Here is a 144,179-nt window from a genome sequence, read left to right as displayed (position 1 = left end):
TGTTAGGCAGCAGGATTGCAAAAGTAAGCTTAGCTACGGCAAGTCTTAGTGGTGCCACATCATCTTTCTTATCATTGAATAGGAGAGAGACACAAAATCGCTCTGGTAAGACCATGACGTGTTACAATGAATGGAGGTGATCAAGTTTCCAGGCAGAAGAGACAAGGAGGGAGGATGCTGTGAATCTAGCTGCCAGACAATAGATACTTCCTTGTGATGAATAAATTATTTTAAACTAGTAGTATGTAAGAAAATAAATAAAGCAAATGCTCCAGCCTTACCTGTAACTACATACACCTACCCTAGTCTCAAGCTCAACACAACTTATACACTTCCATTCTATCTATAATCATTTCTCAAAAATTTCAATTATAAACTGCATCACACCTCAATGATTTCAGCCAATGAGATCAATTTCCCAGTTTCCTCCCCTTTATCTCTTATAACCACGAACCTACTCAACCGGCCTCAAGTCTAAAGTTTTCCCTTAATTCCTCAAAAATGATTTATTGTTTTGTCTATTCTGCCTCCATAATGTTTTAAAAATAGCTCAAGAATCGAATTTATCTAATTTATTTATTCTAATTAATTAACTACTTTTGTTACTTCTTCAAAAAAAATCAGAGTGAGGAGTGTAAATCCATTGATAAACCCTTCCAAATGATAGAATGTGTCTAAGTTAGAAAACATGACTATGCACTTACTTAAATATATTCTACAAGTGTTCAAAAATCATTCTGAAACTTTTGAAAAAGATTCAAGTCTAGAATCAAGGCTAGAGATTCAGGCTTAACATTTATATGCATCCAAGAAACAATTGTTAAAGCTAACTTTTTTTTAGTACATTCCTCTAGTTTATTTTATACCAGCCACATAGAAGGACACACTACTGTATTCTAGAAGAGACAAAGAAAATTCCAACTGCATGATTATGTCTCTTTGAAGCTTTCACTCCACTGAAGACCAGATGAGATGATGAGAGTAAATCCTCAGAGGCAGAGTACTATTTTCAAGGCATATGGCACAACATGGCGACTCTGGGGAAAGTTCAAATAGAAAAAGAGAACAAGGAAAGGATGGTAAATAATAATGATGAAAAGTAAAAGAAACCAAAATACTATACCTTGTAAGTAGTTCTTTCAATCTAGATAAGGTTAGATATAGGTTCTTCAAAGTAGTTATATCTGTGTAAGAAAAATTAATTCTTTTTCCTCTTAATTCACTTTTTCAAATTTCTTCAGTTTGCCAAAATCATTTTTTTTGCTCATATTTTTGCTCTCTGATTGTTCTCTATGCTCATCTTGACATGCTTTTAGAGAGGCTATCTATTCCAGCAGTGCTTCCCAAGCTGTCAACTTTGGATGAGGATGGAAAATGTGCTATTGAATCCATGTGGGAGCATTTAGAAGTTTGCTTAACCAAATGCTGAAAACCTTTCATGCAAGAACTATATTATAAACTCACAGTCCCTAGACAGAACATAAACCACATAATTGTGGATCTCAAGCAAAACAGAAAGGTCGATCTTCTTATTCAAAACAAAAGTATTTCAAGAAGTCTAAAGAAAAGCATTCAACTAAGGGGCCTGCATTACTGCAGAGATCGTCTGTTCACATCAGCAGCTATAGACTTCTATCACTGCACAGGCTGTATGTCTTGTGTAGACACTCATCAAAAAACTCAACACATCCATGCATGATGGTGTAAACCTTTAATCCCAGCACTCAGGAGGCAGAGGCAGTCAGATCTCTGTGAGTTTGAGTCAGTCTGGTCTGCAAAGTGAGTTCTAGGACAGCCGGGGCTACACAGAGAAACCCTGTCTTGAAAAACCAAACAAAACAAAACAACAAAACAAACAAGAAACTCAGCAGAAATCAACAACCAATAAGAAAGATTGTCTGAAGGCCAATCAGTCCAGCAGCCAGGTCTTCAACAGTTTAATTATCTGTATTAAACCTGAAAAACTGAGAACTTAATGCCAAATGGGGTTCACAGACAAAATAAAGCAATCCAGTTAAATTGTTTTATGTATTTATTATGGTTTTTTTTGCTTTGAGCCAGGTTATTGCTATATAAACAAGATTGGCTTTCAACAATCCACTTGTCTCAGCTTCTCTAATGCTAGGGTTGTAGGTATGTGCTACAGTGATCAGTGTACATGACTGATTTTTATATTATAAGCATATTTCATGATTACATGAAATATTTGGAACATAATATTTGATACAAAGTTATGCTAAAAATAATTTCTATCTGAAATTCAAATTAAACAGGGAACTTAAATTTTACTTACTATAATTTTGATAATTAGTTACAAATTTATATCATTTAACTCTTTATAAAGCATATTGCTCTATATTGTAGTGCCTTGTAAGAAAATGACCTTATTAAATATGATATGATAATTTTATAAGGTTATTAATGAAAATATTATTATTGCTACAAAGAAATGCTCCCTTAGAATTCACAGACAAGAAAATTCCCTCAGGTCATATTTTTACATATACTTATATTTCACCACTGTGGTAAAGGATGATTACCATGAGAGACATTGATGCTTCTGATATTTTTCTTTGTCTTGGCTTCATAGATGGAACTGTGGAATACATCTCCTATAAGAACATATATATGGATATAGATATATAGAGAGGGAAAGAGGTAATGGTTTATCTAACATTGCAACCTTATTATTGGTTGTATTTTCTATTATCTCTCATTCACTGCTCTTTCTATCTGCATCTCAACATCCTTATGCATATTTTGTTTTATTTTTTTCACTTCACTCCATTACTTTATACATATTTTTTCTGAGCAGTCATTTTAGAGAATGAATAAAATGACCAAATGTACAATCATTACCAAACTGCCTGACAAATTTACACATCATTTGTAAGGTCAAGTTGCTTACTACCTCTATTGTACCATACATTTAATAAATTAAATGTATTCAGACTAAAAGTCAATAAACAAAAATCTATTACTCATCAAATTAGAATTTAAGGAAATAATTTAAAACAAGATTGCATGTGAATTTTATAAAATCACCAACCAAAAATGAGTTAAAAGAATGACATAAAGTCAAACACCATTTTTAAAGGAAGATGTTAACATGAAGCTTAGACGTCTAAAAAGCATTTTAAGTTCACAAAAATATATATCTTTATACACATATTTATTTACTAAATATTTTTTATTTTATTAAAAGAAGTTTAAGTTGAAAAGCATATCAAATACATACACTATGTATTAAATGAAAGGCATTCAATATTGCAACAATTTTATTGTTGATCAGATAGAATTGTCTAAAGCTAAAGGCTTTGGCTCATTTGTTATGTGAAATAAAAATAACTCTTTGTGCCAAGTGACTTATTACCTTGTCTCAATAAGATTGGTACAAATTATTAACTTTTTAATGGGAATTTTCTTTCTTTGACTCCCTATAAGAGACAAATAGTAATAAGTCATACCTGTTGGCCCATTTAAAACAAATTCAGTGAATGTTCACTCTTCAAGCAGATTTTTTTATAGTAATCAATATACTTTGGCTAGTTTTATTATTAAAAATATTACCATCTGAAAAGATAATATTTAAAACTTTGAAATATAAAATCAAATTTTCAATTTGAATGAGATAATGGAGATCTCATCATAAAATGTTAATACATTGAGAGTATATGAAATATGTCATTAATTATTGGATTGGCAAAATTTTATCCATTACTATTTATTGTATTCAAATATGTTAGAAGCAGAAAGATGTTCTAGTGTGAATTCACACAGTCAGGCTTTGTAAAATGAAGTTTTCTTTTTAGATGTATTCAACCCAGGACAATGCCTACAACACTATTTTCCAATAAATGCAACTCAGTCTCCTGGTTTACAGCTATTCTCCAAGGGAATTTCAGGTCACCTTTGAGAAAGTCTGCTCTCTAAACACAAACTGTGACTAAAAAATGTCCTCAGCCCAAAATTCAAGATGTTTCTGTGCAAAAGTAATATAATATTGATAATGTACTCCAAATAAGACATTTTGACCAACTGTATAGTATCATTACATATAATATTATCTGTTAAGATAATATTAAGCTAAAGTGTATTAGTAATTTTTACGTAAAATTCAATTTACCCGTTATTTTTTGTAAAAGTTTTTTTTAAATTTTTCTCCCATTCCAATGTGGCAAGGACTGTATCCATAATTCAAGGTAAATGACAGACTTATATAAAGCAAATAAAATCTGAAAAGAGAGGCTACTTTCTGATAATGTGATTGGGTGAGAAGATTTTTCTCTCACTGAGATGAAGGGCTCCTGTTTTCCTGACTTACCCTGTGTGGTATTTGACTGGAATTCCTTTGCTACAGCAAATCCTCTTTTCCCACCTTGGAGTAAGCATGATTGTTTCCTATACAATTACACCGACATCTGAACATGAGAATTTAACATCACTGATTTTAAACATCAGAGTTATGTTATTTTCTTGGTATATAGAATTAAATATATGTGCTGGCTAGGTTTTTTTTTGTTTTGTTTTGTTTGTTTGTTTGTTTGTTTGTTTGTCTGTCTGTTTGTTTTTGTCAACTTGACACAAACTAGAGTTACCTTAGAGGCAATCTTAATTGAGAAATTGCTTCCATCAGATTGGCCTGTGGGCCTGTCTGTGAGGCTTTCTTAATATAGCCAGAGTGGCTGAAGGACACCAAGAGAACAAGGTTCTCTAATTCTACATGATCTATATGCAGATGAACTGACAGAAACAGGCATAATCACAGGGCTGGCACAGATCTGAAATAGGTGGGGTTCTAGAGTGAACAGAGAAGTCGACTCCAGGCCACAATCCTAACCAGAAGCTATCTCCAATTGATAAGCATTTGTAAATGAAAAATTGGTTTTCTCAAAAGGAGTCTCACTGGAAAACTACTCTAAAGGGTAGATTGTATGCTCAGCAGTAGATGGCCAACCAAAAGTGAACTCAAGGGCATTTTTGAAGGTTTCTTGTCTCATAATGTCATTTCAGGGCTTTTCTCTTTACTTTTTAAATTTTCATCTTATTTCTCATTTTTATTTTATTTAGACATGTTTTCTTCTTTCTTTTTACTCTACAGGTCCTTTGTGTGCATGCATATGTATATATAATACCTTCTAGTTTAATGTTTTTATGCGATTCCTGAGTGGGTCTCTGATTCTTGGGCATCGAGGCTAAATGAAGTGTCCCACCATAGGGAATAGGTTCCAAAAAGCCAGCTCATAAGCTAGGGACAAATCCTGATTCCACTGCTAGGTGCCCCACAAACAGACCAAGCTAGACAACTGTCACCCACATGCAGAGGGCCTAGATCGGTCCCATGCAGCTCCCTGGCTGTTGGTCTAGAGTCTCTGAGCTCCCACTAGCTCAGGTCAGCTGTTTCTGTGTTTTTTCCATCATGATGCCCCTTGCTCATATGATCCCTCCTCCCTATCCTCTACTGGTCTGCTGGAGCTTGGCCTGGTGCTTGGCTGTGGATCTCTGTATCAGCTTCCATCAGTTACTTGATGAAGGTTCTATGATGACAATTAGGGTAGTCACCAATCTGATTTTAGGAGAAGGCTAAATCAGGCACTATCTCCACTATTGCTAGAAGTCTTAGCTGGGGTCATCCTTGTGGATTCCTGGAACTTTTCCTGGCACCAGTCTTCTCCCTAAGCCCATAATGGCCCCTCTATCAAGATATCTCTTTTGTTGCTCTCTCTCTCCATTCCTCCCCACAACTCAACCATATTTATCCCTCATATTCCCATCCTCCAGCCCCTCCTCTCTTCTCCCCACCTCATCCCCAGTTTACCCAGGAGTTCTTACCTATTTCCTCTTTCAAGGTCTATCCATGACTCTGAGATTTCATCTGACTCCACCAGAATGGCTAAGATCACGCAAAGAAAAGAACTGACAACAAATGAGGATGTGTGAGAGAGCAACTGTCATTCGCTATTGGTGGGATCGTGACGATGCGTGAAAAGGCAACTATCATTCACTATTGGTGGGATCGTGAGGACGCGTGAAAGAGCAACCATCATTCGCTATTGTTGGGATCGTGAGGATGTGTGAAAGAGCAACCGTCATTCGCTATTGGTGGGATCGTGAGGATGTGTGAAAGAGCAACCGTCATTCGCTATTGGTGGGATCGTGTGTGAAAAGGCAACCATCATTCGCTATTGGTGAGATCACAAACTCATGCATCCCCTGCCAAAATCAGTGAGAACGATTTCCAAAAAGCTAGAAGGAAATCTACCATTTGAGCTAGCTATATCACAGCGTGGCATTTGTCCAAAGGACTCAACATCTTACTCCAGATACTTGTTCACCAATGCTCACTGCTGCTCTCTTCACAATAGTTAAGAAATACAAACAACCATTCAACCACGACTGGATCATAAAAATGTGCTAGAGATACATAATAACACACATACTCTTTTCAGCTGTAAAGAGAAGTGAGATAATAAAATTTCCAAATACTTGGAAATATAAAATAAACTGACTGACTGAGGTAACACAGACCCAGAAGACAAATGTACAGCAAGTCCAGCCCTCAGGGCCTGTTACTAATAGGCTGTGTATAATTTGTAGGTAATTCATGGCTTTTTCTAATCTATTTAATCCCTTTGTCTTTGTTTTCCTCTTGTAAAACGGAGATAATAATGTTCACTACTGTTTATAGAACATGCTCTGATGAAAACTGTTATTTGGTATATAGAATATTTGAGAGACACATTCTAATAAAACAGACATTTTCTGTTTTGCAGGTATAGTCTAGTTTTACTCTTTAGCTAAGTATCTCTATTTCTTTAGTAATGTGGAAAAGAAATAATGCGGTTAAGTTATGTGTTGGAGGTGATAAAAAAAAGAGACAATGAGTCCTCTGTTGCCTGATGACTGTGAAGCATGTACAGACCCAGAGGGAGGCGAAGAAGCCAAGGTAGGCTTCTTGAATTAAAATTGTTGTTTCTGAAGGGCTCTCTGCACTCCTGGGAGACCTCTGGGATAACCTGTGTCCAGATTTCTGGAAGTTTCCCACATTCTCTGCCTCATAATTCCCTTTCTCTTCAATTCCAAAATAGCAGGGCTAGACTTTCTCAGGTTGCCATTTATGTATGTATATGTATGCATGTATGTATGTATGTATTGCTTTCATCTCATAACTCTTAGAACTAGATTGTCACCCATCTTGGATAATGTCCCTGATAATCTGTCTCATCACTGACCAAAAATGCTGCCAGGTGTGCAGATAAGAACATGAAAGCCCCTAGGAAGCACGATCTAACTGGACACAGAAGTAAAAATTAAAAACCAAAGAAATAGAAAGTATATGAAAAATCTCAGAATTCTAATTTACTTTGCACGTATAAACATTATAAAAAATAAAGCTTTTCTTTCTGAAAATATCTTTTATCATTAATGAAGATAAAAATAATCTTGGCTCATAATTATTGGAAACCATACAATGGACTAAATCATGTAATTGTATGTAATCAGGAATGGCATCATTCAGGAAGCAAAAATACATAGAATGTGCAAATCTGCTTTAAGTACAAGAACGGCAACTGGATGCAGGAGAATCCTTTGTGCATTGTGCAAAGCACAACCACATCACAGTGGTGAGTGGCCCTTCACAGAAGCAGTGGTGTGAAAGTGGAAACACAGTTTCTGCCCTTTTAGGGTTCTGTTTCACTTTAGAAATAATCCTATGGCTTAAAGCTGCAGAAACTTTGCTAAAGGCAAAATCATTTTAAGTATAAATGCAGTTTATATCATAATATTTTCAAAATATTGTCTGAGAGATTTCCAGGGAATTTGATAATACACGTATATTTTAAATATAAGGTTTCTCTTTCAGCCTCATTATTGATACCACTATTATCCTAGGTCTTGGTGTTATTATTTAACTCTTTATTTTTTCCCACTGTATGTCAAATTATCTTATTCTTTTAAAATAATGAGTATAATCTTTCTTTTGTTAAAAAGTACGTATTTGGAGATAGACAGATGGATCAGCATTTAAAGAGCACTGACTATTCGTCAAAAAAACCTGGGTTTGATTGTCAGAACCCACACAGTATCTAATAATCACCTGTAACTCCAGCTCTGAGGGATCAGATGCCCTCTTCTGGCCTCTTCAGGCACTAGGCATGCATTTGATGCACAGATATACATGCAGGCAGAGCATTTATACTTGTAAAATATATTCTTAAAAAGATTTATATATGTTTATTTTATGTATATGAATATTTTGACTGCATGTATGTATATGCAGTACATATGTGCCTGGTGCTTGCTGAGGTCAGAAGAGAGCATCCAATCCTCTGGAAATGGAAATCCAAAGGATTACAAGATGTTAGTACTCAGAAGCCAGGCCAGGTTCTCTGTAAAAGCAGCATGTGTGCTTAACCTCTGAGCCTTCTCTCCAGCCCTGAAATTATATATTTTACTGTTGCCTACTACTGACCTTCATCTGCTGTGGGATGTCCTGTATGTTGTGAATATATGTTGCTATGATTGATTGATAAATAAAACTGCTGATTGGCCAGTAGCTAGGCAGGAAGTATAGGTGGGACAAGCAGAGAAGAGAATTCTGGGAAGTGGAAGACAGAGGCAGGGAGACGCTGCCAGCTGTCGCCATGAAAAGCAAGATGTAAGGTACAGGTAAGCCAAGAGCCACGTGGCAACTTATAGATTAATAGAAATGGGTTGATTTAAGATATAAGAACAGTTAGCAAGAAGCCTGCCACAGCCATACAGTTTATAAGAAATGTAAGTCTCTGTATGTTTACTTGGTTGGGTCTGAGCGGCTCCGGGACTGGCGGGTGAGAGAGATTTGTCCTGACCATGGGCCAGGCAGGACCAGGAAAACTCTAGTTACATTCATCAACTCACTACAGGGTTCCTAGGAGAAATATCGTAAGAATCAGCCTACATTGGTTGTCTTATTTTAAGAAGTACTGAGAGGATTTAATTCATATTTATTGAACATCTTGCCGTATCTTAAACAACATTCTATATATTTACAATTTGATAGTCATCTAGTTGTCATTTTTACACTATTACTGAAGAGCTACTGTTAACCTAATGTACAGATGAGAAAACTGAATTATAGAAAAGTTAAAATATTTCCTCAAGTTTGGGTGCATGCAAGTAGCAATGCCAGGACTCGTGATCTGGGTTGCCTCTGTGAACCTAAGTGTCTATTTTGCTAAGTACACAAATTAAGGGAGTCAAACACATTTGTGTGTTCTGAGACTTATGAGAACTAGCACATTAATTTCAGTGTGTTCTCACGTTCACCCGCCCTACAGGGAAGAGGAGTGTCTATCTAAAAGAAAGCAGCTCAGGTAAAGAAAGAGGAGAGAGGAGAGGACAGAGAGAGGGAGGGAGTGGGGAGCGATGAGCCATTGTATGTGGTTGCCATCACCCAGGGAGGGAAGGAGACCAATCCTACACCCTAAGATAGAAACAGCAGCATCCGGTTTTCTTAGCCTGGCCTTGTCATCCCTCTCTCAGCCAAGCAACACAAAGCTGCCAAGCTGTTTGTATAAAACACTTCTTACATCATCTTTTTCTCCTACCCCAGAACCTAAAATGACTTCATGATCCTTACACGAGCAAGTCCAAACTACTCCATCTGGCACTGAAGAGCCTTGTGTGGATTTTTGTTTGTTGTGTTTTGTTTATCCTATCATATTTACCTGATCATCTATTCCTTCCAAACACAGATTTTTAAAACCTTGACCTCATCCCTGACTTCCTATTTTTCTGACATCCTGTAACCTATCTCTCAGCAAAGCCCACTCTCTCTGAGGTCAGATCAGGCAAACCCAATCAGTTCTTAGCTTGTTTAACACCCTTCTGGAGCCAATACCTATCAGATCTGAAACACTGAAAGAGTTGCCTGACTGGTTCAGCTGCTCCCACACTTGTCCTTGCACAGAATCTTCTGTTTGTAAATCTGAAACATCTATGGCAAAATAGTTAACTGCCGTCTACAAAACAAAAAAAAAAAAGAAGAAAAGAAAAAAGAAAAAGAAAACACAACAATAAATACAGTATGTAAATGTGTTCACATCAACTTGTTTAGAACTGGTTGGATTCTGGTCCATGAGACAGTTTACTGGGTAAAAGAGCTTCCCACACAAACCTCACAAGCCGAGTTTGAGCCCCAGATCCCATAACTGCAAGGAAAGGATCTGCTCCTGAGAACTGTCCTCTGACCTACATATACATGCCCACAGGCACATTATAGACACACACAATTTTATTTTTAGAAAGAAACAGTCAGGTTCTTGTAATTGATCAACAGACCCAATATTGAAATTTAAAATATTTGATGAGGGTGGAGGACTTCCCTCACATCTTCCAAGCCCTAGGTTTGGTCCCCAGAAACACTAAATGAATAAGTAAATATGTGTGTGTGTGTGTGTGTGTGTGTGTGTGTGTGTGTGTGCGCGCGCGCGCACGTGTGTGTGTGTGTGTGTATTTAAAATTGTGCTACAATGTATATAAAATGTATCATTTTAACTGTTCAAGTATAAAACTCATTAACATCACATACACTCACATTGCTACTACACATTAGAAATGTCATCATCTCAAGTTGTAGCTGTGTAACCACTTCCCATCCCCTCGTACTCAGAAAGCACTACAGTATTTCTGTGAGTATGTCTATTCTATAACGTACAGAATTGAGAGCATATAATATTTGTCCTTCAGCATCTGGCTTACTTAGTTTCATGGAATATTTTCGAAGTTCACCCATGGTGTAATAGGTATTAGAGTTTCATTTCTTCTCAATGGCCAATAATACTATATTCTACATGTATACCATGTGCTGTTTGATTTTGTCACTGTCTGGCTGTCGTGAACGAAGGTCCTGTGGACGTTTGTGTAAAATGACTGAGATTCTACTTTTAAATCTTACATGTGCTACAAAGGGAACTGCCGGCTCTCACAGTCCTTTATTTCCTTGGAGAAACTCCCACACAGTTTCCCATTGTATCTTGCATACTGTACAATGGATTTCATTCTATGGTTAAAGATGAGAGCTCTCAGGTTCCTGTTCCAGCCACGATATCTGCTGCTTGCTAACATGCTTTCCCCAGCAGGGTGGACTCATCGCTCTGGGACGGTAAGCTGAAATAACCTTTTTCTTCTATAAGTTGCCTTGGTCATTGTGTTTTATTACACCAATAGAAAGGCAACACTCAGAAGAAAACAATTTGAACAATTAGACATTTCTTTGAAAGACAGAAGAATTAAAAGCACAGTTTCCAGTAGTGGCTAAGGACAACATCTCTTAATGAGATCACATCCAAAAGACATGCTGGGGAAGGTGTTGAGGTGGACACCGAAACACATGCGCATCCACAGCGGAGTAACGTGTGTTGATGGTCAGTGTACATGTGTGGTGGGAGAGAAACAGATGGCAGCGAAAAAGAGAGGCAACCAGAGGTAACACTGAAGGTATTACTATATATGCCCAAGGTGATGATGACAATGTGGAATCTGGGGGAAAGCGAGGCACATAAGAGGCAAGGACTAGTGTTAAAGTGAATACATTCCAGGCCAGCCACTGCACAACTCAATGTCAGAGATTTGTTCAGAACAAACAGGAAAGAATGAAATTACGGATTAGAAAATATAGGTTTAGATTTAATATTATGGAGAGGATTTGATATTGGTAATGGCAAATTCAGGAGTGCTTTCTGAGTTATGTTAGAGGCTAAAATGATTAGATGAAAGCAAGCTTGGCATTCCTAGGATTCAGAAAGCTGAAGTATCATGTGTTTGAAATCTGGATTAACCATTGACAGCTCTAAAAATGGCGGAGGGTGAAGGATAAATGTCACACATAATTTCAATTTACAGCACTGTTTGGGAGGGTTAGGAGGTGTGGTCTTGCTGCAGGACGTATGCCACTGTGGTGGGCTTTGAAATTTCAAAGCCTTGTGTTATTTCCAGTGTGCTCTTTCTTCTTCCTGCTTGTCGTTCAAGATATGAGTCCTGGATTCACATAAAATTAGTTAGTCCTTACACTGAGTTTTCTGAACATGTCTAATGAATATAGAAGCTCATAAAATTGTCTAGCTGCCTTCAACTGCCTCTGCCCTGCCATCACGGACTTTAACCCTCAAGGACTGTAAACACAAATAAACACATTTTTCCTTACAAGTTCCTTTGGTCATGGTGTTTCATCACAGTAATATAAAAGTAACTAATACAGAATGAGGGTAGTAAAAAGATTGCTAAATAAGTATTTAAAAGTTTCCTGGCCAAAGTACTGGAAAGTTAATACATATAGACACTGGCCAGGCAACAAAACTAGGCATTAGAATGAAGGACTTAGAAGGAATTATCTACTGGTAATAGCAACAAAGAAAGAAGGAAAATAGGTGCCAAGTTCCTTCCTTAAAATTGAATTATTTTATATAACTGAATTACCAGAACTTTAAGAAATCCTGTATTTGGAATAATATTGATTCACTATACTTACTTTTTGTCAAGTTATAATATTCTAGTTAGGAAAGGAAAATGGGTGAATAAATGTGTCATGTGTTTAGATATGAAGGATGTCAGTTCAATGAAGGAGACAGACAAGGGGCAAACAGCGAAAAGGCTTGTCAGAAAATTCATGGAAATGAGTAACAGTAATTACCTGAGTGATGAGTTGGTGAAAATGAAAGCCTTCTGGGTCATATGTGAGTTGTTCCTAGATTCAGATAAAATTAGGCCCACCTCACACTGATTCTTCTGAACACATCTAGTGGACAGAGAGTACATAAAACTGTTCAAAGTGCACTGGGAGTTTCAGTGATACAGTGCTTTCTAATCCTGTCTGTTGGGTTACATTATGATAAATCATGTCACCGGGAAGGTTCCTCGTGGTTAATATTTTTCTAGGGATTCTGTTTAGACAGCCATGCGAGTTCTGTTCTGCTTGGGACAAAGTAGTTCTTTCATGTCACATCAAGTTGTCTGAGTCACAGATGCATGTGTTTAAAGTGGAAAGTCACAGCTGCAGCTGGAAAAAAATTATTAGGAAACCAACCTGGTAGGCTCAGTCCAGGTAGGTCCAGTCCCCTCCTCCCAGGCCGAGCCAAGCGACCCTGCATAGGCCCCAGGTTTCAAACAGCCGACTCATGCAAGGAGCACAGGACCGGGTCCCACTGCCTGGATGCCTCCCAAACAGATCAAGCCAATCAACTGTCTCACCCATTCAGAGGGCCTGATCCACTTGGGGACCCCTCAGCCATTGGTTCATAGTTCATGTGTTTCCATTCGTTAGGCTATTTGTCCCTGTGCTTTATCCAACCTAGGTCTCAACAATTCTTGCTCATATAAACCCTCCTCATTCTCGCTAATTGGACTCCCAGAGATCTACCCGGGGCCTAGCCATGGATCTCTGCATCCAGATCCCTCCTAGACTGAGCCTACCAGGTTGATCTCAGTCCGCGGGGGAGGCTTTGCCCTGGAGGAGGTGGGAATGGGGGGTGGGCTGGGGGGAAGGTGAGGGGGTCCGGAGGGGGAAGAACAAGGGAATCCATGGCTGATATGTAGAACTGAATTGTATTGCAAAATAAAAATAAACATTAAAAAAAGAAAAAAGAAACACTGACATCAAAAAAAAAAATAGGAAACCAGAAGTTAACACAGAACCTAGAGTATACTCGCTGTTTTCTCTTTGAATTTAATCATAAGATTTACTCTAAGAACTTCAAACAGACCGGACTGTGGTACCATTGGGTGTTTTATTGTTGTTTTGCACATCTTTGTCTGAGGAGAAAGCCTTGACAAAATAGTACTTGTCAGTCATAATACTTCCTATAACAACAGCCAGTATTGAGAAAAAAAAAAATGTGTTATCTTCTGGATGCTGAGCCTCAGCTCTTAAATTAGAATTGTGTTATAATAAAATCATTTACACAGATGCTCAACACACATTTTTGGCTTTGGTTTGTAGTAAAAATTTGCTCAGTAAGTTTTGGTTAAATGTGTAACAATATATGATAACATTCTCCTTTATCATATTTAAACAGAGGATAATAACAACACTATCTCATAAGATTATAATGAACATTAAATGATTCATGCAAAGCCATGGAATAATACGTAGATAACTTTATTATTACTTATAATAATTATTATAAATATTAGCTATAATAACTATTATACCTGCACAGTTGTTTTACTTGGAAACATCTTCTTCCAAAGAAATAGAACCCAGGGAAATTGAATTGAACTCACAGAAGTCAAGAGTGACTGAAAACTGTGGTATGGAGCCTCAGAAGTCTGAACTAGGAGGACATCCAGGACTGTCTTTCCTCCTCTATTGTGAATGTCAACACACTTGTCTCATGTTATCATCTGCTTAATGACTCCTGCCTAATTACTTCTAAGGTGAAACGGTATTGTCAGAGCATGTTGCAGTTCCTGTCACATGACACAACTATCTAGCTACAGAGGAGAGAAAATTTTAATTTTGAAGTTTTTTAATTTTAAAGTTTTAAAGTTTAATTTTGTTCAGTAATATTCTCTTGGCCTAGGTAGCTTGGAGTGGGGGTGTGATTTTAAACTGAAGGCCGTCCTTCCTCATAATGCATGTGACTGTATCAAGAGAAAGGAATACTTCCTGTACCAGGGGAAATTCCTAGTGTATCTTACTCCTGATTTCTCAGCAGTCTTTCTTTCCATGGCTCTAAGGCCACTCTTTCTATGATGTAACTATCTGATTTAGGCATAGCAAGGCACACTCTGAATCCTTGTACTTTGAGGAACGTGATCTTGTTTTTGAATCAGGCAGGTCCACTATTCTGTGGCTGTGTTTAAGGGAAGTGATCCCCACTCTGGCTAAGCCTGTGCCATGTATACATCTGAGGTTGGGACACAGAGAGAAATAAGAATATTCCCTACAGTTGGTATTCCTTTTAGAAACATGTGGACAGATAGGGATAACGCCACGATGGGGGAAGCACTGATAGAATACTCTTCCTAGCCATTACAATATCTCAACCCCACAGTGCCCAGTGTTTACATGGTGAGTACTTACTAAAGGTTTTGAACATTGTACTAGTTCCAAGTGCCACTAATGATAAGCTTAGTTCCACCCCAGAAGATAACAGATCAACATCCTGTCTAGATGACACTTCTGCTCATAAATATCCTGTGACCACATCCAGATGTGGTTCTCCATGATATCTTTGTTCTCTCAGATACTGAGAGTCCACTATGGATGTAGGTAGGTGAAAAGGAGGGGAAAAGGTAGCTATGATTAGTCTGTTGTTTGTATGAGAAAGAAAGCCAGAAACACATGTTTTAACCATAGCATAAATCATTTTCTATAAAATGGAATAGTGGGGATCTCCAGCCTGGTCATGGAGTAAATTCTAGGCCACACATCTGCTTTTGTTTACTCTAAAAGAAGGATATTCATGGTTAATTTTCCCCTTTGGATATGTCTGAAAGGGGCAAAGATAGAATTTTTTTCTGTAGGCTATCTAATTGCTTACTTCCTCCATTTCTGTTAATGTGGTTTTAATGAACTGAATGTTGAATTAACAGTTGAGCAGTAACAGACACTTTCTAGGCTTGCGGGATCTCTAACAAGTCAAATATTCATTCCTTTGCTTGTTAATTTATTTCTGAGATCTTCACAATATAATAATCTGCAATATAAATCTTGGATCAAAAACAGTGAAACCTAGCTGATATTTCTGCCAATAATTGTTCTTTGTGCCCTGCTGATAACTTTATGCCTTTATGGACTGGTTCCTGCTAAGCCCTCAACTGATGACAGGTGAATTAATTTCTACGTTCTTCTGTAGCAGTCCTTTAAAATACCTAAACAGAGAATCATCTCTGCCAATCTAGGAGTAAATATTAAGAAATGTCTAAATAAACTCTAGTGTTTAATCTATATATACATACCAATCTTTAATATATTGTTCATTTCAGTTAACATATCATAATATTACTTATGGGGTAAAATATGCTATTTTATATATTATAGAATGTGTACCGATCAAGTTAGAGTAATTCACATTTCTATCTCATTATGTTGGAAGTCTTTAACTTATGATGATGAACTATTTCCAAAGTGCAATCATTCTATTTTTTCTGCTGATGAACTTGGGGGTAACAATGGGATGAAGAAGGAGCTTGTATTAACATGACCTACTGCATCCCTTCCTCCTACTAAATGAGTGATGGAATGTTCTTCACAAAGTAGTGTTGCTGGATTTTTTCCTGTGTCCTGGCCTGCTGCGGTGGGGACAAATCTCTTCCACTCTCATCCCCCAAGTAAACACACAGAGGCTTATATTAATTGTAACTGCATAGCCACGGCTCAAGCTTTTAGCTAGCTAGCTCTATATCTTAAATTAGCCCATAACTATTAATCTATGTAATGCCACATGTTCCGTGGCTTTACCTGCGTCATATTACATGTTGCTCCTTGGGTGGCTTGCTGTTATCTCCTCCGCCTTCTTCCTGTCTCTCTCTGAATTTCCTGCCTATCTCTAAGCTGCCTTGCCATAGGTCAAATGGCTTTATTTATCATCCAATCAGAACAACACATATTTGCAGCCTACAGAAAGACATTCCCCCACCAAAGTAGTAAAGAGAGAAATTGTCTTATTAGAGCTTCTATTGCTGTGATGAAGCACCATGACAAAAGCAACTTGGGGAGGAAAGGATTTCCTTGACTTACTGTTCATCACTGAAGGAGGTCAAGACAGGAATTCAAACAGGGCAGGAACCTGGAGGCAGGAGCTGATGCAGAGACTATGGAGGAGTGTTTCCTGCTGACTTTCTCCCTATGGCTTGCTCAGCCCATTTTTTTTTGGTAGAACCCAGGACCACCAGTCCAGGGGTAGTTATTGCCCACAATAGGCTGAGCTGTTATCTTTCAATCACTAATTAAGAAAATGCTCTACAGGTTTGCTTACAGCCCAAACTTATGGAGGCATTTTCTCAATCAAGAGTCCGTCTTCTCAGAAGACAATAGCTTGTGTCAAGTTGACATAAAAACAGCCAGCACAGGAAATAAATGTTAGGTGACTGTTTTAACACTGGAGTTAGGGTTAGGGAGAAGGACTGGGTTTGATAAATGTGCAGTATTTGGATTCTCTACTAGGATTCCGTGTCAGTTTCCCAGTGCCTGCTGAATCTGCCTACTACAACTCCTTTGTTCCCTAGTTAATTCTTAGTAGACCTCAGATATTTTAAATTAGTGACCCAGGTTTTCGTATATACTTAGAATTTGAGTTCAGAGCAGGAAACTGAGTTACTGTAAGGCAACATGCTCCCACCACACATGCAGTTATTTGATGTTTTCTCACTACAACCTCAATATTGGTAATCAATCAGACTAAGCCTCAAAATCCAGCAGCAGGTTCATCAAATACTTGTTTGTATGGTTGCAGAACTACCATTTTTCTGCTCTGCGGTGGGTGGGGAAGCTCTCTCTAGACTCGGTCCTCACCTGGTTGAGCTTGTCCCTCATTCACTGAGGTTCTCTTACTTCCTGCCCATCCATCACTTGGTACTAAACTGGTTATAAGTTAATGTTTTTGTTTGAATCAGAGGCATTCCCCCTCTTGAACGGCTTTTTCTGAGCACACAAGGTTTTAGCAGGAACAAAAGGACTATATTGGGAACTGGGCAACAGGTCAGTCAGGTTATATTTTGGCAAAAAATCTGGCTGCATTTAACTCATGTCCTGATAACTTGGGTAAGGCTGAATTCAAAAGTAACCAACTAATTCTTTTAAAGGAGGAAATGTCAAGCCAGGACAATACTGATGTTATATTATGGTCCTTTTTGAGTGCTCTTATTCACCTCTACAGTGATAGGAAGAGAAAGCAACAAGTGAAACAAGAATTAACTTTTTAAAAGGAAAGGTATGTGAGCAAGCTTAAAGCCATGAACAAGGAAAGTATATAGGATGAAACATCTGTTCTTATAAAGGAGATTAGTACCATTAAAAAGACTGTTCCTGCTGTCTCCTGGGACAATAAGAAAGGTGTCCTGAAGGCAAGATCCATATTTGTTTCCCCAATTAGGGTTCTTTAGAGGAGTAGCTCTGATAGAATGAATACATACTAAAGATAGGATTATTGGATTAGTTTACACAATACAGTGTAGGTATGTAACAATGGCTGGCTTACATTGGTGATGAGAGCCTAGTAGCTGCTCACTCCTCAAGGATGGAGGCCTTAGAGGTCCGATTCTGGTGGGGAAGGCCTTGAGGGTTCTTGAAGAGCCACTGGTGTTCAGTCCATGTTAGAAACCTGAAGAACATGCGTTCTGCAATCAGCGAAGGAATGTAGCAGCAGTAACAGCAGAATAGATAAATTCCCAAACAGAGTAGATGAACTTGCCAGTGACAGGTGTAGGAAAGCAGACAGAAAAGCAAGGATTTTCCTTCACTGTTGGCTTTATCTGGGCAATCACTCAGAAGCTGCTGTCCACATTTCCCCCACTTACATAAGCCCAATCAAGAACATCCCTCACATATATGCACAACGCATTTTCAGAACCAGTCAAGTAAACAGCCAAGATTAACCATTAATTACACATATATTGCAGTTTTGCAAATAGTAGAACAATGGTCTCAATACAAAAATTCTCATCCACAGAGGAATGTCACACATAAAGCATATGAGAGACTATTAAACACAGTAAAAGAATCAATCATTCCTTTCTACTGATGTGCAGGGTTTTCTGTGAGGTAATGTTGAGTGAGGAGGACTACAAATTTAGGAAAGCATAGGAATAATCCAGAAAGAGAGATTTGCTCAAGAGAAAGAAGTGAAATTGGGAAAAGAAAGAACTATACGTATGATTGCCTTGAGGAAGAGGGTCTAGAGAAGTAGCTGAACCAAGAAGACATTGGTGGGCCTGGATCTCAGAAGTGAAGGAACAAGGTATAGAACTGGGACAGATGAGGATGGAAGAGCCAAGGTAAAGCATCACACAGGCAAAATAATGCAATGGAAGACAACCCTAGCCACAGAGCTATGCTTTACATCCTTCAACTATTTCTTCCTTCATAAGTGAATGACTGCATGCTATCACTGGGCTAGTCCTGCAGAGCACATAACTTATATTAGGATCTAAGACACTTTGCCTGCCATAAAGGAAAGTTCTCAGTCAATTCCAATTTTCTACTTTAATTTCTCTTCTCTAGTCTTGGCTCCTGTACATGCATATAGTTTGCTTTTGTAGTTCCCAACTTCCAGATTTAGTATCTCATTTTGGTTTTAAGTAAATACCTTGTAACCTGCATTTACAAAACAATGATATCTGTTGATGATATATTTAATCTATACGCATAATTTTGAAAAATGCTACATTTTACATGCAATGTCAATAACAACAATTTATAAAATATTACTTTTGTAACATAAACATTTACATACAGCCATCCCAGAAGACATGATAAGACTATAGATCAGTGGTTCTCAACTTCCTTCCTAATGCTGTGACTCTTTAATACAGTTGCTTATGTTGTGGTAACCACCAACCATAAAATTATTTTCACTACTACTTCATAACTGCAAATTTGCTAATATTATGAATCATAGTATAAATATCTGTGCTTCCTGATAGTCTTAGGCAACCCCTCAGAAAGAGTCATTCAACTGTCCCCAAAGGGGTTGTGACCCACAGGTTGAGAACCACTGTTGTATATGTTTCATCTGCAAGTGCAGAGGAACTTGATGAGCTTTATTGACTCTGAAACACATTTGTTAAGACTGTGATTTACTACAAAATATTGAAAAAAATTCTTCACAAATGTCATAAATATGTACAGTGTGATAGAACTGAATTCCTAGAACTCAAAGCACATAAAATTTTACTAAAATGTTTAGTATTTGTAGGTAATCCAGAAGCCTGTCATGTAGATAATTATAGATTTGGTTCACCTTCATCATGTCTGGCTGTACGACATAAGACATTAAATAAGTTTCAGCTGTGAAGGGCACATTATGGAGCTTGTAGTTCACTATCCTCCAAACACCAGAAAATTCTTCAATCGTTGCAATATTTCGTAAATACTGTGAGGTGGTATACTGAATGGCACCAATCAGACTGGAACTGAAAACCTGAGCAGGTTAAAACACACCAGAGAACTTCAGTAATAGTCCCAGAAAACAATGAAATAACTACCAACCATCACACATTGTTAGTAGAGAGGTCAGAAAAGCAGGAAGTCTTACTCATTTTAAACAGAGTATAGTAGTCAAGTCTGAAACTTAACAATGTAACAATAACTTCCTTCTTAAAGAAGGTAACTGTTGACAGGAGACAGAAAGGGAAAGAGGGCATCTCTTTCAGCATCTTGGGCTGAAGACCCACTGAGCAGAGGTGGCAGAAACTCATCTGCTTGGGAGCTGCTCCCCTGCAGACATTCCTAGAGGACACCTTCCAGAAAAAGCAGTTGCCACTGGTAGCTTACTACTGCTCTTTATTTTCTTCGTATGTGTGCAGTTTCTCTGTATTCACTTTTAATTATCAGAGACTTTAGCAAGTATTGAGTGACTCTAAGGACAACAGATATAAGCACTGCTGATGCATTTCTACATAATCAACATAACAGAAGATAATACTCGATACCTGTTGTTACCTTAGTCTTGTTGGCTGTCATGATTTTTACATAGTGCTGTGTTAAAATACCCTTACGATGACTGTTCAAACTTACAACAATGCTAAAAAGCTACTGACTTCCTGGAAGTTACATTTAATATTTTAATGCATATTTAAAGTGGGAATTTTTCAGGTCATTTTAACATAAGAATAATTGATACTCTTAAAAATCAAATAATTAAAAGAATAAGTACTTTACATTAAATGTCTTCTTATGCTCACTCTAAGTACTGTCACTCCATATAATTGTGTTATGATGTATTATACCAAAAAACTGTGACAAGATTCTGAAAGGGGTTTAGCCATATTATGAAAAATGTAAGCAACATAATATTTTTTTGCGTGTTTGGTCTATCTCAGAGAAAGAAGAAACCATTCACAGGGGCTAATTATTTTAGCTATTAAAAATAAATTACCATTGTTTTTTTTGTTTTAATTAAGTCATTTTATCCTTTGCCTCTTCCCTAAATTAATTTGTTAACATTACTTAACCTTTTACAGATGCTTGAAGATCAAAAAATATTCTCCAGTGCTGTATTATACATTTGAAGATTGGCTGCAGCCCAAACTAAAAATTGTTTCTCACTTTTCCTAAAGGAATTTAGTGATGGGGGGTGATTAAGAAAGGTGAAATCCTTAGTCTATGTATCTACTTAATCCTACTTAACTACATTTGATTCCACACCTCTTTTCAGAAATATTTTATATCCATTTTTGGATTTTAAATGGTAAAGTTGCTCAGTGTTTACACAAATATGAACAGACACAAATCAAGGAATCAGACAGGGATTAAATTCCTAGAGGTATCATCTCCTGTTATCTACACTGTTTTGTTCATGTTTCATCCTTACCCCAACCAGAGCCTGGTGAGATGCCTTGCCTATAGAAAATTCTCAATAAATTTGCTGAATCAATAATGCGTAATAACTTCATGAAACAATTTAAATGTAAGAGGTACATGACATGACTGTGACATTGATTTAAATAATTTTCCCAGAAGCCTCCCACGAAGTGTAGTAACACTGTTACACGAATGTGATGATTCATCCAGCAGTGGATTTTGCCAACACTGGTCGGAACTGTGCTTGCTAATCCCCCCAATTCCTATTGTTAAACATGACTTCTTTCTATACTAATGGCTTTATCTGCCTGCCTACAAGGCCTTGTCAGCATTTGTGTGCAAATAATGACGGAGCCCTGGTAACCACATGGAATAGCAATTTATTACATATGGGAGAAATTCTTACGGGATTCATGTTTGTTGAAAACAATATAATTAAAGCAGAAAATGTTATTCAAAACATAATCTCCTTTCTTCTCAGTAAGCTTCTGCTTCTCTCTTCTAGGACTCCTCTGTCCTTTATTCTGTCTGTGTTCTGTATGCGTGTCTACTACTCCCTGGATTCTTATACTTCATGCATCTATAATTTCCTCAATTAAAGAATAAGCACTTTAAAGACAGAAAAACACTGCTGTTCATCCCGCTGTGTGCTTAGCTCAATATAAGAAATCCATGAAGACTTGTTGAATAAGATAGTTTCGCTGATTTGTTACCAGACTTCAGACTGAGCTTTATAGAAGAGGTAAAACTACATGAAGACTGCCTTGCTTTTATTAGAGGCCTTATCCTGGAAGCCCTTTAACCTGGAGCTCAGAGTTCTATGTCATCCTTTGACTTTATGAGTATAAATTGTAAGACTCTAATTTTAGTTACCTTTGCTGAAAATGGATTAGGAAAGAAAAGAGGGAGAATGCTTTATTTATAGTGTTTACATGTAAAGACATTTAAGGTGGGTCCCATTCACTCCCTTCTGTTTCTGGTACTTCCTTTCCAGGACATTTATCTGAGTGCTTACTGATTACAGACACTCCTGACACCTTGAAAATAATGTGACACAGGACCATACTCTCATCTCTTCCTTCTCTTCCCATTCCTGTGCACTTCCGGCCGGGCTTTTTGTCTTCACTGAGCACTTCGGGCAGCCTGAAAAGCCATAGCTTCTTTTCCCTCTCCTTTGCTCCTACACCAAATCTGACTCAGTCATTGCAGTTTTCAGCCTCACAGGCTGGACATTGGTCTGTCCCTTTCCCCTTTTATCGTTCCTGTGCTTGGCATGCCTTCCTTACTGTAGATGGACATCAATTTTGGTCTCATTTTTTAGAGTTTTTCAGGAAGGGAATTAAATGTTAGAATATGCAGATCACCAGCAGTAGACACTAGTCCATATTTTTCAGCTTGCAACGAGGAGCCCTCACTACAGGACTCCAAGTTTAACAGTAGTTGCTGCTTATTATGTACTTACCACATACATGAGGCCAGGATGTTTTACATATGCTAGTGTTAATTCATAATTCTCATCGCAGTCTTAGGGAATAGATGATATTGAGTGTGAGGAAACCATATTTCTAAACTTACCTTCTGCATGGCCAAATTTGGTAACAGATTGATATGTTTCAGAAGTTGTTCTTGCTTTCCTGTTTTAACTTTAATTCTGCTTTTTCAGGATCTGGCCATGTGTCTCCTGCATTCTCCAAAGAAGTCTGTTTTTCAGCAACCACTCAGTTTAAAAAAGTTATGTCAAGGTCCATCAGTATTCCTTGCCTGCTGTGGTTATTTGAATAAGAATGGTCCCCAGAGGCTCATCTATCTGAATGCTTGGTTCCCAGTTAGGGAAGGATTAGGAGATAGGGACTTGTTGGAGGAGATATGTCATTCCCATGCCAAGACCTCTCCCTATTCCTTTGCCTACTGCCTGAAGATCAGATACAAGCTCTCAGCTACTGCTCCAGGGCCATGCCTGCCTGCTTTGTTTCCATGCTTCCTGCCAAGATGGTAATGAACTCTAACCCTCTGGAACTGTAAGGCCTCAAGTTAAATGCTGCCTTTTATAAGTTACCTTGGTCATGTTGTTATGTCATGGCAATAGAAAAGTAGCCAAAACACCTACTTGTAAGTTCTGCAGTAGGTCAGGCCAATTTTATACATCTCCTAACCAACTAAGGATGGAAAACACTTGAAATGGAGTCATTAATGGATTCTTTCTACTTGTATTTCCCTGTTTTTTTATTTGCTTTTAAGAACTGTCACTCTAGCAGGTTTCCTTCTGTCTTTTTGATTGCCTTGATCTATGCACACATGCTTATTTAGTAGGACTGGACTCTCCATTGGCTCATGGCCCCATTCTAGTTTGTTTAGTCTGTATATTCTTGTATTGAAAATAGGCTGTTCTAGTTAGGTTTTCTATTATGTTATAAACAACTTGATGAAATGAATGTTGGGCGGGACAGGGTTTATTTGGATTATAGATCACAGTCCATTATCAGGGGAAGCCAAGGCAGGAACTTGGGGCAGGAATGAAAGCAGAGACTACAGAAGACTACTACTTATTGGCTTCCTCCTCATGTGATAATCTGCTTGTTTTCTCATACAATCTAAGTCCACTTGCCCAGACATGACATCACCCACATGGGGCTGGGCTTTCCTACATCAATCATTAATCAAGAAAACACTCAAATACATGCCTAACCAACAATCTGATGGAGGCACTTTCTCAGTTAAGGTTCCTTTTCCCAGATGAAACTAGCTTATTGTTGACAAAAACAACAACAAACAAACCAAGATGTAAGTTATCTATATCTCTACTAAGGTAGTCTCAATGTGTTTCTTCCATACACATATGGCCTTCTCCTCAAACAAATGTAAAAGAAAATTACATCTTAAGGAGTATTTTGGAGCTGGGCATGGGGGCACGGGCTTATAAAAAGCCAATCATTCTTATTCTAGAGCAGAGGGGGTAAAATCAGTATTTCAAGGTCAACCTTGGCTACATAGAGAGTTCCATAAGGCTAGTTTGAGCTTTATGAACCCCTGTCTCAAAACAAACAAACAACGAAGAGTTGCAGAAGGAAGAAGAGGAAGAGGAGGAAGGGAAGGAAGGAAGGAGAAGGAGGAGGAGAAGAAGGAGAAGGAAAAGGAGAAGGAGGAGGCGAAGAAGAAGGAGAAGACATCTTGGGGTTGGGAAGTAGTTAAGACCTTGGGTTCAATCCCCACATGATAATAAAAAATCTGGAGTTATATATGGATACATACTTGTCAGTGCGAACATGACTTGAGTCAAAAGGTGGTGCTATGTCAATAAAGATCAGACTGCAAAAATACATAAGTATATATAAAAAAGAAATATATAAAGAAGAAATTTTTCTTCTTTACAGAAGAAAAACTTCAATCTGTAAAGCAGGATAATTCTCTGTATTCTCTTGAAGAAAGGAAGCTGTAGTGGTCAGATGCCACAAACTCTGATCTGTGCTAGAACTCACTCTGACTTTTGGCCTAGGTTGTAATGTCTCACCATTCTAGACTATCAAGTTTCATCTTCCTGCCTAAACTAGTTCATTAGTCCTGGCCTAACTCAATTACTAAGAGTTTAGTATTTTCCATAAAAGTCATTTAAAGGTTCATTCCATTTTGTAATAATTTAAGTGTCATGCCAGAAGACAGAAGTGTGCCTGTCTTGACCCATTGAGCTAGGCTGCATTGGAAAATATATATGTATATTTTTTATGTGTATGAGTATTTTGCCTGCATCGATATATGTATGTGCACCATACGCATGCATGGTACCTGTAGAAACCAGAAGAGGGCGTTGGACTCCTTGTACCGGAGTTATAGATGGTTGTGAACTGTCCTGTGGGTGCTGGGAATCGAACCTAGGTCTTCTAGAAGAGCAGTCAATGCTCTTATGGACTGAACCACCTCTCCAGCCCCATAGGCTACAATTTTAACATTGCCTGTGATGGCTGTATCTTGACGGCTTTGTGAGTATACAGGTTACTCTTAATATTCATGGCATTAACTGAGAGGTAAGGGAATAAAACTTTTGTTTCCTGTTGTTTCAGTTAAAATCAAATTGCAGTCTTTGTGTCCCCCATTGCTACTTGCAGTGAGCTGCTTGTATAGCTTACCTGATTGTTTTAAACCCTGTCCTTTCTTCCCAAGTAATCAGGACAGTCGAAAACCCATATCCAAAATGATGTTTTTTTGAAATCCTTTCTTTCAACCACAATTTCACCTCTGTGTCTTTTCCAAAACGGCCAGGGGTTTGAACTGCAGGCTGCGGGCTGCGGGCTGTGGGCCAGAGGGGCCCAAGCCTTGTTCCAAGCCTAGGGCTCCAGGGTGCATTCCAGTGTCCAAGAGCCAGCCGGAAAGCACCCTTGTCCGGCTCAAAGGTCCACCTTCTTCCCAGGTGAGCTTGGCTTTTTCCAGGTCCTTGCTCGCAGCGCACAGGTGTCCGGACTTGCTCGAGCGTCCCAGCCCGGCGGGCGAGGAGGAAAAGAAAGGCTGCTGTGTGCAGGGCTGGGATTTTGAGTTCAGACAGGGCGCTCGGGCCGCGCGGGCTGCGTTGTGTGGGGAATCGGGACCTGTTGCAACTCGCCGCCCCCTGGTGACACGCTCGGCACCGCCCGGGAGGTGCGGCCAGCTCCCGCCCGCGCAGGTGCGCCTCCCTCCTCCCGGCTTCCTGGGCGCCACCTTCGCAGCGGCGGCGGTGGCGGCGGCGGCGGCGGCGGCAGCGGTGAGTGGAGTATGGGGTCCCGACTGATCTGCGGAGCGCGGGCATGCTCTCGGGGCCTCTTCCTTCTTTATGGACTTGGGCAGAAAGAGTTGGAAAGTTTGGAAAGTGAAGTCTCTGACTTAGTATGTGCCGCCTAGAGGACAGGCACCGCCCACTGGGATCGCTTGGTGTATTTCCTGCTGGAGAGATGGACCCTTGGAGAGGACTGGGAAGGAAGAGGGTCTGGGGAGAACCTGGCAGGAGGGTGGAAGTGGTAGGGCCAGGGGTACCAGGAAACCCAGAGCTAGGCTGCAGAGAACTCAAGGGCCAAGCAGAAGTTGAAGAGGAAGAGAGTTTTCTAGGATCCACTTTCTGCTGGATGGTAGACCAGTTCTTTTACGATTCCAGTTGGCATGCCTTGGGTCTGTGACCTCACTGAGCTCTCCAGATGATCCTGATACACTGGGAATCTGCTCCTGTTGGTTGTGACCTTAAGAAGAAAGTGTGACTGCAGGAGATGGCTCCTGGAAGCGGTCTCGGAGACTTCAGGCCTCTTCTGTCTGATGGGTTTCCAGTGGTTGAGAGGGGCGGAGAGGGTGTGTTCCTTGCTGGAAGCGAGAGTATGTAAAAAGACAATAGCGCTTTTTAGGACAGAGACGGGAGGTTATGAGAATGCTGGTGGCATGTTGGCTATGCTTAGTGTGATAAGGTTATAGATTACAAGGTCTCTGATCTAGAAGAGGTGGAGACTAAATACACACATAACAAGAGACCAGAACACAGACAAGAAGACACGCTGGTTGCAAGCAGTTGAGGCAGGACTATAATTTCCCACAGCCCATTTTCAGACTCAACCTACTAAAATCATTTCAGGCTACGGGCAGGCACCTCCCTTCTTACCCGTTCTCATCCCGACAAGCCCAAGAGCCCAAGGACATCTGACTGATGCTGAATCAGTGCTGACAAGCAACAGGGAAAGGAGACAGGTGATGAGAGGCGCTTAGCAGAGAAAGCAGCTTGTAGTTTTCCAAAGTAAAGAAGGAGGGTGATTGCAAGATGGGGCGGAGATCCGTCTGTCTTCTCCTGGCTCCACTGTTAGTTCCAAGCATGGTAGCTGTCCCCACACCTTCAGATTCCTGATTCCACCCCTTTGCTTTTGGGGCTAGGACATCAGGGGTGTAGACTTCTATTAAGGGTGCTCGGTGCACCCGGCAGAGCCGGCCTGAGGGGATGGGTGGATCTCTTTTTTTAAGCCGGGCAGGTGGAGACTGCAGCTGCTCAGAATTTACTGTGGGAAGTAGCTCAGTTGAACAGTTGGTGAAAGGGATTGCATAGATGCGGAGACAGACCACACCCCTGGTGCTGACTCAGTGATGTTTTTTGCGATTATGCTCGAGTTTATTTCATAATTTGCGAAGTTCTTGGGGTGGAATAATTAATTTATATTATTTTTCCTCTTTGTCCCATCCCGCAGTTGTATCCCTTACAGTTTATGGTGAGGCTTGTTCTTTGAGAATATTTCTTTTAAAAGATATTTGATGTGTGTGTGTGTGTGTGTGTGTGTGTGTGTGTGTGTGTGTGTATGCTTCAATTTGTGTGGAGGGGAGAAGACAGCTCTGGGGAGGTGATTCCTGAATGAACCCAGGTAGTCCAGCAAAACTTTTGCTAGCTAAGACATCTCATGGCCCTTAGGAGTATTTTTCCAAGCTGACACTCTCACCCTGCAGCCTTCTCCTGCTTATACCCCATTCAGTTATACTAAATCATAACAAGTTTATCACATGGAACATTATTTTACATTGACCTACAGAATACTGTCGAGAACCCGTGGTGTCAGTAAAGCAGAGGTCTCCCCAAGTGTGAATCTGGTCATAGGACACCTTTCAAAAAGGGCCCACCTAGTTTAATTTGGCCAATTATTTGCAAAGTGACAAGTTAGCCTTGTCTAGCTTGTTAGGTAACTGTGCTTGTTTGCCCCTTTGCAGCTCGTAAGACGTTGGTGTCTGCAAATGATATCTGTTAAATACGACACCATTGTTAGATGTGAAATGTACTTCTGTTCACCTAAGTTCCACTCTGTGGGAGCTGTGTTTTTGAGCTTGGTTGGTGAATTTATCATTTGCAGATCAAAATCTATCCCTCCTTCTCATCAAACAGTTGGAAACAGAAAACAAGGCTTAAGGATGCTGTAGATAAAGTTTTGTACAAATATCACTTAAGTCCAATGAAAATCAAAGTCAACATTTTTTTGAGAAAATATAGGAGAGCCTTCTTTATGAGATTGGCAGTCTCTGTCTTGAAGTATCCCAGGCCCCATATGTAGGGTACAGTTCTCAGGGAAGAGGGTACTGCCATCCATTGCCAGGCTGATGGCTGTGGTCACCTGAGACAGTAGCTAGGGCCATGGAAGCTCCAGTGGCAGGAGTTATATGTGGAGGCAGCATGGAGAGAGAAGCTAGGAAGAGGTTGCATTAAGAAATCAGGAAGGTGAACATATATAGAGAGAGACAAAATGGGGTTGTGAAGGAAAAGGAGTTTTCAGTGGCTGTGATGCTATGGAAGGTGTATGGGGGTGAAAAATCTTGTGTGTGCATGATTGTGTACTGCGTTTTATCTTGCATGTTTCACGTTCGTGTGGAGGATAGGAAAAAGTCAGATATCTCCCCCTCCTTTTTTTTGGAGATAGTTTCTCATTTGGTGCCCGTCTTGGATCTCGCTCTGTAGCCCAGGCTGGCCTCGAACTCACAGAGATCTGCCTGGCTCTGTCTCCCGAGTGCTGGGATTAAAGGCGTGTACCACCACTGCCCAGCAGTATCTCCTCTCTTGATTCCCATCTTAGTTTTTCAGACAAGTTTTCTCACTTAACCTGAAGATCACAAATTGTGCTAGACTGTCAGGCTAGAAAGTTCTAAGGATCCCATCCCCCAGCATGGGGGTTTCAGGCATGCCCCTGCACCTGGCTATCACTTTGATGCTGTGAATCCCAACCCAAGTCCTCACACTTGCTTGGTAGCAGGTACTTGACCCTAACCACTGAACAACCTTCCTATCACCAGGTAAAAAGACACTAACAGAAGGGATATTCACTGGACATGTCTGTGCTGGGGAATTGGTTCATCACATGGTCATGGATGATTTGGGGACATCTAATTATTGTGTGATTTTTATTATGTTATATTGTCTCATTGCCCTTAGAAGAGTGGTAAGGTACCCCCTGGGGCACATGCTATTTATCATTTGAGCTGCATAGCCTATAATTTTTAGACTGCTCATCCCTGGTGAAAGTGAAGTAGAAATTAATGGTCAGCTTCCTTTGAACGGTGGTGTAGTGTCCAGCGTAGTCTCCAACCCTGGCAGGGATCTATTCTAAAGAGTTTATACAAACATGTTACAGTGATGATGATGTCAAGTGGATAATATTTGTGCTCTTCACACTGTCCATTCATAAAATAAAATTATCCATTGTATTCCAAGCAGTCCATTCCCGCTGAGAAAAGGAAGCAAGACACCATTCTTGGGATCAGGACACCCCCAGTTGATAGACCTGAATGTGATGGTAAACACACACAGATGAATGTTTCAGGTCCTTGTGGATGGTGTATGGATTCATTAATCGCTTGTTAAACTGAACAGGGTTAGTTATAATTTGGATAAAGTACTTAGTTCTGCTGACTTTCAGGTTTCCCATGGTTGTGTAATATTTGTACCATGTGATCCACGCCTTTCTCCCACTGTGCTCTGAAATTCTCTGTGATCATTTCTCACCGTGAGCACACTAAACCATTGTGAACAGTCCCCCCAAAGTATCATCACCAGGAAGCTCATGGTCTCCTCTTTTCTTGTCATATTTTTATTTCAAAAGGTGTTAGCTCTAATTACTGTCTGCTGGCTTCTGTGGTGGTATAACCAGTATTCACTGGGGAAGGAGAGGGAATTTTTGGAGCACCGAAGAGTGGCATCTTCCACCCCAGCGGTTGTGATAGAATCATTCAACCTGGGGTTTTTGTCTGGGCTGTCATGGATGTGCACACAGAAGTAATGATGACTTCAGTGTTGAACAGCACAGTGCTCTGCGTAGTGACTGCGTGTAGTCTCATCTGACCCCTTGAGCAGCTGCTTCTTGATGTTTTGAAAGAAGCGTGTTTTCTTCAAATAAATAGAATTTCTGAATTGTTTGCTGGGGAAATGTGTAGCGTGGCTCTGTTGCTGTGTTACCTGTGGTTTATTCTCAGTTGCCACCTTCCCCTTCCCACTCTCCCCTTCCCTTCCCACCCCTTCCCTTCTCACCCCTCCCCTTCCCATCTCTCCCCTCCCTATTTTCCCCTTCTACTGCTCATTTAAAAAAAAAGCCTCTTGTCTTTCTCACTCCTTTTTTTCTTGTTGTCTCCTCTCCCATGCTTTCCCTGTTTCTCCCATTTCTTTTTTCTACCCCATCTGTCATTTTCCCCCTTGATCCCTCTGATCTCCTATCTATCTATACATTTCCTTTTTTGTGCCTGCCTGTCTTCTCTATCAGAAAAGTTTCACCTTAATAAACTATAGGTTTCCAAAAAATCCATAACAGTGTACAGAAGTCAAACGCAGAGCAAATTTTAGAAAGGGAACTTCAGTCCACCATACCTATAATTTATTATATAAAAAGACAGCCTCGCCTTGAATGTTAAATAAAATATGAAACAATGTATTTCTAGCATTTTACATATTTACAATGATGATTCATTTCTTTCACAATAGAAAGTATGCACAATGACCTTCTGACTAGAATTAAGGTTGTGCTTCATTGGCATGGCCAGTCTAAATTGTTTTTAGCTTATGAGGTGAACATCACTAAAATATGGACTTTGGTTTTTCCATTTCCCCCAAACTTAGAAGTTCACCTTGTGTTATAATACTCAAATAATTGTGGAAGTAAGACAATGAAAGCAAATGATAGTATAGAAACAACATGAAATGCCGACAGTTCAGTGTGCAGTGAGTTAAAATATTTGGCAATTAAATTATATGAAAGACAAAGTATTTGACGTGTCAGTGTTTACGTGAAAGAGTTCAGGCTGTTCAGAGGTCATTTGCTTAGGAGCTATTAGCTGTTGATAGCTGCTGTGGGAGGGAGATTCATTCTTTTTTGAATATGTGGCCACTGGTAGATTTTCCATGTTCCAGTGTATGGCTCTGCACCTGTGTACTTGTTGACAGCACCAACTGGACTTAGTGGATTGTGAAACAAAACAAAACAAAACAAAAAACAAAAACAAATGAAAGGAAAGAAAGGGAGAGGTTGACAGGGGCCACTTTGGAGAAGATTGGGGGGATTGGAGGTTGGAAATGGAGGTGAAGATCAGATCATGTTTCATTTATGAAATTCTCAAGAATGAAGAAAAATTAATGTGTATGTACATTTTAAAAGTCTGACAAAGTGTAACAAAGATATAAGGACAGTTCATTTGTATCTATTGTTCAGCCTTAAAAAAAATCACAATAGTAAAACAATATTGAAGTACATTCAAGGTTTGAATATATATATGCAATTTCTATGTCAAGCAAAGAGAAGAAAGAGCCATCAATCCATCCATGGGAAGTGTCATAAGAAGGGCTCTGGTGGAAAGCTCTGTTCTTGCCCCAGTGGGCCAATTCTTACTCTCTGAGAAATCAGTCACCTTGATTTAAATCCAAAGCCATGACTCAGTTCTGCAGTTAATATTGGATCTTCCAACAGCTTGACACTGCATACTTTGTAGAGTAGAGTCACTCTCATTCAGCATGTTAAATCTTGTGTGTCAAAGAGCTATAATTTGAAATGCAAGAGAAAAAAAATGAATGAAACCTTTCCAAGGTCAAGTGGTACAAAATGAAATTCCAAAGTGTATGACCAGAGCCTTTGAGCATCCAAATTACCTATGCCACACATACATGACCTTGTTGTGAAAACAGAACTCTTTGAGTGTCCAAAAAGTAAACATAAAAAGCAAGACTTTAAATATTTCCGTAAAGATGTATGCACCTAGGCAAGTTGTACAAAGCAGACAGCAAGGATCCAGAACTAGAGAACGGTGTGGCCATACTCTCCCCTCCATCACTATCAGCCTGACCCAGGCCATAAGAGTGGATGAAAGTGAAGCAGAAGCATCCAGACACATTTTCACAGTGTGGATAGTTTAAGACCTATGACGTGAGTCTATGAGCACGGGCTTTGTTTCAGCCCTATTTCATGGTCTCCTGGGGTAGCTCTGCTCTTTGGAACTCACAGGCCTAGACATCCAAACCCAACACCAGTTTACATACTTAAAGACTATGGTTTATTGACAAACACCTCTGTGTGCGAGTAGACTATAAATAAAATGAAAGAAACCAATAAGGTTATTGTGAAAACAAGAGGAGGCTGGTTTTCAGATTTCTGGTGAGAGTTTCTTGGGGGTAAAACATAAAATAAAAAACCACTTTGATTCAATTACGGCATAGATGCCTCAGCAAGCTTGATTAGAAGTGAGTCCCGAGGTCAATGACGAGCAGGGACAGTAGACCCTGGGTGATGTCCCTGTGACATGCAGGATCATTCTCTCATGTTAAAGTCTTACTGTGAGAGGTTTAATATTGACATTTACACCATTCTTGGCTTTTTAGTTGCACAAAGTTATCCTTACTGACATAATTTCTACAAAATTATACCTATCTCAAGCTTCTTTTTAAGAGCCTGAGGTTGAGCTAGGAAAATGGCTCAACAGCGAAGATCTGGCTGGTCTTCCAGAGGACGGGGGTTCAGGTTTTAGCATCCACATAACTAGTTCCAGGAGATCCAGGTCTGCAGGCACCAAACGTACATGCTGCACAGACCTACATGCATGTGAAACACTCAAACATGTACCATATGAAATTTTAAAATGAGCCTGCAGTTGCTTTGACTGCCCTTGCACATTCTGACATGTAATTTACAGGCTTTCACTTTTTCATAGATGAGGTGTACTGCTCTTGCTAAAATTATGTGAAGCACCATTTTGAGAGTTCACGGTAGAGCACATATTGGCTATGCCTCCCTATATCATGTGTCAGTAAGTGCCGACGTGTCCCCCAAACAACCTTTTATTTTAAGTAGACTCAAAAAGTGGGACCTAAGTGCTTACGACACCTGCCAGATATTTTAACACCAAGGCCCACTTCTTGCCTGTGGTGTTTTGTCTAAATATGTTGTAGGCTTTGTTACGGTTCTGACATTTGAGGAATGGTTGAGGGTGTTGTGAAGTGAGGAAGACAGCCAAGGCGGAACAAGGTGGGAGACGTGAGGTACACTCCCGATTTCTGTTGTACCACTGCACAGTGAACAGAATTGAAAGTTGTTATGTAAGAGAACAGTCCTTATCTATCTCTGACAGCGTTGCCAGCTCACCAGTAAGTTAGCACACACCCCTCAGAGGCTGTTAGAGAGCTCCTGTTCTGGGAAGCCAATGCACGTGACAACTGTTTCACACAGCAAGTGCTACCTATTAACTAAAGTGAGGTGATGAGAGTAAGCATGGGATGAAGATAGGTCCCCTTTAGAACAAGTGGTCTAGGAGATCCCTAGGAGATTAGTCATGTCTAAGGAGATTAGTAGTGGTCACTAAGAAAGCAGTGTAAACCTAAAACATTCCAAGCGCAGGGAAGAACTGGTGCAAAAAGAGTGATTAACTAGGGTGATAAATAGAAGGACTCTTCGTTGGATGTCCGGGAAAGTGCCTACAAGCCAATGGACATGTGGGTGGGGAGCTTAGCAGAACAGACAGCAGCAAAGATTCTCCAGTGGTCCATGGATCTACCAGTGGGTGAGGCTGTTCTGGGGTGAGCAATGAGATGAGGGAAAACAGGTAAGCAGAGCTCCTTCATCCAAACATTGGCAACTAGGAGACAGGTACCTTTGATGAGCTTTGAGGGAATTCTTAATCTTTTCCAGAACCCAGCTTTAGAATATGAATCAGTGGCTTTCAGAGATCTTCCCCACTCGTGGTTATCACTATTTTAAAATCGTTTCCTCACACCTCCAGTGTCTCAGGGAAAAAGTGTCCTCCCTCCTGTTCTCACCTTTGCCTGTTTTCACTTTAGAGAAAGAGACATGCTTCTCAACCCCTAAGCTAGGTTCATAACTGGAGGATTGATTTATTTGATAACTCAAAACACCAGTGCGCTATTTCCTCAAGTTGCGACATAGTCTTTTGTTCCCTTTTTGATAGTGTCAGTGCATTGTGATTATGTTCAATACCCATGACCCTCTAATATCAGCATTGTACCCTGAACACACTCCTTCATACCTGGTACCCCAGTAGCTGCACCATTAGAGACAATGACAATCCCTTCTCCATCAATATGCTCCTCAGGAAAGGTTGGGGTTAGTGGGCAGCTTCTCTATTGATAGTGGAAGACTCATGGGCCCAATCCTATGTAGATATCCATAACTGCTATGTGTTCATGGTTGACACAGCAATGTCATATCTGGATGATGGCTTTTTATGTCACTCTACCCCATCCTCTGGCATTTACATTCTTTCTGCCTTTTGTGCTGTTCACTGGGCCTTAGCATGGGGTGGTGGAGGGGTGAGTGTCGATACAGATAGAATGCTTAACACTGAGCACTCATCAGTCTCTGATTCTTAGCACGTTAACCAGGTTTGAGTTTCTTCATTGACCATCCTCTGCAGAAAGGACTGCTTCAGGCTGAGAGTTGTGTAAGTCTGTGAGTGTAAACATACATATTTAGAAGGCAGCTTAACAGCAAAGCAGTTGGTTCTCTCTGAAAGGATCCTGCCACTGCTGCACCAATGGCATACCTTGCCCGGTGAGCAGCACTTGTTTTCTTCAGCTAGGCAAGATCTTGGATGAGTTTTCTGCTCCCCCAGCATTCTGCATGACATCTTTGGCACCAGGAAAGCTAGCCAGTAGAGGGTTTCCAGCTCGGTTTGTCTTCATTTCTCTGTGTCTTCTAACCAGTGTGTGGTGTCAAAATAGAATCTGAACTCCGATACAGTTTTCTCTAGTTTATGATACACCAAACTACGTAACTATAATTAATTTTAATACTTACTCTTCCTTGTGAAATAAGTTTACACAGAAACAAAACCCATACAAGAAACAAGAAAAATGAGTCATGCTGACACCTCATTGGAATCACTACTTGTATTGAAAACACAGTTTAGAACCTTCATTATGATTAACTTAAATGTACAACAGCTGACTGCAGAATGACTAATGTAATTAAGAAATGAAAATACAAGACTTCAGGAGAATGCCCCCAAATATGCAATATCTCTATTTTTTTCTGACAAGGTTCAGCTGAAACAATTACTTGTCTTTTGAGAGCGCCTTATTGATTGCTTTCGAGTGCTCAGTATGTTTTTGTTGTTCTTTTGGAAGCCCTGTGTTTTGTATTACCACAACACCTCCATGTAATAGAAACAGCCGTGTGCTTGAATCTTGCGAAGTTCCGCATCGATGACTCAATTTTTCAACTAGGCTGCAGTATTCTCTAAGGTGTCATACTTGAGTCGCTAAGGTAGTGTATCATTATTATAGTATATATCGTTAGCCTAACATTGAACAGGTATATAGTGAGCATTAAGAATTTGACTAGACAGACACAATTGTTGCCCTCATAAAGCACAGTGAAGAGGATAGTTGATGTATTGCTGATGTGTGACCTGGGTAGGGAGTGCTGTGGCAACTCTGCCCAGGTTGTTTCTTGTTAAGTTCCAATAAAGTGCAGCCTATAGCCTATTCTGTTCTGTTCCTTCTCTCCCTCCCTTCTTCCTTCCCTTCCTTCCTTCCTTTTATTCCTTGGGGTTGTAGCTTTGGCTTGTGGATCATCTATATTGTTTGCATTTCTGTGTAAGGATTATTAAACAGCTTTATATGGAGAGTTGTGAATCAGAGATTGCCATCAGTTAGATGCATGGGTTAGCAGGGTAGCTAAAATTAAAAATAACTTTTTTAAATTTATTTTTCTCCATTGCAAAATAGTGTATATTCATTAATAAACTTTTTAAATTATAAAAAAAAATGTGGAAAGAAGTTTCAAAAAAAATCTCTGGTACCACTTACAGAAGACCTCCTTTGTTGGGTTCAGTGTGTTGTTGCAAGTCTGTAGTTGTACAACATGGGAGGTAGAAACTGGAGAACCCAGAGTTCAAAGCCAACCTCTGCTCAATAGCAGGCTCTAGTCTAGGTTAGCCTCGACTACTTGATATTAACTTTGAGTTAGGAACTCAACAGAGCACATCTCTGTCAGCTTTATGGATAGCAGCAGGCGCCTTGCCAGGAAGATGTCTTCCAGTCTGTGGCAGGCTCCCAGGACAAAGGTCCTTCAGGGGAGGAATGCTACTCCCACAGGCCAGGTAGCTTATCTCCTTATCTCCAGCAGCTGGTCCATACTGTCGATTCCGGGATGGGATCTCTGCTGTTACTCGGAGAGGGGTAAACAGTCTACCTGAGTTTCTAAAACAAACTCCTAATGCTTGGAGAATGACAGGCACCTAGGAACTTAGAGGCCTCAGATATCAAAGGGCTAAGGCTCATCCTTGGACTGTCCAGTGAACACACCTAAGGTGCCTTTCCTCCATACCTCCCCCACATAATATATTCCTTCCCCACAGGGCAAGACACTCCCCACCCCTTCTCCAAATGCCATAGTGTATACTTCCTCCTTTTTCAGAGTGGTTCCAGAAATGCTCCTTCTCCCTCCACACCCTGCCACATTCTCTGGTATGAACTAATCCTTGTTGTCCTAAGGAGCCATCTGGCTCTGTCCTTTATCATATGTGAGACCTTTCACATAAGACCCTTCCAAACAAACCAAAAACAAAATGAAAATCCACCTTCATTTTGAGAATTATTCATTAGGTTTTTAGAAAACTTACCTTCAGTTATAATTATGCTTTTTCCCATACTATTCAGCTCACTTGTTACCTGTGATTAGTACCATAGCAAGCTTTTCTGAGTGTTATTTGAAAGGACTTCACACAGCTTCTGGCCTTCCTGCTTTGTTTTTGCATTCTGATGCTATGATGTTTAGTTAACATCCATAAACTAACAACCAGGCCAGAAGTGAAACCACACTTCCTCTTTGGGAGTTATTGACTTGCTAGGGATAGAACTGGGATGAGACATTCCCCCAGGGCCTGGGAGTTCCCTTTACCATCTTCCCTTATCTTGCCCTGTGTATCTCTTCCATTTGGCTGTTCATAAGTTGCATCTTTTGCTATAATCCAGTGTGAAAATTTTCAAGTTGATTTTAAAATACTTACGAAAATGTGAAAGGCTCAGAATGTACTAAACCATCTTGAAGGAGAAAAAAAGTGGAGAGCTTATATTATTTGACTTGAAGCGATAGCATCCAAAAACTCTGAAACTGACATATAGATCAATGAAGACATCCATGAAAGAGAAACAAACAAACTCAGAAATGGATGGTCTTTTATGCAGTATGGGATTTTCAACGGGCAGATAAGCATTCCATGCTTTGAAGAGTATAATGGGAAACATGTCTTTTCAGTAGTCTTGGAACAAATGAATCTGCATATGAAAAACAAATGCACTCTTACACTATACACAAAAGTTAACTCAAGATGAAATGACCTAAAATGTGGAAGCTAAGACCATCGTCTGCTTAGAGGAAGTGTTCCACCCAGACATAAAACCCCATTCTGTGGAGTGCTTCAGAATCACTTGCCCTTTCATCCACTTTCCTTGTCCTTGATGCCCTTCAGCTCATGAGGATGCCAGACTGGCTCATGTCGTGGACAAAATTATTACATAAGCAACTACTATTTCATTCTCTAAATTGTACTGAAGTATATAGAACAGGTCTTATAAAAATCCAATATTTATAAAATTCAAGAGAGTAAAAATCTGGAAAATGATCATTTGGATTCTTCTGGCTGTAAATATTCTGTGTATTTGTAAAACTTTGGAGGAAGTGATGCCTGCTGGAGGAATGTTTAAGGTCTAGAAGCAGATGGCTCGAAATCTTATCTGAGGTCATGGGGTTAAGAGGTTGTTGGTCTAGATTACAGGAGTGTTGGAGCCGGAACATTCAGGACACAGGAGAAGGGATCAGCTGGAGGAGGTATAGCCTGGCCATGGAGCTTCACTGTACAGCACACCCAGACAACAGGGAGGATCCAACTCCCACCGTGAAGCTGGGATTGTGGGAGACCTCTAACTGGTCATTAACAGACCTGAGTTCTCACCCAGCATGAGTGAAGGAGGTACTTTGAATCGGTGGCACCTGCCAGGTCCCATAAAAAAAAGAAAGGCCTTAGTAAAAAAAAAAAAAAAAGTGGAGGGTGCCCATTAAAGTTTTATATAGATTCATTTTCATTTTACAAATATTCACTGTACAAGATGATGAGTTTTATTATGACATTTTACTTTCTCTCTGTGTATCTGTGTGTGCATGTGTGATTTGTATATCTTTCTTCACCCACCACCACCACCACCACCACCATCATCATCACCGTTACTATTATTATTGACAAGGTCTCTAATTTGAAACTCTCCACAGGAGCTAGGAGGGCTTCCAGTGAGTCCCAGTGACCTCCTTGCCTTTGTCTCCCCAGGGCTGAGACCACAAGCCAGGCTATCCTGCCCAGCATTTTTTAGCATAGTTTTTAAGACTGAGCTCTGACTGAGCTATCTCCCCAGCCCTGACATTTTGTTTTCTTATTACATGAAATTATTTCTTAGGTTATCACCTAACAGCTTTAAGCAGTATTTCATGGCAGGTAAAAAGGTGAGGAGTTGCGTCTCATTTAATCTTTATGGAAACTCTTGGAGGTTAAAACTGTTAAATTTACCCATTTTCCAGGGGGCCCTTTGAGCCTTTGCAAGGCTGACCTAAGGTCTTAGCAGAAGTCAGACTTAAGCCACTTTACTTGCTGTGCCACCCATATTTTCTCATCTGGTCCTTAAAATAATTCTGATTCTTTATTTCATATAATTGAGCATTTTCTGCATTAAACATTTTTATTTTTCAACTAGTCCACGTTAAATAATGAGCTACACAGCTAGTACAGGCCTGTATTTGTGTAACTTCTGGATGTTAATTCACACCTCTGAATTTACTGCACTTGACCTTAAGACTGTTTATTGGGGCAAATGGGGACTTGTATATGTGATGCAAATGTTCTATTACTGAATTGATCTCCACCCCAACTCAGTACTGTTTATGTTTATTATTTTTCCATGTTAGCACCATTTTTTTAAAAAAAAATTGAATGTTATTCGGGCATCTAGTTCCAAAGTTGTGTCACTATGTTTACATTTATTCATCCAAATGTTTCCTACACTTACTAAGGACAGACAGAGAATGGAGCACTTCAGCATAGCACAATGTATGATGGCATCAGGACAGCCATGTTCCAATCATTGTAGCTGGTAATACTCAGAGGTTGGTAGATAGACACTCAAGAATAGGTTGGTAAAAGGTTGGTTTACCTTACTTCTATTCTAAACTTTGTGTAGAGAAATCCTGTGTGCCCTTTACCCAACTGGTTTGTTCATTTATTTATTATTTCATTTATTTATTTATTTATTTATTTATTTATTTATTTATTTATTTATTATTATTTTATTTATTTATTTTTGGTTTTTCTAGACAGGGTTTCTCTGCGTACCTTTGTAAACTGTCCTGGCAACTGGTTTATTGCTCTTTCTTTTTGTTTTTTGCTTTTCTAATTTTCAAGACAGGATTTCTCTGTGTAGCCCTAGCTGTCCTGGAACTTGCTCTGTAGACCAGGCTGGCCTCGAATTTACAGAGATCCACCTGCCTCTGCCTCCTGAGTGCTGAGATTAATGGTGTGTGCCACTACCGCCTGCCTGCTTTATTGTTATTTTTATAAATTACTTTGTGGGAATTCCTCAGTATGGACTTTCAAATAATGTTTATGCTTTAAAGGTATCACTGTTTATTAAAGACTTTTCTCCCTAATATCCAAAATTGCTATATTAGACCACACATGGCAAATATATTGAATAACAGCCAATACTAATAAACCCAGAAATGATATTGATGTGAAAGCGATATTGCTACCCTATCTTCCAATTTAAAAAGTGAAGGAAATTAAAAAAAAAAACAATTAGATGTTGAGTAGCTGGGATTTGCTTTGGGACTAAAAAAGTGAATCTGAGATGTCCTGGCTTAACCTTCCCGGAACCTCAAGAAGATAGGGAATCCATTCTATTCATTGGGATGTATGCACCCAGCACCTGTGGCCGAGTGGTCCCCTGTCCTGACTAACCTGTGCTTTTGAGCCATTTTGTCGTTAGTGTAATTAGGAAGCCGCTTTAAAATCATAATAACACTGGATACCAGAAGCACCTATTATCTTACCCTTGACAGCTTTATTATAATAAGTTTGTGATTTAATTGCAGCATCTTGAATGTTTTGCCATTCTAAATTTCTAGAATCAAATTTGAAAAGAAACATGATCCTTATAAATAAAACCTTATAGGTAGAAGGAATCTAAGATTTTCTTTTTATTTTCTGTTTTAATATATACTTTATTGAATAAAAGACTATTGCTGGTTTTGATCTGACAGAAAGATTGACCCATATGAGATTTCATTCAAACAAAATTTGTACATGGAATTATACAATACCAGGAATCATATTTTATCTATTACTATAAACTTTCTCTAACTATAATCTGAAAATATTATTCAATATTATACTTAGAAGATGTTTAGTCTTATAAAGTTTTTCAAAACTACTCAAGATAACCATTGGTATTAAGTTGTCAGGGACATAAATACTGATAGATTTACATGTATTAGTGGCTTTATATATTGATTCTAAATAAACTTTAACATAAATGATTCTAAATAAAGCTAAATTGTCTTGGGATTGGTTTATGCTTAGAATTTATTCAATAATATGAATGTATGATTTCATCCAACATTTTTAGTCCATACAGATATTTCAATAGCTTAGAATAAACTTGCGGGAGTTGAGATGAAGTCCGTCATTAGTTTTAAATCTATTTCTGTACCAGGGACAAGTTAGTGTGTTCTTGGTTAAAAAGCACATGTGTTCATGGTCTTTCCATTTCAGTGACACATCTCACATGAATTCTCCTTCATGAGAGCTGCACAATAAAGAGGGGGTAGACCACACTGGCTTCTTTCTTTCTGTGTTTTCTCACATTGTCTTGCTTGTTTAACTGTACAGCGTTTACCCAAGTACTCCCTTCTAACTCTGAGCTCACACTTTATTGCACTCTTCCTAAACTTGCATTTCCATGAATTGTTTTACTTTTTTCAGCCTATAGATCTTCAAATATTTTACAGCATCTCAGAGCTATAAGATGGAAGTACACGAATAGCTGCTATTTCTTCCCTTTCTGTCCATGTGCCTCTACAGGAATCTTACCAGCATGCGCCTGTTCATTTAGGTATCTGTGCTTTTCCTTACCCCAGTTTTCTTCATCAGGACTCCCTCCCCACTTGGAAACCCCCACCAGACTGTATACATTTCTTCCCTCAGTCTTCATCAAAGTGCTTCATACACCACAGAAAAAATAAAGCCTCGAAATGTTGAGACATGAAGTCCAATTTCAACATTCATGTTTTCTGTATTTTTTAATTGAAAATTCATGCATTGTATTCAGATTGTGGTTTTCCCTCCCTCATCCTCCCAGATCCTGTCACCTAACCACCCACCCAACTCCAAGCCTTTTGTCTTTTTCTCTTTAGAAAAAAATAAAATAAAATGGGTAGGAACATCATGAAAAAGCACAAGAAACACACACACACACACACACACACACACACACACACACACACACATAACATACAAACACAAAATCATAAATCATAAAATGCAAGCAAAAGAGCAGGAAGATTTTAAAAAAATCCAAAACAAAGTAATGTGAGACAAAATGTCTACAAAAAACACTACTGAGTTCATTTTGTCTTGGCCTTCTACAACAGGGCATGGGGTCTACCCTTAAGTTTGTTCTATATAACTACTAAGACTCCATTGGAGAAAACTAAGTTGTTAGCTGGAGATAACATCTTGGTTAGGGATGTAGGATGATGGCCATTTCCCCAGCTCAGTGCTGGTACCCTATCTGTCTTGAACCTGTGCAGGCCTGGTGTGTGCTGCCACCTCTCAGTGCTGGTACCCTATCTGTCTTGAACCTGTGCAGGCCTTGTGTGTGCTGCCACAGTCTCTGTGGGTTCAGATGTGCGTCAGTCCTCTTGTGTCTGGAACACACTGTTTCTTGGTATCTTCCACCCTCTTTAGCTCTTAAAATCTTTCTACCCCCTCTTCTACAAAGTACCCTGAGCCCAGAGGAAGGGATTAGATGGAGACATCCATTTCTGGACTGGGTGTTCCAAGGTCTCTCATTCTCTGCATGTAATCCAGCTATGGGTTTCTGTATTACTACCTATATATTGCAGGAGGAAGCTTCTCTGATGATGGATGAGTGAAGTTTTCTAGAACAACTTGTGAAATCTATTTTTATAGCCTTTGTAACAACAGAGTTTATGTTTTGAATTTCTATTTGCTTGCTATAAATGACTCTTCAAACTTGATATCAAGAGTAGTTCTATTTTTTGATGCATAGACTTTATGGGTATGTTTTCCTAAAATGTATCACTTTACTAGCAGTGAATCTTAGTAGTTAGTTCATCTTTTATACCACTTTGAGACTTATTTTTACCACCTCATTATTTCTATGTTAAAAGAATACATGCTTCCTAGCTGTTTTAATCATTATTAATAAAGTATTCTTTAGTTTTGTGTTTAGAGTCACACCTAATTAATTTTGTACTCTAATGAAGCTTTCTAAATGTTCAGCAAAGCTCTTCAGAATGGAATCCTAAGTCTGTAACTAAACACAGGAACTCTTTTGTTTCAGTATGCATTTATGGGAGTGATATTACTTTGTTATTCTAAGTTAAAATTTGTTTGTACCTGTTCCCTTCAAAGTTATTCCTTGTAAACAGCTCTTCTGATAAACCAGTATTGTTAGAGCCTGTCTGGAGTATCCTTCTGTTCCCAAAGAAGGATATCAAGCATGTTATTATCCCAAGTCTTGTCTGTAATATCAAAACTCATTGTTGGATATTCCACGTGGCTTTTGCACTTTCTCACAATGGCCTCCCACTTGGCATTTCACATTTAACTATTAGATTAACCCCCTAGCGTTTTTCTTTCCAGATTAGTTCATAGTGTGGTTTTGTTCCTTTATGACTATCCTTCAATGTGAAGGCTAAAATTATAGCTTTCCTTTGTGGTCATCATCTTTTTAACCTCTGTGGCGTCTCAGTGTACATATATTCCAGCAATTAATTTTGAACAATTGCCGAATTTCCATATGCATAATAAAAATGAGACATGAATGATGTTTGTAAAGGACTTTATGTAATTTACTTTGCAAATGGGTAATAGGCATCTATAATCTCTAGAGATTCAAAAGTTAAAGTTTAAGTTAAGTAAGACTGAACCTCAAACTGGATTTTTAAAAACATGAACAAGTAGTTATCTACCACTTCGTATAACTAAATGATTGATGGGACTTCTCATTCAATCACCAGATACTTCTTTCTACATGGAGGGGTCAAATTTGAAGACTGCAACGCAGAAACCTTAGGAAACTGTAGTTTAAACATGCATTTATTGTGAAAACAGTACTGTATTCTTTGTTGAGTGCTATTTACCAAAAAGAATGTTAATGAATATTGAAAAAGTTATGAGTTATTAGCATGTTTTGTTGATTTTGTTGTTATTGCTATCACAAAATATATGAATTAGAGCAATGCATAAAGACATGTGTTTAGCTCTCTTTCAGAAGGACAGAGAGTTTGGTTTCCTATTAGGGTCTCAAGCTGTGTCAGCTCTCAGGGCAAATGTAAAAAGGGTTAGGGAATGTGTGGAGGGAGCAGGTATGATCAGAGTAGGCTAAACTGCTTTACAGCAACCCATTCTTATGGTAAAGAACTATCCCCATCCCATCCGCACCCCACTCATGATCAACTCAGTCTCTAGAGAAAGGCTACTCATTTTTTCTTTCTTTAATTTGTTTGGTTTTCCAAGACAGTGTTTCTCTATGTAGCCCTAGGTATCCTGGAACTCATTCTGTAGACCAGACTGGCCTTGAACTTAGAGCTCTGACCACCTCTCCCTCCTGAGTGCTAGAATTAAAGATATTTGATGACACCACCACATGAGAAGTTTACTCATGGTAGTGTTCCTGTGACCTAATCAACCCCGACAAGCCCATCTCTTGAAGGTCCTAACACATTTCATTACTGTCATATTAAATACCAAACTTTCAACACTTGAAACTTCAAAGGGGGCAGGGAACATATTTAAACTACAGAGGATGTATGAAGAGGGAAATGTGGCAACTTTTCAACTTCACACCATTGGCATTTTGTACCATGTACTTTTTACTGTGAGTGTCCATTCTGTGCCTTGCAGCATATGTAGAGGGATCCTTGATCTCTCTTCCCACCAGATGCCAATAGCATCCCTTTCTGCAAATAGTTGTATTTAAAAACTCTTCTAGATACTGTTTTCTGGTGCAAGTCTCCATTAAATATTTGACTTGAAAGAAATGTGATCAGGAAAAAATAGATACCGACAATAATTGAGAAATTTATTAACATTTGCCACGTGTTTCTGGACCATGGCAATAGATGAAACCAATGTTAATGAAGGTATAAAAGAAACAAATTTTATTTCTCCATGCTATAGCCTTCTTTTTGATGGTTGGAATGAGATGGTTTCTAATTATACCCCTGTAGATGGAATATCTGGACAGTGATCCATCATAATAGCATCTGAGGCAGAGACTCCCTTCTATAGAGCTTAGGTGCTGAATCATACAGTAAGGGTCCAGGGATAGTTCTGGTGGGCTAGCCTTGGGTTAAGGCATTACTCAAGCCAAGGGTCTCCAAGAAGCAATGAAGAGCATGCCTTGTTTTACACTCACTCCTGCCCACAAGCTGAAGGCTGAGGATTGGATCCAGACCTTGAACATATTATTGGATTGTGTCTCCAGCACCCACTTCTTTGAAACAGGGCCTCACTGGGGCACCTCACTTGACTTTAGATTCATGATCCTCCTGCTATCCCCTCTTGAGCTCTAGAAATACAGACCTACATAAGCATGGCTAGTCTGTTGTTTTAATTTATGATTAACATGTACACTTTGTAGGCCAAGCTTCTCTGAACAATTCTGAGCCCAGGTTTGGGGACAGGTTCAGCTCCAGTAAAATGAACAAGTGAGGCATTTTCTCTCTCTCTCTCTCTCTCTCTCTCTCTCTCTCTCTCTCTCTCTCTCTCTCTCTCTCTCTCTCTCTCTCAATAGCTAGTTGGCTATGTAGCTATCTCCTCACAGTGAAAGCCTCTGCAGATGATAGATCTTCTGAGCCTTGCTCATCAACAGACCCTATTGCCTGTTCCCTCACATCTCCTCAGTGTTTGGCAGAGTGGATCTTGAGTGCATATAGTGAGGAAGGGTAATGGCTTCCAGGTTTGCCCCTCACAGATTGGATTTGAACTGGAGTGGGAGGAAGATTGAAAAAGATGAGTTAAGTGTAGAATGTTAAAGTAGGTCAGAACCACTGCCAAGGCCGCTTTGGTCAAATCAGCTTTGTAGTTCTTGTAACCCAGGATGCAGCTGTGTTGTGAGCCCCACAATGGGTATCAGGACTTCAAACAGTTGAGAAGCCCCAAATCTGACTGAGATGCAGCCTGGTGTCTCTTTCCATGAAGCAGGAAACAAGGAGTCAGATGTGGAGCCTCCAGTTACAGCAGGACTGTTTCTACCATTAGTTTGGTGGAACTGCAGAAGTCTCCTGATTTCCACACCTGGCTTCATCAGTCCATTTATCTGCTCAGCTCAATCTCTCACTCCTAAGAGAAACCTGTTTTCCCACATACCGAGTTTTCCTCTCTGCATCCTGAATACACTCTCATTTCTGCTTTGTTCTTTTGACTGTGTCTTTGGCCTTGCCTGGAATGAAAGGATCTTCTGCTGGAGGATCAGCTTCTTACTTGTAGCCCTAGCTTCAGCTGCAGCATGCCTCCTGCTCAGGGCTGCACATAGCTCATTGATTATGTACCGATTTCTACTTGCTTTTATTCTTAAACTAGTGAATATGGCATGATTAATTAATGAGCATGAATACTGACTCATTTGGCCCTTTGTAATGCATGGCTTATGGCTTCATTTAGAATAATAACTAATAGTTTTATATGTATGTCTTTCTATGTACTTCAACTAAATAGTAAATTCCTGGAAGACACATGTTCTGGGCTTTTTTATATTTCATCCAGTATATTAATGTATTTGTATTAATGGCTAGCCAGGCATTAATCCTATTCCAGTACTATTTTTAATGTCAAAACCAGAGTGACTCACCAAGCCCACTCTGCTCTCAGATTTAAGTTGAGTAGATAGTCTGTATCACCAGAGAAGACAGATCCATTATGTCACATGAGACACTTTAATTTGGAATGCCTTGAATTTGTAAGGGAGATCCATTTAACTGACTGTGATGGATAATGAAATGTGGCTCTATTAACGTCATTTTGGATATAAAATGTATTAGCTTGCCTCAAACGGTACTTGATGTAAATGTTATCAAAGTGATATATGGCATAGATGATAAATATCTATGCATAGAATTCTAACTGACCTTAATTTTCTTATCACACACTTAGGTACCTCTTGCCTCTGCACAGATGAACATTTGAAAGTACCATCGTCAAACATCTGCAACCATGGAGACCTCATCAATGCTTTCCTCACTAAATGATGAGTACAGATCTGACAACTACATCGAGCCGCACTACAAGGAGTGGTACCGTGTGGCTGTTGATGCTCTGATTGAACATGGGTTAGAAGCCTACCAAGAATTCCTCGTTAAGGAGCGAGTTTCAGATTTTCTAGCTGAGGAAGAAATTAATTATATTTTGAAAAATGTCCAGAAGTTTGCAGAAAATACAGAACGTGGCTCCGATCGTTCCTGTGATGGTGGCTCGTCTTCAGGGACTTATTGGCCCAACGTGTCCGATGTGGAGGCTCCTAATCTTGATTTAGGCTGGCCATATGTGATGCCTGGACTCTTAGGGAGTACCCATATAGACCTCCTCTTTCATCCACCGAGAGCACATCTACTTACAATAAAGGAAACCGTTCGGAAGATGATAAAAGAAGCAAGAAAGGTAGTAGTACATCTATTTTGAAATGAGAAATATGAAGTGTGGACAGGTGCAGTGTTGTATATGATGGACATATATGTTAATTTAAAAATCTATGGGTGTGGCTCATGCCTGTTACTTTCAGAAAATATACCTATAGACATATAGGAAGCTCACACACTCCTCATCTTTTTTAAGGTTCATGTGTGTGTGGTGTGTGTGCCTGTGTATGTGCCCACCTGTGCCCATGTATGTGGGTGCTCATAAAGACCAAAGAAGGCATCATATGCCCTGGAGCTAGAGTTATAGGCTGTTGTGAGCTTCTTAGCATAGGTACTCAGAACTGAACTTGGGTCCTCTGGAAGAGCAAAAAATGTTCTTAACTATTCAGCCATCTCCCTAGCCACTACATTCTGCATATCTTATGTGTATCTGAGAGAGTAGCAGTAGGTCCCCACTAAAGGACCTATTATGAGAAGTTACTTTCTCTCATAATAGACCTATGAAGCTTTTTGCCCTTAGAGATGAAGGTACATAGACTGGAATAAGATAATTTTTGACATATTCATGTGTTTAAAGCAATTCAAGTTTTCTTACTCTTTGGAAAATATATATTTTGGTGAATCTTTGCTATAGAACTAAAATCAAATTCTTGCTCTCAGAATGATTCATTCTATTATTATATAAACCAGAATTATATTTAATGGTTTTCTGAATTTTACATTAATGTATAATGTAAAATCAATATTATGACAATTTTTTCGACCAAAGTTCTGAAGCACTTAGCAGTTTGGGGCCCATGAATCTTATAAAACTTATTTTAGAGTTCAGATAAAACTGCAGAAATATCCTTTCAATCAATGAAAATTATTACTAGTTTCTGTGTCTTTCCTGTGTTTGTTTAAATGTGATGATCACCATGGAAGATATTTTTAAGAGTATGACAACATTTCTCAAGTTTAAAAGATCTGGGCTAGCCAGGGCATGGTGGCACATGTCCATAATCTCAATACTTAAAAAGACAGAGTCAGCAGGACCTTAAGGCCGTCTTTGGGATCATCCTGATCTCTATAGTGAATTCTGGACCAGACAGACTTAGTAAAACACTGACTCAAGGTTTAAAAAAAAAGTAGGAAAAATGGACAAGAATATGATTTTTATTTATAAAGTATCTATTAGGTCCATCCTGTATAATAGAGAAAGTTAGGACAGTAAACAGGCTGAGGAAACTCACAAACATGTCCTCATTTTTTTTCCTATGTTGACATGACACAAAAGTGCTTGAAAAATACAGTTTTATGAAGTGTAAAAAATAAGGACCTCAGAATTCTCAGTGGCATTATAGTTTGTAAGACACGTAACTAAATACACAAGGGAGACCCGTCATTCTTAAGCTAGTGTTGGATGTTGGCTTTGTGAAAGCAAGGCAACCCCCAAAGCTTTGAATTCAGATAACCTCCCTTTTTAGGAGCGCTGACTCCATTAGCAGTATTATATTGACACAAATGCTTGTCTGTTTTAATTTCTAAGCATTAGCTATCAAGTGAGGACATAGTAGTGGACCAAGCTTTCAGTGAATGAATTAAACTGCCAGTCACATTTTCTGAACTGATATTACTTGTTTCTTGTGTCTTTCTTGTGTGTGTTTAAATGTGATGATCACCATGGAAGATGTTTTTAAGAGTAGGACAACATTTCTCAAGTTTAAAAGATCTGGGCTAGCCTGGGCATGGTGGCACATGTTAAAAACTATCCTTTCATTTGTGTTGGGAACAAATGATACAGTTACATTTCATAAATCAAGTGAGAATAAAAAAAATCATAATAAGAAGTGCCACTTGCTAATTTTTGCTAATTTCTATCAGAGGGCATAATATACCTTGAGTCAAAGTATTAAAAGAAAACTGGTGAGTACATCAAAATGGTTGATATACATTGATGGGCCTCCCCTGAGCTGTGAGACTGTAAACATAATGCAGGTAGTAACGTATGTTCTTTGGCTTTAATATATTATTCTTCTTAATGTGGCACTGTGTATTTAATGAGCCCCTGAAATAATATCTTTATCTGGAAACTACCACTTGAATTGGGGCTTCCAGAGGAATTAAAAGTCTATACTATAAAACAAGGTTATAGTCTGCTTCCTGTCCAAACAATCAAAATGACATAAAAGTAAAAAGCATTTCATCATATTATATACATGTTGAGTTAAAGAGAATTATTTGATATTATAGATTATTATATATGTTACATAAAATATATCATAAATATTTTTCAGTTGAGTATAAATTATAGAAGATAATGTTTATTACTTCAGGAGATCAGATATTCTCATCTCTTCAGATGCAGTGATTATCAAGGTCTAGTTGGCTCTATGCATAAAGGAGACTGCATCAGGGATACTGTATCTCAAGGACTTTAGATGTCCTTTCAGAAGTCACTCCATTTATTTACAGATTTTGAAAGGATTCAATAGTTGGGAAATTTTGTATTATTTCTATTTTTTTTTAACTCATGTTTAACCCCATAACTGGCCAAGGTCTTGTTAAAAATTTCAATATAAGAGCAAATAATCAATCAGATAGAGCATCAGACACACATAACATCCAGATTCCAGATACTGAGGCAAGAGTATTGTGAGCTTGAGATCAGCATGGGTTCTGTAGTGTGATGCTGTCTTAAAAGGCTAAGTTAACTAACTATACAATGAGAAAAAACTACTCTGAAAACTGGCACATGGATGTTTAAGTTTGAATTGTAGTCTTCATGCCTGTCATCTCTACAACAGGAATTCATGCCCCATTCTTATCCTTTAAAAGTCATGTGAACCTGCTAATCAGTGATAAACTTTGTTTTGGATTTCTTTCAGAGGATTAATTTTCTTTATTAGTAACTCAATATATTGTCGTAATACTGTGTTGGGATGACCTTTTATCTTAATGTTTTTGAATAAGATAAATTTAAGTGGTAGAAACAAATTTCTTGCTTTAGCACTTCTCAGGACAGTCTTGAGCCTTGTAAAATTTTATAGAAATGCAATACTAAATAAATATGGCTAGGACAAGGGACAGCAGAGCCAGGATGTGGTCCTGAAGTAAGTTAAATCCATAAGTAACTAAGCTAAGACACTTGGGAAAATAAGTGTAGTTTTTGTTTGTTTGTTTGTTTGTTTGTTTGTTCATTTGTTTTTACTCTTTGGGGGCCTGCCACCAAGCTCCCAAATAAATGCATGGAGACTTTTTCTTACTTAAGAATGCCCGGCCTTAGCTTGGCTTGTTTCTAGTCAGCTTTGCTAACTTAAATTATCCTGTTTCTTTTCTACATTTTGCCTCTGGGCTTTTTACCTTTCTTTATTCTATTTGCCTTTCTTTCTTATTTTATGGCTGGCTGAGTGGCTGGGTGGCTGGCCCCTAGAGTCCTCCTTTTCCTCTCCTCCTCTGGCTCCTCCCTCTTCCCAGCCTAGATTTCTCCTGCTATTTATTTTCTCTGCCTGGCAGCCTTGCCTACCCCTCTCTCCTGCCTAGCAATTGGTTGTTCAGCTCTTTATTAGACCAATCAGGTGTTTTAGACAGGCAAAAGTAACACAGCTTCACAGAGTTAAACAAATGCAACATAAATGAGTGCAGCACATCTTTGCACCATTAAACAAATATCCCACAATGTAAATGAATGTAACACATGTTAAACTAATATTCCACAACAAATAAGTGCCTGCCTCATTATGTAAAAATATGACATTCAGGGAAAGAGTGTAAATTCTGCGTGCTGCAGTGTCCAGCAGGTGAGGTCTTTATTGGACACAAAGCTCACCTTCCCATTCTTGGACAAAGAGATGATACTTCCACTGTATCTTGTCTGGCATTACTCAGAATGAATGTCTGTGTGTGACTGTGTGTGTGACTCTGTGTATGTGTATGGAATATATATTTACACTCACCATTTATGTTGACTTTATTTTTCCATTTGTTTTGTGCTTGGGATCGAAGCCGGTGCCTCACAGGAAACTGAGCATGCACCTTCTGCCGTTGAACTATTGATTCCAGCTCCTGAATGTTTTTGAATGTTACTATTAAACTTTTCTTTCTGGCTTGTGATACAGTCTATGAATCACTTTGTTTTTCTAACTAGAATATTACTTTATAGCATTTAATTATCTAGATTTTAAAAATTTATAAATATCATTTTTACCAGTTATTGCTTAGTAGTTGTTTTATGGTCCCTCCACTTTATTTTATGTGCTTGCTTATTTTGTTCTCTTCTGAGTTTTCACCTTGGAAAAGCCAGCTGTAGCTACTCCCATACATGTTCTCTAAAGTAATGTATTTCAGTTTCCTAAGCTCCTCTCTGTGCTGTTGGCATAGTTACATGTGTATCATCTTCATATATTCTGATAGTGTCTAGCATGACTTTTCCCAGGCAATTATTAAGATCTCAGGAAGTACTCCCAAGATTATATATGTATATATGCTAATTACTGTGAACTCCTCTTATGCAGCGCTCCTACTGATTACTTCAAGGAGTTATCTTTGCCTGGACTATATTTCCTAGTAATTCCGAGGTACGCATTCCGAGAGCTGTTACTTTTGATCATACTGCATCTAAGTGTGTTCAGAATGCTGTTTGCATTTCTGCTTCCTGCTGCATCCTCATGCTAACACAGCTTATTTTGTGAGATAAAAAAAATCTTACACCTAGGCATATGGAATCCAGAAGACTCGTGAGCAGAAGTGTAGTTTGAGTTAGGGCGGAGTCATTCCTGCAGCACTACATCACTGAGGTTCAGGTCTCAGCTCCACCCTGAGTCACTGTTCCTGGGAGTGTTTGTTTGGCCTTGTTAGTTGTTAGCAATACAGAAGAACATTGCTCGTCACTGGGCCCCACAAATGCAGAGGTAAAGGTGAGCAGATGATGGCTGCTTTTCTTGGGAATCAGCTGTTTGTATAAAATTAGTGCTCCATTAGGTATTTGGTCACCAGGACTTTGCACTAATTGTGACACCAGACAAGTATTGTACCTTTTTAGAATCAATATCTTCACTTACTTTGTAAAAGATATAAAGCAAAATCTTTCTGGTGTGTTTTTAAAGTCCACTATCCCTTTCTAAGCCTCTGACAGTTTTCAGCAACTCAAGGTTATTATAATGTATCATTCTCCTGGCTGAGTTAGTGTACGATGTGAGTGAGTGTCGTTGTGTCACAGAGTTACTCCTCTTTGCATCACTTTGCAAGCATGTCCTGTCTAGCTAAGAGACACTTAGGTATTTATCCACACCTTCATTACACTAGGATCATCTCTCTCTCAGTTATCTCAGTCTTTGTTAAGAGTTTCCTTTCTGCCGCATCTCTGTTCCCACTCCCACTGTGAATCCTTTCATTGAGTTTGACTCAAAATTAGTTCCTTCCTGGAAGTGTATTTTCTTCATCAGATTTAATGACATCATTATTCAGTGGCATTGAACTGAGTATCTTTTACTTGAATGAAGTGTATTCTTTGGTGGCACGTATTTATGTTTGAGAATATAAGTAAAAGAAAAAAAGGAAGGAAAGGAAAAGAGATGTGTGTGTGTGTGTGTGTGTGTGTGTGTGTGTGTGTGTGTGTGTGTTTTAAGCAGGGTTTCTCCATATATCCCTGGCTGTCCTAGAACTTGCTCTGTAGAAGGCTGCCCTTGAACTCAGGATCCACTTTCATCTGCCTTTAGAATGCTGGGATTAAAGATGTGTGCTAGCACTCCTGCTTGCCACTACATTTTATAGGAACAAATTTTAACCACTTTGCAAAGTTAGATGCTTTCATGATGACGATGATGATGATGATGATGATGATGAGAATCAATAAGGACAAAGAGGAAGGAGCAGGTGGCATTGCACTAGGGAATGAAAGAACGTTGACAAAGAAGAGATAACATGTCCTGATTATGGGTATTCCCCTTTAAAACACTATAGATTTGATAAGCTAAAGACCTTTGTATTCACTGAGGCTTCATATCAAAGGTTACTTTTCAGGCTGGGTGTGGTAGAACCATATGTCTAATGGTAAGTAGAGGCAAAATGTTAGCCCCATCTATGCTGTGAGTTCCAGACCCGCAAAGGCTGCACAGCTAGACACTAATGCCCAAAACCACAAGAGCAGCAGCAACAAACAAAATGAGCAACAGCAGAAATAACTTTGTTGGTTTTCTTCATACTACAGGGGCATGGCTTCCTTTGCCTGCCAGTCTTCTCAGTGAGACAGTGGTGCAAGTGTGCAAGGGAGTCTTGGTGGGATGATAAATGTGCGACACAACATTCTGTATTATAGGACTCCGCTATTCAGTTTCATCATTCAGCATATACTTTTATATCAATTATTGGGATCTTTTAAGTAGTCACCCCAAGTGATCTAGAAACATGAGCCTGACTTACCATCAGGCTTGGAAATGACATTTTTCTGAAAATTCAAAGTAGAAAAATTATGTTACAGCTATGTGTGCTAGCACAGATTTTTAATCCTAGCACTCAGGAGACCGAGGCAAAACTACTGACAGGCACTCCAAGACAGCGTGGTGTACATAGTGAATACCAGGCCATCCAGTGCTATGTAGCAAGACCTTTGTTTCAAGGATAAAAAGTAAAGAAAATCATTTTAAAAATAGATAAGAAAGAAAAACATAATACATAATTTATGTAATAAAATGCCATGAAAATAGATATTGGCAAGCTTATTAGTTCTATAAATGTATATATTTAAGATTCATTTTTTCTCTTCATTATTTTCGGAATACTTATATCCTCTATGGAAAACACTGAAAATATTAGTAAATGGGATAAGAAAATAAAATTTAGCCAGTTTCCAGGTGAAAAAATTTCTTCCTTGCTAGCTAAATACGCTAATGTAAAAGCATCAGTATCCCCAAGTATGTGCTTATGTATGTGTGTGTGTGTATTTTAATGCCTTTCACATATCTTTAAAGAGAGTGTTCATTTGTTAAGTACTGGATCCATATATGTATTGTGAATAATATTAAACAACCACCTCTGCCTCTTTCTGCTTCTGATTTTGCCATTATAAAGTGATAGAACCTCTGTGTAGTGATGCAATAATTTAACAGTATGGAGCACCCTGGGTACAAGTGATAAGGGGTTCCCTGCTGTGTGGAAACTTGAAAATTGCCGGTAATAAGGCTGCTTAGAAGGCCTCTGGCTTTTTATTACAGTGTAGCACTGGCAATTGAGAAGAGCATTAGTGATAAGGAGGCCTACTTCATCGCTGTCCCCCACCCATCTCTTACTTATTAGTATCCCTCGAAATAATAGTTCTCCGATGAGAGTCCCCCGGCAGGATTCCTTTAGGAATGAGGAAAGTCTCCTAACTGTGCATAAATGTTTGCTACTAAATCATTACTTGCCTTTTGAATTTTAAAAAGCAGAAAATGTGGTCTCCTTATCTTCTTTCACAAGGCAGGACTTTCCTTTAAGTTTTACTAATTTCCTACTAGTAATCGTTTTGATTTTTGCCTCTTGGATTGGAATGCAAGGAATCTCTTAAACAAGCCAATAACTGTGAAAGAAAAAAGCATTGCCATTTGGCTAAATATCAATCCAATATTCACTACTGAAAAATCCATAATGGAAACCATCAGCGACACAGGAGTCATATTTCAGCTGACAGAAACTCTAAAGCAATTGATAGTAAAACACATGATGCTTCTGTTCTCACAAACAGGCAGAGAGAGGTAGAGAAAGTCCAAAGTCTGCAGTCACCCAGCTGATCAGTAATTACAAGCACTCACAGTAGCCAGGCTCTGGACTATTATGCATCACTGTGCTTTGCCTACAGAGCTCAGGCATGGTATGTTTACTCCTTTAAAAATGGGAAAAGGTAGCCTTGATCATGGAGTCCTTCGAGAAGACTCACACCTCTGGATCTTTTTACCTTTAAATTTTCTATTATTACTGTTATTGTTATTATTATCATTATTAGATTTGTTTGATTCTGTCTGTATGAGTGTTTTGTTTGCATGTACATGTGTGCACCACATGCATGCCTGTGAGCAACATGTGGATGCCGGGAACTGAACCCAGATCTTTTGCAAGAATTGTACCCTCTCTCCAGCCCTGTCCTCTGGACTTCTGATGGCCATGGTACAGACCATTTTAGGATGGTGCCCAAGACATCATCTGATGATGGGATCTACCAGAAGACTACAACTTACACGGTTTCGCCACTAGCCACTAGTTGTTCATATGGAAGCTTTCGTCTGTGTGTATTTTCCAGTATTTTCTACCCATTTTTTTTTCTCTTAGCTGTTGGTGATCTGGCTCAGTCTTCTCACATGCCTGGAATATTATAGTGCCTTTAGGAATTTAGTGTGGAAAACACGAGGGATTTAAGAAGAACTTGACAGTTAAAGTTAAGGTAGATCTCCCTATTTCTGATAAGGACTGGGGTTTTATGATGCTGTCATCAGATAGTGGTCTACATCTATTTTTCCCTATACCACGTAAACGTAACCCTTCTGGGCTCTCACTAAAAGCCTAAGTGTTTGCCAGGGTCTTCTTTTCCTTAGTATAATCATGACTGCAACTTTCAGCTCCCTAGTGAGTGTCAAAAGTGCTTTTAGGATTTTCACTTTCTGTTAGATCTGATAGATTTCCTTCTTGCTCACTGCGCTGTGTGGAATCTGGTGCAAGCATTAACTGCCTAGACACTGATTTCATGTGGATTCCCTTTTCTGTGTGGTCAGTACTCTTCAGGCTTTTTTACTTTGGTAATTATGAGCTGATATTTTTTTTTCCTCTGAGATTGAGGGACAGCTCTTGACCACAGTGACTGTTAGGCCTCAGTGTCTTGCCCTGAACTAGCAAATGAGAGCTGTGGGACATGAGACAGGAGCAGAATCTGCCCTTATCGGGGTCTTGGTTCCACAACCCTTGGCTTTGACCTTATTTATTTCAAAAGTTGTTTTTTTCCTGCCCAGATCAGTTTTTCTATAAGACAGTTGGTCTAATGCAAACCATTGTAGTCTGAACCACTATCTTCGGAGTTATTAAAAGGACTTAAAACATGAAAGTAAATTATCAGTAGAAAAATTCACCAGACAATTGTCTAAACTTATGTTAGTACTAAAATACAAATATTGTTCATCTAGGGAATCTTGAAATTTGCATTTATTTTACTCTCATGTTGAGTATTTTCAACATTTGTGTAGATGGGAGCTGTTCTGCATTTTGTATTTTCATTTTATGTCTTTTTTTCTATAAAGACAAGGTTTTGCTGTATAGCCCTGACTTTCCTGGAATGTGCTCTTAGACCAGGGTGGCCTCGAACTCACAGAGATCTGCCTGCCTCTGTTTGATGACTGCTGGGATTAAAGGTGTGTGCCACTACCACCTAGTTTGCATATACTTTCCTAACTTTTTTTTAATGTAGGGCACATGAGGAAACATATTATTTCCAACGTTGTCTTAATGAAGCTCTGTGAATCAAAATTGCATATGTTATGCTTCTGTGGTTAAGATGGCACTGCTAAGAAGGGGTGTTTGGACTTCTGTCCCTCAATTTTAGTATCTTAGAAAGTCCACCAAGTCCTTGAAATGCACTGCGAAATTTTAACTCTGAGAAACTTAACAGAGTTTGTGCACTTCTGAATCTAAAGATTTATGTATTTATATTTTTTATTTATTAAGTTTTGGCATGTGTATGTGTTGTGCCTGGGTGTGTGTATATGTATCATATGTGTACAGGAGACTGTGGAGGCCAGAAGAGGGTATTGGGCCCCATGAAACTGGGGTGACAGGTGGCTGTTGCTGCCCTGTGGGTGCTAGGAACCAAACAAACCAAACAGGAGCCATGAGTTCAGTTAACCACCTGGCCATCTCTCCAGCCCCAGGCTTCTGTAGCTAAAGGCTAAAGCATGTTTTCAAGTAACACTATAAAATTAAACAACCATGTGAAGTTTAGTACTGGACTGTTCTGATATATATACATACATATATATATATATATATGTATGTATATATATCAGAAAAAAAGACATAAAAAGAAAATACAAAATGCAGAACAGCTCCCATCTACACAAATGTTGAAAATACTCAACATGAGAGTAAAATAAATGCAAATTTCAAGATTCCCTAGATGAATAATATCTGTATTTTATACATACATTTCCTCATGTGCCCTACATTAAAAAAAAGTTAGAAAAGTATATGCAAACTAGGTGGTAGTGGCACACACCTTTAATCCCAGCAGTCATCAAACAGAGGCAGGCAGATCTCTGTGAGTTCGAGGCCACCCTGGTCTAAGAGCACATTCCAGGAAAGTCAGGGCTATACAGCAAGACCTTGACTTTATAGAAAAAAAAAAGACATAAAAAAAAATACAAAATGCAGAACAGCTCCCATCTACACAAATGTCGAAAATACTCAACATGAGAGTAAAATAAATGCAAATTTCAAGATTCCCTAGATGAACAATATCTGTATTTTATACATACATATATATCACATTAAATCTATTTATGTTAAACATGATTGCTAAAAAGTATATAAACCCATAATTTAAGTAAATGTGAAGATCAAAATGTATATCCATAAATGAAACAAAATACAAGAATCTTATAACATCATATTAATTATAGTTGTTTTACAAATATTTTACTTTTGAAAAATATGTTTGAGGAAGTGCCATATTAACCTTCTTAGACTATATATGGATTAACTTTTTTCCATTCACGTGTCACATTGAAATTAAAAATTGTCCATTAGAAGCTAATCACAATTTCCTCTTTCCAGTCACATTTTTAAGTATTTGTTTCAGCTGACAACAACCTGATTTTAAAAGCTCTGCAGCTCATTCCCAGAATTAAATATTACTTTGTCTGCTGCCTTTCCATAGTTTTGTAAAAGTAGACCAATTTTGACTCAGTCAGAAGAAGGGTTTTAGGATTTATTTACATAGTTTCTGAGGCATGATCCCTGGAGGTCAAAGCCACAGGTTTCCCTGTGCTTAGTTTCACATTCATGCATGTCTCTACAGAGTTTTTTTTTTTAAGGTGATATCAAGAAATTGAGGGTCTTAACAATGTAACATCGCAGGAAATGGCGCCCAAGGAGAGCACTCACTAATGACGGTTTTCAGCAATCTTTAAAAGGAGAAGCCCCGCTCTTCCCGCTTCCTGTGGGCTAGGCTTGGTGACTCCTTTCCAGTGAGTAGAGCAGGGAGTGGATGAGGTGAGCTTGGGACATAAGGCAGTCTCATCTACCTCTGGCTTGCATTTCACTCTGGAGGAATCTAGCCGCTACCTCATGAGGTCACCTAGCAGCTTACATAGTGTTCTTGGAATGAGGCACTGAGGTCACCTACAAACTGCCATGCGAATGAACCATTTTGGAAACTGCACCTCCTACCAACTGCAGAGGACTCGGCCTGGAGCCAGAAGAGTCTCTTAGCACCTACCAGCTTTCCCTTACATTCCTCATCCTCTTCAGCTATGAGATAAAGATGTTACCATTTTAAGTTTTGAGGATAATTTGTTGTGCAATAACAGATAGAAAATACAGTATATTTTCCAAGAAGTCTCGTCTTTCCTTGTGAGATAATATAACTCCTGAGAATGATTATTTTTAATCACTGATTTTTCTTATAATCATAGTCTTTTCATATTGTAGTATTTTGTTAATATACTGAATAATATGCTATATCAATACAATTTAACAACTGTAAACTACCTGATAAATCATGTAAGTACACAAAATTTTAAAAGATTAGCAAAATTTTAGTTATCATCTTGGTATTTTAATGCTTTATATTTTAAGGTATTTACTGATATAAAGGTTTACCATCACATCACACCTAAATTTCTTATTTCTCGTTCCGATATGTATACAACATATACAGATACATTAAAGTACTAATAGTCTTTTAAATTAAACCTACAGTCACAGAAAGTACATTCCTCCACTAGTATTTCACAAAGTACAGTATAATCTGTCTTACATTGTCATTTATATTCATTGCTAAAGGGTTACTTTTTCGATAGGGAAGATTCTTTCAGGACTTCTATTTAACATTGTGTATGATGCTTCAATCATGCATTAACTTGAGTCCCATAAACGCTATTTGTGGCATGGTCTCCACAGACTTAACAGCTTTCCTAACTGTTCAATATCCGACGTAAGAATAGATGTGTCATGAATTTGTAAGTGTAGCCCCCAGCTCTTTGGACTGTGATCATCTGTTGATTTTATGTAGACTGACAATCTCAAAGGTAAATTAGGGGAAGAAAATCAACTTTGTGTAATTTTAACATATGTGCATGGTGTCTGCCAAGAAGTGTATGCACACACATGCCATGCAAGATGTAAAACTAGTCTGTTCAGGTGTCAGATTTGAGAGGATTCACTTGAAGTGATTTTAATTAAGAATCTAAGAAATACAACTCTACAGGGGTTTGTCCTCAGCCATCTGGTGTTTAGCTTAATATTTTTGTGGGTTATTTTTCTGGAGTACAATATGAAGCCTGTTCCTTAGGTGTTTTTATTTAATAAATGGCTCAGGAAAGAGTAGCAAGTCCCTAGAAATCAGGATTAAAATAAAATAAATGATTTGTTTGGTCAAGAAGTATTAGAAATGAGCGGGTGCAAACTTATTATACTTTTTAGAAAGAACTTTTAGCTCATACACAGGCATAACACCTGGATTCTGGGTAAGTTTACCTGATTTTGTGTCTTAGCTCTGCTCCTTAGCTTTATCATATATTGGGGGTGATGCTGTAAGCCTCAAAGAGTATTTAAGTTGACTGTTAAAATGTTGTGGGATAAGTGTGTTGTCTGAGAATGGAAAGTAAATCTCCAGTTTCAAAGGTTAGGATTTGATTCAGCTATGGCTGGTGCCTTTGAAAATGCTTCATTGTGTAGACTGTGACAGAGAAGGAAAGTGAGGAAACACAAACAACATCTGTGCTGGGTAGTTTTATGCCGACTTGACACAAGCTAAATTCATCTAAGAGGAGGGAACCTCAATTAACAAAATATCTCCATAAAATCAGGCTGTGGGCAAGCCTGTAGAGCATTTTCTTAATTAGTGATTGATAGGGGAGGGCCCAGCCCATGATGGGTGGTGCTATCCCTTGGCTTCAGGTCCTGGATTCTACAAAAAAGCAGGATGAGCAAGCCATGAGGAGCAAGCCAGTAAGCAGCACCTCTCAATGACTGGCTTCTAGGTTCCTGCCTTGTTTGAATTCCTGTCCTGACTTCCTTTCATGATGGACAGTGCTGTGGAAGGGTAAAACAAATAAACCCTTTCCTCCCCAAGTTGCTTTGGTCATGGTGTTTCATCAGAGCAATAGAAACCCTACCTAAGATAGCATCCAAACCCTAATAAATCAGAAGGGACATTATAAAGAGATATTGAAAAAAATATTACTCCTCAACCTAGAGAGAATGAGATTGGTCAAGCTGAAACAGTTGTGAGCTGAGGACCACAGAGGGATATTCCTGTGATATCTCCAGGTCCCTTCATTTTTACAAAAGTTACATTATTCTCCCTGTGCTTCCTTGAAACATGTGCATTTATGTTTATATATGAGTTTTTATACCCTTGGATAGCTGTGCCAGTTTTGGCTCTTCCTGTGTTCTACTTTAATGTGTATAAGTAGTGTGTGCTCAAAAACACTCACTCCCTTGTGAATCCTGAACAGTTACTTATTCTGAAAATAATCACCTGATGTTTAGTGTGTGTGTGTGTGTGTGTGTGTGTGTGTGTGTGTGTGTGTGCTGTGTATAATGGCTGTTTCTCTAAGGAAAGCCCTAGAACAGTGGTTCTCAACCTGTTGGTTGTGACCCCTTTGGCAAACCTCTATCTCCAAAAATATTTACATTATGATTCATTAATAGTAGCAAAATTACAGTTATGAAATAGCAACGAAAATAATTTATGGTTGGGAGTCACCACATGAGGAATGATATTAAGTGTTGCAGCACTAGGAAGGTTGAGATCCACTGTCCTAGAATATACTGACAGTCCATGCTGAAAATCTTACAACTGTCATCTCATTCTAGTACATTTTAATGACTCCTTGGTAGTAGTTTCTAGCAGTTGTGGAAGAGTAGTGCACATTTACAAGCATTTTACATTAAAACAGAATGGAAATGGCAAAATATTGTGATACTTGAAGTCTCATTCTTGTTGTTGTCAGGGAAACTCATGAGGTTTGAGATTACACATCAATCAAAGTCCTTGGAACTTGTCTAATGAAAATTAGTTTGCTGATTAAACATAACAGAATCATAGCATTTCTAAGTTTTAGAAGTCATAGTGAAATAATAGGAATTGGGAGCAGTATGAAACACATTTGACACAATTCTGACTGTATTCATCAGGAAGCCACTGTATTATTCCTTACCTTTGCTTTGGGGCTGTTAACACTGCCAGGTCCTTTCAGGGTCTTTTTATCTGAGACCCATTAGGCAAGTTAGTACTTCTCAGCAGAGCTGGAATACTTTCCTGGCTAATCTTCTGTTATACTGCTGTTGCAATAGCCAATGGTCTAACTTGATAGGGGACATACAGATATAACAGATGTATACCCATACACATACTATCTGAATAGTGGTGAATTCACAGAAGGAATAAAATCTTGGATATCATGATTAGCCACAAGTATTATAATCTCCTTGCTGATAATGAACATCATTATTTCTGTGGTTGTGTGTTCTGGGTACTTTAGATGTTACAAGCAGGGAATTCTAGGGCAGTTATCATATCACTACCTCTGTGTAGATGCAACATACCACTGGCTACTCCTTATATTACAGAGGAGTCAGTGAAGGGAATGACTGGTCTTTGTAGTCATTTAGCATGTGTTTGGAATTGGGACAATGGCCAGGAAGAATGAGGCATTGTCCACTATCTCTGTTCATGTCCAGTAGCTTCTATACATTCGCACTGGAGTGTCCCAGACACCTTAAACTTAATATATTCTCAACTGAGCTACTTATCTTTACTTCCTAACTAGAGACTGAATTCCTTTCCTCTGTAAGATAATGTTATCACTATCTAACACACATTCAAATTACAAACCTTGAAGTCATTTGTTTAATCTATTTTCCTCCCTTTATCTTCCCATAACCTCATGTGAAGTTTTCTCAGGACTAATTAATTCTATTACTCACATATGTCTATTTGGTTCTGTATTCACTGTCCTTGTCACTGGAGTTGTTAGGGTCCGATCCTGGATCCTAGTACCCTCAAAAAGTAGGCTCAGCTCACTGTCTTCAGTATGACAATTAAAGAGATACTTTATAGTGAAAATCAGATAAAGGGGATTTATTCAATGTGGCCACACTAGGGAGAGGAATAAATACAGATGCTATTTTTTGTCTGTGAAAACTGAGCTCCTTGTTTGTTGGATTTCTTCTACAGTCCAGAACAATTTCAGGTGTTTTTGATAAGGCCTGGCACCAGGGAATGCTTGAGGTGTCATGCTTTGAGTCTCATGTCATCCAAGCACAAAGTGCGGGGAGTGTGTCACCAGCTAGCAAAGTGTGTCCCCTCCCCAAACCTCCAGCACCACCACCAGCACCTAGAACTCCTGAGAAATGCGTCTTGAATTACCCCACATCTTCAGAATCTAAAACCTGGGGGTAGATCACCAAGGTTGGCACTCAGAGTCCCCGATCACAATTTTCCGAGAATCTAATTGATGTTGCTTCAAAGTATTGTCCCCAACCAGCAGAGCTGACCCCACCCCGCCCCCAGGAACAATGATCTTGAACTCCTGATCCCTATGCTTCTACTTGAGTGCTGTATTTTACCTGCTGGCCAGTATTTTAAAGGGTGTTTTTGATTAGATAAAATTTGGAAACAGCCATGGGTCCCATCGTAGCTGCACAGCACGATCATCTGGGAGCTTTTAAAGAATTACTAATGCCCATCCTCATGGCCATGAACATGAGGGGCCTCTTACAAAGTTCTCATGAGAATTTGACGTGGAACTCAGACTGGGAACCAGGCGTCTCATGCTACTGAACATAGTAAGAAAGTGTTGGAGGGAAGGGGTACTGAGATCCAGGATCCGGAAGGCTCCAGCTGTACTCCTACTACCCTTGAGACAAGAGTTCAGTGGGGTGAACAATAAAGATGCCCCACAGTGAGCAGCAGGATTGGACGAGGATAGGAGACACACTGTCACATTTCCATATGTCAGAAGAAATGCCAGGCATGGCTTGGTGCTAGTCATCTTCTTACTGTGTCCACTTGTGGTAGAAGGAGCCAATGAGCTGCCCGGTGCCAAAATTTCAAATTAGATGTGTACAAAGTAATGATATTTATAATTTCAAAAGCACAGTTCCAACTCCAAAGGGAATAAAAAATCGTTAATTCTAAAGCCAAATATAAGAGGTCATGGCCTAGGAAAGCCAATTCGGGTTGCCCCAAATAAAATGTCCCAATATGGTAACAGTTTTGTCAGCTTTGTATAGTAATAGGACAATGAAAGTCATAAAGCAAGGCATTTAAAAATACCTTAATGAGTAGACCAGATAGGCAGGTTATAGCAAAGCAGAAGAGCTCCCATATAGGCCTCAGATATTATTTGATGATATTCTTAGCTTTTGGATGGTGAAAAGCTAGGGATCTATTTGCACATTCCAAATGGGATTTTACCCAATAGAATGAGAATGTCTACACAAGAGGTAGATAACAAATGGGTATTTCGTGAGTTAAATGTGGCACAACATAATATTTGTTGCTCACTAGCTGTGGACCTATAACATTCCAGCTCTCCATAGCTGAAGTTCTAACTAGTCAGTCAATCTTCTAAAACCTTTAACACACATAGATGTGCAGCTTTTACAACATATATGAAGACATGGATGTAAATTACTGCTACAGCACATTTAAACTTACTGAGGGGACTTTCCTTCAGTTATCTTTATCTAAAAAGCACACACTGGAGCAAGTGAGGTAGCTCCATGATTAACAGCACTTGCTCTTCTTTCAGAGTACCAAGGTTTGGTTCCCAGCCCCCACATCAAGTGTCTCACAACCACCTGTAAATCCAGCTCCAAGGGATTTAATGTCTCTGCCTCTCTGGACACCTGCATGCACATGGTGAACATAAACTCATGCAGGCACGCACATATACACACAATAAAAGTGAATAAATCTTTCTTTAAAAGGAGGCATGCAAACAAGAACAAAGAGAATGGAATAGACTGATGAGAGAAGAAGGGGGCACTCCCAGCCTCCTCTGACCCCATGGCAGCATATCAGAGTCTCTAGGGCCTCTCTGTCAAATTGCTCCATCTCTTTGGCCTCAGCACAAAGATCAGTTGTGATGTGAGCTTTGCCTGATGGGACTTTGCTCTCTCTGAAGATTATGGGGTCAGGGCACAAACAGGTGTTGTTGAAGAACAGTCATTAGTTTATCTTTTATTTTGTATTTACCAAGTATAAAATTGCTTTTATACTCAATGGAATTCTTAAAACATAATGTCAGTGCTGACTATTCCATGGATCCTGTTAATCATTGGTGACCCAAGAGTTATAAAGCCCTGCCACAGATTCAAGTACGTCATTGACAAAACATGGGAATACATACTTATACACACACACACACACACACACACACACACACACTCACGTGCATTGATTGCTATTGCTTGCTTTAGGAAGACTTAATAGATTCTTAACAGACTCTGCAGGTCACAGCCAAATATGAGAAACTATTCCCTTAAACAAGGAAGTGAGTGATGCTGGAATTGATGGATATGATAAGCATTCCCTGCTCCCAGCCCTGTGCTACTAGTAAGAAAGTATGTGAGTGTTGAACTGCAAGAACCATAGCCACATGTGCAGCCAACTACTTGCTAAGGGTGGTATGCTGAATATTAAAGGCAACTATAGTTGTGTATTTGGACATTAAAAGGCAATCATAGGTCAAAATTTGCATTTTTCAATAGAACATGATGGTTCTTTGTTGACTTCTCAACAAAGATTTCCAGTGTCAAAGAATGGCAATCTCAGGTATTCTTCACTTGTGGAGGAAGATCTGAGTATCTTTCTATCCTAGCTCAACTAGGGTTCTTGAATAGTCTGAAAAGACCCTGAGGCTAAAGGTAATAAGTATTTTGAAATATACTTCTATTGGTCCTACTTTCAGGCTATCACTCTTAAATACTGTTACCTTCTCGAAATTTGTGCTCCATGTGTAGCTTCACTAAAACATCAATGCAGAGAGAAATCTAGTAAACACACCACATCCATGTAAAAAGTAAGGAAAGTGGTTCTCACTTAACAGTGGTTTTCATGTTTACAAATTTGTCTCTCTATGCACAATTCTCTTTTGCAACAACTTTTTGTCTGTTATAATATGGTAAGTAGCATTTAGCCTTATCCCTTCTTATATTAAAGAATTTCCTAATATGTGAATAAAATGTATCATGAATCACATGTTGGCAGAAAAAAACATTTTAAAATGCTGTGGTAACTCAACATTGTATGATATAGAAATGTAATGGAAAGTAATATGGGGGCTCTTCTTAAAAATAGCCTTGCTTTCTTTATTCGTTCCTGAAAAACCAGAACAGAAAGAAAACAAAGGCAGTTGCTAATTAAAAGTAAACCATTGAGATACTACTAAGCTTTTCCTTGACATGACCTGGAAGACAATGCATATTGAGCATACAGATGGTTTTTATTAAACCATTTCTATATAGAGAAATAATGCAGGTAATTTTGTACTTTGACAGTTTGATATGTAATGACAGGAGTATTGTTTTATGACTAGTAGATAACTTGAATACATTTCTTTCCTCCAAGCCATCCTTTGCATCTTTTCAAACCTTTAGGAGTCAATTATCTTCCCATCCTGAATCTCTTTATTTGTGGATAAAACCTACTTTTGATTGTAATCAGTTTGGTTTTATATACCTGAATCATTTTCAGTAGTTGCTTTTAATTTAATCATTAGCAAAGAGATTCAATTATGGGGGGCTAAATACATTTCCTGTACTTCAATGACATTGACATCGGGATCCATGTTGTGAGATTTACCATATGAGATGCTTTCTTATCTGAAGACCCATCATTACAGATTGTCTAGGCACCACGATAGTCTTCAACTCTGTATTGATTAAAGTATTTCTAACAGTTCTGCTCAATGTCTCCTTTCTTTTGGAAGGTGACAGGTATCTCTCCTTGTTTTTAAGTGTTTTGAGAATTTCATATATAACTATTTACATCATTTCTAACCCTCCCTGACTCCAGCTTCCCTGCCCCTCCCTACTCCTGGTCAAACTCATTTCTTCTCCTATAACTTATCTATATCTATATCATCTATACCTATATCTATATCTGTAAATAGTCCATTTAATGTTGCTCATCTGTATATGTGTTTGGCCCCGAACACCTGGGGTTGGAGAAGCTATCAGGGAATTTGACCCTGGAGAAGACTGAATCTCCTTCTATCAGCAGCCTTGATCTCTTCATCTAGGGCTGGGGCATTATGACACTTCCCCATCCATGCTGGCACGTTGACATTGCGCAGGTCTCAGTAGACCGTGCCGCTGAGATTTCATGAGTGCAACCCCCTGTCAGTTCTAGATGAGTCTATCTTTTCCCAGGTGCCCTGGTCCTCTGGCTCTTACAGTCTGTTTGTTCTCTCTCTTTTTTTTTTTTTTGGTGTTCCCTGAGCCTTACTTCTGAGATTTCATGTGAGTCTGTATGTTTCATACCAATTTCTAAAAGGTAATGGATAGCTTGGTATTCAGTCTTTTGCTGTTGAGGTTTTATACTCCTTTTTATATATTTAATAGCCACATGTATTATTCTTAGTCAGTTTTCTCTGGGAGAACTAGTCTTTATTTTTATTATTCTGTTAGTGTAAAACATTTTATCATAAACAATCTAAAATCATCCTAATCAAAAAATATCAGGAGATTTGTGATCTCAATAGTTCAGAGGCTGATTCAGAAGAATTGCTGTGAGTAGTCCAAATATCCTTACTGCAGAATAAGGCCAGGTCTCAAAAAACAAAAATCAGCAACAAAACAAGAAAATTCACACTATTTTTTTTTTACTCTTCTTTACTTTTCTACATTACTTTCTACTCTTTTACTTTTTTAATTCCTGTAGCATACTATTTTATTTAACATAATGCTTTTCAATGGGATTTTCTCTGAAATTTTCTGTATAGTCACACACACTGTTTTCCACGTAAATGTTAGAATCATTGCTCTATGTGTCTGTACACCAGATATGTCCATATGGGTAGGCTCTAATATAACTCTCAACAATCTCAGAGCCTTCACACCATGAATGCTTAGCACTTCTGTGTCATAACTAGGGGAGGGCTCTTTATTATCCTGGGAACTCAGATTGTTTTTGTTTCAATATGACAAGTCAAGACAGTTTTCTACACGCTTTAAGAGATTTTTGACCAACCCTAGTAGTTTAAACTCTGTTTAGATTTTGTTTAATGCCTGATTAAACAATAGGTCAGTTTTTTGTGGTTTTGGGGTTTTTTGTTTGTTTGTTTGTTCTTAATTTACAAACGAAATATTATCTCTTCTAAAACACTCTACAAAATATTTCATCTTCGCCGGGCGGTGGTGGCGCACGCCTTTAATCCCAGCACTCAGGAGGCAGAGGCAGGTGGATCTCTGTGAGTTCGAGGCCAGCCTGGGCTACCAAGTGAGTTCCAGGAAAGGCTCAAAGCTACACAGAGAAACCCTGTCTCGAAAAACCAAAAAAAAAAAAAAAAAAAAAAAAAAAAAAATTTCATCTTCACAGGTATTTAGTGACTTAGAAAGCAGTAACCAACCAAGGACATTAGCTAGCATGCAGCCATTTATCCAAAAGTTTACCTTAAAAAGAGGAGGAGTGGATTCGGAGAGGGAGCAGAGGGGAGATAGAGGTAAGGAGGGGGAGGAGAGGAGGGAGGGGAAGCAGCAGCCAGGATGTAAAATAAGCAAATTAATTAAATTTTTAAAAAGCCTATCTTAGAAAACAACCTGTTAAAACTAGTAAGGACCATCATCTTCCAAGGGTCCTAGGGTACCCTGTAGACTGAATCCATAGGTACTGCCTTCCATTTAGAAGTACTGCTGTCCAAATATTGAGCACTAGTCTAAGGTAGACCATTGCTACCCCCAATAATAGTGTTGAAGATAAAACACTCCTCTTCACACCTTTCCTGTCTCCAGCCCTGAACTGATACTTACACTGTCTGGCAAACTCAGTACATACTTTATCATTTAGCATCAATTTGACCAGCCCATGCCTAGGCTGCTCATCACTCTTGTTCTGTGCATCAGTCAGTGTCGTCCTGATTGTTAGAACATTACACTATGAGGGACTGGGCTCTGTACTGTTACCACTAGAACAACAAAGCCAAGAATTTTTAAGAACCAGAGTAGCTGCACGGCTCTTGTGAAAAACCAAGTTGGCAGACTAGGATTGGGGGACAAACAGTAAGAAACGTATTGACATGCAAATCAGTGATGAAATGCAAAGTAAAATATATCCAAAGGATTCCCAGATGCAAAAGCAATGGGGTGAAGGTGGGAACCAGCTAGGCAGATATGAAATGTGGCTGAAAGCACCTGGTAATGCCATGCTGTCTCCTCAAGAGTAAAGCCCTTTCTACTCTTCAAAGAGGGAGAGTCAGAGAAAGGGATGCTGAGGAGCCAGGGACTATTTGCCTGCTGCAGGGAAAAGTATAACTATTGAGCTGACTAGAACCACTCTTGACTCTTGTGATACCTCTCAATAGCTTTCATATCAGCGAGGTGCCAGGAACACTCTAATAGAAACCAATTTGCCTTGCCCATGAAGTCCTCAGTGTGTTTCTGATTGTGCTACACAGACATAAACAGAAACCTAAAATATTTTCAAGATGATATGTATTATGTATGTATACTTAAGGTATACAATGTGAGTTTTTTTTAAAGTGGGAAAACATTTTATTACATTTATTCATTTATTTCGCGCTGGTGCGCGTGCGTGTGTGTTTGTGTGTGTGTGTGTGTGTGTATGTGTGTGTGTGTGTGTGTATACTCATGTGTGCATGTCCTAAGGTGTGAGTGTGGAAGTCAAAGGATAACTTGCAGGAGTCAGTTTTCTCCTTCTACCAGGTATATCTTGGGGATTGGATCAGATGGTCAGACTTGGCAGCAAGTACCTTAACAAGCTGAGCCATCTCGCCAGCTTCCTGTGTAATATCTTTTTTTTTTTTTTTGGTTCACTTGGTCTCATTTATTATTTATAGAAAGACCATGAAACAGGCAACATTACACACTGATGTGCACATATACAGCTCAAAGTACTGGCATAGGTTTAAACCCTTACAAATAAGAAAAGTTGTATTTGACATAGTTTACATCGTAGAGAAAACAATGTTTGAAGTGATTGTGGAGTGCATTACGGAGCATGTCCATTACTATCATGACAGAAATTATGACATTTAGAACCAGTTCTGTCTCTTGCAGTGTTGTCTGCTGGCGTCTGAAATACACTCTGTATGGCATGCGTGGCTGCCCATTTTTTTTTTTTTTTTTTTTTTTTTTTTTTTTTTTTTTTTTTTTAGAAAATGGTGGCACTCACACCTTTTTTTTTATTTTGCAATACAATTCAGTTCTACATATCAGCCACAGATTCCCTTGTTCTCCCCCCTCCCCCCCTCACCTTCCCCCCAGCCCGTCCCCCATTCCAATCTCCTCCAGGGCAAAGCCTTCCCCACAGACTGAGATCAACCTGGTGGACTCAGTCCAGGTAGGTCCAGTCTCCTCCTCCCAGGCCGAGCCAAGGGACCCTGCATAGGCCCCAGGTTTCAAACAGCCGACTCATGCAGTGAGCACAGGACCCGGTGCCACTGCCTGGATGCCTCCCAAACAGATCAGGCCAATCAACTGTCTCACCCGCTCAGAGGGCCTGATCCAGTTGGTGACCCCTCAGCCATTGGTTCATATTTCATGTGTTTCCGTTTGTTTGGCTATTTGTCTCTGTGCTTTATCCGACCTTGGTCTCAACAATTCTCGCTCATATAAACCCTCCTCATTCTCGTTAATTGGACTCCCAGAGATCCACCTGGGGCCTAGTCATGGATCTCTGCATCCAGATCCCTCAGTAGTTGGATGAGGTTTCTAGCACGACAATTAGGGTGTTTGGCCATCCCATCACCAGAGTAGGTCAGTTCGGACTGTCTCTCGACCATTGCCAGCAGTCTGTTGTGGGGGTATCTTTGTGGATTTCTGTGGGCCTCTCTAGCACTTTGTTTCTTCCTATTCTCATGTGGTCTTCATTTACCATGGTCTCCTATTCCTTGTTCTCCCTCTCTGTTGTTGATCCAGCTGGGATCTCCCACTCACCCAAGCTCTCTTTCCCTCGACCCTCACCCTTCACTACCCCCACTCATGTCCAGGCTGTTCATGTAGATCTCATTCCATTTCTCTGTCATTGGGCGATCCCTGTGTCTTTCTTGGGGTCCTGTTTTCCAGGTAGCCTGTCTGGTGATGTGAGTAGCAGTCCAGTCATCCTTGTTCCACATCTAGTATCCTGTTATGAGTGAGTACATACCATGTTTGTCTTTCTGAGTCTGGGATACCTCACTCAGGATGATTTTTTCTAGATCCATCCATTTGTCTGCAAACCTCATGATGTCATTGTTTTTCTCTGCTGAGTAGTATTCCATTGTGTATATGTACCACATTTTGTTTATCCATTCTTCAGTTGAAGGGCATCTAGGTTGTTTCCATGTTCTGGCTATTACAAACAACGCTGATATGAACATAGCTGAACAAGTGCTCTTGTGGTGTGGTTGAGCATTCCTTGGGTATATGCCCAAGAGTGGTATAGCTGGATCTTGGGGGAGATGGATTCCCAATTTTCTAAGAAAGCGCCATATTGATTTCCAAAGTGGTTGTACAAGCTTGCATTCCCACCAGCAGTGGAGGAGAGTTCCCCTAGCTCCACATCCTCTCCAGCATAAGGTGTCTTCAGTGTTTTTGATCTTAGCCATTCTGACAGGCATAAGGTGGTATCTCAGAGTTGTTTTGATTTGCATTTCCCTGATGATTAGGGATGTTGAGCAATAATAATAAAGGCAATTTACAGCAAGCCAACAGCCAACATCAAATTAAATGGAGAGAAATATGTTTTAATAATAATACACAATATTATTACTAAGTATAATCACTGTACTGTACAGTAGATCTCAAAAATGTATTGGTCCTGTATAATAAGAAATTTAGAGAAGCTGTGTAATGAGTTAAAGGCCAAAACTTATAAGAATGTAAGTAATCAGGATAGATTGCAGAAATTACAGTAAAGCTAAAACAATATCAAGAATCTTTCATCACAAATTATTCTTGCTGTATTATGAACCTTGCTTACTTTATTTATTTGTCTGTCTATTTTTTGAGATAATTTCTTATTATGTAGCCTTTCCCTGTCCTTGAACTCACTATGTAGATCAGGCTGGCCTGAGACTCACGGAGATCCACCTTCTTCTGCCCCCTGAATGCTGGCAGTAAGGTATGTTCCACCACAACTGGCCACTTCTTTTATTTGCACATGTAAATATAGCATTCATATATGTAGAGAAACAAATGCCTCTTACTCACTCTGTTTATGTTAGCCATGACCTTTACACTTTCATTTCATAATTAAGTTTTCTAAAAGGTAGCTTTTATAAATTGCCATTCCTCTATTGTTTCCCATTCATCCCAATATACTTATATATTCTATCTCTCTCTCTATATATATATGTGTGTGTTGTATACATATACTTATTGAAAGCATAGATGACATTCCAGTGAAGAAAATGTTTTGTTTCAACTTGTCATACTATTCTATCTCTATAAAGAATCAAAATTCTAAGTAATTGGGTTTAAAAAAATCACAACATATACAATGTCTAGTTTATGTAGAAATAGACTAAATATTTATAGTACTAAGAAAATATAAAAGTATCCAAACCTATAGTAGTGACCCCATATGGATAGAATATATGTAGTCAGTTGGGTTGGCGTTTGGGTATATATTTCAAATGATTTTGTCATCAAAATAAGAAAAATTGCTTTTCTTAATTAAAAATACAATTTAGTATAGTATGCTCTATAGTTAAATAAGTCAAGCTATTAAGTATTTCTTCTGTTAATAGTGATCTTAAACTATGATGATTTTATAAATAGAGGATATTGATCACAATTGTGTATAAATACTGCTACTACATTATAACTAAATGACAGCATACAGAAATAGACACTCATGGGAACAGCTGGATAGTATAGAGTCTCTTTTATCTAATGTATATTTGTGAACATTTTTTGCTTAGACCTTATTTTATGGTTCCTCTGAAATTCATTGGTTTATATTCTAATAGTGCAGTATGGTTATAAAGATGTAAATCTCAGCTAGTAATATGGAGGGAGTGTCCTCTTACTGTGTACCATGTACATCTTTTCTCTGTCACCCACACTAAATGACAGTTCAGTCTAAAACTCAGCCCCAGAAAAGCAAAATGAAAAAGAAGGTATATGCTAGAAATATAATCCAGCTTTTAAAAACTGTTACTTTAAAAGAAAGGCATTGGATTTATCTTATATTTTTAATTGAAACAAGTTATTACTATCACTGTGTTATTTAATCAAATGGTATATAAGTTATATTTTAATAGATAACAAGATCTCAATGGTTTGTATATGTTACCATTGGCAAGTAGCAAAATAACCAGAAAGCATCATTAATAATTGGTAAAGTAGAAATGTGTAATATAAATTATAAAGTAAACATATGTTTATCAAAGGGATCTAGAACCATAGATTGAGAACCATTATCTAGACCCAGTATCTTAGATCCTCTGATATTAAGAGACCTAGGATAATGATGATAATATTTTCAAAGACAATGTCTTATAAAGATTCTTAAGACATAGAATCATAGAATCAGTTTGATAGCATGTCTGTGGTCAAAGTTGACCTAGTTTATGTATTTGTTCAGTGTATGATTTTCTTCTATTCCATATAGGGTTCTAGGCAAACACTATAACATTTATAACATTTCAGAGAATATATTTTAATTTCAAGAACTCTCAATTTCTAATGCTAATGCTTTTAAACTGGCTTGATTGTTTTAAAAAAATCTAAATACTACACTCACGATTAACATGTTTAGCTTGAATAAATCACTATATGATATGATTTTTTCAAATGAATGACACAAAATATGACATATAAACCTATGAAAAATTACATGAGCCTAAGACACACAAAACTAACAGTACTTATTTAAAGCCCTTTTTAGGGAGCTGGGAAGATGGCTTAGTTGATCAAATGCTTTCCACACAAACAAGAAGTTATTGAGTTTGGATCTTCAGAGTTGGGAAGCACAGCAAACAGGAAGTGGAGCCAAAGTATAAAACATCAAGGCCCTCCTCAGTGACCTACCTCCTCTGGTGAAGTTCCACCCCCTAAAAAGGTTCTACAACCTTTCCAAATAGCGTCACTAGCTGGGGAATAATTGTCCAAATATAGGAGTTCCTGAGGGAGAGTTCATATTCAAACCGCAACAGTGTTAAATCAAGAAGAAAGGCATTTAGATTTTAGCAGATTACAAATGACATTGTAAGAATCCACATATTATTCTGTATATCACTTTTAAATAATTGATATGTAGATGAGAAACTGGAGATCTATTCAGAGAGTACATACTGTGTGTTTTCTCTCTAATGAAGGGGGCCAGAGAGATGGCTCTGTGGTTCAGACCACTTGCTAATCTTGAAAAGGCTGAGTTTAGTTCCCAGCAACACATCAGATGGTTCATAATCTCATGTAAGTCTGACACATACATGCAGGCACACAGACACACGGACACAGACACACGGACACAGACACAGACACAGGCACATACACACACACACACACACACACACACACACACTGAAAACAATTTTATAAATGGAAGGCCTATGTGCCATGAGGACAGCAGTGGGAAGCTGAAGGACAGGGAAGGCTGAAGAGGAGTCAATATTATTGAAGTGCATTGTACATGTGTGTGAAAAATATCATGACGAAACCTATTTTTTGTGATACATGCTAATAATAAAACTAGTTTTAAAAACCAAGGCTAAGAGCTTTCTCCCTAATCCCAAGTAGCTATGAGAATCCCCACCCATCAGGATCATAGGTGGTTGAACCTTAACAGACTCATTTTTCCCGACATTTAATTTGCATATTTCTGTCACTGATGGTACCACTCATCATTTGGTTACTCATTCCAGAAATCTGAAAGTTGTCTGAGAGTACATTCAACTCTGAACCCTTGCTGTCCCATAGACTGTCAAGTTTTTAACCATCTAGTTCCTAAACATCACTACTGCCTATTATGTGCTCACAAGCCCTGGGGAGGTTTCTCTAAACACCCATCCCCAGCCTTAGGGTGGGATCTATATTTCCTACACACAGTTCTCTGCCTTCTTTGAGATTTAGAAGCCCAGACATCACTTTCCCTGGGGCTTGTCTTCCTACTGTGGAGAAGTTGTCAGGTGGGAGTCACCAGCCAGAGAGGAGTCATTTACTTGTTTTTCTTTGCTCTCTTCCTAATAAAGCACTCGAGTTCTCTCTTGCTGCCTTCCTTAATAATACATACGCTTCTGTAGATAGGTTTCTTTCTTTCAAAAATGTCTCAACTATGAAAGCTGCTAGGAAAATTTGGATTCCTTCCAGAAATCTGAACGGCAGAATCTCCTGAACCAATTAGGTTTTAATGCTCTGTTCTGCATATTTGTAACAGATTTTGACTCGTCTTCATCTTCATGCTGCAGTCTTTACACTGCGTTGTGGGAAAGTCTTTTCCACACGAGATCATTCCAACAATTTTTAACAAGAAGAAAATACCCTATACTCAAAAATACAAAACATACAGTATTATATAAAATGGTTTTAACCATATGAAAATGAATGTATACCAAAATGAAAAGGAAAAAACATCATTCTTTGAGAAATTAGGGTTTTGTTTCTTTCTCTATATATTTTGCTCTTAATAGAATCTACATGCTCAGGAAGGAAGGGAGGGGAAAGGACAGACTGTATGGTAAATATTAGAAGTATTTTTTTAATAATATTTTTCATGTCTTAAGAATGTTACTAAGCACGTGCTGGGCTTCCTAGCATTGAAAGAAATGCCCTATATTGACATACGAGGTTTGCTGTCCATGTTAAAAATAAACAGAAGGCAATCTGACATGGCATGACGTCTGTAGCAGCAGTGAGATTCTCTCTGAACCTTACAGCCACTTTATGAATGGAGGTGGGATCTTTTACATGCTCATTAATTGTAATTTAGGTTAAAACTAAATTATTGAAAATGATACAGCCCATCAGGTATTTAATTCACCAGAGTTTCCAGGCTTACCATTGCGTTTAATCAGCTCAATAATCCAAGTTAAAGGGTAGATCTCTTACTGCAGTGCCTCACACTTTAATAATTTGAATAATTTTTTCCTCTTCCTTGACTTCTTAATGCTTTCAAGAATATCTGTATATTTTTGTTACACCCTTTGATTTATTTGCCAACAAAGTCTCAAATAACCCAAATTTCAGGCATATTATAATTGCCTCTGAAATATTCTGCTTGACCAAATTGAGACTCCGATTTGAATTTTGCTAGCTAGAATAGAGAGAGCCTTTAGAGTGTTAGTTGTGCATATGTATGAAAATTGAAATTATTCACCCTTTGGAAATTTACCTAGGGAATAAGTAAGTTCTAAAATTGTACTTTATATAGCTAAAGCAACCAAATTTGATGATTACTGCAAGATAATTTTTATGTGGATTTTCTTCCCCATTATGTCCTCATCATTTGCTTTCTCTTCTTTAATAATCCGTCTCCACTATATTTATGGCTTAACTGTGAGCTTTTGCTTGTTTATATGGATCATTTGTTTTCCAATAACATGAATGTAGAATACCGATGAAGGGCAATGCATATAGGCATACAATTTCTGTAATTGCTTTTTTTTTTTTTTTTTTGGTTTTTCGAGACAGGGTTTCTCTGTGTAGCTTTGCGCCTTTCCTGGGACTCACTTGGTAGCCCAGGTTGGCCTCGAACTCACAGAGATCCACCTGCCTCTGCCTCCCAAGTGCTGGGATTAAAGGCGTGCGCCACCACCGCCCGGCTTCTGTAATTGCTTTTAATAAAACAATATGATCTAATCTAATGAGAACATTTGGAATGCATGTTCTTATTTCAGTTTTTATTGGTGCAATTTCTAAATGTAGAATAACAAGCAAAAAAAGCCTTTTTAACCACAAACATATTTTATGAACCAGTTGAAGGAAAATAGTTATAGTTTATAATTTTCTCAGTGTGAAAAAATTTAAGAATTGGACAGTGAGATTTTTGATCTTTTATAATCTTGATGACCTGAGAGTAGAAGCTGTAACAGAAAAGAGAATCTGCAACTTTCAGCTCAAAGCACGAGCTGTGTTCTGTGCCTATGTACTGCTTGTCTATAGAGTGCCTCTCATTAGATATTCAAAATACTGGAGATACTTGAAGTGGGTGGTGGTGGATCAACATTCTAAGTAGCGTGGGTAAACTTGTCCAGTTCAGTTTGACGATCTCCTGAAAAATATTCCCCATACTTCCTAGCTTTGAAGATAGCCTTCCCTCACCACCAGAGCCACACTCTCAAGTTCCAGCTACATGTAATTTAAGAAAGCTGATGTTGTGAAAAAATAGTACAAGAGATAATAGAGGAGTCAAGCAAAATACAGAGAAAATTAACTACATATAAATTGCAGTAGTTTGATTGTAATTTTGTTATAAAAATGACATGTTCCTTTATAGTTCTATGAATTAATGCCTCACATAACTGTACTCCTAGAGAAAACATGATATGTATACCCTGCATCTCAACAAAATTATCAACATTTGGTATTTGTCAAGTATACTTATGTCAAAAGCTAGATATATCTGAGGAAATACAGTTTTGTAAATGAATTATTGTTTAACCCAATGTAAATATTTTACACAGAAAGATTTCACAAACTCTAAAATGACTTTTTAAACTTTCTGCTTTTAAATATTTTTAATCATATTTAAATTAATTCTAATTGTTTCTCACTTTAGTGCCATGTTTATACACATGATTAATGAAATTTTAAATGTTTGTTGTATTCTTTCCTCATTAATCATAATTTGAATAGATTTTTTTGGTTCAAATTAAGGGTTTAAAGTGATATTCATTACAATATATTCATTTTCTCCATAATAAGTTTCATTTTAAAATATCACTGATGCAATTAAGTGACAAGCAATTAAGTAAAGAAACGTTTATTAATTTTAATGAATGATTTCTAGTCTATAAAAAATGATCTGTTTTAGCACATTACCTTATAGACTCTATGCCTTCTCTTCAAGCCTCATTGAAAAATATAGTTGATAACTTTATCTACTTTTATTCTAAATTTTGATCCCAGATCATGCTATTTATCTATAAAATTAAATAAATTACAATATTATAAAATATTGATGGTAGAGTATAGATTTGTTCTTTCAGTTTTTCTGTAGGTTTGACAAATTTAATAATAAAATTAAAAGCAAAGTTTACAAAGCAATATGTAAATTAGATACTGGGGTTCTTAAACTCTGTAGTGGGGTGTTGCTACAGAACATCTCTTACCTCAGCCATCTGTATATCTTGAGATATTAAAATATAGTAACGGGAACTGGCTTTGAAGAGCCATGAGTGTGTCATGATTTCCTGGTGGTATTGGTGATTTCTTTGAGTGTGCAAACAAACTCAGCTTTCCCATTATCTTTTATACGCTGCTAGGATTTGACTAAATGTGACCCTCATTCTTTAGTACAGTACCACTGAAGAGACAGTTTTAGTTCTGTAGTTATTTAGCAACAATCTTTACATTTTAATTCTTAAAATTATTCATGTGTTATAGATAGACACAAACCTGTACATCTTAATGGAGTACTATGTCATGTATACATTGCAATATCAAATTCAATTTACTGAACATTTATTACTTCACTAGTCTGAAAGCATTAAAAATCCCTTCCTCTAGAGAAAGTAAAGCACATAATAATATCTGTAGTCACCCTACCATGCATGCAATAGCATATCAGCAATCCCAGTCTAAACACAGTTTAGTACCCACTGCTGGCTTTCTCTATGCCTTCCTTCCTCTGCATTCTCTAGGCCATGGCACCTCCATAACTACCCATTTCTGTGATGCTAACTGTTTTAGATTCTGCATATATTAGCTGCTTTGTTGTTGTTGTTGTTGTTGTTGTTGTTGTTGTTGTTGCTGCTGTTGCTGTTATAAAACACCATGACCCAAAGCAATGTATAGAAGGAAGAGTTTGTCTTTCTTACTGTTTCCAAAGGAAAGTCTCCAATGACAGTGGAGGCATGGGAGCCGGAACCTGGAACAGTGAGCTAAGACATCATGCTTTGGTCCACACATAGGAAGCAGAGAGCCAGCTATAAGTTGGTTGAGGCTCTAGATTTTTAAGGTCCATCCCTAGTGACATACTTCCTCTCACCAGGCTAAATATCCCCATAACCTCCCCCAGACAGTGCCAACTGGGAACCAAGTATCCAAGCATATGGTGGGCATTTCTCATTTAAACCACCACAATGCATATGGGGGAAGCCCTGCAGTGTTTATCACATCCATCCCATCCATGTTTTACAAGTAGTCATACTTCATCATTTTTGTGGCTGAATAGTATTAGACTGTATGAATGTACCACATTTTCTTTCTCCATTTATCAATTAGGGAACACTTAATTTGTTCCCATTTCTTGGCTGTTGTAAATAGTGCTGCAATAAACATGGAGGTATAGATGCCTAAGAAACTGATTTAATTTCTTATGGCTATATACTTGATAGGGAGATTGTTAGATAATGTGGTGGTTCTACTTTTTCACAACCTTTATTAATTTAATATATGACAATTTTATACACATTCTGGTCACACTCATTCATTTAACCTCTCTTATCCTTTTCCTACTCGACCCCTAACCCTCAAGTGTCCACCACATCTATCTGTATTTGTTTTAAAAAGATTTATTTGTTTGTTTGTTTGTTTAGTGTGTGTGTGTGTGTGTGTGTGTGTGTGTGTGTGTGTGTGTGTAGCCATGCATGTACCACAGTGCATATGTGGGGATCAGAGGACAGCTTTCAGGAATTAGTTCTGTGAGTTCTGGGGATTGGACTCGGGCCACTGAGCCATCTCACAATCTCTACTTTTGTGTCTTTGGTTCTGGTTGTAGTTTCGCTTTGTGAATCACTGAGTCCAACTTTGTGAACTGACTTCAACTTTGTGAATCAGTTGATGAGGTGGAATCTTCTGTGAAGAATATCTATGAATTTTTAACCCTGAATGGCCTTGTCTTTGGGAAATACTCTACAATTTTATTGAACATCCCATGCATTTGACTGCCAATTTTAATTCAGTTCCCATAATTCAAAGACTTGGTCCTTTCCCATAGGGTCTAATTTCTCCTACACTTCCACTCACATATTTTAATTTTTTCCCATTGATTAAATGACCCAGTTATTCTCTCTTCTCTTCAGACTCTGATATTTTGTTCTCCACATGATGTGATCTGTTGGTGACACTTTCATGGAGGTTTTTGTTTCCATATCATTTCAGCATGGCTTTTCTTCTGAAGTTGCCTTGGTTGAAATCTACTTTCACATTTTGAATTGACTTCCTTATTTCATTCAGCTGTTTGTTTTTTATTCTCTTGGAGTCCTTCATGAAGTCTTGTGTTGATTGAACATATTTGTTATGGTTCTTTTGTACTCTTTGAGGGTTTTTTTACATCATGTCCTCTGAGACACTCCTATGAGACTGGTGCATTTTGGAGGGTAGGTTTGGTCTTGCTTTTTGTGTTATCATTGTTTATTTGCTTCTACACGAGGACTTTTGTGTCTGGAGTCAGTGTTGCTTGAGTCTTTTTTTTTTTCCTTCCTTCTCTTTCTCACTCCCATTTTCTTTTTAATTCAAGTTTCCCGTTTTATTTTTTTTTTATTTATTTATTTTTTTTGGTTTTTCGAGACAGGGTTTCTCTGTGTAGCTTTGCACCTTTCCTGGAACTCACTTGGTAGTCCAGTCTGGCCTCGAACTCACAGAGATCCACCTGGCTCTGCCTCCCGAGTGCTGGGATTAAAGGTTTGCAGTGTTCAGGAGAGATCTAAGGTATGTTGGCCTGAAATGTTGATTTCCTCTGTGGAACTGGTTTAGGCTTTTAAGGTTCATCATTAGTCTCCACCCCCCCAACCCGAGAATCAGCAAATATCTGCAGTAACTATGAGTCATGTCCATGGGTCAACACACCTCTGCCTGAACCTTGCTTTTGCCACCTTGGCTCTCTACACCTAGATACCCTACCTGAAGCAACTCCATTTGATCCACATTCCCACTGTCCCCAGCTAATATTGTGGGTCTTGTGTACCTGGGTGTATCATCATTGCTTAGATAACAGTTTGCTCCCTGCTTCCTCAGCTTCTGCCACTTGTGAGTTCCTGTTCAGATGGGCAATCCAACTTGGATCAAGACTCATCCACTCTTTGCTTCTCTATCTTCTACCAAGTGTTCTAGGTCCCCACCCACCTGGGAGTACTTGATAGTTCTATAATTTAGTCCTCTTTAATAACAAATGCCACACTGTTTTTCATAACAACTATTCTGATTTACCTTCCCACTAAGAGTGTGCAGTACGTTGAAGTCTCCTTTCCTCCATATTCTTACTACCACTTGTTATGGTTAATATTTTGGTAATAGTGATTTTTTACTACTATGAGAAAATATTTCATTATAGTTTTAATACAAATTTTTTGATCATTAATAATGTTGAGCAATTTTTATACCCATTAGTTATTGATATTTATACCTATTAATTATTTTGTACATTTAATTATTTGTATTAATTTCTGGTAAATGATGTTTCATTCTGTTGCCTACTTTTAGATTAGATTATTTATATTTCTGCTTTTGAATTTTGGAGTTTCCTACATGTTCCAGATGCCATCCCCTTCTCAGGCATGTAGTTAGCAAATATATTCTCCCATATTTTCGTATTATTTCTCCATTTTGACTTCATTTGTTGTACAAAAGTTTTGTGGAGTTCTTTTTATTTTTGATATTGTTTTAATAATACAGTGCCCTTTGCCCATATTTGAAGAGCTTCATTTTAACACATTAAAATAGGAGAACCAAGTCATATTTAGTATCTTAAAAACTTACTATTCAAAGTTGATTAGAAATTTGGGGTGTTGTCCAAAATCTCTTGCTCATTCTATGGTTCTGACTTATTTCTGGTGTGATTTCTTCTGCAAGTACTATATTTTGTGGCCTTATGTTTAAGGCTTCTATCCAATTTGACTTGGATTTTGTGACTGGTAAGAGAAGTCTATTTATAGAACATCCCTTTGATGCTCCTAGAACTGGCTTGCACACAGTTGGAGGCATTTTAATTGATTGATTTTTGGTAGGGCAGAATCTGCTTTGGTGTTTCCTCCTCTCCATTTCTGCCCCTCTAGCCTTTGCCTTTCCACAGAGTTCCCTGTGAGCTTTTGTAAGGCAGACTGTGTGATCACATAGTTAGATTATCTTAATAGAAAATAGAGGTGGATGATATTGAGGTCAGTCCACCCCTCTTCCCACTTTGTCTAAGACCTCTGCTGACACAATTGGTTTGAGATCCCATGCTAAATCTACTTGCCACAAGTTTCAGAAAAAGACAATTTGGAAGAAGTATGAAGAAATTAGAACATGTGAAATGATTGAATTTTTGAAATCAAAGAAACGACTATGGGTCCTTTGCAGTTTCATTTATTCTGTCTCTTTCCTCATAACACATTTTCAAATCCCCATTAAAGTTATTTTCAAAAGCAAAGATGCTTATTTGTATAGAGCTGATATAAAAGTTTGCTTAAGTAAAATAAATGTAAAAGCAAAAATCTCATGTGTATATTAATCACTCTGGATCCTGTATTATGCAAATAATGTAGGAATTCCTTACTCAGTTTCTCCCGAGTTGCCATACATATGTATCACTTTTGTAAACTACAGCTGTTGCCACGGTGCTTCTTTTCCCTTCACTTCTTCTGTTGACTTTTATTATATATTTTATATAATATATCTAAAGTTTTCTCACTTTTTCCAGTTAGTGATAGTTTATGCTTTTGTAAACAATGTACAATTTATCTTGTTAAGCTATTAAAGAAAAATGAAATATGTTTCTTTACATACTCTAGATCATTTGGACTATAGACATGAAGTTTGGTTTGCAGTATGTAAATCAATTTTGAATAGTAAGCTCCTGGAATCTCTAGGATAATTTAACTCTCATGTTCAGTATGTGAGAGTGAAGCTACCTATTATATATATTTCAGGATAGAAGCCCTGTTTACATCATTTTAGTCATCATTATCAAGTGTAGAAAAGAGTTGCTGCAGAATAAAATTTTAGAATTTAATGCATTTAAGATCTTCTCTAGTATAGTTGATTTATTATAGAAGGAGTCATTTCAGTGACTCTTCCATTTAATTTATGACAAATCTAAGTAGTTGATATACAGTTACAAGCTATTAGTTCTTACTTAAGCTGTTCAAGAATAAGGGCCAGAGACATTTGTTCACCATAGCAGCTTCATTTTCTTTTTTGAAACCCATTAGCTCATAATTTTTGACAGGTCTTTACAGACTTAGAAATATATATCTCTTAAGTCATCATTTTCCTTGATCTCTATTACTCAGTTCTAAAAAGTTTTTAGTTATGTTCAATTTTATTCCAAATACCTTTTTTTTATAAAATCACAATTAATTTTACCATTACAAATTATTTTATTTCTTCTGCCAGAAAAAAAATAAATCCTGCTGTCTCACTTTAGATGATTACCAGGGAAGTCAGAATCCCTTTAAATGAAGCATCTGGAGAGTGGTGGTGGCCACTAAGTGGCTGCAGAACATTAACCCAGGCTACAGCTGTGTGTTATTAAGTAAATACGTCCTATGAAAGTGTGTTTCCAGCAGGTTATACAAGGGAAACCAAATAAGACTCAAAAGAAAATCCTGGCAATCATGGAGCATTTTTCTGGAAAAAAAAAAAATTCAGGCATTTGCCTTCAGCATCATAGTGGATACTTTTCTTTCCAACATACTACCAAGTTTTCACTTCTTAAAATTTATCACTGATTTGCACTATGCGTATGTAATGGTTTGAATGAAAAAGGCCCCCATAGGCTGATATGTTTGAATGCTTGCTCCCCAGTTAGTGAAACTATGTGAGAAGGATTGGAAAGTGTGGCCTTGTAAGAGTAGGCGTGTCCTTGTTGGAGGAGGTGAGTCACTGAGAGTGGGTTGAGTCTTCAAAAAGCAGACAGGACCAGTCTGGCTTTCTCAATGCCTGCTTCCTGCGGATCAGGATGGAAAACTCTCAGCTACTGTTCCAGTACTATGCCTGTCTGCTTCCCACCATGATAATCATGGATCAGCCTTCTAAAACATTAAGCATGGCCCCAATGAAACATTTTCTTTCATAAGAGTCGCCTTGTTCATGATGTCTGTTCATGGTAATAGAACAGTAACTGAGACAGCAGGCTTAGTCTTGGTACACTTATCAAGATGAACATTGTGATACCATTCATTAAGAAAGTCTTACAATCCTCCTTGCACATGAATCTGTAGAATAGATATTTTCAGTATATGGATCACTGTCAGACACTTTTTCCTAGTAGGCTGCAATGACCAGTATTTTTTTTTTCAGAATTTGTATTGTATTTCATATCAAATCTAGATATAATATTTCTACACTTCTTTTTGATTAAATGTAGTCATTGTGATAATTTTCTGGAGCACAGTGAGCATGCAGTACGTTCAGGTCAAGTTGAGCATCCATCACTTGTGGTCAATGTTCCATATACCAAGACTAATCCCCGTACAGATCAGTTCATGTTGTGTTGCCCTCTGCAGCACACTGGAAGCTTTGCAGAGCTCACATAACTTCCAAACACTGAGAGACGGGACAGAAAACAGATGTCTGGGAAGCTGCCAGACTTGGCTGGCTGCAGATAAGCTTGTTGAAGATGTATAATCTAGTATCTAGATCTTGACTTAGTCTCTTCTCTGTCACACAAGAAAGACTGGCATTTGTTCTACTTTCGGTGTGATCGAATCATTCACCGGCTGAGTGATTTCAATTACCTTTGCAAACAAAACCCTGTGAAATGAGCTTTTGATCATTTTCAAAGTCAAAAATAACTTGTTACATGAGAGGTGCTGGTAAATTAAAATGGCTTCATACATACTGATTAAAAATATTATTTGGGATAGTAATGTTTTTTTTTTAATTTCATTTGTTTTCTAGCCAAAAAGTACTACCACACTATGTCAGAAATATATTTTAGAATTTGTTTTAACATGAATTAAAAAAACTTTCTATCATTAATATTCATCAAATCATTTATTAAAGAACAGTTAATAAATTCACACCCATGGATGTGATTTGAAGGTATCACATACTTGAGATTGTGAGAAATACCCTCAAGACAAGTGAAATGGTTTTCTCTTGCTTTCCTCTTCTTCTGGCCCCTCATGGCAGTCCATATAAAGGAAAGCAATGGGAGAAGCCGGAGCAAGAGAGTCTGCTTTCCCCAAGCCTGATGGCAGTGTATTTTACAAGGGGTCTCAAGAATGTCACCATCTCATATAATTGAAGGATGATCCAGTGTTCTGCCTAAATGTTGTATAGGGTAAATAAAAATGCTTTCATTCTTCCACATGGAGAGCTGCACTTCCTTGAAAGCAAACACTGTCTCTGCAATTCCTGCCCTGAGCTGTCACACCACTCCTCAATGTCAGGAAACCCTGATCCCTTATACCTACTGCTCCATGTCCTTCAAAAATGTCTTTTTACAGGTTAATGCAAGTTTTACAGGGTTGGGGACTTTTACCTTACTGCCTATCACATGATATGTTGTCAGTAAGTATGTTTGGCACTGTAAGTGCTAAGTCAATTAAGCCATTTTCTTTTCTTAAACATGCTTTCACTCTTAGCACTTCTGGACATCTGCCCTCCACCAGTGAGTAGCCCAGATGCACTCCAGTTTAGAGGCCTGTTTTTTAAGGGTGTTTCTTTCTTAGTCATATTGACCTTGGCTGTTGGGTTTATTGTTGTTGATTTTGTTGTTTTTGTTCATTTTTGATGATTCTGTCTGGTAAGCTAATTCCAGGTGCTTAGAATTCTTCACACCTGTTCTTCACACCTCTTTATCTCCTTCATTTCTGCTGTCCATCCTTTCCTAAATAGTCTTCTCTTCCAGTCTTTTAACATCTTCATTCTTCAACAATGTCTACAATCCCACCTTTGCCTGGATGCCTTCCAAGAAAAATTTAAAAACTCCCTTACTATCTTGGGTTTATAAACAGCTCTGGAGACCATGTTTGGATTTGCCTTTAATTGCAGGAATGACTGAGATGTAGATTTCCATTATCCTAGACTGATTTGAAGATTTCCGAGTTACAGAATTGCACATATTTTTATTTTTATTTGTATTTATTATCATGTACTTTAAAAAAACAACACAGGTGTTTATGCATTTCTAAGTGACATGTTTAATTGCCTTCTATTTTCTTTGATTTCTACTTCAACTTAGCAGTTTCATAATCTTTACTATGTTTCTAAAACTGTCTCATATTTTTGTCTTTAACAGGTCATTGCTATAGTGATGGACATATTTACTGATGTGGATATTTTCAAAGAAATAGTGGAGGCATCAACTCGAGGGATATCTGTATATATTTTACTTGATGAGTCCAATTTTAATCATTTTCTAACTATGACTGAAAAACAGGGTTGTCAAATTCAACGTCTCAGGGTAAGACTTCATTTTTTTTTCCCTCAAGTTCTTTCACTTACCATTTTCATTTCTATTCAAATTTGAGTCATGGTAAGATAAATTAGCCAGAAAAAATTTAAAAGAAGAAGACAAAACAATGAAGACAGAGTGATGATTGGAAGATTGGAAGACTTGTTTGTTCTGGAATGTGCTTCTTGACAGAGGATGCCTGGGCACTCTTTGGAGTTAGTTGCCACCAGGAATAGTTAGTGATTCTGTTTCACATATACAGCGTTGAAACCTCTGGCAAGAGGTCCTGCAATTTGATACGTGTTGCTTTGTCAAAGCATTTGAATTAGTGTTTTCAGTTATATTTGACTTATGAAAAGATTTTCATGCTATTATAATCAGAAAGTATCTCTCACAGTGAAATCTAATATCATTTGTGAAACAATTCTGTGTAAACAGAAAACATGTCCATTTAAGCTGTGTTAAATATATTTTGAAATGGTTCTTTTTCTTGAGTATTTAATTTTAGAGAAATACTTGCAATTTTCTTTAATGAATTTTTATGTGTTTTAAAAGTTTGTTTCGAACAAGCGTTTTGGGGCCAGGCAGTGGTGGCACATGCCTTTAATCCTAGTGCTTGGGGGATAGAGGCAGGTGGATCTCTGTGAATTCAAGGCCAGCCTCGTCTACAAAATGAATTCCAGGACAGCCAGAACTGTTACACAGAGAAACACTGTCTTGAAAAAAAAATGTTTTTGATGTGTTTACACTGTTATTTATTTACTTTTCAAAATGTCTCACTTCTAGATATAATTTTACTTTATATTTACATATAATTGTAGAACATTCGAGTACGGACAGTAAAAGGCCAAGATTATCTTTCGAAAACAGGAGCAAAATTCCATGGGAAAATGGAACAGAAATTTTTGTTAGTTGACTGCCAGAAAGTGATGTACGGTTCTTACAGGTAAGAATATTGCGTTTATCTTATGCATTTCCATCCATTCAAATAAGTTATTACTTTGAGATTTTACCAGAATCAACTTAGCTGTATCTTAAAAATAAAAAGAAAAGAGACCGGAGGGGTGCTCAGCACTTGTTACTCCTACAGAGGACCTGAGTTTGCTTCCAAGCAGCTGCCTTGTAAAGGCTCACAATCACCATTAACTCCAGCCCTAGGGGTGATCTAAGCCCTCTTCTGGCCTTTTCTAAAACTGCACTCAAAATTAGAAACCCACACATAGATGCATACACATAATTAGAATTATTTTTAATTTTTATTTAGAAGTTTTTTTCTATTTGACATACCAACCACAGTTCCCCTTCCCTCCCTTCCTCCTGCTCACTCCCCACCTTCTCCCCACCCCACCCCCCATCCACTCCTCAGAGAGGTTAAGGCCTCCCATGGGGAGTCCACAAAGTCTGGCATATCAAGTTGAGGCAGGACCAACCCCCCCCCCCCTGTATCAAGGCTGAGCTAGGTATCCCTCCATAGGGAATGGGCTCCAAAAAGCCAGTTCATGCACCAGAGATAAATCCTGGTCCCACTGCCAGTGACCCAACATGCTGCCCAAGCCACACAACTGTCACCCACATTCAGAAGGCCTAGTTCTGTCCCATGCAGGTTCCCCAGCTGTCAGTCCAGAGTCAGTGAGCTCAAACTAGCTCGGGTCAGCTGTCTCTGTGGGTTTCCCCATCATAATCTTGACCCCTTTGCTCATATAATCCTTCCTCTGTCTCTTTGACTGGACTCCAAGAGCTCCAAAGTGCTTGGCTGTGGATCTCTGCATCTGCTTCCATCAGTTGCTGCATGAAAATTCTATGATGACAATTAGGGGAGTCATTGATCTGATTACAGGGGAAGGCCAGTTCAGGGACCCTCTCCACTATTGCTAGGAGTCTTAGCTGGGGTCATCCTTATGGGTTCCTGGGAATTTCTCTAGCACCAGGTTTTCCCCTAACCCCATAATGGCCCCCTCTGTCAAGATATCTCTTTCCCTGCTCTCCCTCTCTGTCCCTCCCCCAACTGGACCATCCTGTTCCCTCAAGTTCTTTTGCCACCTCCCCTTATCTACCCCCCCCCCATGCCCCCAGTATACTCAGGAGATCTTACCTATTTTTTTAAAAAAATCTTTTTAAAATTTGAAAAATGATTCAGAATCTATAGCATGGAGATTTGGAGACTTGGGCTTTGCTAACTTCTTCATGGTCCTTAGGCTACTCACATGATTATGGGCAATCCTGTAACGTGGCTTCCTGTTCATCAAAATAGTAAGGGAGTTAGCTAAGATTTAAGGTGCTTCACAACTCTAAAATAACAAAAGTGGATTAAGTCCTACAAAGGCAATGTGTAATATGAATTGAGAAACAATCACTTTGGCCAGTTTGGGTAGTGCATGCCTGTAATCTCAGCATGCAGGAGGACTGCCACAAGTTCAATGCCAGCCTGGTCTATGTAGTGAGTTTGAGTTTAGCTAGGGTTATAGCCAGATCCTGTCTCAAATACCAAAACAAGGGCTGGAGTGATTACTTAGCCCATAAAGGTGTTTATTTCCAATCCTAATGCTTTGAGTTTGATCCCTAATACTCCCATGATAGAACCAATGCTAACAAGTTATCCACTGACATCCACATACACACTGTGGCACATGCACACACACACACACACACACACACACACACACATCAATGAATAAAATATAAAAAATAAATATCAAACACCTATAGAAACAAAACAATGAAAAAAACAAGTTATTCAAAAGAAAAAAAAAATAGAAGTTGTTTAGCACTTTGAAGAGTCCACCAGGAGATGTACCTGTAGGATTGGTCAGTTCTGAGAAAATCAGAACTGCAATCATATCTTGGTCAGGCTGATCTGGAGTGTAGACATTGTCTAGTAATTGCTCAGTAATGTCCAGTAAGGCATTATTCCTGAATGTGGTATATAGTGTATTGATATAAACAGGTAATTAAAAACACCAACAAATACTTCTAAAGCCCAGGTCACCATGTTATTGTAGACCTACCATAGAAGACATTGGCATGACTCCAGTGAGCTGTGGCAGTGAACAGGCCAGAATAGCAGAGGCTTCGCCCTTTGACAAATTAAACATCTGTGAAGAAATAACACCTTGAAGTCTTGAGCAAGTGGCTCAACTTGTTCTTCCCTTTGTTTATATAAAATTAGAATGATCGTGGAACACACTACATGGCATTTCTGTGCAATTTCATCTCCCAAACAATAATATTAGCTATTATTTTAGGACTTTCTTCTTGTAATTGTTAGTTTCTGCTTGTGTTTGCTGTAGGCTCAGGGAGCTCCCCCTCCTTTAAAGCCATTAGGCATTCCAAATGAAAACTTGTAAAGACCAGAAATTACAACCAGTACTTGAAATTAATGAGTCATTTTAAAGTCTCATTATATATGTATATATTTGTTCGGACACCCTTAGTTTTAAAGAGTTTTTAATTAAGCTTTTAATTAAGATTGAGTTTACTTTACTTATACATGGTGTCTCTTATTTAAGTACATCCCAATTGCTCTTTCTGTTTTCACTCTTTGACTTGATGTTTAACAATATTTTCAATACTGAATTTACCTCTTTGCTGTTGCCACTAGGATTTGATGGTTAAATGTCATGGCGACTGGAGCTGAGCTACTTAGGTTGATATGTGTTGGTTTTTAACAGAGTTCTTACTCTGCGAGGAAAAGTCATGAAACACGACAGAATCCACTAACAAGAGTTTTATTAAGATGAGGAGAGAGGGGTAGATGTGCACAGGCCTGTAGAAAGACATGTGTGTGAAGGGAGCCAAGGAATCATGGTGCTGGCTTATAAAGGCTGAGCTGCGCCCGCACACACAGGCCCACGTGGCTATTCCACGCATGCGCATAGATCACATGGTCATGCTGTGCACTTTGCACAACCACGTAGGACATTTGACCCAGAAATGACTAGGCGGAAATGACTAAGTGTCCTGCTGGGCATGCGCGACCGGGCAATGAAGAAAGAAAGAGAGAAAGAAAGAAAGAAAGTAAGAAAGAAAGAAAGAAAGAAAGAAAGAAAGAAAGAAAGAAAGAAAGAAAGAAAGAAAGGAGGAAGGGGGGGAAGAAAATTACTTTAACAAAAAAAAAAAGAATAACCAAAACCAAATAAATAAATAAGCTAAGCCAAATCTAGAAAGTCTCTCTAACCCCAGGCCATGGGGAGGAGTGGAGGAGAATATTCTAAGAACAGAGAATATTATGGTTCATCTAACCTTCTTTCTAGTAACCCCGTTCTCTGTGTTATTTCAAGATCATTTTAAATACATGTCTTTTAAAAATTGTTAGTTGTAAGCTATTATCACATTTTTTTTTAATTTTCCCTGTATCATTTGTTGTCCAGGGAACTGTTACACAGTACACCCAAGTGTATGTTGTGCATGGAATGTTTCCTGTCTGTACCCTCACCTTCCCTTAAATCATTCCTCACCTTCCAGTTCATTTCCTTAAGTGATATTTTTTATTTCTTTTACTTGTTGAGATTATAACAAAATTACATCATTTTCCCCTTCCCTTTCCTCCCTCCAAACCCGCCAATATACTGTTTCTTGATCCCTTTCAAATTCTTTAAAAAAATCAGTTGTTATTACATATACACATATACACACACACATACACACACACACATATACACATATACACATATACACACACACATACATACATATTCCTAACTACATAAATACAACCTGCTCAGTCAGTCTATGTAATGTTATTTATATGTGTGTTTTCAGAGCTGAAATTGAGCAACCAAATGCTGTGCTCTTCCCTAGGGAAGGATGTTCTCCTGCTCTCTCTCAGCATTCCTTAGTTTCCTGTAATACTTTGTATAGGGTTGAAGCCTCATGGTTTTCCCTTACCCACTTCAGCATGTCTATTGATGACCTTGTTCTCCTCCTGCTGAACCAAGCTCAGGTGCCCTAGGTGAGCAGTAAGGGTGTTTAACCGTTAAGCCATCCCTCCTGCATCCTTGGCTGAGTTTCATATTGTAAAAAATATTTCAAAAGTTCTTGTATAATAGTTATAATCCACTTTGGTCAAAACCTGTTTCCTTCTAGTTAGAGGAGCTTGAGTTCAGTCGGGAAGTGGTGGTGCACGCCTTTAATCCCAGCACTTGGGAGGCAGAGGCAGGCGGATCTCTGTGAGTTCAAGGCCAGCCTGGTCAACAGAGTGAGTTCCAGGAAAGGCTCCAAAGCCACAGAGAAACCCTGTCTCAAAAAAAAAAAAAAAAAAAAAAAAAAAAAGGAGCTTGAGTTGCGTATACTATCGCATCTCGTTTCCCCATTTTCCTTGTGGACACCCTTGTATTTATTTTCCTGTTTTCTCCTGGTCTGCTTCCATTTTTTTTTTCCTTTCCTCTCCTTTTCCTTCTTGAGTTCTTTTATTTCCTTTTTTTAGACAAAGTATTCCTTGATTGCCCATGCTGCCTGTGAACTAGCTATGTAGTCTGGTTGCCCTTAAATTCCCAATTTTCTAGCTCTTGCTGAGCCAATATTGAGATTACAGGTGTATACCACCACACTCAGCTGAAAATGTGTTCTTTATTTGATACCCCCACCATAGAAGGCATTGGGTTATAAAGTCCCATTATTTGTAAAGATGCCTAGAATCTGCCGTCTTCCAGCCACAAGTCTATAACAGCTCCCACAATAATGGCTTATCAGGAAAATACAAGCGCTTAATATATAAAACACAAGTATTTTATAGTCAATGAGTATAAATAATACTTTGAATTTGGTATCCCCACCTGAAATTGTAAGGGACATTTTTGGAGATATTTGTAAGTTATTTTAAATAAATTCAACTCAAAGAACTTCTTGTTTGTTATAGACTGGGCCCCTAAATTGAGATCCTCCTGCCTTTGTCTCCTGACTGCTGGGGTTACAGATGTGAGCCTCTAAGCCCCACAGAAAAAGAATTATTGTAATCTCCTGCTTTTTAAATATTAGGACCTCTGTAAAATTTGCAAGACTTTCCCTAAAGTTGGTGTCTCCAAGGTGCAATTTTTCATCAGGCTTGAGGATGGTCACATTTGAGATTCATGCTACAATCAACATACTCTCACTACTTAATCCAGTGACCTTTACTGCCTTTCCTTCTTAACCCCTGGCCAGGAACCCAGCTGCTTAAGTCACTTTTGGTATGTGAATTAATAACTCCACTCAGCGGTTCATGACTGATACATGATGTCCTGTTAGGAGAAGAGAAAGTGTTTTTAACCCAAGTAAATCTATTTGTATGTTTTTAAAATGTAAATGATATTAAAGACATGCAGTCTGAAGCATAATTGCTATTTTCTCCCTTTAGTTGCCCTTGGTCCTGGCCTCTAGGTGCAGTTACTCACTTCTCCTGCCTTGGTCTTCTGATACTGATGCCAAAATCTTCAATAATCTTGTTAGACTAATTTCTCCAATTCATGAATTTGTCACTATCTCTTCCTGTTTCATTGTGACTGAGGTATATTTCCCGCCCACCTGTGTCCACTTTCCTTTCTTATCCCCATTCTTCCAGTAGAGTACTATCACAAATTTCTGCTTCACAAGAAATCCAGGTTTACGTTATCGAAACTGGGTCAAAACTGCACACACATTGCTGAAGCGTTTCCTTTTCCTTCACAAAATTAATAGGTATTCTATTTTTGCTTCATGTGTGTGCACATGTGTTAGCAAGTTAGGTACAGCTGCATTTGTAAGCCAAAGGAGGACTACCTCAGATGTCTTTCCTCTATGCCTTCCCTTTGTGTGGTTTTGGTGTGTGTGTGTGTGTGTGTGTGTGTGTGTGTGTGTGTGTGTGTGTGATTCATGCACACATCTATGTAGAAAACAAAGATCAATCTCAGGTTTCGTTCCATTGGGCTGGGAGTCAGCCTGCTTCTCACTCCCCAGGACTTTCCAAAAGGCTTGGGTTGTTTGTTTGTTTGCTTGTATTTTTTTCTTGCTTCCTTGTTTTTCCCATTCATTGCCTTCTCCTACTTACTGCTCTTGCTTTACAGTTGACTGCACGGTTTTCAGCACGTGAGTGACTTTTCCTAATGCTCAGTTACTGACGACATTGTGTTATGTGCAATCTAGGCTGGTGGGGCCTACGTCAGAAGCACAAGCTCGGGTCCCAGCATGGTCCACATTTCTGGTGCTTTGACCCATGTTTGCCTAACTCCCATTTTCCCTTGTTTTTCTTTCTCAACACTGAGAAGAATGTACATTCTGCTTTGCTAGACATTATAAATGTTTCTGTTATGTCCTGTTGTTCTGTAGCATTTTTCAACTGTCTATTTATAAATCCATTATTGAAAGTAGCTACTATTTATTATATTTTGATCACTCTCTTTCAATTCTGTCATAATTTGCTTAATATACTTCAAAGATCTGATGCATAAATAAAATTTTATTATGAATGATATTTACTCATTAATTATGAATGAGTGTTATTGTGATTTTAAACACAATCTTTTCTCTAAAGTAAATTGACCCTTTTATCATCATATGATGTCTGTCTTTCATAACATCTCAAACTTCAAAGTCTGTTATCTCTGATACCATGATGTCTCTTGTCCTTATCTTAGTCATCCTCTTCAAGATAGTGCTTTTCTTGGTCCTTCATGTTCAGCTCCTGTCTGTCCTTAGATCTGAAGGGAGTCTTGAAGACAGCCAGTGTTTGGGGCTGGAATTTTTATCCATTTATTTGATTTATGTCTTTTGGTTGGAGAGTCAGAAATGATTCTTAACATGAAAGTTACCATTCCCATCGTTGTGTTCAGGGCAAGCTGGAACTCCTTTCCCCTGACTATTTTCTTTCTTTTTGTTGAGATCTTTGTAGGGATGTGTCTTGATTCTCTTCTTTCTTTTCTCATGTCCTATGGCTTTTTTTTTTTTTTTTTTGCTTTGTTTCATTTTGAGACAGGATTTCAATTTGTAATCTAGGCTGTCCTGGAGTTCATGAAACTCCTGCCCCAACCTCCCAAGTACTAAGATCTTAAGCATGACCTACCATCTGAAACTGAGTGTGTATCATAAGATTCTAGGCTTAAATTCTATTAGTTCATTATTATTGGCATTCAACTTATACAAACATCCTCTGATACAGTTTCCACTTCACCATTAGTTTGAATCTTTTTTTTTTAATGTGTTGGGTTATTTTTTCCAATCTGTGGCCTTTCTTGTTATAATTGATATCTTTTAAACAGTGTATAAAGAAGAAAAAAGAAACCAATGTGTACAATAACAGATTTAACAAAATTTATATTCTTTCTACCAATATAAACATTTCTGACTTTTAATTTTTTTACTTTGATAATAATACATTTATTTTATCACTTCTTATTAAATATTTTTTGTATCTTCAGTGTACCATACCCAAAGATATAGAGCTCAACAAGCTATATGGGGCCCCTGTGATAAATTTTACGATTGGGGACAAAAAGAAAAAAATGTGATTGAACATCTTAGGCAAAGGGTAAGCTATCCAGGAGGAACCAGAGAAACAAGCTGGGTATTGTGGCCCTTGCTCTTAACCCTAGTGTTCTAGAGGATAAGTCAAGAAGATCCCCAAGGCCAGCCTGGGATAAAAGCATATGAGAGCTTTCTTTTAGACCAGGTGAAGATTTGCATGTTATTTTAAGTAAATTAGAAAATCCTATATTGGAATGTGATATCTATATCAGTTAACAAATAAGGAAATTAGAAGCAAAGATTGAGATTAGCTTATGACACTTTGACTTGGGTGATGTAGAATTGTGAGGATTTTTGGAATTCACTAATTCCAAAAACATCAGAATCTGTTTATTTCTATTAGTTCTGGGAGCCAGAATATTCAGAAGTGATTCCTTGCTTCATGTGCACCACTGAAAGGATGCTTGAATGAGTGATTTAAGTAAGATTGAGATAGAAAACGCCTTGTGTGGGTGGATTGCCTTAAGCTGTACTTGAAACACTGTCTCAAGTAAGACTGAAACGATGGCAGGTCTGGGAAGGATGGGGTGGGATGAAGAGTCACCAATTGGACACAGTAGTCTGGCGAGGCTGGTTAATGTTACAAGCAGACACTGGACATTGAGTCTTCACATACAGAGGAGCTCAGTACTGACAGTGCAGATCTGTAGCTTTTGCCTTGTAGATGACACAAGTCACCTAAAGTGACAGAGAAGCACAGGAATCCCTCCCAAATCCTGCAGATGCTGTATTGGTCATTCACATTCACCTTTAAAACACTCAACTGAATATTTAAACAGCATTCCAAAGGAAACTTTTTCCAGCTGTCTTACATTCTCAGTTTCCTAAACTCAGTTCTTGGGGGTTATTTTATTTTATAACTTATAGGGTTGTACTTTATTCTAATGTTCTCTTTATAGTAAATTCAATCCCTGATCTGTCAAGTGTGTGCTATAAGCAACCACTAGGCAAATGATCCCCAAACATTTCTTTCTCTTACAATTTATCTGAATTTGGGGACAAATCCTAAACAACAAACTTTCTGCTTAGCTTTCAAACTTACCTACACACCTCACAAGTCCCTCATATCACTTCTTTATACCAGATAAGTATAATCTGGTGTGTGTGTGTGTGTGTGTGTGTGTGTGTGTGTGTGTGTGTGTGACTAAACAGTGGCAGTTTCTGCTTCCTCTGCTTTTCACTGTGTTTCTTCCAAACAAACTGCCTGCTCCTCTCTTTTTACTCCCACTTTCTCTGGGAAACTCAGCATACCTGCTAATTTAACATTTATTCATTGCTTACTGTTCCCAACATTGCTTTATTCACAGCTTCAGTTTGACTGAAAAGAAATTCTTTTTTGAAAAAATTATTTTTAGTTTTCTACTTCTGACTTCACGTTAAGAAAATTTCCCTTTCTTTCTTTCTTTCTTTCTTTCTTTCTTTCTCTCTTTCTTTTCTGAGACAAGGTTTCTCTGTGTAGCCCTTGGATGTCCTGGAACTTATTCTATAGACTACGTTGCCTTCAAACTCAGACATGTGCCTGCCTCTCCCTCCTGAGTGCTGCGATGAAGGGTGTGCGCCACCACTGCTTGGCTTCCCCAGAAAATTTCTTTAACTATTGATTTCCATTTCATTTCTCTTTAAGTCATCCTGCTGGCTCACACATTCACATGAAGGGTACCTAGTAAATATTATTCTCATACCATGGATTCACGGGCAGTAGCATATAAATTCAAGCATACAGAATGACAGATCTCCAAAGTATAAAGTGATTTGTGATATTTTATTAATTTTTAATTTATTTTAATAATTTTATAAACATTCAAGAAATGTTTATGTTTGTATTTGTTTTCCCTATATAAATATTGCATATATAAATATTACATTTGTTCAGTATAGAGCATTTGTCTCACTTTGTTTTTCAATAAACTCCAGTATGTCATATATATTCTTTGATATAGAGAATATTAACAATTTATTTTTAAATTGTTAAATTGTGACTCTTTCTATTTAATTTAGGCACTCAAAGGCCAAATTCAAAAACTGATATGAAATTTCAAGATTTTTCTCACTTCAAAACCATGTAGGGTTAAAACTTGTATAAAATACTGTGAAATCATTATAAACCTTAATTTTTCAGAAAGTGTATACTATATTCAGAAATCCTGATTGGCATTTTAAATGGCATGTTTTATGAGGAGCATTGTAGTCCTGTGTGGATTAAGTACAGTGAAGTCTGTCCATCAATGACTAAGGCAATTTCTCTGTTTACACCTTTCTACATCCCAGATTACATAGAATAACTCACAGAGATAAGAGTTGACAGGAACTGAGGCTCAAACTCCGTGCATTAGCGCAGACATTTTGCACATTATGACATGTTAGGGCATTGCCACAGTGATGCTACCCCTGTCTTCAATGTAAACAAGAGGGAAGTAGAGCTGGCATCATGTGGACACAGCTCTGCAGAGGCCACTCAATTCTCTAGTGTTTCACTCTAATCCTGACTTTTCCCACACCCTGTTGGTTTGGAATTTCTGAATTATAATGATTTTTTTAACCCCATAACATCTTGGTAGATGTAGATGCAAAATATACAACCACTTTTCCTTCAGCTTTTGGAAAATAGTATAGAAATTTTTGAATGGACTTAAAACCAAAAGTCAAGTTGCCTTGTTACTTAAGAAGATGTACATGTATTTATTATTGGTATGTAATAAAAATATTTTAAATTATGCTTACTAAGAAAAACAAGAACAAGAATTCTTCTGTCATTTTTAAAATGTCATTTACAGTAGAACTGTATGGCGCCATTAATCTTTGACCAAAATTTTCTTGTTTTTCTTTTGTTTTCAGCTACATGTGGTTATTTGAAAAAGCGCATCTCAGCATGGTTCAGATAATCACAGGACACCTTGTAGAGTTATTTGACGAAGAATTCCGAACGCTCTATGCCAGGTCCTGTGTCCCAAGTTCTTTTGCTCAGGAAGAATCAGCCAGGGTGAAGCCAGGCAAACCTCTGTGGGAGAATGGCGTTTATCAGCGCTCCATTTCTTCATTAGCTTCTGTTTCCAGCCAAAGAAACCTTTTCGGTAGACAAGAACAAATGTACACACTAGACTCTAGTTACTTCAAAGGCAGAGGGATGTATACCCTAAACGAACATGACAAACACAGCATGAGAAATCACGGGTACAAGCCTCATTTTGTTCCAAACTTCAATGGTCCAAATACAATCCGTCAGTTTCAACCCAGTCAGATCAATGAAAACTGGAAAAGGCATAGTTATGCTGGTGAACAGCCGGAAACAACGCCATACCTGCTGCTCAACAGAGCTCTGAATCGAACTCATAATGCTCCTGGACACTGGAGAAGGCCTTCAGACAGTCTCAGTGTGGCCTCTTCATTACGGGGAGGCCAGGCGAGCCAGAAAAACATCCCTGCGCAGAGTTTTGCCGATCGGCTTGCCCAGAGGAAAACAACAAATCTTGCTGAAAGGAATTCAAATGTGCGGAGGTCATTTAATGGGACAGATAATCATATCCGCTCTTTACAGCAGCGGATGCCAACCCTGGAGAATACCACAAAGTCTTTCCTTCGCAGCTGGAGAATTGACTCCTACTTAAGTGATAATTCTGATGCCCCACCTGACTCAAATGGCTCCACCCTGGGTGACAGATTTGAAGGCTACGATAATCCCGAGAACGTGAAAGCCAATGCACTCTACACTCATTCGAGGCTTCGTTCCTCATTTGTGTTTAAACCAACTTTACCTGAACAAAAAGAAGTCAACAGCTGTACAACTGGCTCCTCAAATTCCACCATTATCGGTTCTCAAGGAAGTGATACACCTAGGGAGGTCCCAGATAACTCCACAAACACACTGCCCTTGACAGAAAAACCCTTGCCTGATTCAATCCCCAAGCTCCCAGCACAGTCAGAGGTACCAAAAATGCACAACTTGCAGGTTCCCGAAAAGCAACCAGCAATCATGAACCAAATAACCAATGGCCGAGCAGAATTAAACAATTGTATCTATACAAATCTGTGTGTAAATAAGCAGACGGAGAACATAAAAAACCAGCAAAGCGAGAATCTGCTCAAAAGGCGAAGTTTCCCATCCTTTGACCACTCAAAAGTCAATTTGGATCATGGAAATAGCAAGAATTATGTGTATAGTACCCTTACCAGAAATCGAATTAGACAACCAGAAAAACCCAAGGAAGATGTGCTGAAGAGTTCTAAAAGCATGCACAATGTGACCCACAGCTCAGATGAGGAAGAGGAGGCCATCAAGAGAGCCCCTCCCAGTAGCTCGGCCACCAAATCTATTTCCATTGCTGCTTTGCTTGATGTGAACAAAGAGGAACCCAGCAAAGACCTCACTTCTAAGAAGGAAGTTAAAGGTTCCCCAAGTTTTTTGAAAAAGGGGTCTCAGAAGTTAAGGTCCTTACTTAGTCTCACTCCAGAAAAGAGAGAAAACCTATCTAAGAACAAGGCACCTGCGTTTTACAGAATGTGTAGTAGTTCTGATACTTTGGTTTCTGAGGGTGAAGAGAATCAGAAGCCAAAAAAATCCGAGCCCAGGGTTGATTCATCTCCTAGAAGAAAACGTTCCTCCTCATCAAATTCTCAAGGCAGCATCCACAAGAGCAAGGAGAACATAGCAGTTAGCTTATCTCCAGGGATAAATTCCCAAGCAGAGGAAAGTAGGAGAATAGCTCCTTCTCCTAATCCTGTTGAAAGGAGGCTTTCAGAGAGAGTGGGAGATGCCTCTGCCCCAAGATTTAACACTGAGCAGATCCAATACCGTGATTCGAAAGAGATCAACGCGGTCCTTGCCCCTCAAAGACGGCCAACCTCTTCTCCGGTGCTAAAGTCCAATGAGCTCCTGAGATCTCATTCAACCAACCAGCGAGTTTACAGTCGATTTGAGCCATTTTGTAAGATTGAGAGCTCTATTCAGCCAGCGAGCAGCATGACAAATACACATGTCAACCGCCCAGAAGTCAAATCCACAGCTATGGGCAGCAGTTACGGTAGGTCCAGCCCGATGCTGAATTACAAGACTGGTGCTTACCAATCATACGCCACCAATGAAAACAAGTTCCGAGGATTCATGCAAAAGTTTGGAAACTTCATACACAAAAACAAGTGAAATTACGTTCATTTCAAATTGCGATTGAAATATAAAATGAATGTGACTGTAAATATTTATCCAAAGAACACTGCACGGATTTTTGTGCTATGCCAAGAGCATTCTGTATTGGAATTGGGGGAATGTGTAGTAGTGTACAGAACAGTTCATCTTTTGTGGTAAAATTAGTTGTACTTGGTTAGCCTACAAAGGACTATCCCAGTAAACACATTAAAAGGTTGTTTTTAAATGACAATAGCTTTAAAAAAGAAGATGGGATTTATTGTTTTCTATCTCCTAAAAATTGTAAGTGTTTAATTAGAAGAAACCAGGGAAGAGACTACATTTTGATTTTTGATCTTTCATTCCAAAGTCTTCATTTAAAAACACTTCCTATTACTTACCACTGGTGCTGTGTGATATACTTTTACTTTTTTTCCCCCATATTTTCAGAAATATAAGAAAACAGAACAAAGCCTTCTTGTTGATAAATCCTGTAGAATAACGGTGTATTTTACTGTTTTATTATCTTTCCTATGCAGCATTGCACACAAAAATGTATCCTTTGTATTATGGAGGCCAGCATATTTTATTGAACCTAGAATGTGTTTGCACTTACATACATCAGCTTTAAGCATCAGCCTTGTGTAGTACAGACACACACACACAGGCTTTGTTTTCTAACCCTTAGGAACTATGCACTGTTCTGCCTTACACTTTTTTTCATCAGCTGTCCGTTTTCTATAGTCATGCCTTAACTAAAATTTAAAGTAAGTGAACACAGTATGGGAATCCTCTCCCCCCTTCTATCTATAAAACCTTCTAACACTGTAAGATTCTGCTGAATCTTATGTTAGATTGACACGGCAAATGCAGAAATGTTTTGTTTGAAAATTGTTCACTTTTTTTATGGACTTGATTTTATTTTACTTCTTTTTACATTTTATTTTATTTAAAAATTCTTTTTCATTTTACATACCAACCACAGTTCCCCACCCTCTCCTTCTCCCGCTCTCCTCCACCTCCCCCCACCCTACCCCATCCACGCCTCACAGTGGGTAATTGTTCACTTTCTTAAAGTTTGGGTTAATATGGTGTGGTGACGCACTCTTCCATGAAGATTAGATGTGGCAGTGAGAATCAGGGCTAGTCTCTCATTACCTTATAGCCAGGCTGGATGGAGAAATTTCCATAACTTAGCTTAAGGGCTATATTTAGGTCATAAGATACCATTTGCCATTCTTAAAAGAACAAAAAGCTTCCTGATTATTGCAGAAACATTAACATGGATTTGTTTTATGCACAACATGTAGAATTCAAGAAGCAAAAGATAGCGTGGGAGGAATGTTTTAATTTTTTGAGACAGAGTTTCTCCGTGCAACAATCCTGGCAGTCCTAGAACTTGCTTTGTAGGCCAAGCTGGCCTCAGACTCACAGAGATCTGTCTGCTTCTGCCTCCCAGGTCCTAGGATTAAAGGCATGTGCCACCACCTCCCGGCTTCAAATATCTTATTTTATATTTTCAAGATTGTACCCTGAACACTATATTATTGTTTTTTAAATGTAATATTCAGTTGATACTATCAAATATCAATGTCTATGTTTTTGAAATAATTTACCTTAGAAGAATCCTGACAAGAGATACTATGGAATAGAACACCTAGCATTTCCTGAGCACATAACTATAACCAGGTCATGCCTTAAAAACATGTTCCATCATGTGGTTATGATAACATTGTCATGTTATTTATAAATTATTGAGATTTCAGTTGAGATATGAGACTTAGAGATAATGTTCCTAGTCACATAACTAATGGCTGTAATTATAACATTTCTGTATGACATTCTATCCCAATTGGTTCAATACCCGCTCTATCGGAATTGAAGAAAGCATTTACTTCCTAACTAGGAATCAAACCAGGAAAAGTTTAATTGAATTTCACCAGATAACAGGGCACCCTGGGATTAAAGGCTTATAGTAGGTAAAGATAGGAGAGGAAGGGGATAATCAGTTCTGGAGGACTTTGGCGGGGCCGGTTTTAATTGCTTTGTGCCATTTTGTTCTCCTGGTTGGCCTCTGACAGTGAGAGCAAAGGAGAGGAACCAGAGTGAGTTGTAACATTTGGGCTTTGGGGAAGAAAACACTCTGCAGGGGGAGGTAGGTGGGGGGAGGAGCCTGATATTAGATATTTACAATAATCTTAGGAAGGACATCCATTTATATAAAACTACAGTTCCCAGAAGTTAATGTGCTTTACAAGGTGTGTGGGGCACTGCAGGCTATAGGCTGGATGTCAGCACAGAACCCGTGTTCCAGTACAGCAGCATCCTGTGCCCGGTCAGCATCCTGTGCCCGGTCGCTTCTTGTCTGCTTGGGTTTGAGAGCCTGCTTTGGAAGTGTTAACAATCGCCTCACTCTTTTGCTCCTTCTCTCGCTGTAAACTGTGCAAATATGCCAGTGTCTAGAGAGGAATGACAGTTTATGAATGAGAATGCAGACTAGATGCTCAGTTTCACACCACTGCAAAAGTAGCTTTATAACCTCCCATCATAATTGAGGAAATTGCCAAGTTTTGTGATTCTGGTCTGATTCTGTCAGAAATGGAAGTGTGAAGACCTTGAAACTTTCCATACTAATAATAATAATATAAAAATAGAATGCTGAGAACAATCTTTTCCTCATTATGAGAAAGAAGCCAACTCATAGAAACTTTGTCTTCAAAACAAGTTTTTAGAATACATATTTTTTTATAATCAGACCAGAGGTTCAACATGCAAAAGTTCAGTGACACCTAATACTGCAACTTCCATAATTTCTGAAAATACAGTTAGCTTGTAGAAACATCTTTTTAAATTGTCACTTGGCTCTTTCTTCTATGGGAATAGGGAGTGGGAGGGTGCTTTATTCCATCTGCCTAATGGGTAATTTAGGCTTTTGCATGGCAGATTTATTCTCCTTAGTCTTTTTTCTTTGATTATCCCCCATCTAATATCTTCCTCTGGAAGTACCCTTATGTCTGAAGTTTCCCCAAATGTCTTCACTGATAAACTCCCCACAATTAAGACTGAGAAAACATGTAATACATTAAAAAAAAATTAGCCATTGTTACAGCTCTTACTAAATATTGCCCAGGTTTGGTGGATATAATTTCAAGCAATATATTTCTCTTTTACTTCCCATATTAATATTGCTGGAAAGATGTTACTTAAATGTATTTTGCTATTGAACTTTGGCAATACACTTCTCCCTCTGCATAAGGCTTTAGTCTCTAAGCAGAAACACAATGAACTGAGTATATTCCTAAGGGATCCTAGGCAGGTGGTATGATAGCACAGGAGATGTATATCCTAATATGCTTATATCTTTCCACTCTGATGCCATAGCCAGGCCCTGCCATGGTGTGTTAAGTATGGGCACATGTTGTCAGTCTTCGCTTGTGAATAAATACAGACAAGGGCTGAATTTTGGTTGCATTCAGTTTCACTTTTCTCAAGAACTATCTTTGTGCCACTATTATTTCTCAGATATTTTTGGTTTACAGATATCTGTTGGCTTTTAATGTGCCTTTAGCTAAGGGGTTTAAAGTAGAATCATTGCTTTATATTAACTAGACTCATGATTAATGTGGGATTATATTTAAAATTTACAATTTCAGTTTGGTTCGTGTACATCTTTAAAAAGTGATGAAATTATAAATAAATCAACCTATTAAATTTTATATACAAAGACTATTACAAATAAATATTATTCCAAATTAAATTTTTGATTAATAAATGAATATTAAATAATTTTGTACAAATACTATATTGTTGAGTTTTTTATCATTACACTCTAGATTTCTTTATTCAAGTATTCTCTTTAGACATTATAATCAGGGATTTAGATAATATATTAAAAATATTTCTTAGGGGACAAGGAGATGGATCAGTGGATAAAGCACTTACTGCACAAAAAAGTGAGGGACAGAGTTTAGATCCCCACTACCTACATAAGAGTCAGAAGAGTGTAGTGGCATGCCTGTAATCCCAATACAGGAGGAAAAGAAAATCTAGGAGGGTTCCATGGGCAAGCTGGCTAGCTAGACTTGTGCACTTGATGAGCTCTAGACTCAAAGAAAGGCTCAAAGAAAGGTAAATGAAGCTGAGAGTGATCTACGAGACACAGTGTCAACTTCTGACCTCTACAGGCACATGCATACATCATTCCATGTGCATACATACACATCTACAGACATGAACTCACTCATACACATGTGAAACAACAATATTTACCTCGACTTTAAAACCTCTAAAATGCATTTGATAAACCCATCTGTCGTATAACACTTTATCCATAATGGGTACACAGTAACAGTACTCTTCACTTTACATGTTCATTTGGTCAACAATGGACCATGTGCATGTGCACTATTGAACATGCATCTAAAAGTCCTATTGTCTAATATTTACAATATACTTTTTCTATATATAGATGTTTCTGTACACCAAAGTGTGTACAGTTACCCACTCAGTACTGCAAGATGCTGTACAGATTTATATACTGGGTGCTATAGGCCATGCCAGGAGTCTAAGTTCACTAAGACAATCTCACAGTAATGAAATACCCTAAATGCATTGCTAGCATCTATCTCCATGACTACAAGATGCATGATTCATCCTCTTTATTTCCATTTCTACTGGAAGAGTTACTTTAAGTAATTTTTACTGTAAATTCATAGAATTTTTAAAAGCAATTTTTGTAATTCACATACATTGTTAACATTTGGCTTTGGATAAAATATTCTACAGCTGTATTTGTATTATACATTAAACAGCCTATAATCTGAAAAATTGCTTAAAACTCAAAATTCCATAGGTGGAAAAAATGACATATCAGATTACAAAACACTTGAAGTCTATGTATTTTAAGTTAAAAGTTGTGTCCTGTTAAAGTTAAATGTTATTTATAGTTACTAAAGTGCAATTATAAAGACAAATTACTAATAAATGCTAAGATTTGAACAATTCCCATTCCCTTAGGAGCACAAACACACTGGTTTTTACTTGTGATCCACCTCAAGGATATTTCAAACAGTCTGAATTGCTTTGAAGAGTCTAACCAAGGCCGTCTGAAAGCATCTGTAGATCAAAGGTTTTGTGGTTGGGTTGGTGTTCATTTTTCTCTTTTGGTAGTATGCAAAGTTTCTTCCCATACAAAAGACATTAGAACATAAGGGTGAAGGATCTCTGCTGGCACTAGCTCATCCTTTCCATGTTCAATGAGTTTTGTAGGTGTTGTCTTCAGCAATGGGGCTTTGCTGTCAGTTCATGGAGAGCAACCTATTGTCTTGCCAACAGCCTGGGTTGTTTGGAGATTTCCATGGGGCCTCTTTGGCAAACAACTCAATTGGATGTAACCCAGTCCTGGTACTGGAAGCTTCATCTGGTGACAAGATGGTCAGTTGGAACTCCATCTCCCTCATTATTTGGAGACTACTTTAGGATCGCTTTCATATATTTTAGGAAGTTTTCATTGCACTAGGTTTCCACACCACCCCTCAAATGCCCCTCCACTCTAGCTGCTTCTCTCTGCATTTCCTTCCTCAACCCCATCTCCTCTCCCTCCCCTACCTGATTCTTCCTTTCCCATCCTCTTCACCCCCAGTCTACCCATTAACTCTATTCTATTTTCTCTCCCCAGGGAGATCCATGTGTTCCCCAGCACCACCACCAAGTCCCTTCCTCTGTACCTAACCTCTCTGGATCTACAGGTTGTAGCTTGATTATCGTTTATTCTACTACACTCATAGATCAGTGCCTTGTTCAGCCATCATCAGAGAAGCTTTCTGCTGTAGCAGATGGGAACAAATAGAGAGACCCACACCTAGACATTACACACATACACACACACACACACACACACACACACACACACACAGGGAGACCTTAGAATGACTCTAAATGAGATGTCTCCATCAAATTCTTCCCTTCATAGCTCAGGGGATATCATGGAAGAAGAGTTAGAAAGAGTGTGGGCCCCAAAGGGGATGGAGGACTCCAGAACAAGGCCCTCTAAATCAACTGAGCAAAGCTCATATGAACTAACAGAGACTGGAGAAGCTAGCTAGCACAAGGCCAACATGGGTCTGCTCCGGGCCCTCTGTGTACATATTGTAGCTTTCAATTTAGTGTTTTCATGGGACTCCTAAGTGTGTAAACAAGTGGGTCTCTGATTCTTGTGCCTTTTCTTGTGGCTCTTTTCCTTCCATTGGTTTGCCTTGTCTGATGTTATTGTGATGGTTTTTGTCTTATATTTCATTTTGTTAAAAAAATAAATATTTGTTTAAATTTTTTTTCTTAAGAAAAATTTTTATTCATTTTACATACCAATCAAAGATCCCCCTCTTCCTTCCTGCCCCTCCAACTTCCCCCTCCCAAACCACCCCCCATTCCCTCCTACAAGAAGGTAAGGCCTCCCAAGGGGGGGTACATATAGTCGAGGCAGGTCCAAGCCCCTCCCCCTGCACCAAGGCTGTGCAAGGTGTCTCATCATAGGTAGTGTGCTCCAAAAAGCCTGCTCATGCACCAGGGATGGCTTCTGATCTTACTGCCAGGGGGCCCCCAAGCAGATCAAGCTACACAACTGTCTCACTGTGCAGAGGGCCTAATCCAGTCCCATGCAAGCTCCACAGCTGTTGATCAGAATGCTCAATTACACCACAAAAACACATGCTCAACTATGTTCATAGCATCATTATTTGTAATAGCTGGAACCTGGAAACAGCCTAGTTGCCCCTTAAATGAAGAATGGATTTTAAAAAAAATGTGGTACATATACATAATGGAGTACTACTCGCAGTGAAAAACAATGACATCATGAAATTTGCAGGCAAATGGATGGAGCTAGAAAATATCATCCTGAGTGAGGTAACCCAGACTCAGAAGGACAAACATGGTATGTACTCACTCATGTGACACAGTTCATTTCCTCTTATTGAAATTCTAAACACTAGTTTGAGATTGGTAAGTTTTATTAATTTTTAAAGAATCTGCTAAGTTATTTTTTTAAATTACCTCTATCTCATGTCATGGACTTATAAAAATGTTTGGGAGTCATACTTCTGTTAAGTTAATGCAATACTTCTTTTTAAAGCGTGGCAACTGTTATAGTATGCAATACTATTAGTTACAAATACTTACACATTTGGCTTCATATTGACTCTTTCAAATCACTGTAAGGCATCCTCTAAAATTAGCCAATCTCTAATCATACAGACCCACTTGTAAGTCAGGTTTTGCAAGTTTGCCCAATAAATCTCTTTTCTGACCTAGACATTATCTTGCTTTATGTGTTCCTATGTCAGTGTAATAAACTGAGGATTTAATTCAATATTCACATTATTAAATTTTCACTTGGCCGGGCAGCGGTGGCTCATGACTTTAATTCCATCATTTGGGAGGCAGAGCCAGGCGGATCTCTGTGAGTTGAAGGCCAGCCGGGTCTACAGAGCGAGATCCAGGACAGGCACCAAAACTACACAGAGAAACCCTATCTCGAAAAACAAAAACAACAACAAAAATTTTTTTTTACTCATGTATTAAACATTATTTTCTACATTATAGAATTTAGTATTCAAGGATCTTACAACATTTTAGTGGAAATAATGCAAACACATAGAAATGATACAAAAAGGAAGACATTATAACAATGCGCATGCTTACGTATTTAATTTTCCATACATCTTGATTATTAAATGAAGTAATGTATATGAATACCTACTGCATCACTCTAAATCTATAAAGTTTGTCTCTACCAGGAACTTAACAGAATGTGTTTTTTTTTCAATATTTTATTCTTTGACTCTTTCAGTTAATTTAGGTTTGAGGTTCCCACTGAATTGAAAGTAAATGAAAATGGGTGGCTGAGGATGAGTGCATGGTATTCAACATTATTATTAATCTGAATATCACAAAATATTGTTTGCAGTTGACACTCTCCCAGAGGGTCTAATTTGTGGCATAGAAAATAAGATATTGTTGGTAAATAAAACTACTTAGAAATGCAGCATATCATTCAATTAAAAGTTAAGAAAAGTCTGCACAATAAAATCCAAGGAATGAATTTGGATATCCAGAGAACCCACAGAAGCCAAAGTTTTTCTTTAGTCGCAAAGTTACATACTAAGAATGTGAAAATAGGATGACCAGCAAAATAAGCACAATTGTAAATGAATGTACCCAGGACAGAGGATACACTCATATTTATGGTAAGGTAAAAAATTTATTTAAATGATACAACTTATTTATTTGAGCCACATTTTTTCAAAACTAATGTTCTGTTCAAATATATAAACTTCGGAAAAATATAATGTTATGTATTGTCCTTCATAGGTCATACCTTGTTTTTTGTCTCTTTAGACCAATTTCAGAAAACTCATCTCAGGTTACTTTATGACAAGGGCCATATAGCAACTTTAGAGCAACACCAAAGTGATTTTTAAAAGTCTAGGAGCTTGTGAGACCACTAGTATTTAATATAGATTATAGACAATTCATTTTGTAGGCATTTAACAGGTCAGAGACTAATATATGAATTATCCCATTGTACAAGAATAATGTTTGAAAATAAACCTGAAACAATGTACATTTTTCATTGTTAGCAGGCTTTGAAAAAAAAGGAGAGAATGGAATGAAAAAATCTGAGCCCTCACAAATTAACTACCTGTTAACCCATTGATGAAACTGTCTTGCTGGAGAGTCTTTTGTACTCTAACATTTCATGTTACTTGGAAACAATTTCAGGGGTAACATCTGTTTTTATTATGTGTCTCTAAACTCTAAGGACTTTCTCCCGATGAATATAACTTTGTGTCATCAAAATAAAAAATGCTTATTTTGTTAGTTTATGATCACTATCCACAATGTCCTTAAAGGAGGTGTTTCTGAAATTGTATGCAGGAATTGACTTGACTTTAGCTAGGAGAAATTTCTAAATAGTTTTTGACAGAGAGTATAGAATAGCAATGTGGTCAGCTTTGAGACTAGAATCAATTTTTCTTCCCACAGCAAAAAGTACATAGAAATAAATGCATCTTTCAAATGTCTTTAAATGTTATTTATTTACTTTTTGTTTATGAGTGTTTTCCCTGTATCTTTGCCTGTGCATCACATGCATGCCTGGTAGGTACAAAAGTTAGATGCGGGTATGGATCCCCTGGGACTGAAGTTACAGATGGTTGTGAGCTTCTGTGTGTGTGCTAGAACTGAACCTAAGTCTTCTGGAAGAGCAGCCAGTGCTCTTAACCACTGAGCCATCTCTCCAGCCCTCTTCCAGATCTTTAGGTCTTTGCACAACTGGGTGTGTGTCTTTGGCACATTGCTGCTCAAGGCTTTCTCACCTTTGCTGCAGCATCATGATGCCGATTTCCAGGAATGATTGTTTCCCACAGTGCATACAATTCACTCGTTTGTTTGCTGGCATTGAATGTCTGTTATTGGGTAGACACAGAAGGTGTGCTCAGCTCCTTCCCTCCAGGAGTCAAACAACTAGTAGGTCTTGTGAGCAGTCACAGTGAAGGTACCGAGTGTAGAGAAGACACAAGAGAGTAGGCACTCAAGTATGGAAAATATATTCTTATACAATGAAGATTGGGGTTTGCTCTTAGCATTTACAGGAGTGCAAAGAAGACGGAAGAGAGTGTTAGAAAAGAGGTTTCAGAGCAAATAATGAAGGACATTATGGCAGAAGCCAGAGTTTACACGCATCTTGAAAGCTCCCAGGAGTCTTTGACAGATTTTAAGAATGGAATGATCTTCAAAATTGGGGGGGGGGGGTTAAACTAAATCTCAGGAAGTGATACTTAATGACAAATGAGGAAAAAATTGCAGAGATTTAGGATCTATTAGGAAGCTGGTGTGGTATTGCAGTTTACCAAGGCCTTTTTAATGGGTAATGAAACAGTACATTTACCTTATAAGAGGACTGTGAATGAGAGCCATAACTATTGCAGAATTGGAATAAAATTGATATGGATAACTATATTTGTCTGTCATTTTACATATATTGACACATAATAATTGTGAATATTTATTGTGATGTTTTAATTTGTATCAATATCGCATAACGACCAGGGTGAATATAGTTGACAGCAATGATCATGTATTTTATGTCATCTTGTTGAAGAAGAGGTTAATGTCAGCTAATTCAAAGACTATTAGCTTTGAAAACTACATAATATTTCGATTCATATAGGGCACATAGAGAATGAGGTGAGGTGTGTCCCTTTGAATGTGACAAAGGTATCAATATATCTTGGAGTTTCAGTAACCAGGTGGGGGTCCGAAGCTTGGGTGAAAAGTAAGACAGGCATGGAAGTAATCCGTACTGAAGCATGTGAATGAAGTGGGTAATTACACCGACCAAGTGTCCATGGAGAAATAGAAGGAGAAAAGAAAAGAAGTGAAAAGTTGAGAACAAAGAGAAGAGTGTAGTGGGTAGCCATTCCAGCTTTGATCTGGAAATTCCAACCCACATTGAGACTTCAGCAACTGTCACGCCTACAAGACAGGGCCAAGGGAGGCGCCTGGGGACCCGAGAGCTGGATTGGCAGGCTCGCTCGGTTCTGGGACCCTGGATGGTGGAGGTGGATCAAGCAGAGCTCCAGAGAACACCGCTGGACTGTGATACACCTTCCCCAGACCCCGCAACCTACCTATCCCTTAATTTGTAAGTTACGCCATTAAATAAATCTCCTTTTAACTACGTGAAGTGGCCTTAATACTTCCACCAATAGAAGAGCAAATGGCAGATTTTCCAGTCTTGTGTTTTCCACTTGCATACATATGAGAAATGAATCTTCTCTGGTTGCCTTGCATGGTGAAAGCTTATACTCAAAGGTGCAATGATTTCAAAGATCTTCCTGCCTGGCATTGTTTTCTGATGATGTTACATATTTCACACCAGAGTCGGGCTTGCAAAAGGTACCTGTAGCAGAATTAGGTAGAATGATCTAGAATGTAGACCTAGAACAAAAATGGCTTCTGACGTATTCTGGATATAGTATAGTTACTTAGCTTGAGATAATAGGGAGACAGAACTTAGGGCAGTGGAAGTATATCAGAAGGCCATAAGAAATGATCCAAGTCAGAATTCAACATTTGAAAGTTCCAACAAAAAAAAAAATGAGTCCTCAAAACTGACAAGTGGCTCCATGTGAGTGACCTGCTGAGTTTACTCACAGCAGTGGGCTCAGAGGTGTGCCTTAGAACAGGAGCCACTCTGTGCCTCCTGTGATCCCCTGATTAGAATGTGTATGACACACTGGCACCCATTCCCTTGCTCCTGTCAAAGGTAGAATGGAAAGTGGTGGAAAACTAAGAATCAGAAGCAAGTGATCCTTCCTTCCTGACTTTCTCTGCTTCACTGTCCTCTCCACTCCAACCCTTAAAAACATCCAGCTTTTTGGGCCTACCCAGTTACTCAGTCTCTGACTTGACTCACTTGCTTAATAATTATTCCACTCTTATAAACAGTAGGAAGAAGCCAGAGGGATATGCTTGAGTGGACATTTGATCCTTTGTGGAAATTAAAAGAAATATGAGAAAAAAATTCTTTTCCAGAAACAAACTTACTCTCATAACATGATAAAGTATATCAAGCCCACACAGTGGATGTGACCTACAGTGTAGAACACAATATGGCGCCCTGTACTGTGGACTTGAGATTGCCTTAAGTATATCTTACTATGATCAAGGTCACTTTCAGACACCAAAATGAGACTGGAACAGAATTTACTGAAGTGTAGATATAGGACAAACATGATGCTGTGCAAATTACTCTCTAACTTAGTTGAAGGAACAAAATTAACTCAGAGAAACCAGTAGTATTTGGAAAATGTATCTCTCTTAATCTCTCTAACTGTCTGCTCTCTGGTTGCCTGGCAGATTTGCCAAATTTCTCCATTAGTGAGGAGGACTTGGTGAGTCCAGAGGCTCTAGAGCTTAGGCATACATCTAAAATTGCTTGGAGAGCATATTAAAGCATAGATTTCCACATCTCAGCTCCCATTCTCAGTCAGGAAGTCTGTAGGGGAGTCCAACAATTTGTGTTTCTAGTAAGTCCCTGAATGGTGCTCTCAGGTAGCCTCGACATTTCAATTTGAGAGCTACTAAGTACCAAATCATTTAGTGATGCTAAGAAAATTAGCCTTAATAATTCCAGGAAAGGGTGCATTACTGTAGTAAATGTTGAAATCATAGCATTTAACTGGAATAAATTTCACAAAGACAAAATAAAATGTGCTTCTTTGAAGTAACATCACTCCTTTTCAATATCCTATATTGTCTGTGCTTACACACACTTACTACATATGATATAAGCTTTCTTTGACTTAATAAGAGGTGATATTCTCAATCACCTCTCTCTTTCTGATCTCTCTCTTCCTGCCTTCCTCCCTCACTTCTAACAATGTCTAATTAAGTAGTTCATATTCCTGCCAAAATACTTTTAAAGTTGAATCATCTTTCACTAGATCAATTGACTGTGGTTCTAAACATGGTTATTACTGTCTTAACCACCAGCTCTGTTCAGGCCTGATTTATCATCATAAATTAGAATAGAGAATTATATTTACCTATCTATATCACCAAAATTAATTTGACACACTTAAGATATAAAATATAGATATGACTCCCAGCACAATGTCCTGGATATGATAAATGTTTAATAAATATCAGAAATGGAGAAAAAGAATAGTGTGCTCATGTGCCACAGATCCATCTGGACAGATGAGTTCAGACTGGGCATCCCTCATGTTCCTTTGTTCTTTACAGGCCTATCCATTCTACCTTTCTCTGAAGTCTCCTTTTCCTTATATATTTTCCTCAAATCAATATATAAGTGATCAAACAAGACTGCCTTCCTATTTCATATTTATCTTCTCTTTTTTCATGAAGGATAGATGCAAATCAGAGATAAAAATGCACTGTTGTTTGAATTTAACACTCATGCAAACACAAATTCATTTATTCTGTCAGAGAAAAAAACTGCATTGTCCTCTGCATTATATATTTCTACCATTAGATGTTTTATTAGATTCAAATAAATCCATTTTCATTTATCACATATATAAATGAATGAAATTTTATTTGTTATGATTTGGTACCTGCCTTAAAAAGTTTAGAGGAACACAGATATAGATAGATAACATATCATAGAAGAAGCATATGTTATAAAACACAAAGAACACTGAGATGGGAAGACATAATCAGATGAACATCCTACTTTAATTATGTTTTGAGGATTGCTTAGTTTTGAAGTAAATTTTGTCCAGATAATAAGTTGAAAATACTCAAAAGCAAAAAACTGTTTAGGAATATCTGGTTTACTTTCAATTTCAAGGAAATAATTTACCTCATAAATTTACTTTCTTCACTGGAGATGAACATTAGTTAAATTAAGCAATGTTCTCCCAAGGTGAGTTATTTGCCCACACCACCATGCCACAAAAATAGAAATATTGTAACCCATTGTAATATTAATTGCAAATGAAGTCTTCAAAGTGGATAGCAATGAAGCAAAGGAAGATGATCCATTTTTTTCAGTCTTGTGATCCTAATATTAATGACAATTTATTGCATATGTTAATAAGTTATGAGTTTGCCAGTTCATAAGTCAACATAAAATCACAATATTATTTTGTAGCTTGCTCCTATACCCTAGTCTATGTATTTTAACATAACTGTAAAAGCATATTCTGGGATAACAGCACTCTCACACTAGAGAGGAAAAAAATGACTGTAAAGCTGTACAGTTGTTTTAAACTATTATATTTGAATTTAAAAGTCAGCAAAGGGAAATCAAAAACACATTATATAGCCATTTAATAGTAAACCTGAAAATGAATATCAGGTGTAAAATTGTTACTCTGAAAGCATGATTCTAACAATGTAATAATTTCAATCATTTAATGAACCAAATTTTTCTGCCACAATTTCTGGCTGCAGAAACTAGGAATAATTTTTTTTCTTACTAGTGATTAACTGAATGTATAATTTTGAATAATCATTTGTAATTATTTCTTGGACATAGTCCCTATACCTTTCATCCAGTTCTAGCATATGGTCTGTGCTTTTGAAGTTAGAATAGAAATGGACGTTCATAATATGGGAGTTGGCAACTGTTCCACTTGGAACAGGACCAGAATTCCCCTGTGCCACACAGATGTCAACTAAACAAAACACTGTCCTAAAGTCAACAGCACACCATTCTACAGAAGTGCTAGGCATCACCTTTCCCAAATCTTTGTGCAGTAGTCAAGACAGAAAACATGACCTGCAAACCACTGAAATGGTTTACTTTCCAGTTTTTATCTTCATAGATTTCATAACAAAATTGTAAAATCAATTCACAGTTGTTAAAATATGATCATAATACATAATAATTTGACTTGGATGTTATATTTTTTCAACTATTTGGGTGTAGCCTTGGGCAGGTTCAAGAAATAGCTGAACTATGACATCATCTATAATGGAAGTCAATGTTTTCAGATTCAAAATCTCTTCAGTTTGTAGTTCAGAGTCTGCAGAAGCTATTCAAGTTTCACAGGAAAAAAATCAACCATCAATAATATATGAACAAACTTGGCTATGTCCTAATAAATTCTATTTATCCTACAATTTGACATTCATATAACTTTTACTTCTTTCTGGTCTTGTAACCTCTTAACCTATCAATACAGTGAAGTCTTTTAATCATCGAAAACCTTCCCTGATGTGTTTCCCTCTAGCTTTTATCCTTTCTGTGATTTGCTCATTCAAATTTGTCCAAGTAACATCTATATTAGCTAAGTTTCCCAATGGCAATCACTCCAGAAGGTAGGAAATCTGCTGCAGTAAAGACCAGCTTTCCACAGCTCAGGAACAGAAGGGGAGGAACAGAGTTGGCCAACTAATCACTCAATTGACTTTTTTATCTGAGGGAGTAAAACTAAATTTTCTGGGGCCAGTGAAAAAGTGAAAAGCATACGTGTACACGTGTCTCTCTCTCTCTCTCTCTCTCTCTCTCTCTCTCTCTCTCTCTCTCTCTCTCTTTCTCTCTCTCTCTCTCTGTGTGTGTGTGTGTGTGTGTGTGTGTGTGTGTGTGTGTGCAACAATGCTAGGAAAAAGTCAATTACTATTATTGTAACAATAACAAGTAGCAATAACACTGCCAAGTGAGGGGCTAGAAGCCCCCTTAGAGTCTTCATACAACTCATAGATTATGAGGGACATGGTAATTGTGAGGGCAGTCAGCAGAGCTATGCTCAATAACAGCATGAGGTCCTCAGGACACTGAGTATGGGGCTCTGCCTCTCCAAAGCTCACTTGGGGGTGGGGGGTTTGCTGACCCCCCAGCCATGTGTAATCAGTTCCAGTACTGCCTGTTGGTCCCCTTGCATGGCTCTCATTAGAAGTCTCCCTTCATACATCAAGGACTAAACAGGGGCCCAGAGTCAACATCCAAGGGCTAAGCAGAAAGCTTTTAAAATTCTACCGCTTTTCTCTGTAGGATTTGATATTTGAGTCACACTATATATGTCTCTTCAATAAAGCTCCAAAATAGAGAAGAGTAATGTGAATTTCAAATAAACAGGTTGGCATGTGTATTCTAAGGGTTTTAGTTGTGTGAAACATGATTTTCTGCTTAGCTAAAGAGGGAAGAAATTACCACTCCCATATATGAGTATGTATTTCAGATTTAAATAACTCTTAACCACTTTTTTTCTAAATTCCTAGATTTCTGATATGCATGACTCTATTTCATTAACTTGCCTCACTGCCTCTCCTCACTGACAGTAGGATTAGAATTGCTGGGATCATTCTGGAAAGCATTCCCAGTGATTCAATTCAGAGAGCCAAAGAGAGCTCCAGCCCTCCCCAAGCAGAGTTCTCTGACCACCCGACTGATGGACCTCTCAGCTCTCTGACACCTCCAGCTGAGATAAGAAGGATCATAAATTTGAAACATCCTGGCATTTGGGCTTCTCCCATAATAATGTTTTTTAAATATTGTAAATCAAGCACTAACTATGAAATGATTGTTAATTAAAGTTATAAGGATGAATGAACTGCCTTGATGAGGAAGAAATGCAGAAAATAGGCTTCTGCCCAGTAGATGGAGAAGTAGATATGAATTAGTGTACAACATTAAAGAAAATGGCTAGATATTCTGAAAGGGCAGAGCAGAGGGAGCTAAAATCCTTATACATACTGTTTTATAAGCCATGTTTGAGATACATCACCTTCTGCCGGTGGCATATGGTTAGAGACTGATTTCTCAGTGTGTCAGTGACTGTGTGATGTAGCCTGACGAACACCAAAGTCAATGGAATTCTCATATGTTATCTAACTGGGTTATTTAGTTTTCTCTGTCTCTCTCTACCTACACGGAGAAAAGAACAAAACATAACAACAAAGAGAGAAATGATAAGACCCAATTTGAGGGTTCTCCCCCTAAAATGTATTGAAACAGATATGCCAGGGAAATTTACAGTATAAACTGGTTTTTTTTTGAATCAAGAAAAAGAATTTATTCATGTCTTATTCTTGACTTATTTTATAAGAAGTTACTTTTGCCAAGTCTCTGTGTTGTTGTTATTGTTTTGGGGGTGTTTTTTTTTTAATGAGACCAAGTTGACTGGATTCCTAAAATTGCTATTTTAGAGTAAATACATGGAGAAATGAAACATGGCACCCAAACAAAGTCTTAGTTGTACATTTTTATTAAATATATCAGTATCATTCTAATCCACTAGCCCTAGTTTACCAAATGCTGTAAAAAAAACTGTAACAGTCCCAGCATTCAAGCTCTTCTGAGGTCTACTAAAGGGCCAGAAAGTGCAGCCAGAGATCTGGTACAGGTAATTCATCTTGTCATTTTCATTGCTCTGACAGCTGTAACTTTAAGAGGGAATGCTGTTGACTCAGGGCTTTAGGGGTTTGGGTTCATAGTCAGCTCATTTCATCTCGGTGGGCCTATGATAAGGCAGAAGACCAAGGATACACATCTCTTGGTTGATAGGAGGCAGAGAGCAAAAGAAAGTAAGGACAAGCTGTCTAGGGCATTCCCTAGTGGCTGACTGTCACCTAGGCCCATCTTCTATAGTCAAAACACCTCCAAGTAGTCCACTACCTAATGATCTCATCAATGGATTATTAACATTGAAAATTGTGCCCTTGTATCCAACCATCACTTAATAACACCATTTGCTGATAAATAGCTTGCTAAAGATAAGCCTTTGGGGGGGCATTTTATATATAAAACAAAGCCAATGTATACTTTCCAATCATTCTGTGCTTCATAACAGTTCTGTGCTCCTTTTAGGGAAATAGCTTGAGGCTGTATTAGACCCTCCTTTTTGCTATGAACAAGGAAACTCCACCCAAAACAAAGCATTTATAAGAAATGACTTAGCTGTATAGCCAGTCACTTTGTGTCTCAGGATTTAGGTTTCAGAATTCCAGCAATCACACTTAAAGATACCCAATTTAGTGTGTTGTGCAGAGTGGCAAGGGTTATTAACATCTAGATACTCAAGTGCAAAAACCATCCAAGCATCTTTGTGACAAATGCATTCAGAATTAGTTCTGAGCAGAAACTTTCACAAGGATTTAATTTACCAGGGATCAAACATGTCAACCTTGAAAATGGAGTATAAAATGTACAGAATGGGAATTGACTCTGACTGGGGCTTGGCACAGATTTGGATTTCCAGTGTTTAACAAGACATCCTGCTTGCCAGGTTTGTAACAGCAAATCTGCACTGGTGGGAAATACAGGTCTTGATTAGTTCAGGAGAGGAGGAATACCATGGTGTGCCATGATCCTGACACTTCATACACTGTGAAAAGGGCTTCCAGCCATTCCAGCCATGCTCTCTTAACACCTTCACAGAGCAGTTGCTTGTCATAACACATTTCATAGTTACTGTGAATGAGGAGATGATAACATCTTCAGACACACAATAATGGAATATCCCTAGCCAGGGAAATGGCTCCTTCGAAATTGTGAAAGTCTTGGTGATTCTGAATACTATCACTGTCCTTTGCCTTCAGGACTTGGTTCCTTCATGGCGTCCTATTGGCTAACCTTCTCCCAGGTTACCAAAACAGAGAAAATGACAATGGCAACACAAAGGAGCAACAATGTTCTGTCCTATCTTGTGAAAAAGAACGGGGCTTGACTCCAAATAGACTTGGTCTGATTCTAACACTTGCTATTATTATGAAATTGGAATAAAACATACTGTGCACTGTCGACTAGAGACTAAATAAACTATTGTATGTGTGAAAGACAGCACAGTGCTCAGCTACATGTTCTCCATCTACTCGGGTTGTAGTCCTAGAGAAAATGGTCGAGCTGGACTGGTGACAAGCACTGCAGTTCTCTCGTGACTTCTCTTTGGCAAGAACACAGTTGGAGCAGATTTGGCATTACCACTAAAGAAATTCAGCACATGCACCAGAGATAGATCCTTTTCCCACTGTCAGGGCCTCCTCAAACAGACCAAGCTACACAACTGTCTCACCCATGCAGAGGGCCCAGTCCAGTCCAGTCCCATGCAGGCTCCACATCTGTTGGTCTAAAGTGTGTGAGTATCCACTAGCTTGGTTCTGTTGTCTCTGTAAGTTTCCCCACCACGGTCTTGATGTCCCTTGCTCATAGAATCCCTCTTCCCTCTCTTTGACTGGACTTCCTGAGCTTAGCCTGGTACTTGGCCATGGCTCTCTGCATCTGTTTCTATCAGTTACTGGATGAAGACTCCATGATGACAGTTAGGGCATTCGCACCCCTTGCCTATGGTGGGACACTTTGCACAGCCTGGGTGCACGGGGAGAGGCTTGGACCTGCCTCAGCTGAATGTGACTCCATTCTTATAGCTAGAGCCTAAGACATTTACTAGATATGGTCAGATATGCCATCTCTTGATGTCTCATCTAAGATTGTATAGGGATAATAATCATTCCCATTTTGTAGATTTGCACAGATCATTAAAATAAACCCAAATAAAAAGGCTTGAAATAGTTTCTGGCTTAAATGAAAAGATCAATAAATGGCAGCTAACATTTCAGCTGAATCTCATTTTGTAGCTTTTGTCCAACAACCTATGAAAGCAGGAGCTGATTTCTCATTCTTTGCATGTTGACAATGGTGGTAAAATTTTCATTATAGGATTCTAAGTATTAAATAAGAGAGGGGAAGAGAAACAGTAGGATTAAGTTAGAGCTGTGTGGAAAGAAAGAGGAAGACGCTCAGTAACAAGCAGCCTGAAGGCAGCTCCACCATTATCAAAGAAAGCGCCCACTGAAGTCTGCACAGTAGGGCTTCATGAGGTGAGGACCCTTTCTAGGTGGTTGCTTTCCCAAGGCCCCACAGATACAAGCCCACACTCGGATGTCTATGAGTCATTGTGTCAATAAGTTAGTCAGAACCATAATTCACACCGCCCTGTTTGCTTACTCCCTGGGTGAGAAGGAAGGAGGGGGTGGGACTCAGTCTGCCAGGCACCTCTTGTGTGTCAAGAGCATAATAAGGACTGGAAGCCTCGCAAGCACCTTGTAAGGAGAAAAGAATGTAATTTTGTGTTCCTGGGACAAAAACTATTTTGTAAATTCAAGGCAGCCTTGTATCTCACTTCCTTCCTGACTCTTTGTGAAAACTGAAATTGAAATAGGGAAAGAACAAGGAGTTCCCTGCCTCGCGCTCCGTTTAGAGGAAGTCATAGTTAATAATTTACATTTTGTTGAAAATTGTCTGTCTGAATGCGTAGTTAATGGTAAAAAGAAAGACAAATTGTTTTGACATTATCGCATGAAATACACATAGTGGCACTACTAAAGAAAAAGCAAATATCTTATGTCTGAGGATGAGGCCCATATTATTTGTTTGGATGCCTTCTTACTATATCATGTTTCCAGCAATTAAAATGCATTTTATTATAACAACTATCAAAGCTGTGCTTTTAGCAGGTGTAAGTCTTCTAACAAATATATACTGGCTACCTATTTTCTCTAGTAAATTAAAAATTACAGAAAGACATAAATTTTATATTTTAATTGTACAAATATATAGTCAACCACACATTATTCTATTGGGGAAGCATACTTAAACCATTTTACTCACTGAGTATTTTTCCATTTCAAAAAGCAATTCAATTTCCAAAGACAGAGATAATTGTTTCCTTGGAATACAGAAAAATTTTAAATTATCTTTTATTGTTAATTTTTTGGTAATTTTTTCCTGTACATAGTTTGTATTTGATTGTTATAACTAAGTAACTAAATATCAGTCAGGGAAACTATACTGCCAAGGATACTTTCTAAATTAAGTAAATTTATGATTCTCAAAATTGTGGCATGACTTCACAGAGAGAGAGAGAGACATTGACAGACAGGCAGACAGACAGGGCAAGCACATCTCATACAAAGAGTTCAAGAGAAGCTTTCTTACCATCTACTGCCCAGTGTGAGCTCTTAGCAAACACATTTTTTCTTTCCTTCTATATTTTGTTTGACAGTGAAGCGTTCCCTGCTTTTCTTGCATAGAGTAAAAGCCACATTGTTTTATGAAGTTTTTCAATAGTTGAGATAGAATTATAAATCAGGCCAAATTTTTTAAGAGGCAAGTCAGTTGTTTCCACAAATATGGCAAAACCTTTCACATAAAACAATTGTTCTATTGCATGTGAATCTTTAAAATTAAATTTACTATTTATGAAATCTTCTCTTTAAAGCCATACAGGTATAAGAATAAAGAGAAATCAAAATGGTCTAGGTAGAAATGACTGTACTTTGAATGAGGCGGATGTGAGAAGACTGTGTTGAATTCTTGTATCAGTTGAAAATGAAGAACCTTCTCATAACCCTCAAAGTTTAGCTCCATAAATACTATACCCTGGGAGGCTTTAATAAGGCATAGTTTTTGTTTGTTTGTTTGTTTTTGTTGTTGTTTCGTTGTTGTTTTGTTTTGTTTTTTGTCAATGACCTCAGTACACTGCTCTCAGTGGGCTCAGATTGACTTAGACTTCCAGGCAGAATCCCAACACTGTTCAGGGGGCAGAGTGTTGGAAGGAAATGTCACATTACAGCAAGAATTTGACATGCTCAGGTTGCCAAACTGCCACTTACTCTACCCTTACTCATCAAAACATAGAGGTTTCTGTGACCCCTAAGCCTCAGTTTCTACTTTAAACTCATTCCCCTTCTAGACTCAGTGTTGACACTACTTGCCTGTGATGCCACGAGTGACAGATAAGTTAAATCGAGTAAATGCCCAGCCTGGGTACGGACATAGTACATTTCAACATTGTGATTTGATTTCTGGTTTGCAGTTGCTAAATCAGGTCCCATCGGCAATGGGACACAGAAAGCTTGGGTTCCTGTCTTTTTATTCTTAGGAATCATCAGCTAAACCAGAGATAGCAATCAGTTTGATGACAAAGTTGGTCATATCTTTACTTTGTTTCTTACCGAGATCCCAGCAGACTTTGCTATGTCCACCTCAGTTAAAGACGTGTCTCTTTCATTACACAGGGATTTTTACAATAATCTTGTCAAGTACCTGGCTTTTATGTTCTTACTCTTTCTTCGGGAACCATAAAAGAGACACAAATTGATCTCAAACCTATTGCTAAAGCTGACTTCACCTTATAGCTCTCCTTAACTGCTATAGCAAAGGAGGGCTGGCAGATCAGACAAGGAAAAAAAAAAAACCTTTAAATCCCTAAAACCTATTTTCCACATGAAGAGACTTTTATCCAGAGGGCTCTTTAAAGAGCATTTAGACACCTCTGATAAAGCAGTGAGACACAGCACAGGGATCAGAGAAAATGGAAAAGGGGCAGGACCAGACTCTTAATAACAGTGATATAGCTTAAGACAAGTCTGTGGTTAAAAGATCCAGTACAACTCAGAACAGCAATCCTCTTTGAAAAAAATTAAGGGTGACTCCATTCTTACAGCTAGAGCATAAGACATGGGGGAACATGCCAGAAAATTTGGAATATAGGCCCGGCAAAGGCATGTATTAATGTCTTTAATTCCTACCGTTCTAAGTAAGATAAAACTCTCACTGGTGCTGCCTCCACTTCTGGCCTGCTCCAGGATTCGTCTGCTTCCTATCAGTTCTGAGCGCAGGGATCCTGGTGCTCTCACAGGACCTGAAGTGAAACAATGAGTATCTTCTCAGTTGTCTCATTGCCAAAGCTGGCCTGTGGGAGAGTGAACTCTTTCCAAAGTATAGATGTTTCCTGACTTCTTCATTTGCCATACCTTGGGATTTTCCACTGGCTTTCTTTCTTTCCTTCCTTCCTTCCTTCCTTCCTCCCTCCCTCCCTTCCTTCCTTCCTTCCTCCCTCCCTCCCTCCCTCCTTCCCTCCCTCTCTTCCTTCCTTGCTTCCTTATTTCCTTCCTTCCTTCCCTCCATCCTCCTCCCTCCCTCCTTCCTTCCTTTCTTCCTTCCTTCTTTCCCTCCCTTCTCCTTCCTTCTTTCCTTTCTTTTATTTTCTTCTCTCTCTTCCTCTTTATTTGTTTCTACTTTTTAATACTGAAATTGAACTTAGGCCATTCTACATGTTGGGCAAGCACTCTGCCACCAATGTGTATCCCTAAATCAGCCTTCTGCTGGCTTTCAATCACAGCTCCTACAGTTTATATCTGATAAATAGAGCGACTTTATGATGCTCATAATAAAAATATAATGCAATCAGCAAACATACACTGTTTTAAAAAAGGGATTAGAACAGTAGAAGTGTAGACTTAGCTATCATCCTTTGTTTAAAATGTTACACAAGTCTTGAATGGGGTACTAAGAGATGAGTTCTTCAGTGATAACCATAGATCAAATTTCGTTAACTTTCCATCCTATGACAAGGGAAGGTAACCACAGGGCAAGGGCCTCGGGGTCCATTGAGATTTTATAAGAATGTCTCATAACAAATATCTTTACTCACAGCTCCTAGCATTTTAGGTCTCTGCTGTGCTTACTTCACTTTTTTCTAAGTCTTACTAACATCATTTAAGCAGAGTCCCCTAAGATGATACCAAAGCTGTCATTGATGCAGTGGCTTATGATGAAGTTTATGATGTTGAGAGTTCAGAGGCCAGAAAGGAAGCTGGATTTAGCTTACATGTGAGTGTAGCTGAAGTTTTCCTGTGTCTGCCTGGCTCCCGTGGCCTTGCAGTCCCCAAGTAAACCCACAGAGGTTTATATTAATTAAAACTGCTCGTCCATTAGCTCAAGCTTCCTACTGACTAGCTCTTACACTTAAACTCAGCCCATTTCTGTTAATCTTTATGTTGCCACGTGTTCCGTGGCTTTACCTGTGTGCCATTACATGCTGCTCCCTGAACAGTGGACTGGCATCTCCTGACTCAGCCTTCCTCTTCCCAGAATTCTCCTTGTCTGCTTATCCCGCCTATATACTTCCTGCCTGGCTACTGGCCAATCAGTGTTTTATTAAACCAGTGTACAAAAGCATTATCCCACAGCATGTGAGTAGAAAACAATGAGGTCAGGAGGGAAGCGAGTCCCATCACATCAGGGCCCAAGGACCTTCATCTTGCCACCTCTCTAGCAGTCAAGATGACAGAATATTAGAATCTTGTCCTGATTTAAGGTTTGGTCCCTCAACTATTTGCTGTAAATAAACCCTCTATTTTCCCAAGTTTGAGAAATAGCTTTGGCACAGCTGTCTTTCTGTTCAGTTTTATTTGCATGAGTATATAAAAGAGTATCAGAAACTATAAGTCAATATGAAAGAGAATATCATTTACCAACAACCACAAGTGTTTCCTACATAAACATTATTAAAAATGAATGATGCCATTGTAATGGTCTGGCAGAAATGAAGGTATTCTAAAGAGACACTTTATATCTCTCAATCAGACTATCAGACTATTCAAATGATGTACCCCAAAGAAATGAGAGTTACCCCAAGAGTCTCGTGCTGGGAGAGAGAAATAGCACCAGTCAGATGGGGAACTTGTCTCCTGGAAAGAGACTGCAAACAGTTCTAACAACTTTTCAGACCACTTTGTAAGATGAGACTGAAACCTAGATAATGTTTGGTCAGTAGTGGATGGGATCACAGTGTGACCAGGACCACTTAGATGAGCAAAACTTGACCCACTATTTAAATTTTGATCTCACTTTGGGACCCTGAAGACACACTTAAAAGATCTGCTGGGTCTCTCTGTCTCTCTTCATAATAATGGCCAAGGAATATTATTTTTTCTACTTTCTGTTTTTAATTGGCTTATTTAGGAGAGTGTCCAGACCCAACTTGAGGCATAGATTGTGACCCTCATAGTCAATAACACTATCATAAATATAAAAATGAAAATGATAGAGTTCTTGTTCTTAGGGTGATAATAATCTGTTTAAACAAATTAAATAACAATACATAAATGATCTATAAACTATAAGAAAGTATTACTATTAAAAGCATAACCTCTATGCTGCATTTAGCCACAGGAAGTGAAAACAGCATTTATTTTCTTACATTTATTTCAAAGGACAAGTAAGTCAATAAATGCTTCTTGCCTGGTTTAGACTTGTTTCCTATGGAGTTCATTTGTATGTCTGTAGCCTCTCACTCCACTTCTACAGCTCACACACCATGGGCTGGCAGGACAGACATAACAAGCATCTGTCTTACAGTGATAACAACTAGACCTCTCTACTGTGAGCATGGGCTAGATGCACAGTGCCCACTCCAGACAGTGTCTTGGGGAATCCTGTTCCCAGTGCATGGGGCATGTCCAGTCTATCCAACCTGTTCTAAAGGTAGAACTTCTCATGGTTGCAGTAGATTTATATTTCTGACCCTTTCGGCTTTCTACTTTATCACCAGGTAAATTCTTGGATGGACCTTGTACAGCAAATGAGGCATGCATTAACAGTGCAACATTACACAACACCCAAACTTAAAGCAAATGTCTCACCAAAAAAAAAAAAATCCACCATTTCCTTTATGATTTCTTCGCTTAAAACTGGGATGACATTCTGGGGAATACTCCTTTAGGACTTGATGTCTTTACCATATAAGAAAGAAACTTCCAGGAGCATTTAAAGAATATTTTGTTAAATAATAATAAAACTATCCATTCTTAATTATGCTAATAACAACGAAGTACTGAGAAATAGGTAAGAAAAATGAGAAAATAGGTAAATTGGGGTATAGCTGACCATATAATCTTGAAGGATATTTTGAACATAAATCAGCAAATGCCTCTCTGCTTTGTTAAGAAGAAATTTAGACATTGCAAGAAACATATGCCATTGGGACCCTGTAGGTAGCATTTCTCTGAATTCAGTATCATAAAGATGAAGGGAAATAAAGAATCTGCAAGAAAAAAAAAAAACAACAGTGTCTTGGGAAAGAAACATCTCATTTATGATTGTTTTAATTGCATTCTGTTACTGTGATTAAAAAAAAAACCACTGGCCAAGGCAATATACAGAAGGAGAGGATTTATTTGGCTTACAGATTCAGGTCACAATCCATCATTGAGGGATGTCAAGACAGAGATTCACGGCAAGAATCTAGAGGCAGGAACCATGAGGAATGTTTCTTGCTGGTTCGCTCACTGCTTGTGCAGGGTTCTACTTGGCTAGCTTTCTTATATAACCTAGGACCACCTTCCCAGGAAATGGTACCACTGGACCATTGTACATCAATTAAGAAAAGACAGTCTCTCACAGACATGTTGATAGACCATGCTGATAAAGACAGTTATTCAATTAGCACTAAAAACAAAATAAAATAAAAAGGTGGTTCTAAGCTTTGTCAAGTTGACAGTTAATTCTATCCAAAACAATGATTTCATACCATGCTGATATTTGTCTAACTATGAATTTCAGAGACCTTTTGGGATATCCATTTTATTTGAGTTGTATTTAGATCTAAGATTTTTTTCAATAATAAATCTTTATTTCAGTGAGAATAAAATAGCAGCAAAAACCTAATACAGTCTCAGCTTGGATATAAGAATAGACTTATTTTAAAAGAGCAAACTTTACTCATAGATATTCTATTTAGAAGAGTAGTCAGGTTTACAAACGCAAGACACAACTCAGTGATTTGAGACTGGCTTGAATAAAGTTCACAATGTCAGGGGAGGTCATTCTGCTGCAGCCTGAGAGTACATGGCCAAAAAAAAAAAGAGAGAAAAAATCACTGTTCCTAAAAAAAAAAAACAACAGATTTTTTTTTATCAGCATAGTGCCACAGAGTCATGCTGGGGTAGTAGCTCAGCCTGTTTGTTCTGGAGGACAATTTTTTGGAATTAGTTCCTACTGGTGGGCCCACAGAGCATGGAGCATGTCAAGCAGTTTGTACATACTGAATGTGGGAACAAACTAGAGTATATTTTGTGAAATTTAACAGTAAAAGTAGCACTAAAGAACATTCGTAACCTATAGCAGAATGCCATTTTTTATAAATCATATTTCAGATATTTATCTTCCCTTCACTTGCCATTTCTTCATTATATGGCTTTACAAAATGCCTTCCAAACCCAACAACAATATTTAAGAATTTCCCTTTCTCCACATCTTTTTCAGTACTTACCTTTCTTCTCCTTGACAATGCTACTTTTCATGGAGGATTTAGTGTACCATGACAACTCTTATTTGCCTTTAACTAATGATTAGTGATGCTGAACACTTTGTCTTATACCATTTGGTCATTTGAATGTCTTCTTTGAAAAATACATTTTGGTATTTTACACATTTTAAAATTTCTCCTTTTTTTGTAGTGTATGGCACACTACTGTCATCTATGGTTACCCTGCTGGGCTATGACACACCAGCACTTCTCATTCTAACCCAACTGTAATGCATAACATTACATCAACCTTTGATCACCCCCCTTCCTCATTCTAGTTCTCGTAATGAGGGTATTACAAATTCCTATCAACTGTTTTTAGGTTCTACAAATGAGATCAAGTAAGTCTTATCTTTATACATGTGACATACACCCTTTAACATAATGATGACTAATTCCAACCATTGGTCATGAATAAGATGCTGTTCATTGTTATCCATGAATAATAGCCAAATGTTTACACACTTTTTCCCCCCATTATTCAGTTGATGGACACTTAAGTTGCTTCTATTACTTGGCTAACATGAATAGTGCTTCAGTGAACACAGGAGCATATATAGCTCTTCACCACATCGATTTTATTTTTCTTATACTTAAATATAACAATACTGAAGACTGATAAATCACATGGCAATATTACTTTCAATGCTTGAGCTCTAGGCATTTTTCTACATACCAGCATTTCTTCCAAACTCCTGGGCTCCAATGATCTTCTTGCCTTAGTATATCTACCAGCTAGAATAGCAAGCATACACCACCATAACTAACCTTAATTGCATGAGGCTATTTTCATATTCTTTTCCATAATGGATTTATTGCTTTACAAACCCAACAATAATATTTAAGAATTCCCCTTTCTCCACATCTTTTTCAGTACTTACCTTTCTTCTCCTTGACAATGCTACTTTTCATGGAGGATTTAGCGTACCATGACAACTCTTACTTGCCTTTAACTGATGATTAGTGATGCTGAACACTTTGTCTTATACCATTTGGCCATTTGAATGTCTTCTTTGAAAAATACGTTTTGGTATTTTACACATTTTAAATCATATGCTTAGGAATATTATTTATTATTGAGTTTTTACAATGTATATGTATATTATTATGCAGCTTGTAAGTTTTATGTGTATCATACAAATGTTATGGATATCAACTCATTTTCAGATATATAGTTCATAAACATTTTCCAATTTATAGGTTATCTCTGATCTCTGTTGATTGTATCCTTTGATATTCAGAAGTATTTTAGATTGATGTAATTCTATTTGTTTTATTTGCATTTTTCCCCTGTACTACGAGGCCTTATTCACCTATTATTGCCTATTCCAGCATAACACAGCATTTATGCTATGTTCTGTTGAAGTAATTTCTGAGTTTCAGCTCTCATATCTTTGAGTGGACTCATATATTTGAGTGGACATTTTTAAAGATGAGACTCCAGCTTTACTCTACAATGTGTCCAATTTCCTCATCACAGTCTATGAAAAGACATTTGTAAGCTTGTGAGGTTCACAGCTGAGTCAGACTGGTGACTACTTTTCTCCTCTGGTAGTGTGCATAGCACCTTCCAGTGCTCTGAAAGCTAGCCAGTAGTGATGAATATTCCGGAAAGTACCGACTTCATTTTCCATGTTCTGTGACTCAGTTTCTTAGTTACTGTTCTATTGCTGTGAATAGACACAATGGCCAAGGCAATTGTTATGAAAGAGTACATTTAATTAGAATTTTGTTTACAATTTTAGAAGACTATTCCATGATTGTTATGGCAGGAAGCAGATAGGTGTGTTATGGGAACAACAGCTGAGAGCTTTACATCCTGATGACAGATAGCAGGGAGAGAAAGAAACACTGGGCCTGGCATGGGATTTTGAAAACTCAAAGCTCTTTCCCAGTGTCACACCTCCTCCAAGAAGGCCACACCCCTCATATCTCCTCATACCTTCCCAAACAGTTCCACCAACTGAGAAACATATGGGCCTGTGGGTGTATGTAGTGTCCTCAGCAGCTATGTCTTACCATCGAACTCTAGGGAATAACCACAGAATTGGCAATAGCCAGTAATGTTTGAGGGTCTACCAGACTTTACTGACCAACAATTCCAAAAGAGGTAACCCACTGAGCCACTGAGCTTTTTATTTGTTAGCCTGTGGTGTCTAGTAGGGATATTGTTGTTCCATTACAGGGTAATCCACCTTTACAGAAAATTGTATCATTGTAGATATATAGATTTGATTTAAGGCTGTTTATTTGTTCTCTTAACCTATGCATATATATTCATGCAAATACCTAAACTTCGTACAGTATGTTGAAGTTAGGTAACACATAGGCTTCTACTTCATTCTTTTTATCTCAAAATCTATGGCACACAGAAACATGGGATTTCTTGTAGGTCCATATAGGTTTTAGGATTGTCTTTCTGGTTTCCAAAGGCTTATTGATAGAGGAGTTATTTAATCTGTCAGTTTATTTGCATAATGTAGATATTTTAATGAAACTTATTCTTCTGATCCATCAGCATGGAATGTTTTTTCATTGTGTCCTCTTTATTCATTGGGTTAAATTTGTTTCTAGTATTATTTTTATTTTCATATTTTGTAAATGAAACTGCTTTCCTTCCTCATTTAGAGTTGTAATAGGAGTACAGCAATATTATGGATTTGTATGTTTATTTGGTACCCTGTTGGCTAGTTGTAAATTGCTTTCATTTATCATAAATTCTATTTTTAGTTGACCTGTTCAGCATTTTTAGCATTGAGTGACATGGAACACTATCAAGTTCTTTTGCTACTGGTACTTAGAAAATCATGTGGGGCTTTGCTTTTTAATCTGTTTATGTGGGGTAACATGTTTATTAATTTGTGTATATCAAACTCTTTGCATTGCTGGGATGATTCTTTGGAATGTGCTGTTGGATTTGGTTTGGTAATATTTTACTGTAGATTTTTGCAATTAACTTCACTGGGGATATTAGCTTGTAATGTTCTTTTTATGTCTTTGTCTAGTTTTGGTATAAGTGTAATGCATCATGGTGTATATTTATTTCCCTTTTAGTTATTATTTTACTTAAGGAGGGTGATATTAGTTCTTCCTTCAATGCCTAGCAGAACTTAGCGGTGAAACAATCCAGTCCTGGGATTTTTTTTTTTTTTGAGGTGGGAGACATTCATTACTGATTCAATCTCATTAGTCATGATTAACCAGCTCATCATTATGGATCTGTTCAGGTGTTCTCTTTCTTCTTAGCTCAGTCTTCATAAGTTCTATATGTCTAGCAAGTTGTCCACTTTTTCTAAGTTATCAAAATTATTGCTATGCAATAGTTCATAATCTTAAATGATTCCTCTCATTTCTGTGTGTCCAGTTGTGATGTCTCCCTTTTGATATTAATTTCCCCTTCAGTTAATCCAGTTAAAGTTTTATCTATTTTTTAAATTATTTTTATTTTATATGCATTGGTGTTTTTCCTGGATGGATGTCTATAAACCACACATAAACCTTGTGCCTGTGGAGGCCCAAAGGGCTTTAGATCTCCTGGAGCTTTAGTTAGCCAATGGTTGTGAGACATCTGTAAGAGTGCTGGCACCTGAATCCCAGTCCACTACAAGTACAGCCAATGCTATAACTGCTGAGCCATCTGCCCAGACCAGGTTTGTCTATTTTACATTTTAAAACAAATATTCCTTGTATTCCTGATCTTTCAGATTTAATGTCTATCATCTATTTCATTTATATATGATCTGATACTTACTATTTTCTTCTGTAAATTCATTTTGAAATTTGTTTGTTGTTAATTTTCTAGTTTCTTGAAATGTGGTTCTGTTTATTGAGATTGTTTCACTTTTTGATATAGGTGTTGATTCTCTCTTTTTAAAATTTGCCAGCCAGTTTCCCCTCTCTCCTCTTCTCCCAGTTCCTCCCCCTTAAGTCCCCTCTGTTCCCACCCCCCCCCCAATCTACTCTTCCTGTTTCTGTTCAGGACATATCAAGTTGCAATAAGACTAAGCACCTCCCCACGTATTAAGGCTGGGCAAGGCGACCCAGTATGAGGAATAGGGTCCTAAAAGCCCGTATAAGAGTCAGAGACTGTTAGGAGTCCCAAAAGAAGACCAAGCCACACAACTGTAACATATACAGAAGGCCTAGTTCAGTCCATGCTGGCTCCCTGGTTGTCAGGTTCAGAGACTTTGAGTTCCTATGAGTCTAGGTTAGTTGATTCTGTGGGTTTTCTTATAGTGTCCTTGACCCCTCTGGTTCCTACAATCCTTTCTCCCTTCTCTTCCTGAGGATTCCTCAAGCTTGGCCTGTTGTTTGGCTTTTCTGCATCTGTTTCCATCAGCTGCTGGATGAAGCCTCACTGATAACAGTTTGGCGAGGCACCAGTCTCTGAGAATTGCAGAATATTGTTAAGCCTCATTACATCAACATATTTTTTCCTTCAATTGTGTTTGGTTCTATCCTAGGTCTCTAGCTCATCCAGTCTCTGGGTCCTGGTGCTCCAGACTGTGTCAAGGCTGGACTTACTCTCCTGGCATGGATTTTAGCCTAGAATAGTCATTGGTTGGCCACTCCTTTGATTTTTTTAAATTTACCTTGTAGAATGCTTTTACTGCATAGTATTGGTCTTAGTATGTTTCAAAAAACTTAATTTTCTTCATTTTTTTTCTTTCTTTCATTGTTTTTGTTATCATTTTATTATTTTGTGTGTATGAGTGTTTTGTTTGCATGTGTGTCTTTCCATTACATGCTTGAAGTAGCTGGCCTTGAGGCCCAGAACAGGGCACTGGATCCCTTGGGCATGGAGTTACAGACAGTTGAGTTGTCATATGATTTCTGGGAATTGAATCCAGGTCCTCTGGGAGAGCAGCCAGTGCTCTTAACCACGGATCCTTTTCTTCATTCCCCCATCATTTGATTTAGTTTTAATTAAATTAATTGCCACATATTTTTATAGTTTCTAAATCATTTTTTGTTGCTGTTTACTAGTTTTATTGCATTGTGGTTAGAAATGATAGTCATCCAACGTTATTTCAATTCTTTAATGCTTGTTGACAATATTCTTGGTGTCTGTCATACCTCTTCTGGAGAGTCTTTATAAGCTAAGAATATACATTAGGATGGGGTAGCACGGACATGTTTATTAGGACTATTTGACTTAGGGAATATTTTAATTTCCCTTTATCAGTGTTGATTTTCTCTTTGTATAATCTGTCTGTTTCTAAAATTGTAGTATTAAAATCACCTATTATTTTTGTGCTTTCTCGTCTACCTCTCCAACTAGATCTATCGGTTGCTCAGATATGGAGTATATACACATTTGGAATTACTTCCTTTTACCCAGTTGGTTCCTTATCATTTCATAATGATGTTCTCTGTCTCATTTTACATTTTATGATTTCATGTCCATTGTATATGAGCTAATGATGGCTATTTCTGCTTTCTTTTTTATTCAATTTGTATAAAATCCTTATCCCGTCCTTCTCCTTGGAAGTGTTTTTCCTGGGAGGTGAAGTGAATTTCTTTTAAGCACTATATACTTGTATAAATTTTAATTCATTGAATTACTTTATATCTTTTTATTGAAAAATTAATCTACTTACACAGAAGAAAAGGCCTTACTGCAAACACACTTTCCATATTTGATAGTTTCATTGAAGTTTGTGTTTTAATTAAATATGATTTAATAAATATACTTTAAATTCACTTGCTAAAATATTATTAACTTTAAAAATAATGTTTTTATTTGTTTGGAGGAACATCTTGGGAGAAGGGAAAGAATATGATCAAATATACTCTATTAAAAAATGTACTGAAGTTTGGTTTTGTTCTTTTATTCTCTTTCTTACTCTTGTCCTTTGTGATGAAGTAATGTACTCTAGCAATATATTTTGATTCCTTGTTTATTAAGTTAGGTTTGCTATTATCAAGTTGCTATTATCAAGCATGAGGACTACAAAAAACATATTTGTATTATGATAAGCTACCTTGAAATGATGGTAGTCTAATATGATCATAAAAGAAAGGAGGATGAAAAAAGCCTTTCTGCACACCAATAACAAAAATATTGAGAAAGAGGCCGGGCGGTGGTGGCGCACGTCTTTAATCCCAGCACTCGGGAGGCAGAGGCAGGTGGATCTCTGTGAGTTCGAGGCCAGCCTGGGCTACCAAGTGAGTCCCAGGAAAGGCACAAAGCTACACAGAGAAACACTGTCTCGAAAAAAAACAAAAAAAAAAAATATTGAGAAAGAGATCTTGGACACCTACCTAGTCACAATAGTATCAAAGGAAAGAATATATCTTAGCATAATCCTAACCAAGGAGATGAGGGACCTCTACAATAAAAACTTTATATCTGAAGAAAGTGATTGAGAACAATACTAGGAAATGGAAAGACCTCCTATGTTCATGAATTGGAAGACTTAATATCGTGCAAAGGACCACTCTACCAAAAGCTATTTACAAGTCTAATGAAATCACAATCAAAATACCCACAGCATTCTTCCAGAAACGGAAATAAATAAATCCTAAAATTTCTCTGGAGCCACAAAAGACTTCATATGGCCAAAACTATACTGAAGAAAAAGACAAATGTTGAAAGAATTACAATTCCAGATTTCAAGATATATTATTGAACTCTTCTAATAAGAACAGTATGGTATTGGCACAAAAACAGACTTGTCAACCAAAGGAACAGGAGTGGAGCCCCAAATATCAGTACACATAACTACTGACATCTCATCATTGACTGTTAGGTTTCAAAACTAAGGCAAATGTCTGAGATGCCTATTTAACATACCAAAGTGGACCTAGCTGCCAAGCTCTCCCTGCAGTCCCTCAGTTCCTACCTGTTACATGTCACTCCTGGCTAGCATAACTCACTCCTTCCCCTGAGTTTTCCAGCCCAGGGGTTGAGCTGCCCTTTACACAGCTGCCCTTTCCTATATAATCCAACCATTTTGGTTATCTGGTCTTTTCATCTACTCTTTTGGGCCTCCTGGTTCCCTTCTCTCCCCGCACCTTTCTCCTCTCCCCTCCCCTCATATGGCATGGCTCAGTCTGGTCCCATCCACTCTGGACTCTTCTAGATGTCTCAGCCTCTGGCTATGCTCTCCCACATATCTATAATAAACTTTCTCCTCGACCATACTTAGGAACAGTCATGTCCATTCTTTTCTTTTTTACTTCTTTTTTTTTTTTCATTCAGTGACAAAGAAACCAAAAGCATACACTGGAGAAAACAACAGCATCACCAAGAAATAATGCTGGGAAAACTGGGTGTCCATATACAGAAGACTAAAACTCGACTCTTGTCTATCACCTTGCATACAAATAACGCCACATGGACCAAAGACCTAAATGCAAAATCTGAAACTGCTAGAAGGAAACATAGCAAAACAATACTGAACAAAAAGACAAATGCTGGAGGGATTACATTCCAGTTTGCAAGATAACCTCTGGGAGATGCAGATTAGCACAGGGCTTTCTCAAGAACACTCCATTTGCTTAGAAATCAACCAAGTATTGATGAGTGGGACATCATAAAGCTAAAAAACTTCTATACAACTAAGGAAACAATTAATTGAGTGAAGAAGAATCCCACAGAGTGGGAAAGAATCTTTGCCAGCTATACCATCTGACAGAGGATTAATATCCACAAAATATGAAGAGGTCATAGTCAAGAAAAGAGTCCAACTAAAAATTGGACCTAAGTAAAACCTGAACAATTCCAACAGCAGTTGACACCCTAATGCAAATGGGAGAAATCTCCTGAGGCCCCACACCAAAATGAAGAGCTACAGGAAATTATCAACTTCAAAGAAAGGGAGAATTATTCTTCTCCAGGGATGAGCCCTCTGATTCATTATCTAATATCAAGTGGTCAGCTCTAGAGACAATACGTGCAGGCAACACTGGATGGCCTCAGCAGATTGTATTTCTAAGTTGATTTGCCTATAAGCGTATGTAAAAACACTGGTTAAAGAAAAGGAGGCTATGAACTGGGGCAGGGGTGGATGGAAAGGTTAGGAGAAAGGACATGGAAGGGAGAAATGACAACCTCACATTTAAATTAAATAAAAATATATTGTAGAAAAAAAGTTTAAGTTTTTTTTTTCTCATCCCCTTAAACTTGTCCTTTGTGATTGCATTACTCTAGCAGTGTGTTTGGATTCCGTTTAGTAAATTAGATTTGCTTATGATCAGATTTCACTTTGTGGGTCACAGGAGGCTTACAAAATGCATCTTTTTACAAACTACTCTGAAATGATAGCAGTCTAATGTGATCATAAAGATAAGAAGAGAAGACAGTGGGAAAGTTGCAGGAAAGTTCTGGACTTGAACTCTATTCCTTCTGATGCTTTGAATCCTTGCTCTTTCCATTTACATCGTCCTATACTTATTTCTCTGATAACATGCTTCTGTTCTTACTATTTGCTTGTTTTCATACCAAAGAGCTGAGTAGTTTACACACCACAGTTACAGTATTAGAACACTGTGAACACTTGTATAGCTATCATTATCAGTTTATGCCATCCAGTGGTTTTTCTACTATTCATTAACCTCTTCTTTCTGTCTCATCAATTTGCCTTGGCATTTCTTTTAGGTCATGTCTGTATACAATGTGGGAAATGTCTTGTATACATGATTGCATTAAATCTGCCTGGAGAACATTTATCATCTTATTTATCCTTTCTTTAGGTTTGGAAATTCTCTATTATTTCTTTGAACAAGCCTTGTACACCTTGGCTGTTTTCAAATTTCTCTTTAAGCACATCAACTCAAGTATTACTTTTCTATTGCTGTGATAAAACGCCATGACCAAAGCAACTTACAGAAGGAAGAGTTTATTTGGACTTGTGGTTCCAGAGAATAAGAGTCCATCACCACCCCAGCAGGGAAGTGTGACTGTAAAGAAGTATGATTTAGAAGCTGAGAGCTGAGGGCTTATATTTTGAACCACAAACAAGAAACAGAGTGAGGAAATTGGGAATGGTGTGAGCTTTTGACATCTCAAAGCTCACTCCTAGTGACACATTTCCTCCAGCAAACCCCGCACTTCCTCAGCCTCCAGTGAGTGCCAGCTGGGGACCAAGTATTGAAATGCAGCAACCAGGGAACCATGACTTTCAAACCAACACACCACTCTTTTGGTACGATACCAAGGCCTCACAAACTTGCTTCCTCTTCTTCCTTGTTCCTCTTTTCTTTTCCAACTACATGGTTTGACCTCCTAATTGTTTCTTCTCTTTAGCCTACTCTGGTATTTCATGCTTTCTGTTGTATTTTCACTTTCTCTTAGTATACATTTCAGTTATCGAATTTCTTTGAGTTTTTTAAATTGCTTACATCTCTTTGCTAATTTCCTGGAAAATGAAGTCATTTCTTTGTGTTTCCTTAAAGTTCCTTGAGTTTTGTTGGTGGTGTTTTTAGCAAATATTTTAAATTTTCCATACTAATTACTATCTGGTCAGTATTGGCAGTTGGTAAAATATTGAGAGTTGATGAGCTCATGTTTTCCCAAATGCTATGTTTGATGGCATCTTGTATCATCTGTACACTGGAGGACTGAAATCAAGACCAGCAGAGCACTGTGGGAGGACTTACCTGTAGCTGTAGAGTGTTCACGGTTCACAGATGATGCCATGCAGGCTAAAACGGAAGTCTGACAGACTGGGGCTGTGCCGCCTCTTAGTATCTAGTCTGTTCCAGAGGCTCGGCAGTTAGGCCTGAGAATGAAGACCATCATAAACTTTCCATATTTGGGTTTTATTTCTATGGAAATAAATTAGAGGTGAAAGCTCTGTGCACACTATCCTGTTCTCCCATCAGTGGATGGCGGCTTGCTGCATGCTTGCATGCATGAAGTTAAGGTAGGTTTTGTGAAAGCGGTGCTTTGACTACTTTTGCTCATGCTGAGCTGAAACAGACCTCAGTATCATTGCTTTAGTGACCAGCATACCAGGGTTCACACTGCAAAAGGCTATATCCACATGCCCTAAGGATTCTTGACTGACTACATACTCTACATAATTCTCTGTTATTAGGTCACAGACACATTTTCCTTAACACACAAAAAAATGCCCATATCTATAGTACACTCTATGAATTATAATAAACATATACATTGTGCAGTGTTCAAGTCAGAATAAGCACTTATTTGTGGTGAAACAGTCACATTCTTTTTTCTCTTTTGTCCACACTGCCCCCCACAAGTCAAATTCTTTACTTACTATTTTCTTGAAATATACAGCACATTGTTATTATTTAAGTCATACTGCAGTGGAATAGACTTGTAGAACTTCTCCTGTGTAACTAGCAACAGTGTATTTTTTAAAACCTAGAACAGAACTAGAAATAGAAAATCCATCCTCTCAGTGGACCCAAAATGAGTCACCGGAAGGTGGCAGCCAGCGGAATTGGATTAAAGGAGGAAATCACAGCTCAAGAGCTGTGTACAAGAACACTTCTGATGAAAAGCTTAAGGTGGTGTGGGGAACAGACGAAGGGGTAGTTCCAAATTTAGATGTAATTCATGTGCTAAAGAGGAAGGGCTGAGGTATCAGCCAGTGCAAGACTGACAGGTGGGGCTGCTCAGAGACCTTCTCTCCCTTCTTCACCTTTGGACAAGTCTTCATGGTCAGGCATGAGCGGTGACATTGAACATGTGTGCCAGAGAGGCTGGAAGCATCCAGAAGGATATGGAAAATTATATGATTATTGATCCTTCTACAGCCTGTCACATCTGTATCCAGTAAAATGAAGGTAGAAGGACATGCCTCCAGGCACAACACCTCAGGAAAACATGACTGAGCATCCATGAATGTTGCGTACACCTGAGGGAGGAACAATAAGAAAGTACAAAGAAAGCCTGGTTTAGTGGCACACACTTTTAATCCCAGCACTTGGGAGGCAGAGGCACATGGATCTCTATGAGTCCAAGGCCAACCTGGTCTACGTAGTGATATCCAGGACAGTCAGGGCTACATAGTGAGATTCTGTCAGAGAGAGAGAGAGAGAGAGGGAGGGAGGGAGGGAGGGAGGGAGGGAGGGAGAGAGAGGAGATGGAGGGAGAGAGGGAGGGAGGGAGATGAGGGAAAGGAAGGAAGGAAGAAAGGAAGGAAGGAAGGAAGGAAGGAAGGAAGGAAGGAAGAAGGAAAGAAGGGAAGGAGGGAGGGAGGAAGGAAGAAGAAAACAACTTTGAAAGTGGAAAATAGGAAAAGTAAGTAGCATCAGATCAAAACAAGTAAACAAATAAATTCAAAACACTCAAGAACTCTGAAAGCACCGAAACATGTGCATGTAAGTAAAATTCAGCAGATGGAGCGGAATCAAGGGGGTTCACATGATGAGTACATAACTAGAGAAGATCACATTTAAAATATCCTTGAAATTTAACCACAAATGAATGGAAATGGAAGCGTAAAGATGAGGATGATGTAAACGCTCTAACACCTTTCAAAACAGAAAAGGAAGAAATAACGATTTCTGCCGGAATTGAAGACAGACAGGCATTCATCAGGTTAACTGGATGTTTATAACATTGTAACAATAGTTAAAGCAACAGCTCACAGCAAGGTGGGCTATGCTCGCCTTTCAGAGTATGCCACACACGATGAAAAGCATTGTGGGTTTTCAGATGAAAAAAAGCCTCCAGAAGCTCTAGAAGCCAAGAATTACCTTGAAATCAGAATTTCAGCTGAAAACCCTGAATAAAATGGGGCAGTACCTTTGAAACTCTATTAAAATGATCACAAGTTACGGTTTTCTAAACCCAAGTATGAAGTCTGTGTAAAATATTTTTAGTAATTTAGTGCTAAAAAAAAAGCCTTTGTTTCAAATACTTAGTTAAAAAATGTGAAATGCATTCCAAAGATGGACATGGAAAATCAGAAATAATGAATGAAGAAACTATCTGTTGTTGGATTAGACCAGAAAACATATGTTAGTTCAGCTTGAAGATTAACAAAAATACCAGAAGGGTTTCACCATATTTCAACTGAAAAGAAAAAAAAATGGCACACATAAAAATTTAGACATGAATTTTGTTTGATTTAAACTGTAGATTAGAAGAAAAATATGTGCCATTTGTGACTACTACATTGGAAAGATGTTGAAAGCTTTATGATGCAGGAGTATCAGAGGACTTGTATACTAATGAAAGTTGGCAAGACTTTCTGGCTAGCAAGCTATATCAAGAGTTCAGAATTCAATCTTTAAATCTAGTATATTAATATATTCATAGAACTGTCTAGATGTCAGCCACAAAAACATGTGCAGGCACTTAACTATGGATACATGTATAGCTGATTATTATTATTAATGACTTATATCCTACTAAGCACTGCAATATGTAGCAAATACTGGTCATTTCTCACATCATAAAATATAGCTAAGTTCTTGTGTGTTATCATAATATGTTCATCAACCTGTATATTTGTTTGTTTGCTAACAATTGGGTAAAACAAGTCATTTTCACAGGTGTTGAAAATTGCTCTTGTGAATAACCCTCTATCTCTTTAGCCATTGGAACTCATTTTTAACAGTCTGTGCACCAGCTGAACATTTTCAGTGCCGTCTTGCATTTTGATACATGTAACTGGCGAAAGGTCGAGGAAAAAGAAAAACAGACAAGAGAATCCCTTAAAAGACTACAGGCTTTATTTGAAAGGAAAAAAAAATCTTCAGGAGCAGGGGAGGATGTGAGAGGGTTTGGTCTCGTAGGAATCAGAGTCTACTGTCCACATACAATCTGCCATAGTCACAGGGCAGAGAAGGAAGGATGTGGAAGAGTTTCCCTTTGGACCCTAGGTTGACCTTTGCTAGGAGTGACCAAGAATGGTGAGTAATGAGATGGAAGTCAGATGACAGATAAACATCTCTTATGGCCAGCCATTACCAGGGTCTGCACCCAGGCAGGGACAGGAATGCAGGGAAACAAGTGACTTTAGTCTTGGAATGCTGTGGTTTGGAGACAATGCAGGACCCTTTCTTTCCTAATGGCATGGCCACGGCTGGCAACTAGCCTATCTGGCAGGTAAGAACACAGTCTAAAGAGACACCTGTGCTCTCCTCTTTGGTTATCTGACTTTAAGGAAAGGAACCTAATAAATTAGAATTTTTGCCAGGAATCTCCTTGCTGGGAGAAACAGTAGGGAAAGCCTTGGAGCAGCCAGAAGGGGAAACTTGTCTCCTGGAAAAAATAGACAACTTGTCAGATGATCTTGCAGGTGGAAACTTGGAGCTGAGACTTCGGTGGTCAGGGGACCACACCTGTCACTTACTTTCTATTTGGACCTTACCCTTACGTCAAGCTTGAGGTCACTAATATCTCTTTGTCCTTTTCCCAATGTGACCACTTGAAATAAATCTCCTTTATTCTGCTTTTCACTATTAATTTGGCTACTCCACTTGGCTTATTGAAGATGACTGGCCAGTCGTAGCTTCGTGAGGTATGGGATGTGAAGCCATATGTATGATGACAACATGTGAGCCAGCCAGCACTGAGGACTGTGTAACATTTTGCTGACTTTAGAAGACATGGCCATAAATATCTTTGGCTTCCGGATTTACATCAATGCTAAGCATTTCGGTTTTTTCGAAAAGAAATTATTATCTCATGAATTCACGTGTGACTCACTTCCCAGCATTTCCAGTTTCATCATGAGCTATTGATGTTAATCTAGTAACTGCAGTAGCACCCCACATACACACCAACCTATTGCCTCAACTGTGTTTCCGGTCTGTTACACTGAGCACAGTGCCAGGAGCATCATAACTCACAGACTACCAGGGGCTATCCAAGCTGATTACTCCTTAAGGGACAGCACAGCCTATTTTGCTTAGGAACTACAAAAGCACGTCAGCATAATGTGTGTTACTGGAATTAGGGGTTACAGCCTGTCCTACAAAATTAGCTCGTTGCTACATTAACAAAATGTATGTACATTTTAAATGGGCCAAAGCAAAAGTACCTCTACACAGGTCAAGTCTAAAATTAATCTTAATGGTACATTTATATTTGCCTAGAAATAAGAGTTCAAAAACTTTCCAAACATTTAAAATGTATTTTTAAAAACTGATTTTTTTTTTTAAAAAATAACCAATTTGCCTCAGCATCAGTTTCAAAAATTAACGTTTGAAAGGACTGGACCCAAATCACTAAGAAGTAAGCTTAAAACTACTATTTTAGTTACAATTTTAAGTAACTCTGCCTGAGGTAGAGCCCAATAAAACCATGCCCTCTATATTAAAATTGTACCTAAACCTTAGCATTTTAACTAGCTTCAAAAACAAAACAAAACAAAAGGCATGGAACCAATTGCTTTTAGTAGTCCCCAAATTATAAACAAATCACACACATTTCAAAAGAACAATGCCAATTATAATTTGTAGTACGCAATGCATGCAATGCATTTTAAGAGGAAGAAATGCAAAAATAGGATGTCCAGAGCTTCCTTACTCAGTTATAGATTCCCCTGAGGCAGTGAACGGGGTTTGACCCATAGCTGTCTTTGACACCAGTATAAAAGACCAGAAGGCAACATTTCTGCCTGGTGGGTAGCAATGCAATGAAGAATTAACAGGCTTTGGTTACATACATTGCGGAAGAAATCTCAAAATTCTTGTTTCTTTATCTCAAATGTTTCAATAAAGCCACAATGGCTCAAAAGAGCTCCATATATTTTGTGTCACACGGCTTATACCCCAAATAGTTCAGGAGAATGTCACATTTGTTCAAGCAGCTTCCCAAATTGAGAAGGTCTATCCTACAAACATCATTATTGTTAGATCCTAAGTTCTCCACTTTTTTTTCCTTAATATTTATTTGAACTGTGCATGTGGGGCATTTATGCCTGTGCACAGTATTTGTGCATGGTCTACAGAGGCCAGAAGAGGGTGTCAAATCCCCTGAAACCAGAGTTACAGATGATTGTGCACTGCTTTGTGGGTGCTGGGAATCGAACTTATGTCCTCTGTAAGAGTAGTCAGTGCTCTCAACTACTGGACCATTTTTCTGTCTCCAGGCCTTTCCATCTAAGACTTTGGTCCCTCTGGAATGTCAGACCTCATAGCCTGAGGAAATCAAGCCACATTCTTCATTAAAACTGTCAGGCTCCCTGTGTGAGGATTAAAACGGACAGGTCTATGCAGGGAAAAAGCAAACCTCAGAGGAGGCCTGACTATGCCTCTGGAGGAAGAAACAGAAGAGCATCAGCTCCCCGTCTCTGCGGTTCCTAACTCTGACTTATGGTCAGGTCCCCAGTACCTCTAAGGGCTTTCTCTCCTCTGCTGCTGCAGCCACTGTGTTGTCCACTTTACCAATAATAGTCCAAAGGGTTCAGCTGAAGAACCGAAAGCCCAAAGAACTCCAAATGGTTCAAAAGAGCCTCAAGTCACCCAAAAGAGCCTCAAAGCAAATAAGAAACCAGAGGCCATGGTACATATATTGGAGATAAACTTTCCAAGGGTCAGACATTTTCAGGAATCCAAAGCAAAGTGCAAATAATTCATTTTTCTGCTTCACCGAGTAGGGTAAAAGGCATTAGATTCCAGCTGGAGTGGAAATGTAGGAAAAGGTCTCTGGAGTAAAATGACTTCAGAACCAGCTGTAAACTTTGCTCTTTCCTTTCCATCCATGTTTGACTTGCTGTGGTAGCAGAACCCCTACAATGCACCTTTTGTTCTTTTTGTCCCTTCATGGTTGCCATAAATAGAAATTGACTGCCTTGATTTCTCAGTGCTGCTCTTCTTGAGACTCACATTCTAGGAAAAACCTCTGATTGGTTTGATTAGGAAGTATAGCTCTCCTCAGGTCAGGCAAGGGCTGGGTATCTGGGCTGAGAGTGCCGTCAACATAGGCACAATAAGGATAGGACAATCGGGTTGCTAGTGCTGAAATAAGGTATCACAGAGCTGAAGAATCTGTGTGCTGCCAGTTCTAGAGCAACTCTTCAAATTAATGCCAATGAAAGAGCCATGCATTTAAACTCATACCAAAATCATACACACGCACACTCACACGCACATGCACACACACAATTTAAGTTTCATGTATTTGGCATTGATGGCATGACTTGAAAACATATACATAAATCTATTTTCTGCAACTGCATAGTGAATTACTACGGAGAGGACATTTAACACCGTTATATATTCTTTCATGGTTTCCAGAAAGTCATGGGGTGGCTTGACTTGATCTACTTTTCAGAGTGTCACAGGTCTATAGTTAAGTACTTAGCTGGGCTACATCTTATTGGTTCTCTTCCAAGTGCATGTGGCTGTTATCAGAATTCAGAGTGTGGGTGTTTTCATGACTAAAAGAAGGAGAACTCTGACTTTTCACTTACTATCTCCTGGGGTTTGCTGTCTGCTCCAGAGGACATTGCAGTTCTTTCCCACACAGCCCCATCTCCACAGAGCAGCACACTTCCTCAGGACCCGAGGAAGAATGTCTCCTGTCAAGTCAGATGAAGGCCTTTGCTTAGAAGCTCACAGATCTCATCATACCTATCCATAATAATGTTTGGCGAACTCAAGGAACACTCACTACATTTTACAAATACCTATGCAAATAATTTAAAATAATGAAATTATGACACTGTAGTTTGCTCTTTTTGCCTTAATAGTTAGAATCAACTCACAATTTTGCCCATACTCAAGGGAGATATTAACACCCAGGCATAATACCAAGGGCTGAGATAACTAAGGACATCTTTTATTTCTGCCTACCACTTGCAAGAGTATTTATTATTGAAAAATAAAATTCAATACAAAATGTTCAACTTAAGGCCAAAGAACAACACAGACTATTAAGACAGTATATTTATTACAGAATAAACTAAATAAACTCACGATCTTTCCAAACTGTGTGGTTAAGAGTAGCTTTACTTTTCTATTGGAAGCTTATTATAGAGTCCATATTTTCTGTAGTCTGAAAGGGAGAATTTTATAGTCCTAAAAACATTATCTTGTTTATGATCATAGATAAGGACAGTAGATTGAGTTTTAATGCAGATATGCAATTTAGGAATTTCATCAATGACCAGGATGACTTATACACATTCAATTTAGGTTTCCTCACGGAAGAAGGACTCTCTGTTTCTACTGCTTGGTAGCCTGCCTGCTCTATGGAAAGCCTCACTGTGTAGGGAACAAACATTTTCATGTCCTGAGCACATGAGTGAGGCTTCATTTATTTTGTGTGGGGAGGTTTCATTCTGATTCTTCAGGGTATCTACAGCAATTTGTTGGTGAAATATGGTTGATGATCTGATCTTGTTAATGTAAAACACGAGTTCAATAAGTCATACCAAAGCAATTAAAATAGAACTTGTTAAATTATTTATTTTTAAAATAGTGAGCTGATGTTTTAACTTGCTTTGTTTTTTTTAAAAAAATTAAGCTTTTTAATTTAAATAGAAATATAGGTTAAAATCTTGTCTTGTTAAATTGTTTTAACTGAGTGCCAGACAGATATGTTAGAAGATATCCTATCCATTTTATGGGGCAGGAGTGTAAATACTGTCCCCCTATGCTGGAGGTCAAATTCAGGGCATCACACATGGTACACATGTACCCTAACACTGACCTAAACCCTGTTTGCTTGTTTATTAAGATATAGGGTATTATATCCCAAAATGTTATACTCCATGAGTGTTTTTCTAGGACTCTGCAATACACCATTTTAAAGTCATCTGATTTCACA

The 144,179-nt window shown here is 38.3% G+C and overlaps 1 protein-coding gene across 1 annotated transcript; it reads left to right on the top strand.

Moving 5' to 3' along the window:
* The first annotated feature begins 46,969 nt into the window (after window positions 1-46,969).
* Fam83b (family with sequence similarity 83 member B) lies at window positions 46,970-100,754 on the top strand. Its single transcript, XM_059267021.1, has 4 exons — window positions 46,970-47,413; window positions 86,108-86,272; window positions 87,085-87,209; window positions 97,571-100,754. Exons 1-4 carry the CDS (start codon window positions 46,970-46,972, stop codon window positions 99,870-99,872), a joined length of 3,036 nt encoding a protein of 1,011 aa, XP_059123004.1. The 3' UTR covers window positions 99,873-100,754.
* The last annotated feature ends 43,425 nt before the right edge of the window (window positions 100,755-144,179 follow it).

The sequence above is a fragment of the Peromyscus eremicus genome, chromosome 7 (genome assembly GCF_949786415.1).
Source record: "Peromyscus eremicus chromosome 7, PerEre_H2_v1, whole genome shotgun sequence".
NCBI lineage: Eukaryota > Metazoa > Chordata > Mammalia > Rodentia > Cricetidae > Peromyscus > Peromyscus eremicus.
The sequence above is the reverse complement of the archived record's forward strand: the minus strand, read 5'-3'. Positions and strand labels throughout refer to the sequence as shown.

What these genes read in the sequence shown, in the direction of transcription:
- Fam83b (XM_059267021.1), top strand. Translation starts at nt 46,970, where the DNA reads ATGGAGACCTCATCAATGCTTTCCTCACTAAATGATGAGTACAGATCT. An exon ending in GTCAAATTCAACGTCTCAGG is followed by an intron (nt 86,273 to 87,084) that starts GTAAGACTTCAT and finishes ATATAATTGTAG; the next exon opens with AACATTCGAGTACGGACAGT. An exon ending in GTGATGTACGGTTCTTACAG is followed by an intron (nt 87,210 to 97,570) that starts GTAAGAATATTG and finishes TTTTGTTTTCAG; the next exon opens with CTACATGTGGTTATTTGAAA.